Raw genomic sequence first — 144,179 nt, 5'->3', positions numbered from 1 at the left:
GATGATAATCACAGTTGTGCTCATGATACTTGTCATACAGATTACAAAATCCATAATACAGTAGAGGTTCATGATCTGCATTCTGTGTTGTTAGCTGACTGGGATCAATGTAGTCTAGCCTTTGAGTAAGGAAGGCTTCTGAATACGGCTTGGTGGTAAAAACTGAAATCTTGCCAGTATTTCCTGTGAAATGTTAAGTTTTCCATAACTCACTAGTGACATCTAGGAGTTCATTGTTGAAGTAGTCCTTCCAACATCCTGCAAGAGCATATGGGTCTTCATAGGATAGGTAGGAGTCTCCGTCATACCAAGGGCCATTGTGGGTGTACCCATTGATGAGTACAAGGTGATGAGCATGTTAGACAATCATCCAGTTGTTTCTGTCCCATTGTGGGAGAGTGCTCCAGCATCTGATGGAGACAAATGGACTTTGATCTTTGTAACAACCTATTGGATTATCTGAGGAAATTGGTTGATCTGATTATGGCTTGTTAACTTGATGAGTCTGATAAAGCCATATTCAAACATTTTTGAAAGCCAGCTTGGATCTCTGTCTTCATCATCTGCCCCATCTTCATAGTTGACTATTAGACCGGGAAAAGGATGTTTCTTTTCATAAACCCTGTGACTGCTTCCAAAGTACTCATCCCAGGTTGACTGAATGAAGGCGTAGTGAATGTCATCTAAGTCTTCACCATAAACTGGGAAAGAGAGGTTACCAATATTTTGAAATGCTTGAACCATTGGTCACATGATTCAGACATAACATTGCTTCCCAAGATACGAACTTGTATGTCGGTAGGCAAGTTGGCAACAACACTTCTTAGCTGGTTTTGAGTCTTAAGACTTAACCTAGCATAATCGGTGCCCATGATTGTCATTTTATCCATTGAATGGATATCCTCTTTGCCAAAGAGTTGACTAATGAGAGTTGCTTTTCCTGCCTCAAGCTCAACTAGGTGTAATTCCAGAGCTCTGAGGGTTCTTTGGAAAAGGTTATAGTTGTTTTTGGTATAGGCTTTCTGAAGGTTGTCAAGGATGAATTTAATGGAGGGTGGGAGATCTGTGTACACTCCATTATTAAATTGTAAAGCCTTGGATAAAACTTCATGTAAAGTAATAGCCATATAACCACTGGAAAATGTTATTGCTGTTGGATTCAAATTTTGAAAGGATGTTGCTTTTCTGGGTTCTTGACTAGAAGAAGCGCCTTCATGCATTTTCTGAGGAAATCCCTGTATAGGTGTTTTTCCTTTGTTTCTTCTTGAACTTGAAGAAGACATGTTTTGATTAAATATTTGCTTTTCTTCCTGCCATGAATTAACAGAATGGTTGTCTATAAAAACATTTTTGTTAAAATCATGAGATGTCATGGAGCAAATACTTTTATGCTGAATGTATGCAATGGGATTGGATGATAATTCATGAAACTGGCTGAGGTTCAAAGAATCATCAAATGAGGTAGAAGGTACAAATTGATCAAGGTTTTTTGCTTGATTTGGACCAAGTGAAAATGTTGGTGAAGATATTTTGGTATTGATGAGGTTAAGGGTCTTAGAGACAGAGAAACTTCTTGGAGACTGCTAATCTCTCTAGGTTCTGGGCTCCTAAGAAACTTAAACTTAACTGGTTGACCAAAAGGATGGGTAGTGATTCCTTCACTGTCCATGATGAAAGGGTATAACAAACACATGAAAGGTTTTCTTAAGATGACCCTATCTATCATATTTTTGACAAGAATAAATGTGGTTTTGAAACACGTATTGTCTTGGCAAACATGTGCTTTTGGGATTTTGAATTCAATCTATATTTTTCCTCCACTTGCGGAAGTCAACCTTTCTTTGGTTTTCCGGAAATATTTAGAGGGTATAATTCCTTCTTAGATGCAGTTGAGATCAACGCCTAAGTCTATTAAGGCTACTACCTTAAATTCAAAATCTTTGCTGATGACAATCCTGACTTTGGAATGTCATTTCTGGAAGTAAATCCTACTGATGGTCTGTAAGAACGTTTCATTGGATGGTTTCTGTGCTATATCAGTTATAGGGTTAACTGTTTCATCTACTTCATCATCTAAAGGGTTCTGAAATGAGGTTCCTTCCTCATTGCCTTGATGAGAAGTATCTTCTAACTGTTTGACTCTCTGGTCCATGAGGTTATGATCTACCCTAAGGATGGTTATGTATGTTGAGGTCTAAAAAAAGTCACCATGTTGCACCAAGGCCCAAAATGGCATAGAGAGTTGAACTCCATGAGAAAATAAAAGACTTGAGCCCGCAATAAAGAAAAAAAGAAGGTAGGCCCAACTCCATTAAAGGATTTAAGGAAGAACCCAGACCCGCGAATAAATAGGCCTTAGAATTCATGAAACAAAGGGAAGAAGAAAAAAAGCCCAGCCCGCCAAGGTCAGAAAATCACTAGGTAGTCTAGTGGTAAGAACTGGATTGGGATACCTAGGGATAGCCAGGGGCTCGGGATCCTTGGGACATGCAGTAAAACCAGGATATGAGATCAAGACAGCTTCAAAGGAGTGCCAAGAAACCCAAGGAACGAGAATAGATATGTCCCTATCAGCCACCCAATGATGCAGAAAAGAACTAGAAAGCTTGAAAAATAACAATTCATGAGCAAGGGGCTGGTACCTCTGGGAACCCAGAATGAAGAACCATGAAGGGAAGCAATTGGGAAGACTTTCAACTTGGCAGAAATGAATCAGCTCACTTGGGAAAAATGACAAGAGGAAAGGTAGCCAAAAGTTGAGTCCGAAAAGGGTAAGAGGCCTTGAAGGAAGAAGGGCCAAAGGTCAGCTTTTTAAGGACACCCCAGAATCAAAAGTCAGTAGAAGACTTTTAAGGAAGAAGCACCAAAAGGAGAAAATTATGAGAAATAAGGAAGGGTCCAGCCACCAAGGTTGCTGACACTACATTGGTTCTAGTACCCAGGAGGAGCAAATGGGAGGAATCAGTGGTACCTTGGAGCCCTAGGATGACACTATAAAATGGGGAAGCAGCCAACAGTGAAGGGGCATTCAGCAATAGTGAATTAGAGCAGAATCATTGAGAAAACTCTATGAGAATTAAAAGAAAGTAAGAAAAGAGAAGGAAATACCGCCCAGTATCCTCAAACAGCCATTAGAGAGCACACTTGGATTCAAAGGGATTCAAACTTTGCAAGTTATAGAGGCCTGAAGAGCCATCTAAGTCTATAATTTTTGAACTTATTTGGACCTTGTGATACGTCCTAGTGAGCATGTATTACACAATTGAGAAATTAATGAAATATTACACAGTATCTTAAGGACCCCTTAACTTTTACTTTGTGTCTTTCTCTATCGTATTGCTGCTTTATTGATTCTTATTGTTCAATGCATATATTTCTTGTTTGCTAGTATATATGTGTTGTAGGATTCCTGTTCTGTGCACCATCTGGTTCGTAATCAGCCCATTTAACTGTGATGAACCAAGCCCAATCCCTTAAAAACAACAACAACAAGGCCCGAGGTCGTCGTTCCTACTTGGGCCTGGGCGTCGTCCAAAAGGACCCTCACAATATATATATATATATTACTGTCTCCATACATCTTAAAAGATGTCAAACTCTTTCAAGAACATATTACAAAAACCCTTCTCATGAAAGATATACGAATATCAATACTAAGACCTTTCTTTTAAAAGGCACAAAGACTTCATATTAAAGTCATTCTCATTGAAGACATACATTTTCAATACTTAAAGCTATTCTTATGAAAGACACAAACTTATAAAATTAAAAATCTTTTTTATGGAAGGCAATATCACTCATACTTGACTGAAAACTAAAAGAGCATTATAGGGAAAAATCATTTAAGTGCATGATAAAGGGGATAAACTTGACCAACCTATGCACACGGCTAGACATATTCTCTCTCCCTCCAGTTACACCCATTTTTCCTTTTCAATCATGAAGTCACCATAAAAGGACTCATAATATCATACCGCACTATTGGACTCACTTCGTCATGCTGCTGAAATATTATAAGTCCACTGCTATTATACGGTTGGAACTACAAACTATGAAGATAAGTCATTATATTTTATCTCCAAAATTATACAATTGAGTATATTTTAATTCATTATCATTATACTGTTGCACTTATATTATTTTGCTGTTAGAATGTTATTAGCTCATTAATGCTATACGGCTAGAGCCACAAATCATATAAAGAACAAAGTGATGCTGTACAGCTAGAGTCAAAAACATACAAGGTAAGTCAAAATCTCTCTATCTTCAAGATTACATTATTAAGTACATGTTAATTCATTGTTATTGTACCGCTGGATGCAAGTTACTTTAATATTATCTCACTATTTAATAAACATGATCTCACTAATACTTCATTAATGAACATACATATTAATAAGTTGATCTACCACCATTGCACATATATTATTTGGACATGAACAACCACTAGACACATATCTTCTGGAAATGAACTATCATTGGACATATATTATTTGGACATGGACCATTGCTGGACATACCTTATTTTGTTGAACATGAACCATGAATCGCAGCTGGATATGGACTATTGGACTCATCCCATTATTAGATATATGACACTTAATTAACCACTTTCTAATATTGGACATCACTTAATAAACATAATAATAATGGTGTTCAACTAATCATTTAATCAATGTTATTCAATTAAATATACTATTTATTTATTTCAACCATTATTATGATTCTAAGACTTTGGGTTTTATCTATTTTGTAGGCTTAAAATGCACTAGAAGTCATTAGTCTATGTGGCCCAATGTCAAGTTCTGGATTGGACTTCCCAAAACAAATCCGGGTCTAGCAAAGTCACACCTCCAGTGGAAAACACGTGGCTACGCGCAAAAAACCTCCCTCGACACACTTCATGACAAAAGTATAGATGATGGGAAGGTTGTATTGCAAATCGTTAGGAATCGTACTTGACAATCAAGGCATACATGTTGACTCCCTAGTTATGTGGTGACTCTCACGTGTTAGGTGTCAAGGAGAGTACCTGACGACCCCTGGGTACGTGACAACTGTTAGGATGGATTGTATCATATGGTGTCAAGAAAGGGACCTAACAACCCCTTGTGTTAGGAGCTTTACTTGTTGTTGATGATGGCATGAGGAATGAGGGTGCTTGGGTAGCATTAGGCCAGTCATTTGGCTTCATGTTTTCTCAACACATTGATGGTTCCTTATGCCAAAGTAGTAATGCTCCTAAGGGCTCTTTAAGGGGGACATGCCCAGTCTCCTTACTCGAGTTGGATTGATGAGCAGTGTGAAGGAGGCAGCATGTGGAGGTACCTTGCTCCACATGATGCCCCAAGGCCATGGCAAAGTGGGGCCATGGTGGGTAGAGTTAGTCAGTTAGTCATTTTATTGACACTATCAATTGAGTTTTTGGTGATGGATGACTAGATCTTGTTGAACAACTAGATTTCGTAGAACAACTAACTTGAGTTAATTTCTTTTTAGTCTTGTAGAAATATTCCTTATCAAAGTTATTTGTTTAAAGGGTTACAATTGAGAGAAATAGTTTAAAAAAATTCTGTTTAATAACATGATGAGATTGAATGAAATATGGGTTACAAAATAAGTGACAAATAATGGTATTTTTTGATAACAAGTTTTAAAAAAATAATTCAATTGATCCAAGTTACAATTATAGGAAGGTTTTATTTTATTTTATTATTTTTTTCTTTTTTAAAGGAGAATATACCATGTCACTGAACTATATCCCTCTTGACATGTAGTAGTAGATGTATATAGTAATAATAACCATGTGTGTCAAACCTTTCTTTTTATTAATTAACCTTGTGCATGTCTACTTCTAGTTCTGGACAACTTCTATACTTGATTGATTTTAATTTTTGAAAGGTTCCTTTTATTGTGTCTTTGACAGCTACAAAACTACATTTCAGAAAAATTAAATGCACTGCAAGAAAAACCTTAATTTATTCAGCAACAATAGAAAAACAAAAATGTAAAACCTAATCAACAGAAAATTAACGTAACGAAATGATCAATTAATCTTCCAATAAAATATTGTTTGGAGTTTGAAACTTCAAATCTAAGCTGTTCTATTAAAAATGTTTTTAAGTTAATAATTTGAAGTTTGAACGGTATTTTCCGGCCGTGATAAGGTAAAAGCACAGCATTGACCTCCAATCTTGGAAAGTTGACAATTTAAAATTAATTTAATTATTTAAACAGTATTTTACAGCCAAACTTTTTTTCATTTTTCCGGCCTGGATATACTATTTACATTGAAGATGCCAAAAAACTGTTTAAAATTGAGCAGATTTTAGGCCGATGAAACGGTTTGATTTTGCAATTTTTGAGGAAAAACCTTCATTGTAGCTTGAGTCTGGAGGATATCACAATTCAAAAACCAAGACCTGTTTTTAATATCTTTTGCATGCTAGTCAAACCCCTAGTAGTTAAACAAATGTTTGAACCTGATGATGTTACACATAAAAGTGGTTCATTGAATGTATTTTTTATAATTAGTTTTTACAAGATTGAAGATTTAAATCTAAATATAGTTGTAATATCTCTTGTCCATCTCTTATTATTTTAGGAAGTAACTCTCAAATACAAATTATTTGCACAACTTTTTGTGTTTCATTTGATGTCTTATCAATCATAATTCGTAATTTAAAAATAATGCTTTAGTTATTTATAAAAAAGTAAAATAGATATAAAATAAGTTATAGAGAATTTGTATACCTAAATAACTCCCTTCCATGATCTTAAATCCTCGTTACTCTGAGATAGGCTAATTGTAGATCTCTTGTATATTATATGATAGTAAAAGATTTGTGTACTAGTTTCTCAAAAAAAAAAAAAAAAAAAAAAAAAATTGTGTACTAATCATGTGAGGTGACATCAACCCTAGAAAGTAAGCTACAATCAAGTTTTGCTTTACGTCCAAGCACATATGAGCCCATGTTGTCCACTTTCTTTTCTTGAATTGTTGACCAGATTAAAAAATAAAAGAGGACTAGGCTCAACGACATTAGATTAAAACTGAGTAATTAAGCAAGCAAGAACACGAAAGCCCATGCAGTAGAAAGCTTACAAATTGTCAAATTGATCAGCTAGCAACCTAGATTTTAGCAATGGTTTTTGCAAAATGTTTCCTTGCTCTAATAATTACATTAATATATTTTTTAATTAATTCTATACTGAAATAAATTAGCCAAACAATGTTCGGTATAATAAAAAATTATATGTAAATTATTGATAGAATAATTAAAAATAATACAATAGAAAGTAAAGATTAAAAAAAACTGCAAGGCAGTGAAAGTAAAGTAAATAATAAAATTATTTTAAATTTCTTGAACTTTTTTTGAGAAGAAATTTTCTTATAATTTTGGTCTTTTAAGTTTTAACGGAAATAGTTTGTTAAATTTATGGAAACTTTAATAATAAAATTCTACTTCAAACAAACTTTATAAATTATTTTATTTTATATACTGAATCAAAGTTATCATGTTGCCAAGAATATTTGGTAAAAGCTGGGCTAGCTTAACCATATACGCAACTTAGTTCATTACCTAATAGGCTCCCAAATAAAATTTAGGCCCGTATTGACTACTAAAATAAATTGACTATTAAAAAAACTCTCACTCTATTTAAAGCATAGAAGTTTTTTTTATTTATTTATAGGGTAAATTCTGTATTTAGTCCATATCATTTACATTATATTTCAATTTAGTTTTAGTATCTAACATTTTAATATTGTATCAATTTAGTTCTTGCCATTATCTCTTAGACGAAAATTGATGATATGGCAAATAGCTAAAATAAAAAATTAGTTTATTGTCATGTCAACGGAAACTAATTTTTTATAAAAAAAATTTAAATATATTATTTAATTAACATTTATATATAAGAAAAGACTTTGCTTAAAAATTTTGTCTTAAGCCCTAAAATTCATCGAGCTGACACAATGGTCAAGTAGAGAACTCAGTTGAGTTTTCAAAAGTTTGAGTGCCACATATAGTCTTTCTAATACAAGTTCCTCATCCCACTTTTCATGTGTTCCACTTTATACTCTTAAAAAGAAAAAAAAAGAAAAAAAAAAAAAAGAGTAATATGTCATGTGTTTGATTTTTGAATACAAATTTTTTGTTTCACTTTTTGTGTTTTATTTTATGCTCTACCAACCAAAACTTGCCATCTATTTGAATTTTGTTTTCCACTTTTTGGTTATTTATAAAGAAAAGTAAACAAAAAAAAAAAATACATACAAGTTGTGATTAGTGTTAGTGGAACACAAAAAATGGATAAACTTTGATTTGTTTTTTTTGTTTTTTCATTTTAAACTTTAATTATTTTATTAAAAAAAAAAAAAGAGAAATACATTGCAAGCTGTGATTGTCATATTTGTGAAGTATAAAGTGGAACTTCCATTTAATTTTTTTTTTTTTCAATAGATGGCAAGTAATAACTACTTAATTAGCGAAATATAAAATGGAATACAAAAATTAGGACAAGTAATTTACATTCACTATATAAATATTACTTTTTTTTTTTTTTTTTTTAATCCTAAAGAAGGAAAACTGTAATTTCATTAAGAAAGAATGGCGAAGTCGGCCTGGAGGATATCTTCCTCCCAATACATATAGATATTACCTACGTACGCACTAGTCAACTACTAATAGTACTACAAAACATGTGATACAGTATAACGCAATGACAAGAAAGTTCACCGTTACTTGAATTACAAGCGTTTCAACTGGCTCTTGTAATTTAAACTATTAACAATCTCTTATTAATTCTCTATTTCTCTTTCCCTCTATCTATCTCAACTCCGTGTGGTTACCAATGGGAAATGAGCAACATCTATTGCAAAGGATTTCCAAGGCCTTCTATTTCCAATTACAATCAAGTCATATCTTTCAATTTTTCTTCTTTGTTTTTGGTTTGACGTTTGGATTTGTAGCTTGTTTATACCTCAAAAGCTTCTTGGTTTCTTTACAAGCCCCAACATACACTACTCTTCCACCAATATCATCAACAGTATCACCACCACCACCACCACCACCACCATTAGAATTATTGCTATCTAGTTTTGTTGAATCAGCAAATGGGACATCCAACTATGCTAGAGTTTCACTGAAAAAGCAGGAGTTCCTTACTCATAATATGAGTGACCAAGAGTTGTTCCAGAACGCATCAATGGTTTCACAAACAGAACTGTCTGGCAGGCAGGTTCCAAAGGTGGCCTTCATGTTTATGACAAAAGGGCCTTTGCCTTTTTCTCTCTTGTGGGAGAAGTTTTTCAAAGGGCATGAAGGCTTTTACTCCATATATGTACATGCACATCCTTCTTTCAATGATTCAGAGCCTGAAGATTCTATCTTCTATGGGAGAAGAATCCCTAGCCAGGTAAGGTGTTTCTTCCATAAAATTGTCTATGACTCATTATTGTTTTTATGAATGTTGAATATAACTTCATGATTAATCAAGGAAAGGAAAGCATCCAACCAAAGAAAAAGCATGCTAATTAATTTGGTTTGATTAACAAAAACAATAAACACACAAACGCATAGTGCTACGTTTTCTTAGGAATGAGCCCGCAGAATGTTACGGGAGGGCATCTCAAAAAATGGATAAAATCCAAACAGGGTTTTCTTATTGTGAAAACAGCATTCAAAGTAAAATTTTACCCAATAATAATATTTTTCGGCTTGCATTGTTGTTCAACATCAATTTATATTTCTTTACAACATAAACATAATATTCAAATTCAAAAGAAACTCATCTACTACAAGTGATAAGATTCATTTGAAGACTAACCTAACAATTTATACTACCCCGAAGGTGGAGGGGGAGGTAGGGCTAGGGGGAGCAATTGTCCCCTTTGGAAAAAAAGGAAAAAAAAGAAATATATATATATATATATATATATATGTGTGTGTGTGTATATTTAAAAACATGTAACACATCTATTTAGATGATTTTTTATTTTTTATTTTTTTTGGTTGAGAATCATCTAGTTAGATGACTAATTCATCATTTTTGTTTCCAATAATTACTCTTATATTATACATAACTCATTAATTCAAAGTGTATTTAATGTACTTCATAAAAAATAGAAAAGAAAATTTTATACATTTTTAAGACACTATTTTTTTCCTCTAATAACTCTTATACCATAATAACACCTCCTAGAAATATATGAGTAAAATTAGTAAATATTTTTAATTAAACCCTTCTTTATTTTTTTTAATATTTTTAATTTTCAATTTAGAAAATTATAGATATGGATTATGGACATTTTTTTTTCCTTTTAAAAGAAATGATAAATGTAGATTTCATAGTTAGGACTCTCTTTTCTTTTTTTTTTTTTTTTTTTTTTTTTTGGAGAAAACGGTAAGAAATCATGGTTAGGACTTGGGAGTTAAAAAATCTTTAGTTTAAATTAATGTTGTATGTAATAAAATAGCATTTGTAAATCATGTTACAAACATTTTTTTTCAAGAAAAATGTTACAAACATATTTTTTGTGTCTATAAAAGTTATTTTTTGGATTTAATTATATATATATATATATATATATATTTAGCTTTCACCCATCCCACACCCTCCTTTCTAGAGATATTTCTAGCTCCGCCACTATTGTCTTGCCCTTATCTATTTACCCAACTCAAATCCATATAAAAAGAGAAGAACAATATTAAAGATACTTCTAGTTCCGCCACTAGCTATCCTGCTCTTATTTATTTACCCGACCAACTCGATCAAAAAAAAAAAAAAAAAACTCATCCTTAATTTACCCATGTCATCAAGGTAACTTTGGGAAGGGCTCTCTCTTTCCTTTTTTTTTTTTTTTTTTCTTTTTTGGTTTTTAATTTTTATATTATTATTATTTTTTTATTTTTTTAAAATATTCAAGTTTGTCTTTTTCTTGAGTAACTAACAGTCTAATACCATAAGCTCGCCTCTCTTCTAAAATGATAAACAACTAAAGAAACATTTTCCTTATGTGAAATCTAATAAATCCAAATCGTAGGAATTATAAGGGCCATTAAAGTGGAGAAAATCAAACATAGATAGCTTTAGGGTGACATTACTCAATGAACTACTGGAGTCTTGATTAGTTTGGTCCTTGATACGTACGTCTTGATGAATCTTCAACTTGATAATAAATTTGACTATCCAAAAGTTGATAATGACCAATTTGGCCACTGGGAGATCTTTAATCTTTTTGGTTGTGTGAGTCTACCTGTAATTAAGTTGATCAAGATGAGTGTTCAAAACAAAGCCCAGATCTATCCTTATAGTTGTTAATAAAGCTTAGATTTATCCAGTAAATATTCGATGTAGGACTTATCACACACCCATACAAAACATACTTAGATTATATCCAAATCAGATCTGGGGTGTCACTAGAGAAAACTTTAATTTAGAGACATCAATAATGGGGTGTAAACTCTAAAAAGAATGAGAGAGAGGAGGGACAATGATAAGAATACAATTAAAAAAAAAAAAAAAAAACCCGGAATGAACGAGGTGAGCCAAGACAAGATAGAGGCATTTTGTCATTAATATTTCTTGTTTGTACATGTACATTTGCAGAGCATATTTCATATTCGCATGGGCAGCAAGATATTGATTAGCAGTTCATTTAACCAAAAAACAAGAAAAAAAAAAAAGATTATTAGTTTCATAAACTAATATGCGTTCAACATTTCTTATTGTAGCCAGTCTATTGGGGTACATCCTCAATGATTGACGCTGAGAGACGCCTATTAGCAAATGCCCTACTTGACATCTCCAATCAAAGATTTGTTTTGCTCTCAGACTCATGCATTCCATTATTCAACTTCAAGATTGTTTATAACTACCTCATGGACTCAAATTTGAGCTTCCTAGGCTCCTTCGATGACCCAAGGAAGGCAGGTCGTGGTCGATATAGTCCCCAAATGTGGCCCTTAATAAACATCACAGATTGGAGAAAAGGGTCTCAATGGTTTGAAGTACACCGTCACCTTGCCATGCACATTGTGTCTGACACCAAATACTACCCTATTTTTCAAAAACATTGTCTCATGCCCTGTTACATGGATGAACATTATATTCCAACACTTGCGAACATGTTGTACTCAGAGTTCAACTCAAATCGAAGCATTACATGGGTTGATTGGTCCAGGGGTGGCCCTCATCCTGCAAAATTTGGATGGGGTGATATCACTGATGAGTTTCTAAATCAAATTCGATTTGGATCAACATGTCCTTATAATGAAAATACAACATCAATATGTTTCTTGTTCGCTAGAAAATTCTTACCTAGTACATTGGAGCCTTTGTTAAGGGTTGCTCCATTGTTGCTTGGTTTAGAGCCATAGAGTTTTTCAATCATTGTTAAAGCTTATATGATTAAATTTAAAGTAATGATAATCATATGATTCCATTTAAATTTCAATATGATTTATTTCCTTCTGTACATGGAGAGAAAATGTATGAGATTTTCTAGTAAGTAATTGTTTATACGCTTTAAAAATGTTTAAGAATATAAATCATATGAACCATCCCACTTTAAATGTGAAGCTGGAGAGGTATGTTTTACTATCCTAGTCATGGGTGCCCTACAAATCCAAATACAAACTAAAATGGGTTAGGCGCCCTTGGATCCATCTCTTACAGTGATGGTTGGTTCAGAATTAGGGGTGGCAAAATAAACTCAAACCTATTTACCCACCCAAACTCACCCAATTATTAATTGGGTTAAATGGGTATTAAGCCAATTAAACCCGTGGTGCCCAAACCCTAGAGTGATGTTTTCAGGGACAAAGGACTTGGGCACCCAATTTACTTGTTGGTGGGTTTCCTTGCACTCCTACGGATAGTTGCCTCAAACGCTGCCTTGACAGCCAAATCTCTTTTACTAATGTGATTCTAGGCCCAATTCTCAGCCACCCTTTGGTCTTTCTTCTTCCTCTCTTTCAACTTACCCTCACCTTCCTTTTGTCTCCCCTCCTTTTTTCCTCTCAGAACCACTTTACTATTCGTCCTCCCTCCCTTTTTATAGTCCCTCCTTAGTGGGGGTTCAAATAATTACTTTTTCATCATTTCTCACGTAATCCCACTTCTGCCTAGAATCCCAAGGAAAAATCATTCCTTCTAAAAATTCTCTTGAAACTTGTTTTAGATGCCAAATAGCGTTTCAGCAGCAAACTTCCCAAAGACACTGACAGTAATTGGGGATTAACCTGAATTTGACCGTCCCCTCATCAGCCTCCCCCTGGCTTGTTAGTCGGTATTGGGCCTAACCTGTCCTGGACATAATAGGACTCCCCCAAATGTTAATCTTTGAACCCTTGCACACTTGTCATTGGGCTAGGCCTCTCCCTACAGTATCGAACCAATTTCTATTTCCTGGGATAGCCTTCGTTACCTGGGCCAACCTTGGGCCTTGGTTGCATGGGTCATTCCCGGTTACCTAGACCCTAGCCCCTACAAAACCCAATTAACATTAATATTTATTGGGTTTTAACTAGATACCCAATTAAACCCAATTATGATCCACATATCATTTTTACAAATCACCCAACTCTAAAATACTCAAAACCACTAAAAATTACCAAAATACCCCCTGAACCTAAAAAATGATAGAAATACCCCCAAAACCTAAGAATGACCAAAATACCCATGAAACCTAAAGGAAAAAAAATGAAATACCCCCTAAACCTAAAAAAATGACCAAAATACCCCTAAACCTAAAAAATGACCAAAATAACCCCAAAACCTAAAAATTACCAAAATACCCCCTAAACCTAAAAAACGACCGAAATACCCTCAAAACCGAAAAATAACCCTGAAACCTAAAAAGTGACCAAAATACCCCTAAAACCTAAAAATTACCAAAATACCCCCTAAACCTAAAAAATAACCAAAATACCCCGCTAAACTTAAAAAATGACCAAAATACCCCCCTAAACCTAAAAAATGAACAAAATATCCCCAAAACTTAAAAAGTGACCGAAATATCCCCAAACCTAAAAAATGACTAAAAGACGTCCAAAACCTAGAAAATTACCAAAATAGTCCCAAAATCTAAAAATTAACGAAACACCCCTAAAACCTAAAAAATTAGTGACATTCCCTTGAAACCTACAAATGATTGAAAATACCCTTGAAACATCCATAATACTCCAAACCTCTATTTTGGTAATTTTAGAGGCATTGGGAGTATTTTGTTCATCTTATAGGATTAGTAGCATTTTGGTCATTTTAGATCTTTTGAGGGGTATTTTTGTCATTTTAGAGGTTTATATCTATTTTGGTCATTTTGGAGGTTTCAAGGTATTTTTGGTAATTTTATAGGTTTCCAATTATTTGTGGTCATTTTAGAGGTTTTGGGTATAATTGGGTCATTTTAATGGTTTGGGGGTATTTTCGTCATTTTATAGGTTTGAGGGTATTTTGGTAATTTTTGGAGTTTGGGGGGTATTTTGGTCATTTTTAGGTTTCAGGGGGTATTTTGGTCTTTTTTTAGGTTTAGGGGGGGTATATTGGTAATTTTTAGGTTTCAAGAGTATTTGGTTATTTTCTAGGTTTAGGGGGGTATTTTGGTCATTTTTAGGTTTAGGGGGTATTTTGGTCATTTTTTAGGTTTTGAGGATATTTTGGTCATTTTTTAGGTTTAGAGGTATTTTGATCATTTTTTAGGTTTATGGGGTATTTTGGTCAATTTTTAGGTTTCAGGGGGTGTTTTGGTCATTTTTTAGGTTTTGAGGGTGTGGGGTTTTAGTAATTTTTAGTTGTTTTTGATCATATTTGGTCTTTTTATAGGTTTGGGGGGGGGGGGGGTGTGGGGTTTTAGTAATTTTTATTGGTTTTTGATCATATTTGGTTTTTTTATAGGTTTAGGGGGCTATTTTGGTCATTTTAAAGGATTTTAAGAGTACTTTGGTCATTTTTAAGTTTAAGGAGCATTTTGGTAATTTTGATTATTGGGTAATTGGGTGGGTTGGAGTTTGCCCATAATAATTGGGTTAGGTTTGGTCTGGGTTGGAAGTAATTAGTTAAATGAGCAATAAATGGGTAAATGGATTTTATGTACCCAACCTAATTATGCCCACTCCAAACCCACCAATACCCCTATTCAAAATCCACTAGGCATATATGATATGAGCTTGGCTCTGGGCAATGGTTTAAGATGCAATCATCTCGATATTGATAGCTTTGGCTAAAGGAAAAACCAACCACAAACTCGATTCGGGCCTCAACTTGGTTAATGGGTCAAGAACCCCTAGGATTCGTCTTAGACTTATCCAAGAAGTTTCACCATACTTGTAAGTCACTAATCAATAGTTAATACTCTTAACCACTAATTAAGGTAAGCACTAATGATATTTGACATAAAGGTATGTCTAGCCTAGCCCAAAAGTAGGGATGCATGACTCACGAAGCATCTTGGCTATCATTCACTTCAGCCAACCTCATGATGTGGGGCTTGTCACTAGTCGACTTTTATCTCATGTGGGAGTAGCAACTCTCACTAGTCATTTTAATTAATAGGAGGCAGAGAAATGACAAACAAAAGCCATCATTCCTAGGGATGGCAACGGGTTGGGTTTGGGGCGGGTTTCTTTATGCCCGAACCCACCCCGCGGGCCTACCCCCGAAATCTAAACCTGCCCTGTTTAATAAACAGGGTTTTTTTTAACCCTCAAACTCGCCCCGCCTAGCCATGACAGATCTGAAAGTCAAAATAAACCTCCACAAACTTAGATCAGAAACCCAAAAAAAAAAAAAAAAAAAAAAAACCCAAGATCATGTTCATCAATCTAGATCAGAAACCCAAAAACAAAAAGACCAAGATCATGTTCATCAAGACCAGAGTAGCTACCAAAACCCCAATATCACTGTTCATTAATCAGATTCAAGATCGTTGCTCATCAATTGTACCGAAAACCCCAAGATCGCTACTCATCAATGAGTGATGTGGATTGTGAGAGATGGGAGAAAGAGATGAGAGAGTTATGGCCTTATGAGGTGGAGGAGGGTCCGACGAGGTGAGGGAGGAAGAGTGGCTTCTGCCAGTTGTGGCGAGGTGAAGGAGGCAGGGAGGAAGGATCAGCAAGGTGAAGAAGGGAGCGACGCCGGCAAGGGAGCAGCGGCCGAAAGGCAGGGCGCCTGCGAGACTTCGAGTGAGAGTAAGGGAGAGAAAGAAAGGGCGGCTGAAAGAGGGAAAGAAAGGGTGAGAGTGAATGTAAGGGATTTAGGGTTAGAATTTAGTAAAAGTTTTTATTTAATTAGGGTTTATATATATACACACACATATACAGGTCAAGTTCGGGCCAAGTATTACTAAAACCCGCACCCGACCAGAACCCCTTTTGGGTTTAATTTTTAAAATCCAAACTCAACCCTACTGTTTCACAGGTCGGGTTGGGTCGAGTCAGGTACCCACGGGTCAAGTTGTTTTTGCCATTCCTAATCATTCCTTTCACAGGGAATAACCCAAACACCATCTATAAATAGTAAATACCCCATCAATCCCACTAGGTGAGGGGTTGAACAATATTTACTCTCTTAACTACCACACATGCTTCACTGTTGTATCTTATTTTTCTCCACCACTTACTTAAGTATCAAAGAGTTTATGATTTTTAGCCAAAAAAAAGTTTATGATCAATCCTCAGTGCGACTCTACATTGAAGGCAGGGTAGTTACAGTACCATCCTAACCTAGAAAAAAAATTATATATATAATATTTTAAAATTTTTATGATTTGTCTACCCTTGAAATAAAATTGTAACCACCTTAAATTTTTTTTAGGCTCAAACTTTAGTCCCCTTAACAATATAATAAGCCCTTTCAAACAAAAAGAAAATGTCCAACAAAAAGAGTTCTATTCATTTGATTTTTTTGAGACAAATTTCTTAGCACTTAATAGTCAATTTCAAAATTATATTTTTTATATGCACAACAATGACTTATTTTTAGAGCTTAAATGAATTGGTAACCTTGCTGAAAAGTTAGTGAAGACATAGAAGCATGTCATATATTCATTAGTCTATTTGCTTTTAAAGTTAGTTTTGACCTTCTTGTCGCAGCTGTAATAACGAAAAGAAGTTGTTCAACAATGAAATATATAAAGAATAAAGTTGCAACTTGCAGCATTGATAATGAGACTATCATACAACAATTTTAAAATATGAAAACTCATAAAAAGAAATGGTAAAACTTTATAATATATATATATATATATTTTTTTTTTTTTTGTTAATAAATAAAGTTTTCTTTTTATTAGATTTTGTATAATTTAAAATTTTAATGACTACTCTGAAAAAAAATTCTTAAAGCTGCCACTATTAACCATCCAAAGTTATATGAGGATTAGGAAAGAGGATTCTGTTTTCTTGATTGAATTTCAATTTCCCTTGCTCCAAAATGCGATCCCCCTAAGCCCCGAATTGTGGTTTCTTCCATTATACCATGAATCACCGCCTACAATCGGCACCCTTTGTGGGAACCACGTAAGTTTAAGACTTGGGAAACATGAGTATAGACACTGGATTTACAAGGGTCACGCACTCTTAAGGACCGAACAGTCCCAAACTCCCAAGTGGACCGGTCCATTTAGTGGCACCTAAAATTATTAATAACTAAATAGAACACCATTTGTTACACACACCTAAGTGTAATAAGTTTTATCCAGCTAAATATCCATCCCAAAGGGTAGAAACCCAATTGCAAAATTTTATAGGGAACCTCTTTCATGGTTGACTTGGTTTCATGACTTTTAATAATAATCAATACTTACAATATTTCATTCGACACATTCCTTCTTTGTTTGTTTGTTTTTATTTCTATATATTATTATTATTATTTTAATAAACTCATATATACTTTCTTTGTTGCTTTATATGGCTGAATACTTGCAAATAAATTACCCTGCCTTGATTTATTGATTTGGATAGAGAAGAAGCAGATGAATGAGGAGCTTAGCAAGGAGAGTATATGAACATGCCCTGGCCTTTGCTTAACGTGAGATACAAGAAGCTAAGTCATGCGACGTCGTAGGAGACTGTGTGTGGAATTCTCCTGTTACCCTGCCTACAATTGATAATTATCCTTTATTTTATATATATATTTATCTTTAAGATCTTCAGGTTTATTTGGTCCGTTAGAACTGGGTTAGAATTTCCAAAAGGTTTGAGTGCAACCTAATTAAATTCCTTTTGAAACAAATTCCTCTTACTTAATTCATCCTGTAGATGTTACCTACCTACAAATGCAATATAGAACATGCAATATAGAATAAACTAATGATGATAACGAAAAAGTTTACCATTACTTGAGCTATAAGCGTTTAATTCGCTTTAGCAATTGAAGCTACTATAACAATCTCTTAATTAATTCTCACCCCCGACCCCTCTATCTATCTCCTCTGTGTCAGTGTGTGGTAACAATGGGAAATGAGCAACATCTATGGCAAAGGATTTCCAACGCCTTCTGTTTCCAAATACAATCAAGCCGTATCTTTCAAGTTTTCTTCTTTGTTATTGGTTTGACGTTTGGATTTTTAACTTGTCTATACCTAAAAAGCTTATTGCCTTTATTACAAGTCCCAACATATTCTACTATTTCACCAATATCATCAACAGTACTAGTACCGCCAGCACTACATACACCACCACCTCCACCACCACCAATAGAATCATTGCCATCAAGTTTAGTTGAATCAGCAAATGGGGCATCCAACTATACAAGTGTTTTGCTGAAAAAACAGGAGCTCCTTACTCATAATATGAGTGACCAAGAGTTGTTCCAGAAAGCATTAATGGTTCCACAAACAGAACTGCCTGGCCGGCAGGTTCCAAAGGTGGCTTTCATGTTCTTGACAAAAGGGCCCTTGCCATTGGCAACCTTGTGGGAAAAGTTTTTCAAAGGAAATGAAGGCTTTTACTCCATATATGTGCATGCAAATCCTTCTTTCAATGATTCAGAGCCTCAAGATTCTATCTTCTGTGGTAGAAGAATCCCTAGCCAGGTAATATGTTTCTTCAGTAAAAAAAATTGTCGCTGGGTGATTATTCTTTTTTATAATTGATGTTGAATAGAGCTTCGTCAACCAAGAAAATGAAAATCATTAAAAAAAAAACAAAAAAACAAATAATTCAAATTTTAATTTGATTGACAAAAACGATATACACACAATCATTGCCCTTACGTATTTCCAAGCATGACAATACGATGAGGTGGAGTACCTTCTAAGATTCAGAAATTTGGGATGAAATTTTCTTCTATTGAATTCTCCAATATTCTCTAATTTTAATTTAGATCTAAACATGTGGCATTCTAAAATCAAATAAATGTTACGGTTGTCTTAAATTTAGCTAAAAATAAGAGAAAATTAGAGGAATTTTTTTACTCTTGGGCTAAAACTATAAATAAAGAAGTTCCTCCATCACCACCATTAGAATCATCACCATCAAGTTTAGTTTGATCAGCAAATGTATTTAAGAGAATGATTCTTTTTTTTTTATATAAAATTTAATTTTTACACAAGTTGGGGGAGGATTTTTGAGCTCTATTTTTCCTTATTAAGGAGAATAGACAATATTATTGATAAATTCAAATTTTCTGTCACATCTTTTTATATTTCACTTTATATTCTACTAATTACAATATGTTATGCATTCTCAAAAAAATAAAAATTACAATATGTCATGTGTTCGACTTTTTCAATTTTAAATTTTGGTTATTTTATAAGTAACATAAAAAAAAATAAAAAAAACATGGCCGGCAATAAGAAAAGTCAAAATAATACATGGCAAGTTGTGATTTGTGGAGCATAAAATAAAAATAAAAAGAAGAAGAAGAAAGTGGAATAGATAAGTAATATATACATAAATATATACAATTTATATTCTACTAATTAATATATGTCATGCATTCTCAAAAAAAAAAAAAAAATTACAATATGTCATGTGTTTGACTTTTTCAATTTTAAATTTTGGTTATTTTATAAGTAACATTAAAAAAAAAAAAAAAAAAAAAAAAAAAAAAAAAAAAAAACACATGGCCTACAATAAGAAAAGTCAAAATAGTACATGGCAAGTTGTGATTTGTAGAATATAAAATAAAAATAAAAAGAAGAAGAAGAAAGTGGAATAGATAAGTAATATATATATATAAATATATACAATTGAATAAGTAATATTTTACTATGTAAATGAAAAATCTATAAGTATTGTATAAGAACTTAAATTGATCATTTATATATTAATATTTATAGTATACTTTTAGCCTTAATCACATGAATGAAATAATTATTTTTTTATTGAAACTTTACCCTCTTAAATCCATTTTTCATTCACAATCCTAACAAACATGTAGAATACATTAGGTTCCAAGTATATAATAGTTATTTTGACCCATAAATAACAAAGCAATACATCAACAAAAAAACCTATTTTAACAATTTATTTTTTCAATAAATCTCTCCAAAAAAATAATAAATTTTCTTTTCATGACTTTGCACTCTTTCATGTTCCAAAAATCAACAAAATAGTAGGGAAAAAAATATTTGACTACTAAAGAAAATTACATAAACTAAGCATATTGAAGTATTGAGCACATAGTCTGAAAATTGCATTGTTGGAACTTGGAATTAGGTTGATAAAACTTGAAATTCCTTAGACAACATTTTTGTTACTCATACCAAATAGTTATTTTGTTTCTGATTTGAAAATGAATTTTCTTTAGCCACATGCCATAAATATAACTATATTAGAACCACTAAATATTTGACATGTAATCTTTATAAAAACAATGGATTTGAGTGAGGCTTTTATCTATTTGTAATGTTATTATTTTTTATGAGTTACTGTGTTTTTTTTTTTTTTTTTTTTTTTTTTAAGTTCCCAAAAGATTAATTTAATTTTTTAGGGGGTAGTTATACTTTTTGGGAGATCAAAATCTTTAAAAATATCATTTTAATAAATAATACAAGTACCTTACTAGAATTTCTCAACAATTTTTTCCCCTGGTTTTTTTTGGGGAAGAGGGGGCGACTTAAATTTTTTTAATGCCCAAACTTTAAAAAATTAAAAATATACGTATGACCTAAAAACAGTTTCAAAATTTTGGGAGCCACTGACAGGGTAGGATTGTGGGTGCATTATGTCTCTCTCTAGAACCATCTAATTATAATGGAGGTGTCAACGTTGATAAGAGTATGAGAGATGAGAAAGAAGAGGAGGGGCGTAAGTGAAAGCGAGAGTCAGTATATATATAAAGAAATTAAAGATTTCCATCCCCCTACATATCCCTGCTTTCCATGAATATTTGCAAATTAAAAATATTTCATATTCACGTAAGCAATAATTAAGGTATTAAACTATAAATAATTAGTTTTTTTTTTTTTTTTATAAATTAAAATTATATGAGCATCATTAATTTGTTTTTGCAGCCAGTGTATTGGGGTACATCCTCAATGATTGATGCAGAGAGACGCCTATTAGCAAATGCCCTACTTGACATCTCCAATCAAAGATTTGTATTGCTCTCAGAATCTTGCATTCCATTATTCAACTTCAAGATCATTTATAACTACCTCATGGACTCGCATTTGAGCTTCCTAGGTTCCTTCGACGACCCAAGGAAGGCAGGTCGCGGTCGATATAGTCCCCAAATGTGGCCCATTATAAACATCAAAGATTGGAGAAAAGGGGCTCAATGGTTTGAAGTGCACCGTCACCTTGCCATGCACATTGTGTCTGACACCAAATACTACCCTATTTTTCAAAAACATTGTCTCATGCCCTGTTACATGGATGAACATTATATTCCAACACTTGTGAACTTGTTGTACTCAGAGTTAAACTCGAATCGAAGCATTACATGGGTTGATTGGTCGAGGGGTGGCCCTCATCCTGCAAAATTTGGATGGAGTGCTATCACTAATGAGTTTTTGAATCAAATTCGATGTGGATCAACATGTCCTTATAATGGAAATACTACAAAAATATGTTTCTTGTTTGCTAGGAAATTCTTACCTAGTGCATTGGAGCCTTTGTTAAGGGTTGCTCCATTGTTGCTTGGTTGAGAGCCATAGAGTTTTTCAAACATCGTTAATATTTATATGATTAAATAAAGTGATAGTAAATGATATAATTCCATTCAAATTTCAATCTTGGATACATATACACATGCATACATACACACACATATATATATATATGTCCTTCTATGCACGGAGAGAATAATTTATAAGCATTTTTTATAAGTAATTGTTTATATGCTTTAACAATGTTTATGATTAAATCATCCCATAAGAGAAAATCAGTACAAGAAGGCCTTCAGTTAGCATGGTGGTATCCAAAACATTCTTTTTGGAAACAAACTAGGTGAGAGCCTTCCTAACATAAGAGCAAAGTTTTTTCTTACCATTTTACATTAAGGTAATAATTAATATCAAAAGAATCAGCCTTATCGTTAAAAGGAAAACACATACTTTTATCTATGTTTATAATCATGTCAAAACTCAACTTTTGCACTCTCAAGAGTGGGGACGAAGCCAGGATTTCTATTGATGGGGCCGAAATATGAATTAAAATTTTTTTTTATGATGATCCAAATAAGCACCCATTGATCAACAAAATTTTAACAAATGAAAAAAAACACAAAATAACTATTTATTCATATATTGCAATGCAAATATCTATCAAAATTATGTTCAACATTCTAATTAATCTAGGAGATCATAGATGATTGATTCCTTTCTAAATGTCGTTGCAATTTCCGTTTCAATGTATAAAATCATAGAGTATGTTAAAAACTCATATTCAATTAATATACAAAATCAAAGTGTCCATTAAATATTATCTTCCATTTTGTTGTGAAACTTAGTTTTGAAAATACTCATTCCATATTTGTAATGGAAATTAGAAGATCAAGTGTAACAATGAAAAGTACAAATTTTTAAGCAAAACACTAAAATCGATGGCTCAGCCATCGAAGCTGCTAGTGTTGGAGATTAACCGAATTGCAAGGAATGTGGCTCTGGTGATCGACTTAGTTACCATGACCACCACCAAAGTGGTTTCTCTGAATCTCCAATGACCAGACCCTTAATACTGGTGACCAGAACGATGGCTTCACTTATTGGACCTCTAACACTGGTCGTCGAAATAATGGCTCCGCTCGATCACCAGACCTGGAACTGGTCATTGGAACAACGGGTCTAACTACTGCACCACCGACACCAGCCGTCAAAATGGCAGCTCCAGTGATTGGGCCACCGACACTGATCACTAGATTAGCAGCTCTAGCAACTAGACTACCGGCATTGGCTACCCAAACCACCGAATTGGTGACCTATCCACTAAATGGTGTGAGAGGAAGCCACTGTGTATTCTTGTAAAATGTTTTACCAAATTTTTAAAGGTAAAATATTTTACAACTTTTTATAAAAGAATTTATGGTCAACATAAAATATTTTAAATGTTTGACCACATTTTACATGTAAACAAACAACTAGAAATGGGAAAACATTTTTTGAAAAATATTTTACTTCAAAAAAAAAAAAAAACAGAACGTTATACTCTTTAGCTAGCAAAATTTCAAGATAATTAAAGATTAATAACTATGATATCTATCAAATGTTTAAATTTCAATATGGAGGAATGTCTACTGAATTTTGAGAGATTAAAAAAATAAACATTATTTATTGTCAAGATAGTAAGAAGAAGAATAATAGTAAGAAGCATGATAGAGGCAAAGATCAATGGAAGAAGGAAATCATCAAAGAAGACAAGCCTAAATGACAGTGTTGATTTATAATTGTTGTGTATTGTACAAAACGACATGTAGTTTTTCATTATTGTGTATATGTTAAGTATTAAGTGTGTGGATGGCACGTGTGAAGAGTTTGTTAGTCTTGTTAGGTTTTGGAGGGAAAATCCATTAGTTAGTTACTTCCCCTATTTTCCATTTCTGTTGTATATATATACATAGTTGTACCATCATTTCCAATTAATGCAATATACTTGTATCACAACCACTGATTGGAGGAGAGAATTACCCTACATGGGCATGATCAATGGAGAGAGCTCTTAGGATCAAGAATAAGTTCTGGTTGATTGATTGATATGTTTTTCTAACTTCAGCTATGGAGAAAGTTCCTTTCGTGGTTCAAAGTTGGGCATGATACAATGACATTGTGGTTTCTTGGATCATCAATTTCGTTTCCCCTAAAATTGCAACTAACATGGTGTATCATAAGACTACTTAGAAAGTTTGGAAGAAGCTTTAGAATATGTTTTCTTAGGGTAATGGACCTAGGGTTTATCAATTGTAAAAGGATCTAGCAAGTTTTTCTCAAGGTGAACTTTCTGTGAGTGATCACTTCACTGATCTCTCAATTTTATGGGATGAGATACAGAATATGAGCCACTTCCTATCTGTTCTTATGAGCAGTGTGTGTATCATGTGAATGAGAAGATCTCTAATCTTCATCACAAAGAAGCAATTATGCAACTTCTGATAGGTCTTAATGATTCTTTCTCTCACATTTGAGGTCAAATTCTGTTAATGGATCCTATTCTATCAGTTGAGAAGGTGTACTCTTTACTGATTCAAGATGAAAAGCAAAGATCAGTTGGATAAGGCAGCAACAATGGTCCTTTTGTGGAGTCCACAACTCTTGCAGCAAAGGTAATGAATTTTGAATCCAAGACCTTCAAGAGAGGTAAGGAAAGACCTACTTGCAGCCATTGTGGATTGCGTGGTCATACCATGGAGAAGTGTTACAAGCTCCATGGTTATCCTTCTAGATAGAAGACCAAGCCAAGGGCCAATCAAGTCTTATCACACAACAAGCTTTTCCTTTTACAATGGAGCAATGTCAGAATTTACTTGCTATGATTGGAGGGACTGATGCTTAGAATAACATTGTTGCTATGGCTAATAATGTTTCTTTCAATCAAGCTTCAAGTTCTCAGTCCACACCCCTAGCAGGTAATCTCAAGCATTCCATATTTTTTGCTAAACTTGTGAATAGAACTGCTTTGGGTAATGAAACTTGGGTCTTGGATACAGGAGCAAGTGATCATATAGTATGTTCTATTTCTCTTTTTCAGTCTTACACTACTGTTACTCATTGTGTTGTTTAATTGCCTAATGGTGAATTTGCACATGTCACTCACATTGGAATTGTTAAGCTTTCCAATTCTCTTATTCTTGAACATGTTCTTTGTGTTCCTTGTTTCTCATTCAATCTCTTGTCTGTCTGTCAACTCACTCAAAGATTGACTTTGTGTCTTGTGTTTTTGTCCCAATTTTGTTTCATTCAAGCCCTTTCTTGTTGGAGGATGATTGGAGTGGGTGAAGTCCAAAATGGTTTGTACTTGCTACAAAAATGCACTTCGAGGACTACACCTTCTCTATCAAATCATCCTTCCACCAACAAGTCCTTCAAATCAGCTTTTTCATCTTTTGTTTCAAATAAAGATATGTCCATCTTGTGGCATTTTAGATTAGGGCATCCTTCTTTGAGTAAAATGTCATTTTTACAGAATGTACTGCCTTCTTTCTCTGCAAAATGTATTGATGTCTGTACCATTTTCCCTTTGACTAAGCAAAAGAGATTTCCCTTTGACTAAGCAAAAGAGATTTCCTTTTCCTTCTCATAACAATTTGTGTAATACACCTATCTCTTTAATTCATGTGGATGTTTGGGGTCCATATTCTGTCTGCACTCATGATGGCTTTAAGTTTTTCCTTACTATTGTTAACGATGCCACCAAGTCGACTTGGGTGTACCTCATGAAAGCTAAATTAGATGTTAAACATCTTTTAATTTCATTTTATAACATGATTTCCACCCAATTTAACACTGGTATTAAGGCAATCAGATCAGACAATGCTCCTAAATTCTCCTTACTTGATTTCTATAGTGCTCATGGCATTGTACATCAAAAGAGTTGTGCTTATACACCACAGCAAAATTCTGTGGTTGAAACGAAGCATCGACATCTTTTGAATGTTGCTAGATCTTTCAAGTTACAGTCCAATCTCCCTTTAGCTTATTGGGGTGATTTCATCCTTATAGCCAACTATCTCATTAATAGATTTCCTGCACCCTTGTTAAACCACAAGTCTCCATTTAAACTTCTTTTCAATAAACAACCCTTTTTCAGTCATCTTAGGGTGTTTGGTTGTTTATGTTTTGTCTCTACTTCTTCTATTCATAGGTTAAAGTTTGATTCTAGAGCTCTTCCCTGTGTTTTCCTTGGCTATCCTTTCAATATGAAATGTTACAAAGTACTTAATCTTCACACTAGGAAAATTTTTGTCTCTAGAGATGTTGTTTTTCCTAAATCCATATTTCCCTTCTCTCCTTCTTACAAATCTTTGTTGTTTGAGTCACTTCTCTTGTCATTACCCTTATCTGGTTCCTGTAGCCTTGATTTTGATCCTTCATCTAGTTTTAGGTCTATTTCTGCAGGTGCACCTCTCAGTGACTCCCTTTCTTCCACATCTCATGTTAACAACCCTTCTACAGATTCCTCTACATCTCCATCTTCTATTTTAAGTGGTTCTTTACCAATTCCTTTTCCTTCTAATGATTTACCTGATTAGTCCACTTCACTTCCTGTTGTTCAACATGCTTCACTTCCTGTTGATCAACATGCTGAGTCTACTCCATCTGATTCTTCATCTATTCATATTGTTTAACTTGCATAATCTATCCCTCCTCCTTCTATACATCCTCTTAGAAAATTCATTAGGGTCAGTCATAAGCCTGCCTATCTAGATGCATACCAATGTCATCAGGTTTCTTCTTCCCTTGTGTCTTAGGTTCCTTCCAGCACTGTCTACCCTTTATCTTCATACTTGTCTTCTCATAGATTATCACCTAAACACTTGCATTTCTGTAATGTGATTTCCTCAATTGAGGAACCCCAGTTCTATAACCAAGCAGTTCAGGATCCTAAGTGGAGGGAAGCTATGGCTACTGAGATCTTTGCTCTTGAAGCTAATCATACTTGGATTCTCACTCCTCTACCAACTCATAAGAAGACCATTGGTTATAAATGGGTGTATAAGGTGAAATATAAGTTTGATGGAAGTGTAGAGAGGTATAAGGCCTAATTGGTAGCTAAAGGTTTCACACAAAAGGAAGGCCTTGATTACCTTGAGACATTTTCTCTTGTTGCTAAATTGGTTTCTGTCAAATGCCTTCTTGCAATAGCTGCTAAGCAAGACTGGTATTTATGCCAACTTGATGTCAACAATGCTTTCCTTCATGGCGATTTGAAGGAAGAGATATATATGGATCTACCACCAAGCTTCCACAACAAGGGGGGGCTTGTATGTAAGCTTGTTAAATCCTTATATGGTTTGAAACAAGCTTCCAGACAATGGTTTGCTAAGTTTTCCACTACTTTACTTCTGCTAGGATTTACACAATTCAGAGCTGACTATTCTTTGTTTACCAAGAAGACTTCTACTTCCTTCATTGCTCTTTTAGTGTATGTTGATGATATTTTAATTGCTAGTGACAATAAGCAGGCAGTGGATGAATTGAAGGTTTTGCTAGATCAATAATTCAAGTTGAAAGATTTGGGTGACCTGTTGTTTTTCTTGAGTCTTGAAATGGCAAGGACAGCAAGTGGCATCAACTTGTGTCAAAGGAAGTACACACTGGACCTATTGAGTGATGCTGGCATAATGGAGTGTAAACCAACAAAGATACCAATGGATCCAAATATCAAGCTTGGTAAATATGAAGGAAAATAACTGCAAGATCCTAGTTCCTATAGGAGGTTAATAGGAAGACTATTGTATCTAACTATAACCAGACCTGATATCACTTTTGTTATGAACAGATTGAGTCAATTCATGGCGCATCCTAGAGAACTACACTTAAATGCAGCCAATAAGGTTTTGCAGTACCTCAAGGCAACACCAGGTCAAGGGTTGTTCTTTTCAAGCAAGTCAGACTTGCATTTGAAGGCTTTTACAGATGAAGATTGGGCTTCTTGCCCTGACACTAGGAGGTCTGTGACTAGTTTTTGTGTTTTTCTTGGTGAATCTTTGATCTCATGGAAGTCCAAGAAGTAGCAGACAGTATCACGATCCTCAGCAGAATTAGAATGTAGAGCCATGGCAGTAGCAGTTTGTGAGGTTATTTGGCTTTTATATTTGCTTAGTGATATCTAGGTAAAGCACCCTCAAGCAGCTTTTCTGTTCTGTGATAGCCAAGCAGCACTTCACATAGTTGCAAACCCGGTTTTTCATGAAAGAACAAAGCACATTGAAATTGATTGTCACCTAGTGAGAGACAAAGTTTTGGAAGGTTCTATCAGAATGCTACGTGTTAAAACAAATTCACAAATTGCAGATTTGTTAACAAAGGCCTTGAATGCACAACAATTTTCTTTCCTTGTGCCCCAGTTGAATATGGTCAATATATATTCAACTTGAGGGAGGATTTCAAGATAGTAAGAAGAAGAATGATAATAAGAAGCATGACAGAGGCAAAGATCAAGGGAAGAAGGAAATCATCAAAGAAGACAAGCCTAAACGACAGTGTTGATTTATAATTGTTCTGTATTGTACAAAACGGCATGTAGTTTTTCATTACTATGTATATGTTAAGTATTAAGCGTGTGGATGGCACATGTGAAGAGTTTGTTAGGTGATGTTCGAATAACGTGTTGCGTTTGCTAGTTTACACATTTTGCATTTTCCTCTTTTTTTTTTTCTTTTTTTTTTGGGTTATCATGCATTTTAGGGAATGCGGTTACTGTTCATGCACTGTTTCATGAACAGTAGCCGCAAATGTTGACTTTTCCACGATGAACAGTGCATCCGTGCTCTGTTCACGAACCCACAAATTCCACTTTTCAGCAACTTCTTCATTAAAAATGGGTCACACGGAACTATTCACACATTTAAAAATTATTTTGCTACAGTGTTTTCAGTTTTCAGTTTTCAATTTCAGCAAAATAAGTTCTATTCAAACAGACCCTTAGTCTTGTTAGGTTCTGGAGGGAAAATCAGTTAGTTAGTTACTTCCCCTGTTTTACTTTTATGTTGTATATATATATATATACATAGTTGTACCATCGTTTCCAATTAATGCAATGTACAATTTTCATTCCAGAAACTTCTCTGTTTTTCCAATATTTATGATTGGGTTTAGCATTTTTTTTTTTTTTTTTTTTTTTTTTGTGTGGTGGTTTGTAGTTTGCTGGGAACAAACTTACACCCATTAATAGATGCAAGAAAGCTCTGTTACGTGTTTTAGAAATTCTCTAAGCCCATTTGCAAGATTGCAAAGTATCTGAGATAGATGAGAAAAATCCTTTCATTCATTATGTCAGTGAGATTCTCTTTGTAACTCAGTTTACGCATTGCACACCTCTCATGGTCATGGGCATTCAAACATTCCAAACATATTTACAAAACTATTCATGGAGCCCAAGGAAGGTTCCAAAATGTCTTTTTATGTCTTCCAAACAAATTTTCCTCAGGAAAAGGTACACGTGGACTAGATTCATATGTTTAGGGCTCACTTTTTTTTTTTTTTTTTTTTGAGGGGCTGTTTAGGACTCACCTATATAATAATTTTCAACATAATATGTATTTTAAGAGGCTCATAAATTCCAGACAAAAAAAAAATGTTCACAACGGTAAGTTAATGTTTTTTTTAAAGAAAATGATAAGTTAATGATTAAATGATTATAGTTGTATAGGATTTATGATTGTGAGATCCAGGAAACGGTTACCATTTTATGAACTAAATTGATAACATACACCCAATAAAATCTTAAACGCTATAATCGGTTAATATTATACGTAACAAAATTTTGTAAGTTGAAACTATGAACAGAATCTTAAATCCGTCCACAATCAAGCAGTTTCCACTTTCCACCCACTGGATTGTACAGCATAATTTTGAATAAGGCTAATAGCCCAACTAAAACATTGAGTTTTGTTCCCATAAAAATAAAAAAAAATAAAAAAATAAAAACTGAGTTTTGTAGTAAAAGAAAATCTTCTAAAGTAAGCTTTACACTACTCCTATTTTCATTGAAGTTTTTCTTTTTATTTTCTCCTATAATTAGATTTGCCTCCCCAACTGCCTTTTAATGGTAAACAAGGATTTTTAACTTAAGGGCCAAACGATGTATTCATATGTTTTTTTTTAAGCATTCTCTAATTGTACTTCATATATATGGTTGGGTTTAAGTTACACCTGGTATAACTCTAAATAATATTACACCACTCAATATTTTTTAATTCGATGTAAATTTTGACAAATTTACTGTTAGATTACATTATCTTTGTATATTCTCTATGCTTGCAAAATTTCAAGGCGTTGAAAGATTAATAGCCGTGTCATTAATCAATTGTTTAAATTTAAGTTTTTGTAATTTAAAATAATGCATAAAAAATGAGTTTATGTATCGAATGGTAAATAATATCCAATTGACATAAAAATTGGCATGAATATTAAGAATATATAAACACATGTAATTCAATTGTGAGATTTTCAAAATATGAATTCTATAACAAGTTATTGGGTGGTGTAATATTGCTTAGAGTTACACCAGGTGTAATTTGAACTCAACCTATATATATATATATATATATATATATATAATTATATATAAGAGAATTCCTCTCTTTCAATTAGACTTTTTTGTGGTTCAAAAATACTCTCATTAATGAAGGATAACTTTATTTAGAAATAGAGTTACAAATGTCAAATAACTAATTTTATTTTGAATTCAAAAAGAGAACTTCTAAAATTTAGGATTTTTTTTCCCTTTACGTTCAAAAAATGAATTATAGTTACTACTTATCTCTAAAGTTTATCCTTTTTATTTGTTTGAAAAATAAAAATATATATTTCTAAATTATAATAGATGCAAATTATTAACCTTTACCCAAAAAAATAGAAGAACCTCTAATCAGGGGCATAAGCACATGCTCATAGGCTAGTGTCTATATATATATATATATATAGAAATTTAATCTATTATTATATTTCTAAACTGAAATTAGTATTCAAAATTTGGCTAATTTTTTCTATCAAAAAAATTGTCTAATAATTTGTTATAAACACGTAAAAAAAATATTTAAAAAAAAAAAAAAAAAAAAAACCCCTTAGCATCTCCCATCAATTAAAGTTATGATCAACAACAATCTTTCATAGAATAAAATTCATGAATTACCATAAACACATGGAACTTCTACAATTTTTTTTTTTTTTCAAATCTTACCAAAAAAATAAAAAAAGTACCTTATCTCTTTGGCAACCCAAATTTCTATTAGAAACAAATCAATGTTGGTAGTTGGCATAAATTATTGAACACCTAAAATTTGAACCTAAAAGTAAAAATCAACTAGTAAAAAAAAATTTGATGATAATTGTAAGGACGCAATTTGAGTCTCTAGCTCTAAGGATCTATGAACTTAGGCCCAAAGAGCCTAATACAATGAATTTGTAAAGAGTGAATTGGAAAACTGGGTTTAATGAGTTAAACAACAAGTAAAGTGGATCCAAATGACAAGAAAATGTAGATAGATTGGTTTAATCTAAAGAAAAATGTCCTCGGTACAATCCAAGGAGATTAGTTCTTATATGTTGATTCTCAAGTTTGATTACAAGTTCAGTTCTTGATTGCTGTAGTGTTTTTCTCTCCATTTCTTGATCTTCCTCTCTCATTTCCTTCTTCTTATTTTATACTATCCTTCTGCCTTCATATCTGCCTTCCACGAGTAGATTAGAGTGTTGGTGTTGATCCTTATCACATCAACACCTTCCTGAAGTCTCTAAAGAGTAGCTATAAGGCTGAAAGTTACTGTTCAGATATCATTTTCTCATTAATGCGGCCAGAGAGTTAGTTGTAGAGCATTTAATGCGGTGGTAATAGCTTTCCCTTGAGATATTTCATTGCTTTCCTTTGTCCTGTTCCTTTTTAATACTTATCCTCATCCATGAAATGATCCAGAACGTTACTCTTGATGGCAAACCACACCCTCTGGCCTCGGCTTTGCTCAACCGAGGAGGGATTCCTTCTCAAACCAACCTTCTGGATGGCTTTAATCGGATTCCACTTCTTCACTTACTAACACAGATCCTTATGAAAGCGTTTACCCATCCTCAGATTGCCTAACGTCCTCGGATTGGGCCCCTGACCCAATATATACATAGATATGGGCTACTGGGCCTATCACCCTTACAATAGCCCATCGAGATTCTTTTTTCTGGCTCCTCGGGAAGAAAGGAGGATTTCGATGTAATTATAGTTCCTCTGCGCCCATTTTACATCACCTCTGATTGTACAAATGCCTTTTTAACTACCAAAGGTACGCTCCTGACGCTTCGGCATCCGAGACATATCTTCATTAAATTTTTGCGACTCCATGTTCCCCACGTTCTACATTGCGATGCGGATCCAACGACTGAGGATTTTGCTGGAAATCAGGTAGGAATTTTCCCACTTGTAGCACTCTCTTTGATATAAATACTACTCAAATCAATCATTCATCTCACTTTAACACTCATACACTGAACCTGCAAACTTACCCAAACTACTTATGCCCTCACAAATACCAAGAGCTAGTCCAAGGAGATCAGTTCCCTTCTTTACGTAAGTCTTTATAAATCTCTTCATTTACTTTTTCCATTTACTTTTCTTTTCTTTGTCTTTTCCTCCTCAACTCCTCTTATTTCTCTCAATCTTCTTAGTACCTCCAAATCTTTCTTAGGAATTGGTAGATTTGCCCATTTGGTAGACTCTGAGGAGGGTTTAGAGAGCTTCAAAGCTAGGTATAGGATCTCGTCAGGAGTCGCGATTAGATACTGTAAGGAAGGGCAATGGCATGAGGAGAGGCAAGAGGGAGAGGTGGTAATTCTAATGATTGCCTTTATAGAATGAGGGATAAGAATTCCTATGGACACAATCACTAAAGACTACCTTAGGGCCCATAGGTTAGCTCCCACCCAATGTGCCCCAAACATGCTTAGAATTTTAGGTAGTGTAGATGCCCTTAACAAGAGAATGGGCTTAAACCTCACTCACCATAACATCAATTGGATTTACAACCTTCATCACCTAACAGGGCAGGGGTATTACCTAAAATCTAGGTACTCCAAGGTCAGGCTCATCCAATACCTACCCGATTCCAACAAAGGCCTAAAAAAGGACTTCTTAATCGTATCAGGGGAGTGGCATGATGGCCTCCCCTGTTCGATGAGAGAGGGGATACCAGGTGGGGTTCTAGGTCTAGGTTTATAATTTCAAATTTACCCCCTTTTCTTTTTCTTTTGTTTGTGTTTGTACATGAAATTTCCTTTGATTTGCATTATTTTTTGCTAATGATGTTTTTTGTTTCTCTTAATGGTTTTGCAGATAAGAATGTTGTTATTCCCAACTTCAATCTCATGAACCAGCCGAGCTTGGACAAGATCTTGAAGGCCGAGGTGTTCGTCCATACAGAAGGCTAACTGAGGGCGACCCATCTAATCTTGAACTACATTTCCATCTCCAAAAGTTTCTAAGCCCCAAGATGCATAATCAAAGCAAAGGATCCTCGCCTGCACCGGATCAGTGTTGCTGCTCCAGGCTTCCTCACCACTGGTCCTATCCCAAAAGGTACGCTCACCACTAATCCCATACTAAAAATGCATATTAAAGGTAGCCCTGCCACCACAGTATACAACTGGAGAAGCCACTCCTTCTCATCCTGCCATCACAAAGGAAGAAGAAGAAGAAAAAGAAGAAGAAATAGTTGAAGTGTCTGACTCTGAGGACAAGTTTGAAGTCATGGATCAACCTTTGTCACTAGAAGCCTCAACTGGTGACCTCGGCCATCCTTTCTCAGCCTAATCCAGCCAATACCGAGGAGTTACTTCCATACCAGATGATATGGGAATCCAACGCAAGCTGAGGTCCACCCTGCAAGAACTACTGGAGTCCCAACTAGGGGGAAACGCGCCTGGGAAGGCAGCCCAGACTAGATTTCCCACCCAGCCCCTTCGACTTGAACTCGTCGACCTTAAAAGGAAAAGGGAGAAAAAGGCAAAGAGGTGATGGAAGAAGGAAAAACCCACCCCTCCTAAAAGGATAAAGCCTAAAAAGGGGCCAAACAAGCTAGGGTGGGGCAAAAGGGCGCTAACCAGAAGAGTGATTCTCAAGTTGCACCTCTGTCCTGAACCCTCACTCTAATGCTGGATGTGGCTCCTCTACCTGCCAATGCCTCTATCAAGGACTTCCGAGGAAGGAAGGCCTGCTATGTGGCTGATGCGGTGGAGCAAGCAATGCTACTCCCTAAAAACATGGCCGATTTAAGGTTCCTGAGGAGGCACGAGGTCTTCCTTAGTCTAAAAATGGACCTCACAATAGTAAGCCTTTCAATTCGCCCTCTTTTTCTTTCTTTTTTTAACAAGTTTTCTCCCATTTCTTCCTTTTACTATGTTTCTTTCCTCGGCAAGTCGTTCAAGCTGCGTTCCAGCCAGAAGAGATAATGAAAGCTCGAAATGTGTGAAAACACAAGAGCTTGTTTAGATCCCCTATTCAAATTATAGCTTGGTTGATTTTACACTAACTTAATACTAAGTGTGGAATAGTGTAAACACAAGCATACAAACACGAGAGCTACTCTAATCCATATTTAAAGCAACACAACAATAAAATGAAATGAACAAGAGTAGGGAAGAGAGATGCAAACACAGATAACACCGAGACATGTTATTGAAGAGGAAACCGAAGAACTCGACGAAAAACCTCTCAACTGCCCTCCAAGTGGTAATCGATCAACTAGACAATCAGTTGAGATACATGGGTTAGCAAGAGACCCTCCAAGCCTAATCTACCCATTGTACCTAAGCCCTCCAAACTCCTACTCCAACAAGGCTTCTCGGAACCGTGTCTTGTCTAGCTCTCCGGATCCCACAACAAGCTCCATGTTGCATCTGCCATCCTTGGCTTCTTCCAATGCTTTCCAGCAGTACCAAAAACTCACTGGACACTCTCAAAGGGTGTGGTCAACCTCTCAATGGTATAGAAATGAAGAGGTAGGAGATGAGGAAATCCCACAAACAAAGGTGTAGAGAATTGTTGGTATAACAATTTCTAACTCTCAAGTGTTTTAGCTAGGGTTTTCTCTCAGAAACTCTCCTTCACAATTGTGGGTAATATGGGTATATATGGTGAGGGTACAGAAAGTGTGTATCAGATAGTACAGACTAGCAGAACAGAATGTCTCGCGGGTGTCTCGCTGGAAGGCCTTACTCGCGAGATACTCGCGAAACACAGCTGTCTCCAACTGTACAGACTCTTCAAATTCCAGTCATGTGCAAGACACCTGCTTCACTTCGTGAGAAGCTTAGTCGTGAGATACCCAAGAAGTCTTCTGACTTCACTTGCTTAAGTCCTCACACACTCTCTCTCTCTCTCTCTAACACACAACCCTTTCAATCACATCCCACAATAAATACAGAGTACGCAAGATTGAATATAATTATAATCAAATTTGGCACGGAATAAAAGCCAACAAAATACAAATTTGTAAATCACAATTTTATAGATAACAAATTTTTGCCACTGCCAGATGAAGGAAGAAGAAAGGAGGCGCAATGCCGACATTGAGGCCTTCAATCTGGCCAAAAAAAGAATAAGTGAAATGAAGAATAAACTATCTGAGGTAGAGAGGGACACAAAGAGTGCAAAGGTCGCGCTGGACAGCGCTGAGAGGCAGGCTGAAGGTCAGCAGGTGCTTCTTCGTCAAGCCGAGGATCAGCTGGCCGCCTTTAAAGGACAGATCACCTCCTTAAAAAAGAAATTGGAGAAGGCCGAGAAAGCAAGAGACCAAGTCAAACAAGAAGGCTATGATGTGGGGGTAGCAGAGATCGAGGAGGCCCTCAGGGCTGAGGTCTCGGGAGTATGTAAAAACTACTACCTCCAAGTGTGAAATAAGGCCCTTAACTAGGCTGGGGTTGAGGCCTCCTCTACACTTAGGAGAGCATAGAGTGTATACTACCCTCTTGCTATCCGTGTACCAGGCTTAGCTAGTTCCAAGACTGACACCTTTTCTGAGGTGGTAAAACTTGGGAAGGGCAGCCCGGCCAAGGCCGCTCCTTCTTTTGGCAACTTGCCCGAGGAAACTCAACAGCAGGGGGTTGCTGAAAAAGAAGCTAATGCTAATAAGGGAGTGGCCCCTGATGCCACCAAGGCCCCTAGCTGTTCCTCAAGATCCTCCTAAAGAAAAAGAGGTGCCCTCTACAATGGAGATAGTTCTAGCAACTCTCCCATTACTTGCCCACGGTGATCTTAAAAGTAAAGACTCCTGATCTTCAGAGGCAGCACTCTCCCAAACTACCAAGGGTCCACCAAAAGAGAAAATTGTAATAAAGAAGAAGTAGTTTAGAGTAGTTTCTTTTTTCCTTTTTTATCTATTGTTTTCATTTTCAAAACTTGTAATCTAGTTTGACCTTTTGTAAGCAATTTGCCTTTTTCTAAGGCTCGGATCAATGATAATTTACAAGTTTTTCCTTCATATTTGTGATATTGATGTTGATTCTAACATAGTTTATGTTTTATGTAACACTTAACTAACATGGAAATGAGATAAAGCTCCATTTAGTTTTCTGCACAAGTGGTAGCATAGTTATCCCACCTTATATGATCAGTAGCAAGATAAGTTAAATCTGCTAAGTTCCCTGTCTTGGCAAAGTACAATTTTTACTTTAAAAACATACACATTGATATAGTATGCATATAGATTTAACTCTACTTAATCCTCCACTCATTAGTAAGTTTAAAGGACTAGAGGGGTAATTAATTCTCAAACAGATATAGGTATTCCTGTAAATGCTTTAAGTGATGTTCATGAGCTTTTTTTTAAAAAAACATGTTACCACAATGAAGACCTTTGCCATGTAGAGTGGCTGACCCCATTTGACATTCAAATATTTAGTAGGTAGTACTAACTTACCTCAGGCATGTGGTCCGAGGGGCCAAGTATGGCTAAGACTTTGTTTTAATACTTAGCAGAATGATAGGAAGTATTAATTTACCCAAAGCATGTGGTACGAGAAGCCAAGCATGACAAGGTTTTGTTTAGCACTTAGAAAGATGTCATTAAGTATTAATTTACCTAAAACATGTGGTCCGAGGATCCAAGTATGACTAAGGTTCTATTTAATACTTAGAAAGATGTCATTAAGTATTAATTTACCCAAAGCATGTGGTCCAAGGATCCAGGCATGACTAAGGTTATGTTTAATACTTAGAAAGATGCCATTAAATATTAATTTATCCAAAGCATGTAGTCTGAGGATTCAAGCATGACTAAGGTTCTGTTTAACACTTAGAAAGATGTTATTAAGTATTAATTTACCCAAAACATGTAGTCCGAGGATCCAGGCATGACTAAGTTTTTGTTTAACACTTAGAAAGATGTCTGAAAATATCAATTTACCCAAGGGATATGGTTCGAGGAGCCAGATATGACCAAGGTTCTGTTTGATATTCAAATAAATAATAGAAAGTACAACACATAACGTAATAAAAGAGAAGATGACAAGGAAAACTTTCATTAATAATAATACATTCTCAAGTTGTTTACATTCCTGAGGCGTGGTACAACATTTTCATCTAGATCTTCAAAATAATATGCACATATTCCAACCACCGAGGTGATGCGATATGGCCTTTCCCAGTTGGGCCCTAACTTTCCCCATGCTGAGTTCTTTGCAATACTTAAAACCTTTCTTAATACCAAGTCTCCAAGTGCCAGTGGCCTTAGCCTCACGTTGACATCATATTTTTACTTGAGCTTGTGTTGATAATAAGCCAATTGGACTATGGCAATTTCTCTTCATTCTTCAATTAAGTCTAAGCCCTTCCCTAACAGTCCATCATTGTTACTCGGAACTCGTTTTCAACGTTGGGAATCCAATCTCCAGAGGAATAATAGCCTCAGCATCATAAGTCATTGAAAATGGTGTTTCCCTTGTTGACCTATGAGGCGTGGTTTGATAGGTCCAAAGGACGTGTGACAACTCTTCCACCCATTTTCCTTTTGCATTGTCCAATCTCTTTTTGAGTCTATTTACTATGACCTTATTGACAGTCTCGCCCTGTCCATTCCCCTGTGGGTAAGCTAGGGTGGAATACCTATTCGTAATTCTCAGGTCACAACAATACCTCCTTAAGGTTTTGCTATCAAACTGAAGACCATTATCAGAGATGAAGGTGTGGGGGATCCCAAACCGAGTGACAATATTTTTCTAAACAAATCTCTTAGCGTCCACGTCCCTGATATTTGCCAATGGTTTAGCTTCAACCCACTTAGTGAAGTAATTTGTGTCGACCAGTAACCACCTCTTATTTCCTGCTACCTTAGGGAAAGGTCCAACAATATCTAAACCCTATTGAGCAAAGGGCCAAGGGCTGGATAGAGGATTAAGGACTCCTCCTAGTTAATGAATGTTTGGGGCAAATTTTTGGCACTGGTCACACTTCTTCACATATTCTTATACTTCCTTCTGCATGTTCGGCCACTAATATCCCTATGTAAGGGCTCTGTGAGACAAGGATCTGCCTCCTGTGTAACTTCCACAAATCCCTTCATGTTATTCCTCCAAAAGTAGCTCTGATGCCTTAGGGTGTATGCATAGCAAGTACGGCCTAGAAAAAAGCACTTATACAACTTTTGGTCCTCGGACAGCCAAAACCAAGGAGCCTTTCTTCACATCTTGTTAGCCTCTAACTTCTTTTCGGGTAAGATATCCTCCTTAAGGAACAATACTATGGAGTCCATCCAGTTAGGTCCCACCCTAATTTGATGGATATGGACCACCTCATTTTTTGTCTCAGTAGGCTTAAAAAGATTTTCAACAAGGACAACCTGAGGCAGGCTCTGTGCCGAAGAGGTTGCAAGCGTAGCCAGAAAATCAGTATGGGTGTTTTCACTTCTAGAAATGTGCTGTAAATTGAAAGACTCAAACCCTGACTATAAATGCCTAACCTGACTTAAGTATTCTTGCATTCTTACATCCCTGGCCTACAACTAGCCTTGAATCTGAGAATATTTCCACTGCTTTTCCACCTATTTTCTGAACCATAGTCATTCCTACCAACTGAGCTTCGTACTCAGTTTCATTGTTTGTGGCCAAGAAGCCCAATCTCAAGGATTTCTCAATTATGATCCTCTTTGGAGATATCAAAACTAGCCCTACTCCAGATCCTCTATGATTTGCTGCACCATCAACGTATACCCTCCAGGACAAAGGTTCTTATAAGGAGACTAACCCAACCGATTTTCCATCCATGTTCTGCTTCTCCATTCTCTCTTCTAATAGGGATTCAACAAATTCGGCCACCAAATCAGCAAGGACTTGACCCTTGACAGAGGTGCGAGGCATGTACTTGTTATCAAAAGCCCCTATGATCGTACCCCACTTGGCAATCCTCCCTGTATAATCAGCACTTTGGAGTAGAGATCTGGGCGGAAGTTGGGTTAGAATAACAATTGTGTGTGATTGGAAGTAGTGGGGGAGCTTATGCGTAGCATGCACCACTGCCAATATGACCTTTTCTAGTGGTAGGTAACAAACCTTGGCCTCATGTAGTGACTTGCTTACATAGTAAACTGGCATTTGCACACCATTATCAACCCGTACCAGTACCAAGCTCACTGCGTGGGAGGCCACTGCAATAAAAGCAAACAAAATCTCATTCACCTCAGGTCTAGACATAATGGGTGATCGAGAAAGGTATTCCTTCAACTGCTGGAAGGTCAGGACACACTCCTCTGTCCATTCGAATCCCTTTCACTTATTCAACAACTAAAAGAAAGGCCTACACCCATCTACTGACTAAGAGATAAATCAGTTTAAGGCAGCAGTCATTCCTGTTAACTTTTAGACCTCTTTGGGGTTTCTAGGTGGCTGTAAATTGTTAATTGCTTTAATTTGGTCAGGATTGACTTCAATTCCATGGTGAATAACCTTGTATCCCAAGAACTTCCCTAATCCCACACTAAAAGAGTATTTAGAAGCATTAAGTCGCAGCTTGTGTCTTCTCAAGATCTCAAAGATATTCCCGAGGTCGTTAATATGCTCGGATTCTAACTTACTCTTGACCACTATGTCGTCTATATAAATCTCAATATTTTTTCCTAGCTGTGGTTCAAACATTCTGATCATCATCCTCTGATAGGTAGCCCTCGCATTCTTTAAACCAAAAGGCATCACTTTGTAGTGGTAATTTCCAGTGGAGGTGACAAAAGCTGTCTTCTCTTGATCACTCAAAAACCAATAGTATTTGGTGGTACCTCTGGAAGGCATCCAAAAAGCTCATCCAAGGATGGCCTACAGTTGCGTCCACTAACTGATCAATCTGAGGCATAGGGATAGGGTCCTTTGGACAAGTCTTATTCAAGTCTGTGAAATCCACACATACTCGCCACTTTCCACTTTTCTTCTTTACCACCACTGTATTGGCCAACCATTCAGGGTAGAACACTTCCTTAATAGCCCTAGCCTGCTTAAACTTGTTCACCTCTTCCTTGACAGCAATAGAATGTTTTTTAGATGAGCACCGAAGTGGTTGCTTCTTAGGAAGGACAGTTGGTGATGAGCACCGAAGTGGTAGACGTTTAGATGATGGCAAATGAAGCTTGGATCCACCCCAAAAGCTTCATAAGCATTCCATGCAAACACATCAACGTTCTCTCTAAAAAACTTTATCAAATTTTCCTTCTCTTGAGGAGGTAATTGAGCTCCAACTTGAAATAACTTCTCTGGATCACCATTTATAACAATTTCTTCCAGCTTCTCACACTTTACCCCTTCCTACACCGCATCCATAGATAGGACAAAAATCCTTAATTGCTATGAGCCCCCCTCAATAGAGGCCAAGGACTCAGCTTCAGGCTAATGCATAATGGCAGCCACTAGGCACTGCCTAGCCATGGATTGACTCCCAACAAGCTCTTCAATCTGGTCCCTGGACAAATATTTCACCTTCAAGTGCAGAGTTAAAGAAACGGCCCTTAGGGCATGGAGCTAGGGCCTTGCCACAATGGCAGTGTAGGAGGAATAAGCATCCACCACAATGAAGTCTACCTCTACTACCTCCGAACATGCCTGCTTGGGCAATCTAATCTAACCCCTTGGGATAACAACCTTTCCATCAAAGCTTACCAAAGGTGAATCATAGGCAGTCAAATCCTCAGGTTTTAAGTTCAGCCCTCTATTCAAGTCAGGGTACATAATCTTTGCACCACTGCCCTAGTCTACCAACACCCTCTTCACATCATACTCTCCTATCCTGAGGGTGACAACTAAAGTATTATCATGTGGTTGTATGGTTCCAACCTTATCCCCATCCAAAAAACTCAATGCCTGTCGAATCTCCACTCTAACCCTTTTCGGCTCAGAATTAGAGTCATTGATAGGTAGCCGAGTTACAGACTTCACCCTAAAGGGATGAGAACCAGTTCTCCCAAGAGCTGCAAAGATAACATTAATTGTACCCAAAGAGGGCCTTGAAGAAGCGTTCCCCTAAGCCCTCCACCCTGCTTGGTCTTTGTGCCCGTTGGACCGATACAAAAACTATTTCAACATTTCATCTCTAATCAATTGCTCCAGGTGATTCCATAGAGTTCTATAGTCCTTGGTGGTGTGTCCTCGTTTCTGGTGGTATTGGCAATGAGGACTTTGGTTACGCCTCATGGGGTCTCCTCCCATCTTGTTTGGCCATTTGAAGTATGACTCATTCTTGATTTTCTCCAAGACTTGATGTACTGGCTCTCGGAACACCATGTTAACCACCTGAGGAGCCGTAGACCCAAATTGCCTAGCAAAATCCCTTCAGGGTCTGTTATTGTTATAGTGGTCCGACCTGAAATACCTCATCTCCTAACCTTACCTTTCCCCTTGCCATGTTGTTGGTTTTCCTCGACCCGCTTATACTTATCAATTTGATCCATGAGCTGACTTACACTGTTAGCAAGTTTCCTAGTCAAGGAATTCCTCAAACCATGCTTGGCAGGTAGGCCGACCTTGAAAGTCCTTATAGTCACGTCATCAAAGTCCCGATTGATCTCATTAAACATCTCTTAGTATCTGTCTGAGTACGTTTTCAGGGTCTCCCCTTCTCTCATAGACATAGACAATAAAGAATCTAAGGGCCCAGGAACCTCACTACATGTAATAAAGTAAGATCCAAACACCTGAGTGAGTTTTTTGAAGGAATCAATGGAACCTGCTCGTAGGCCATCAAACCACCTTATTGCCACAAGCCCCAAACTGGATGAGAATACTCTGTACATCAGAGCCTTGTTCTTGGAATGCACTGTCATCCTCTGGTTGAAGTGGCTCATATGCTCCACAAGGTCTGTTCAACTATTGTACATGGTGAACGTGGACTGAGTGAACTGCCAAGGGAATCTCCCTCTCTCAATTTTGTGCGTGAAAGGTGATTTGGAAATTTGGTTTAACGTTCTACTCCTCGCATCATTTCCCAAGCCTCTAGAAAATGAGCTCCTCCTTCTGTGCTCATGGTGATAGTCCTTATCATACGAGAAGGACTTACTAGAAGGTGTCCTTGACCTGGGTCTATAGCTACCATCCTCCTTATCATTAGAAGGGAAGTCAAAGTTAGAGGGAGTTCGCCTTTGCCATTCTTGGTGCAGCTTTCTGTTCAAATGATCAATATCCAATTGTAGGGCTTTGGTATCCTCTTCATGAGAAAGGTGGCTCCCATTTCGGGACTGGCTCCTGCTAGTATGGGTGGTATGCACACTAACCTCCTGATCCCTTCTTCGCTCAAGGTTGACAAAATGATCTTCACGTAGGGACCCCATAGATTGTGCCTGGTGTGGACCTGAACCTACCATGGTCGAATGTCAAACTCACTAAAATACAAGAATTTCCCACAGACGGCGCCAATTGTAAGGACGCAATTTGAGTCCCTGGCCCAAAGAATGTATGAACTTAGACCCAAAGAGCCCAATACAATGAATTTGTAGAGAGTGGGTTGGAAAACTAAGTTTTAATGAGTTAGACAACAAGTAAAATGGATTCAGATAACAAGAAAATGTAGATAGACTGGTTTGATCTAAAGAAAATTGTCCTTGGCACAGTCCGAGGAGATTAGTTCTTATATGTTGATTCTTAAGTTTGATTATAAGTTCAGTTCTTGATTGCTACAATGTTTTTCTCTTCATTTCTCAATATTCCTCTCTCATTGCCTTCTTCCTATTTTATACTATCCCTCTGCCTTCATATCTACCTTCCACGTGTAGATTAGAGTGTTGGTGCTAATCCCTGTCACATTAGCACCTTCCTGAAGTCTCTGGAGAGTAACTGTAAGGCTGAATGATACTGTTCATGTATCACTTCCTCATTAATGCAGCCAGAAAATTAGCTGCAGAGCATTTAATGCGGTTGTAGTAGCTTTCCCTTGAGATATTTCATGGCTTTCCTTTGTCCTGTTCCTTCCTGATACTTATCCTCATCCATGGAATGATCCAAAATGCTACTCTTGATGGCAAACCACACCCTCTGACCTCGGCTTTGCTTAGCTGAGGAGGGATTCCTCCTCGGACCACCCTTCTAGATGGCTTTAATCGGATTTAACTTCTTCACTTACTAACACGGTTCCTTATGAAAGTGTTTACTCGTCCTCAGATTGCCTAACATCCTTGGATTGGGCCCCTAACCCAATATATACATAGATATGGGCTCCTAGGCTTATCACCCCTAACTTGGAGAGAAAAAAAAAAAAAATTGGTGTTGAGAAAAATATTAATTTTGAGAGAGAGAGAGAGAGAGAGTTCCAAGAAAGAGAGGCCAAAAAAAAAAAAAATCACCAGTTCCAACAGTGCACAATGCACTTTCACAAATTGAACACATATTGATATGAAATACCAATTTTTTTTATTCTTAGGGATCTATTAGAGATCAATAAAAGTTTTTTTTTTTTTTTTTTTTTTTTGTTTAGGTTGAGCTTGAGTCCACTTGTAGGATTTCAAAGTCATTGAATAGTCATATTTTTTTTTTTATTTTTTTTTTATTTTTTATTTTTTTAAATCTATTGAACACTCATAGTTATTGTAGGATTTCACAGGTAAAAACATATATTCTATCGGACAAAATTTAGGTACAGTACCTTAGATACTGTTCCTTAGGTTCTCCTCTTAAAATTCAGTCATGTGGCTACTTAACTAAAAAATACACTTCCATCCCATGAGAAAAAATCCATATGGTAAAATTTTAAAAATGGAACTTAAAGAATAACACTTAAATACTTTACCTAAGTCTTGCTCTATTTTATCAATTGATTGGGCTATGTGAAAAAGTCATTGTTTTGTTTGGGTGGAGTCCACCTGTAGGATTTCAAAGTCATTGAACACTCATAGTTATTGTGGGATTTTAGAGATATAAAACATAAATTAATTGTATCGATGGATTTGGGGGGCTAATCACCATGCAGGGCCACCTAATTTTTATAGCAAGGGGTTTCAAAATTTTGGGTGCCTCCCCCTATTAACATTTCTCTTACAATATTTTGAAGCAATCTTTATATGTGTTGGGATTCACCTTTTATTGAAAGTTTATATTTATTGGTCTGGTTAATAGGTGTCCTTAGGATATCTATTAATGGACTATTTTAAGAAAGTTTTTATATTACTTTCATATGAAATATAAAAAACTATAAAAAAAAAAAAAATCAATTACTTTTTTTCTTTTTCCTTTAAAATTTTTTAAAAAATATTTCCTAAACCAATACCTACCCTTACAACATTAGTAACTTTTTTCATATTTACTTTACTTGGTAAAAGTTAATAAAATGGTATAAGTGCAGTTGTAAGAGAAAAAGTTATAAAAATAAATAAATAAATAAACATAAAAACTAAAAGAAGAGAAGGGGAAAATTTTTCAAAACCTATATACAAACGATGTCATTTTCTTCGATCTTTTCCCAAACCAAATGTAAAAGAGTCTCTCTCTTCACCAAAAAAAAAAAGGGTAAATTTCACTAACTACCCCTGAGGTTTGGGGAAATACCAAAGAGGTCCAGAAGTTTTCAAAACCAACCCTTTCAGTCCTTTATGTCCAAACGGACCTAATGTCGTTAACCTCTCCTCTCATCCCTTTCTCTATCTCTCTCTATTCTCTTTCTTGACTGATAAAAATAGAAACTTCCCTGTAATTTTCTCAGTAAACAAACAGGGAAAGAAAATGCTTGAATGAATCTAACAACCAAAACAAAAAACACACAACAAAAATCACAAATCCATCAAGAACTGTGACAAAAAAAAAAAAAAAAAAAAAAAAAAATCAGCCTCTCAACTCAAAATCCTAATCCCAAAACCAAACCCAATAAATCAAAACCTCTCTTTAACCAAAAACCCAAAACATCTTCTCAAATTCACAAACACTGCTCACTCCATCACCAAAACCCCTTTACCAATGGCTCTTAAGCTCAGTATCTTCATCAGCAAAGAGAAAATCTTTGCTCAAACCACAGCAAACCCACAAAACCTTTGCTCAAACCAAAGAAAACCCACCTTGCCGATCCAAACCAAGATATACAAACCTCCACAGCCGACCCACCACCGATCCAAACCAAAATCAAAAACCTCCACCGCCGACCCACAACCGATCCAAACCAAAATCCACACTTCAGTCGCCGACCCAAACTAAAATCACAAACCTCCAGCACTGACCCACAACCAATCCAAACCAAAACCCACACCTCTGCTACTAACCCACAAATAACCCAAACCAAAATCCACAAACAACCTCCATCACTGACCCACAAATAACCCAAACCAAAATCCAAAAACAACATTCACCGCTTCCACACCAAAGCCCACGAACCACTGCTAACCCACAGCACGACACCGCCGAAAGACCGCTAGAACCATTACCAATCCACACTGAAACTCACAAACATTGTTTACCCACAGCTCGATGTTGCCCAAAGACCCCGAGAACCAACACCGATCCACACCGAAACCCATGAGGGCTGCTGACCCACACCACAGCGTCGTCGCAAAGACCACGAGAGAGAAGAAAGGGACAAGAGAGTCAAAGAAAGGTATGAGAGTGGAAGAAGGTTAAGGCAGTTAGAAAGATTAAGAAGAAAGGTCTAAGAGTGGAAGAGGGATGAAGGATTCAAAGAGGGTGAGAAGAAAGAGGGATGAGAGAAGAAAGGTTTGAGTGAGTGTAAAAGTTAAATAACGGCGTTCGGTCCGTTTGGACTTAAAGGACTGAAAGGGTTAGTTTTGAAAACTTCTGGACCTCTTTGATATTTCCCCAAACCTCAGGGGTAGTTAGTAAAATTTACCCAACAAAAAAATACAACTCTTGTTTACTTTCTCCATAAAACTTTTTTACTTTATAAAATGTAACCCTATAATTTTTTCAAAAAATTACAGCTCTTGTTCACTTTCTCCGTAAAACTTTTTTAATTTATAAAATAGAACCCTACCATGTAAAAATAGAAACGTCCTAGCTAACAATACAAATTATTTGCTTGATTACAGTTCTCTAGGTTCTCTCTAATATATTCACATAAGTATGTATATATTGTTTTCATATATTTTTAAAAACTAAAAAGAGGTTTTTATGATGTTATAAATATTGGTGAAAATAATAGTTTACATCATGATTCATGATGGTAGTCCCACATGCCGACTTCTGGTGCAAGAGGAGAGGACTAGATACATGAATGATGAATCAGGTTACACTTTGCTTTGGAAGTTTTCCTTTACATTACAACACTGCATGTCCCTTCTACACCTTTTCTGTCTGGGAGCTGGGTCCCACTGAGTTTTTCCTTTTGTCTTTTACTGCCAATTTTGCATAGCGGTTATTATTCCACCACTTTTGCTGCCATTCTGAATAGTTGGCTCTTATCACTCACACGGTTATATTATTTTTTTATTTACCCATTAAACTCTATCACGTGATATTTGTCCTCCTCTCTCTTCCGTGGCTGCCATTGTGTACGGCTCTTTATCAGCTACTCGGGAGTTTTGACAGGTTGAATTCTCCCCATGTCGGCAAGGAAACAGGTCGGCTCACTTATCAGCAAAAGGGTAAGGTTTGTGTCCAATGAAAACTCAGGTTGAATTCTCCCTATGTCGGCAAGGAAATAGGACTCACTTATTAGCAAAAGGGTAAGGCTTGTGTCCAGTGAAAACTTTCACCGGACACTGTAAGATTTAGAAGAAGTTCCTTGTTTCATTGGACAAACTCTTCTACAAGATGTAAACTGTATTTCTCTGGTTCAATAAAAGTTTACAGTATTTTCCACCTAAAAAATAAAAGAAACTCTATCACGTGATATTTGTGACCAAAAAATAAAAGTTGTTCAATATGTTATGGTACTAGATTTTTTTTTGTAATTGGCAAGTTGTTCAATATGTTATGGTACTAGATTTTTTTTTGTAATTGGCATCTCCTCTTCCCAGTAAAAAAAATAGAACTTTTTCTTTCTTTTGAGAAACCCAGCGAAATATAGATTTTGTAAGGACTCGATTCGTGACGGACCGTAACAGTGTTGGGTTCGTACGTAAAAAGACCCAAACAATATCATTTGTAGAGCGTGGGTTTGAAAAGCTAGGCCTTGATCGCCAAACGGTGGATTTTACGTGATATCCATACATGGTTAAGTCGTTTTCGCCTTAGGAGTCTTTCTCCTGAAGGCGGGCTGGGAGGCTCTGGTTTTTGGCCATTTTTCTCAGTCCCTACCATGAATTACTTATTTTCCCTTTTATACTAGCCCGTGTTTTTTATCCTTCGTCCACGTGTAAGATCGACATTCCAAAACTGATACTTGTCCCATCAGCCCATACCCAGAGTGGTTGGGGGTGGTTGAAAAAACTGGAGTGTACGGCTCTGTTAGGTGCAGAATATTGAATGGCAGTAAGGGCAGCTTTCCCTAATCGTTACACTTTCCAGCATACCCTTTTCTATTGACACAGATATTTTAGATTTTTTTCCCAAGTTATTTCTATACCATTTTTGCCCTTTCTTCTTGTGAGATCTCGGACATGCTGAGGACTGAATCGTCCTCGGCTGTTTCCCAAGGTCATTTCGTACTTGTATTGCCGAGCTCAGGCCATCACCTTCCTCGGCTTGGGTCTTTGGACCCTAACGAGTAAATGGGCCTGGCCCACGAATCATTGGGCCCCACAATAACCCCTTAAAACCCTAATGTCCAACCTCTTGGTTGGAGAGGAGGATTTTGGTAATACCCAGCCCTTACCATAGCTTGTCTAACTCAGCCTTTTATTAATGTTGGCGTCTCCTCATATGCCCAGGAAACGTACCGGTCTACGAGACATTCCTCTGAATTCATTCACAACGCGTTCATGCCGTTTGGCTATCCAAAATGTGCCTTTAATAGTTTCCCTTTACGAGACCATTCGAATTTAATGGTTATTGATGGTGTGGGGAAGTGGAGCAAGCATATTCTCGTTTACAGATTTTCTTGGAGACCTGGACATATTAAATACCTTCCGTTTCGCCCCTCATATAAAAAGAAACAACAAGAGGTTATTTCTCCTATACATGAATCCTTTTAATCCCCTTGAAATCTGAAACCCTTAGATTCCTCCAGAGTCTACTTTTACCCGCTGGTTATACTTTGATTCGTAATTCATTCAAAATAGGCGCAAGTAATGAAGGAGCCATTCCCTTCTCAAAAATTTCATGTTCTTATAAAGCTAAAGATGGCTCGGTCGGGGCAGGGATGACAGAGGCTCAAGATACTTCTCACCCTCCTTTCAGCCAAAATCCGAAGCAGGGGCTCGTCACGTCAGGCCTTTGGCGCGACTGAGCTGGGATCACCCATTATCAGTACCAGCCGTTCTCTTACGAGCATAGCTAACATGGCACCAGCGCGTTAGGAGTCAGGACTGACGCAGGGGCAAAATATCCCTGCTTCCTCCTCTCTTCCTTCACTGGTGTCTCTCTTTTTCTTTCTTTCTTCTTCTTTCCACCGCCAGATCCATCCTGACGCTTTTCCTTCTTCCTCTTCTTCTCCTCCTTCTTTCCTTTCATCTCCTCCCTCTTCTTCTCCTCCTTCTTTCTCTTCATCTCCTCCATCTTCTTCTGAAGAAGGTCCTCCTCTCAATATGGGCGCTACTGGGGCAGAGTTTGGAAGGATTTCGGAGGCCAGTTTAAGAAGACATTTGACCGTTTATTTGTTATATTGTTGTTGTTTTCCTTTTACTATTTTTGTAATCCACTTTCTGTATAGGCTTGTTTAAGCCCTTCTTTGTACATTGTAATATCTCTTTATATTAATAAAAACTGTTATTGCTTTATTTCACACACTCTATCTCTTCATCTCTGAAATGGTTATGCCGTGAATAGACATACTATCTTGTGAATTCTTTTTATTTTTACACTTTGACCGATGTCTAAGACCGAAATCCCAGCTAATAAAAAGATCTTACTCTGTGTTTATAGACACTATCCGACATAATACTACTGAATCGAATTAGTGATACTTAGGGTTGAAACCCCTATTAAGAAGAAAAAGAAAGGAATATTATATGAACTTATTAAGGCGGCCTGGCACAATACCGCCGACCTTAGAGCATAATACTTAGGGCCGAAAACCCTTATCAAAGAAAAAGGCGCTATTACGAACTTACGAGTGCTGCTCGGCACAATAATACAGACTTGGACTAAGGACAATTAGGGTCAAAATTCTTGCTAAGGAAAAGATGTTATTACGACTTTAATAGAATTGTTTGGCACAACAATACCGACCTGCGAAAACGACACTTACCCCAAAATAGCCGAGACGACAACTGAATACCCGGCGCAGTGTAGGAAGTGATCATCCGAAGACATACAACCACAAAATGAACAGCCCCTCCAGGTTGCCAAGTAGTAGGGCGTTTCACCATCTTCTTAACAACTTTAACAGTTTTAACCTTTTATGGTATTTGAGCCGAGGATTTAGTAACTTAAAATTTTTGTTAAGTAACCGACCTTACAAAATTCAGTTTTTCTTCCAAAACTCAAGTTTTCTCATCCAAGTAGTTAGTTTCCCCATAGGTTTGAGTCCGAGGACCATACAATACCTTGGTTCTGTCTAAAACTCGATTTTGATATTGATAAGTAGTTGGTTTCTCCATAGGCTTGAGTCCGAGGACCATGCAATGCCTTGGTTCTGTCCAAAACTTGATTTTGATATTGATAAGTAGTTGGTTTCCCCATAGGCTTGAGTCCGAGAACCATACAATGCCTTAATTCTGTCCAAAACTCGATTTTGATATTGATAAGTAGTTGGTTTCCCCATAGGCTTGAGTCCGAGGACCATGCAATGCCTTGATTCTGTCCAAAACTTGATTTTGATATTGATAAGTAGTTGGTTTCCCATAGACTTGAGTCCGAGGACCATGCAATGCCTTGGTTCTGTCCAAAACTTGATTTTGATATTGATAAGTAGTTGGTTTCCCCATAGGCTTGAGTCCGAGGACCATGCAATGCCTTGGTTCAGTCCAAAACTTAATTTTGACATTGATAAGTAGTTGGTTTCTCCATAGGCTTGAGTCTAAGGACCATGCAATGCCTTGGTTCTGTCCAACACTTGATTTTGATATTAATAAGTAGTTGGTTTCCCCATAGGCTTGAGTCCGAGGACCATGCAATGCCTTGATTCTGTCCAACACTTGATTTTGATATTGATAAGTAGTTGGTTTCCCCATAGGCTTGAGTCCGAGGACCATGCAATTCCTTGGTTCTGTCCAAAACTTGATTTTGACATTGATAAGTAGTTGGTTTCCCATAGGCTTGAATCCGAGGACCATGCAATGCATTGGTTCTGTCTAACACTTGATTTTGATATTGATAAGTAGTTGGTTTCCCCATAGGCTTGAGTCTGAGGACCATGCAATGCCTTGGTTCTGTCCAAAACTCGATTTTCTCATCCAAGTAGTTGGTTTCCTCATAGTTTTGAGTCTGAGGACCATGCAATACCTTGGTTCTGTCCAAAACTCAGTTTTCTCATCCAAGTAGTTGGTTTCCCCATAGGTTTGAGTCCGAGGACCATGCAATGCCTTGGTTCTGTCCAACACTTGATTTTGATATTGATAAGTAGTTGGTTTCCCCATAGGCTTGAGTCCGAGGACCATGCAATGCCTTGGTTCTGTCCAAAACTCGATTTTCTCATCCAAGTAGTTGGTTTCCCCATAGGTTTGAGGCCGAGGACCATGCAATACCTTGGTTCTGTCAAAAACTCAGTTTTCTCATCCAAGTAGTTGGTTTCCCCATAGGTTTGAGTCTGAGGTCCATACAATATCTTGGTTCTGTCCAAAACTCAGTTTTCTCATCCAAGTAGTTGGTTTCCCCATAGGTTTGAGTCCGAGGACCATACAATACCTTGGTTTTGTCCAAAACTCAGTTTTCTCATCCAAGTAGTTGGTTTCCCCATAGGTTTGAGTCCGAGGACCATACAATATCTTGGTTCTGTCCAAAACTCAGTTTTTGACCCTAAGTGTCATTAGTTCCAGTCTGTATTATTGTGCCGAACAGTGCTCGTAAGTTCATAATAACGCTTTTTTCCTTGATAAGGGGTTTCAGCCCTAAGTATTATGCTCTAAGGTCGGCGGTATTGTGCCAGGCCGACTCAATAAGCTCATCATAATGTCCTTTCTTTTTCTTCCTAATAGGGGTTTCAGCCCTAAGTATTACTTGTTCGATTTAGTATTATTAAGTCGGATAGTTTCTATAAACACAGAGCAAGAACTTTTTATTAACTAGGATGTCGGTCCTAGACGTCGGTCAAAGTGTAAAAATAAAGAGAATTTACAAGATTGTATGTCTATTCACAGCGTAATCATTTCGAAAATAAAGAGATAGAACATGTGAAATAAAACAATAACAACTTTTATTAATATAAAGAGGTATTACAACGTACAAATAAGGGCTTAAACAAGTCTATACAGAAGTTGGATTACAAAAATAATAAAAGGAAAACAACAACAATATAACAAATAAACAGTCCGATGTCTTTTTAAACTCGTCTCCGAAAGTCTTTCCAAACTCTGCCCTAGTAGCGCCCATATTGAGAGGAGGACTTTCTTCAGAAGAAGATGAAGGAGATGAAGAGAAAGAAGGAGGAGAAGAAGAGGAAGAAGGAAAAGCGTCAGGATGGATCTGGCGGTGGAAAGAAGAAGAAAGAGAGGTAAAAGGAGGCATCAGTGAAGGAAGAGAGGAAGAAGTAGGGACACTCTGTCCCTACGTCAGTCCTGACTCCTAACACGCTGGTGTCATGTTAGTTATGCTCATAAGAGAGCGGCTGGTACTGATAATGGGTGACCCCAGCTCAGTCGCGCCAAAAGTTTGATGTGACGAGCCCCTACTTCGGATTTTGGCTGAAAGGAAGGTAAGAAGGATCTTGAGTCTCCACCATCCCTACCCTGACCGAGCCATTTTGAACTTCATAATAATGTGGTGTTTCTGGGAGAGGTATGGTTCCTTCATTACTTATTCCTATCTCAAACGTATCACAATTTAGGGTGTAACTAGCAAATAAAGTAAACTCTAAAGGAGGGTAAGGGTATCAGATTTCAGAAGGGTGGAAAGGGTCTCTATATAAGATAAATAGTTTCCTGCTTTTCTTTTTATATGAAGGGCGAAACGGAAGATATTTAATCTGTTCAGATTTCCAAGAAAATCTGTAAACGAGAATATACCCGTTCCACTTCCCCACATCGTCAAACAAACCGTCGAATTTAAATAGTCTCGTAAATGGAAGTCATTGAAGGCGCGTTTCGGATAATCAAACGGTGAGAATGCGTCATGAGTGAGTTCAGAGGAATGTCTCGTAGACCGGTACATTTCCTGGGCAGATGAAGAACCGCCAACATTAATGAAAGGCTAAATTAAATGAGCCGTAATAAAGACTTGGAGTTACCAAAACCCCCCTCTCCGACCAAGAGGTTAGATAGCAGGGTTTTGAGGGGTTATTGTGGGGCCCAATAATTTGTGGGCCAGGTCCATTTATTCGTGGGGGGTCCAAAGGCCCAAGCCGAGGAGAGTTACGGCCCAAACTCGATAATATAAGTACAAAATAGCCTTGGGATACAGCCGATGACGATTTAGTCCTCGGCATGTCCGAGGTCTCACAGGAAGGAGGGACAAAAACGACATAGAGACAGCTTGGGGAAAAAAAATCTAAAATATCTGTGTCAATAGAAAATGGTACGCTGGGAAGTATAACGACCAGGGAAAGCTGCCCTTACTGCCATTCAATACTCTGCACTTGACAGAGTCATACTCTCAGGCTTTGACAACCACCCCCAACCACTTTGGGTATGGGCTGATGGGACAAGTATCCGTCTTGGAATGTTGATCCTACACGTGGACGAAGGATAAAAAAACATAGGCTAGTATAAAAGGAAAAGAAAGCAATTAAAAGAAGAGGCTGGGGGAAAAATGGCGAAAAACCAGAACCTCCCAGCCCGCCTCCATGATAAAGAATCCTAGGGCGAAAACAACTTAACTATGTATGAACACCACGAAAAACCCACCGTCTGGTGATTAAGGCCTAACCTTTCAAACCCACGCTCTACAAATGATATTGTTTAGGCCTTTTTACGTGCGAACCCAACACTGTTACGGGTCGTTACGAATCGTGTCCTTACAAGTGGCATTAATATCTTTCATTTTATATTAAAGATGCTATACTATTTTTGATGAAATTTATATAAAATTAGACTTACACTTTTCGTAATTTTTTGAAAAATCTCACATTTTTACAAATTAGTATTATTAATAGTATATTATACTTAATTTTCTTTTACATGCCAATTAAAATTTTAAAACAGATTAGAACTCATGATTTTGTTAGAATAAAAGTTATAAAACAACCAAACATTAAATAAATTAGAAGAAAGAAAAAGATATTAATTTGGAATAGGCTTTAAGTGGTGAGGGTGTCACAAGCCTAGGTCCCCACCCAGTATCTATGTTGCCACCAGCAGTCCACAGCAGGAAAAAAAAAAAAAAAAACCACCATAAGCAAGCACTCCGATCATGTCGGTGAGCTAGGTCGGCAAAAGGGGTGGATCGGCGGCTTGAGAGACTGGAGTTGAGAGAAACACACCACGAGCAAGCACTCCTATCACGTTGGTGAGCTGGGTCGGCAGAAGGGGTGGATCGGCGGCAGACCGGAGTTGAGAGAGTGAGAGGTCGGAGTGAGAGACCGGAGTGAGAGAGAGAGTAATGTTCAGAGATGAGAGAGAGAGAAAGTGAATGAGAGAGAGAGAGAGAGAGAGAGAGAGAGAGAGAGTGAAAGAGAGGTATTATTTTAATCCATCGGTGATTAAAATAAAATTTTTTTTTTGCTCCTCATGAACAGTGCACATCTATTTTTAAATGTGCACTGTAGCAGTGGAGCTAAAATTTTTAGATTTAACTCCACTGCTGGAGTATCATTTTAGCAACATTGTAATTATATTATAGCAATATAGCAATATAGTTACACTGCTATAAATTTTATTTTTAGATGTGAGTTACACTGTTACAAAGAAGTTTTTTGTGTTTTGACACATCTAAAATAGTTATATAACTATTTAGTTCCACTGTTACAAGTGCTCCAAGACCTTTCTCTCTCCCACCCTCATATTAGTGTGATTAAGTGTGTCGGTGACATAAAATAAAGAATTTTCAATGAAAAGTATGGATTACTGTAACTTAAAAATGTATCTTGCTTTCGCATCAAAGAAGGAAAATGCATCTTGCTGAAGTCAAAGCAATATCAAAATATTTATTTTCTCACGTCATGTCATAAGAAATGACCCAAAAGATAAGCCATGTCCAATCGTGGGACCAAAGTATGATATATGTGCTATTTAAGGCAATTTGAGCTCAATGGTGCCCATTTACCAATAAAATCTATCTACAAAAAACCACCAATTGGATTGGACCCTCCGCAAATACAATTGTCCTGCACTGTTGTGACGTACATATCTCTCTCTCTCTGTTCCAAATCGCCGGCCACATTTCTGGTGACCCATCACCGGAACCAGACCAGAAAAATCATTGGACCATCCATCCACCACCAAGAATGGAAGAGCACCATGGAAGTAGTAGTGCATATCTGCAACTATTCATGGATGAGGCCACCTTGTACAACCGCATTGTGCTTGGGAGTCTCTTGCCAATGAAACTATGGGACCCACTACCTCACTTCATACAGTCGTGGGTTCGCAACTGCATTGGTGGTACTGTGATCTACTTCCTCTCTGCCTCCCTCTGGTGCTTCTACATTTATTATCTCAACCGCAATCTTTATTTTCCTACAGGTATGTATATATATTATATTGCTTTTTTAGTTGGGTTCAATTCACAATCACAGTAGTACTGTTGCTTTGTTTTTGGTGTTTTCAATATTTTCGCTGTTTGATTTGGACTTTGGACCTGTTGGCTTTGATATGAGAGGTGGGTTTTTCTTAATCTGTTTTTCATATTGTTGCTTAAAACATATAGTAATCTTGATGACTGTAATATAAGATTAAATTATGGATGCTATTTTTTTTATTTAAAACATTTTCGGAGTAAATTTCATATTAATAAGTTTTTGTTTTTTTCTTTGATATAAGTCTGTTGCTCAGTTTAATTATATTTGGGTTCTTCTTCTTTTTTTGGAAGTTAAATGAGGATTGGGAATTTTTTGTCTGTTTAGTCATTTGTTGTTGTTTTTTCTTTTTTTTTTTTTTTTTTATAATTCTGAACTTTATTTAACTTGGTTTTGCTCTGTTGATCTGTTCTCGGTGTTGAATTCGTGTTAACACTTTTTAATTATTTTTCTTTTATAAGTAATTCGTGAAGTTTTATCGATATATACGACTATATGAGAGTTACGTAGAGTTCATGATGATAACGATGACCACGAAGCAACGTAAAAATTAAAAAATTTCAACGTAAAGTTACAGTTTTTATTTTTTGGGTTTCTCAGTTGATGAATGTTATTATGGCCACTATTATTCCACCTTGTTTTAGTGCTTTATTTTCTTATGATATTTTACAAATACAATTATTCTCCGGTATGATATGTTGATTTGTGTGATTGTGATCCGTGAGTAGTAAACAGAAAATAATAGTTCCATTTAGGCAAAAAGTATCTATCACTAATAATTACACAAATTAGTAAATTATGAATTTAAATGTGTAATCGATTATGTCTTTAAAATTATTTTTTATGGATATTCTTTATTTGTATAGATGCATTTCTTCTAGCTGTCAGTTTTGGATGTGATGGTCTAAAGACTCTAAACTCTAAACTTTTCTGTTAATTGTTGTGAAAATTAAAGTAAACCGCCTTTAGGGCATCTAAGGTTAATTGTTGTGAAAAATAAAAGAAATAGTTTTTAGAGTATACGCATTTTTGTTTATTTTAGTATAAGAACATATTTTTGTCAAAAAAGTATAAGAACTTACTTTCTTATTTTACATTACAATTTTTTCAAAATACCACATCTCAAATTACCTATTCTAAAACCTATTTCAATAAAATATTTATTCTCCATTAATTTAACCACTTTTTAAAACTCTTACATCACTCACACACCAATCAAAAGAGTGAATTGAGAAATAAATAAAATGCTCATTTACACATGAACAATAGCTGTGTAAATTTACATGGATATTGTAAGTCCTCTAATTTTACACGACTTTACATATTTGATATAAGTGATTTTTAGAGTTAGATGTGCAAAATATAGACCGTAAACATTTGTCTAAAAGTTTAAATAGTCTATGTATGACTCCATTATTTATTTATATTACTATTTAAAAGGTTTCTCCTGTTTGGATTCCTCATTTTTTTAGTTCAAAAATGCCCCTACACTCCTATATTTAAGTAGAGATAAAACTAAAAGCAATCCGGTTAAAATCCAATTCTAACTCCTACTAAAACATTGCCTTAAAGATAGGATCACTCTTCTGTAAATTTTCAAATTACATTATCCACTTATAAATTAGATTCTCAAAATAAAAATTATATATATAAAATAAAAATACATAATTTGTTTTGGCTAAAAAAAAAGCCTCATTCGCACTCGTGAAGCGTAAATGATGAGGTTAGTTTCTTTTGTTTTTCTTTGTTATCAATAGCATCTTGTTTCTTTGTCCCTTAAACATTTGTCTAAAATTTTAAATGGTTGATAAAAAGATTCACCCATTTTTGTTTACATTTACTAATTTAAAAATATATATATATATATATATATATATCAAAAGTTGTGTACAGGAGCATTCACTGCCGCCTCAACACACTTTTAGACAAATTTAGTCCATGTGTTACCTTTAGCTAATTTAATATTCACAAACACATATCAATCTCTTTTTTTTTTTTTTTTTTTTTTGGTCAGCAAAAGAACTTTCATTCAACTTAAAAATTAATAAGTCTATTACATCATAGGCTAGCTTTGTCAGCCGCTAATATACTTTCCACCACAGACGGAGGATTCAAAAAGATTACAAAAGAGTTAACACTACTAGCACCAAACTTTGCCAACGCATCAGCACACTGGTTGGCCTCCCTATATATGTGGACTATCTGCTTGTTGGGTATTTCGCTCAGTAGGTTCCTGCAATCGGTTAGCAAAGGTTCCATTAACAAGTTAATAGTATTATTATTTATCAACAAAACAACACTCAAAGCATCCAACTCTATTATTAAATTACTAAGCCCCATATCCTTGGCTAATAGAAGACCATCTCTTAGAGCCCACAATTCTGCCATACAGCTGTTTGAGTCCCCCATAGGCCTTGCAAATCCTTTCAACCATTGCCCATTATGATCTCTAATGACTCCACCACCACCTGCCCTTCCAGTGCTCCCAATAGTAGACCCATCTGTGTTTAACTTTGCCCACCCCATTGGAGGCTTCTCCCAACCCACTTCAATTACAATTTTTGCTTTAGGTAACTTGGCATTCCTTCCCACAGAGAAAAATTCCGCACTATCATTAATGCTCTTTTTGTAGAATGTTTGCTCCAACCTGCCTTTCCTGAAGACAAAATTATTCCTATGCAGCCAAAGATTCCACACTCCTATGGGAAACAAAATTTTCCAAGGAATCCCCATCCACCTAGAAATAACATCTGATTTGCAATTTACTTCCAGCCAATCACCAATGGATAAGTTGAAAGTCTCCCTCAAGCAGGTCGGAGTATCAATCTCAATATTCTATTAGTATTTTATTTAAATATTTTTCTCTCTCAAACAATATCCAATTTTTTTCATCCATCTTTTCCAAAAATTTGAACTTTCTCTTTGAAAACACTACCACCACTACTAGACCACCACCACCACCAAAATCCCAAACTAGAAACTCAAAGAAAAAAACTCAAATCAAAGAAAATTCCCACGAGCAAACACTAAACACAAACCTAGTAAGAAAAACAATACAAACACAAACACAAAGCCACTCAAATTGCCTCATAGATCCAACACCCAGCCCCCAAATTGCACCCATCTCCATAGTCGCTCACCAACCAGAATGTTACCCATAAATCAAATTAGATTAGAACAATCCTTATGCAGTTGCCATCACTCGACCATAACTATCCCAGGGGAAGCAAGGTGGTTCGGTTGGTTTAATAACTCAATATGAAGAGTATCAAAGAGGGAGAGAGAAAAACAAAAATAAAATTGGTGAATTTGGTTTGGCGATCAATAGTGTCTCAACAATAGTATATATTTGTAACTTTTTAGGACAAAATTTTGATGCTGACTCTCTTCAACGAGCCAAGATGTCTTTATTCTTTAGTAGTAATACTACTAAAGAAATTCAAGATAAGATAGAACAAAGATTTGGGGCATAGGTCATTTGACAACACAAAAAAAAAAAAACCTTGGTTTTCCTTCTTTTGTGGGACAAAGCAAGCAAAATTCTTTCAATGACCTAAAAGAGAAGCTTACTAAGAAATTAGCGGGTTGGAAGGAAAGCTACTATCTAAAGTAGGAAAGGAAATTCTTATCAAGGTGGTGGCATATGCTATACCAACCTACACGATGAGCCATTTTAAAATACCTCATGCTTTCTGTGATGATTTAACAAGTATGATTCATAAAATTTTGGTGGGGATAAAAACAAGATGAGAAGAAAATGTCACGGACCAGTTGGGACTTGGGAGAAGCTGTGTGCCCCGAAGTCTAGTGGTGATATGGGCTTTAAGTTTCTTAAACCCTTTAATTTGACTCTCTAGCTATGCAAGGGTGGAGGCTTCAAACGGGTTAGAAATCCTTGGTATACCAAGTTTTTAAAGCCAAGTACTTCCTAGACTGTGAGTTTGTACAAGCCTTTATGGGAAATAATCCTTCATATTTATGGAGGAGTATTTTGTCTAGCTACTTAAAAAGTAGTACAGTGTGGATTGAGATGGCCAGTTGGTAATGGCAATAAGGTTTGAATATGGGGTGATAAATGGCCACCGACAACTTTAACTTACAAGTTTTCTCTCTGCCTTAAGTTATTCCTTCAAACTCACGGGTTTGCGAGCTCATCAATTTGGCTATAGGCAATTGGAGTTTAAAGCTAAACCAACATATTTTTGTCCATGGGATAGCCGATATTATTTAAGAGGATAAGCAAATCTAGCTACTTCCAATGGTTTATTCAATATTTGTAGTGCCTATGAGGTTGTTGTGGAGATTTTTAAAGCCAAGTACTTCACGGATTGTGAGTTTGTACAAGTCTCTATGGGAAATAATCATTTATATGTATGGAAGAGTATTATGTCTACTTAGAAAATAGTATAGTGTGAATTGAGATGGCAGGTTGGTAATGGGAATAAGGTCCGAATATGGGGTTATAAATGACTACCGGCACCTTTAACTTACAAAATTTTCTCTCTACCTCAAGTTATTCCTTTAAACTCTCATGTTTGCGAGTTCATCAACTTGGCTATAGGAAATTGGAGTTCAAAGCTAATCCAACATATTTTTGTCCATGGGAAAGCCGATATTATTTAGGGGATCCCCTTGAGTTCAAGACTTCTAGAGGATAAGCAAATCCAGTTCGAAACTTCCAATGGTTTATTTAATGTTCGTAGTGCCTACAAGGTTGCTATGGAGATGTTTAACCATGAGTTTGTGGGCTCTAGCTCGGATGTGGGGAATGTACAGAAAATGTTTTACATTTGCATGTTCCCCATAGGCATAAGATTCATCATTTTACATTGAAAGTCGTGATATCTTGCCAACTAACTCAAACCTGGTTCATATGCATATTGTCATGCTCCAAACCCGATATCTAGATTTGTGACCATGACCAGTATGCTAATATCAAGTTTAAACCTAATATTAACAAGAACCAACTTAACTTTTTCCAAAACTTTTACAAAAGCTTCTCTCTTTCTTTTCATTCTTGTTTCTTTACTTAAATGATATAACTTTTCACTTGATATTCAGAACATCTACATTGTACCTCAAAGGATAACACAATCTACTGATTATTCAAATTCTAAATTTCACATAATACATCTCTTAATACTTTAAGGTACACACTTTCATTATATCCTAAAATACACCATACTACAAATTTAAACATCAAATTGCTAATTTAGGATCTATACATATAAAACTAAAACCAACTTCTTCCAAACTCAACTAAAGCTCCCTCTACTCCAAAATAAAACCTGTTAACTGAAAGAGTGGAAGGGGTGAGCTACATAGCTCAGTAAAGGTAAGATATATGAGAATTCAATAAGGATGCATGTAAATCAAATCATTTCATTTTCTAAATGTTTGAATAGGAGAACAACTTTTCATGCATAGTATTTTATAAATCTAACCAAATTAAGTGTTTATTGAGATATGATAGAATATATTGAATTTTAAATAAAATGATGATGTAATAATCTTTTATTAGATGAGGTAAAATATAAATTTTACTCCTCATTCTTACCAAATTCGGACTCTATTTTAAAACCAGCCAATAGGGTTTGGTCATTTTCTTTTCTTTTTTTTATAGAAGAAAAATGAATAGGTGTAAATCGAGTCAACTTCTTCCACCTCAGCGAGACAGAATAATACTTTCAAGGCAGTTTGAGCTCAATGGTCCCCAACCCCACGTACAGCGCACTAAAAAAAAAAAAAAAAAAAAATTCAATGGTTATTGAATTGGATCATTCCCAAAGCCGCACTATTCATTTGTTGCCGCACGATTAATTTTCGGAATCTTCGACTCATATTCTCTGTTCCAACTCACACTTCCCACTTGACTCTCTCTGAGTTCCAAATCGTCGGCAACATTTCCGTCGGCCGATCACCGGAACCCGACCCGTGAAATCATTGGACCATCCATCCACCACCAAACATGGATGACCATGGTGATGCATATGTGCAACTATTCATGGATGAGACCACCTTTTACAACCGCGTTGTGCTTGGGAGTTTCTTGCCAATGAAATTGTGGGACCCACTACCCCACTTCATCCAGACATGGTTCCGCAACTACATTGGTGGAACTTTAGTCTACCTGCTCTCTGGCTTCCTCTGGTGTTTCTACATTTATTATCTCAAGCGCAATGTTTTTGTTCCTAAAGGTATATATGCGTTTTGGTTGTTTGGTTTAATTCACAATTATGTTGCTTTTTTGTTCTTGTGATTTTTAATGTTTTGGTTGTTTGGTTTGGAATAGTTAACTCTGATATGAGATGGTTTTTGCTTGGTTGTTAATTCTTAATCTGTTTTTGTAATGCTTAAACATATAGTAATCTAGATGACTGGAATATGAGATTATGGATGTAATTCTTTGATTTTGATTTCTGATTTCGTATAAATTTTTTTTTTTTTTAAATTTTTTTTGGGGGTAAATTTCATTACAATAGTTGATTTTTGAAGTTTTTGACTTTGATATCCGTTGGGTTTTGCTCAATCTAAATCTGGGTTCTATTTGAAAGTTAATTGAGGATTGGAAATTTTTTGTCTGCATGATGGTTTCTTCTGAGCTTAGGCACCTTATTATTTATTGATTTACATGCTTTATTTCAATTTGTTTTGCTCTGTTCTAGGCACTGTATTATTTATTTATTTACACCCTGCCTGCATAATTGTGTTTGGATTTTAAAGTTAATCGTTAAGTATCATCAATGACCAGTGTTTGTTTTAGTGTTTTATTTTCGGTTGTGTTGTCAGATGCATTTCTTTTTGGTTGTCAGTTTTGGATCTGAGATGGTCTAGACTTTTCAGTTAATTGTAGGGTAAAATAGAAGTCACTGCCTGTATGATTCCATTGTTTCTTCGTTTTTCTTTGGTGTCAATGGGGTCTTGTTTGGTTGTCAGTTCAATCTGTGTCTAAAATTTTTCTCTGTCCATGAGTGGATACGTGTCTATTCCATTTGCTGCCACCTTTTTCTGCACCAGTGCTTTCTTATCACATGATAAGGAACAAAATAATTTTTTTAATTGAACTCACTAATCCAGTAGCTATCGCCTGTTATGGTGTGTTGAGAAAAATGTGTGTAATGTTGTTTACATTTTAAACAACATTAACACATTTTCACATATATTTTCAGCCACATGGATATCAAAAACATCCAAACAACATTACTCAAACTCCTCTACCAAATGAGCCATCTTGAGTACCATTTTTTCTGCTTCTCTATGGGATCCGGATTAGAGAGTAATTAGACTGGAACATTTTCAATTTAAAATAAAAAGGGTTATTCTTGTGCTGTCAGATTTTCAGCTTTCTCATCAATAAAATTTTCTCTTCCACTAATGTTACTTCCTAAATTAAATGGCTTATGGATGAATAGAACAATTTTAAGCATAAAGCTTGATAAGTAGACCTCTGCTACTGCCCCTTGCCCTTAATAAGGCCTAAAAATGTTTGCATTAAGCTTTCATGTCATGGAAATATGTGGAAAATTTCTAATTGTCAAGAAGCTATATATTGAATACTTTCACATTCAATGCACAACTTTGAGGGCTTCTGTTAATGTAACGTGCTGAATATCTGTTATTACTTGTAACTGTTTTTATGCAATGTTATCTATCCTGGAATTAACAATTGATTAAATAGTCATAGATGTGTCATAATACTGTCTGAACTAATATTTTAAAGTTTGGAAGGAGCAAGAGGATTAAGGGAGGAAACTGACGGGAGAAGGGAGTAGATATCCTTCCCCTTTTTTGGTTGCAGAGTGGAATGGAGAGAAGATAAGTTATCATGTTCATTGACAATTATAGAGAGAGAAGTTTTAAGTCTCTTGGCAACACTATGATAAATTGTTAAGGTGTAAAGTACTGAAAATTCATTAAAGTAGGTATCCCTTACCTTCGAATTCTCCCAATTTGAGGACATTAGAAAAGTAAACTTTGAGGGGGTATGGTACCCCTCCCAACTCCCTTCAAATCCTCTCTGCCTCCTCCCCGCTATGTATATATACATACATACATATATATATATATATATATTTTTTTTTTAAAGAAAAAATCTGAAGAGGGAGAAGGTGAGTCACCCACCTCTTGCCCTCTCCTTCCCTTTTCTCCCCCTCTTTCCTAAGGCATTTCTACAAGGCATGCTTAAATATAGCTTGTAATGTGCATTTAACTTTGTCTTGTTTTGATTTTCGTTCCCTGTTGATTCCTTTGTGTTGCATAAGTTCAGGATAATAGTGTCTGAACTTAACTAACTCTAGATAGTTTATGAAACATTGAATTGATCTATTATATTTTTAACACCTAAGTAGTTGCTGTTTAATTCTTGAAAGTTCAGCTGATAATTGTTCTCCATTGTATGTTGATATTTTTATAAGAGAATCTCTTCCATCTGGGCCCATGTTAACATCTTTGTTGGATATGTTGAATACCCTTCCTGCAGATGCCATTCCATCTAATAAGGCCATGCTCTTGCAAATGTATGTCGCCATGAAAGCCATGCCATGGTACTGTGCTCTTCCAACTCTTTCTGAGTACATGGTTGAAAATGGCTGGACAAGATGCTTTTCAAGAATAAGTGATGTAGGTTGGCCTGCCTACTTTGTTTATTTAGCAATTTATCTTGTAATTGTGGAATTTGGAATTTATTGGATGCATAGGGAGCTGCACGACATAAAACCTCTGTATAAGTATCTTCATGCTACCCATCATATCTACAACAAACAGAATACTCTTTCTCCATTTGCTGGTAAGTTCTCAAATTTACTAAATTCAATCTCCATGGTTTTATCTCTAGTTGGCAGGTCTTGGATTTTGGATGCTTGTATGTGTAATCTTTGCCTTTTTAAGATTTACCTAAGCTGACATAGATGCTGCACGTTTATGTATAAGAAGTATCATGTCAGAAACATCTAATCCTGAAAATAATTTACATATCAGAACAGGGTGCAACTGGTACTGCTGAACTCTGAAAAGAATGTTAAGGGAGGTCCTAGGATATATATCCTTTCTTGCTTAAAATAATTTTGTAGTGGAATTATTTTCCAGGGTGAGAGCATTTAAAGTATTCACTTGGTGCATATAATTCTCTTTTGGGTGAAATGATGATTCACCCCCAAATACTAGCTATGGCAGCAGGAACTATGTTGAATATAACTCCGGCGTTTATGGAAAAAGTCATTCAACATACATGGATATGATCATATTACACACATATTGTCCTGCAAAAGAAAATTTAGGGAAAAAAAGATCTGGGGATTTGGAAATATGCCATTATAAGTTATGCCTATTCTCTAAATAAAATCATCATTGGATCTCATTTACTGAAAATACCACAATATTTTTCTCTCCCCCCTTATTTATTGCTTTCCACTTATTAAAAGGCACACCACACACCACCATTTTCAAGAACCAGCAAAACACAAACTCATCTACAGAAGAGCACCTTGCCATTGCACGGTACACTAGAAATTTGTTAGGTTGGCACTGTTTGCAATTCAAGGATTTTAGAGCAGTTTTCCTACCAAACTTAATTACCATATATCTATAAGAGTTTCTAAAGAGTTTTACTTTAGAAAGAATCCAAAGTTAACTTAAATTTTAATTTATTTTTAATGATTCCTCCAATATGTAATCATTAATCATGTAGGGAGAAAATGATCTTTCTTCTATTCAATCAACCATTCAACTCATCTTTTCTGTCCGTAAAAAAAAAAAAAAAAAAAAATTGCTCTAGCTAAGTTACTCACATTTTTTGCCTCACCTGTTTAAACTATGCGTGGATCATTTTATTCTGTGAAGATTGAAGAAAGATCAGGAATCATTAAACAATTTTTTTAAATTTAACTTAACTTTTTTTTGGATTCTTTCTAAAGTAAAACTCTTTAGAAACTCTAATAGATATATGGTAATTAAGTTTGGTAGGAAAACTGCTCTAAAATGCTTGATTTGCAAATAGTGCCAACCTAACAAATTTCTAGCGTACCGTGCAATTGTTTCTTTGCTGAAACTCCCACTTTGGCAATGGCAAGGTGCTCTTCTGTAGATGAGTTTGTGTTTTGTAGGTTCTTGAAAATGGTGGTGTGTGGTGTGCTTTTTATAAGCGGAAAGCAATAAATAAGGGGAGAGAGAAAAATATTGTGGCATTAATTAGATTATCAGATGGAAAGTAATAGCATTTAATAATATTTTTTTAACCATTAGATCTTTTAAAAATATACAGTATAAAAAATGTGTAACTTTATAAAAGTTACACCAGGTGTAACTTGAACCCATCTCACACACACACACATATATATATATATATATATATATGGCTGTCATGGTTGAATTGTGTTGCTTTGTTCTTAGTTTTCATTTGCAGGCGTAAGTATGCTACAACCTCATACCTGGCTCAATTGCTACATTTGATTAAAGAGTGAAAACTGAATCCTAGAAATTTTAATTGCTTGAACTGCCAGTTTTTCAGTTAGATGATCATGAGGAGGATATGTCCCATTTTCTTTACTGAAACGTTTCTTTCTACAAAGATATGATAATATGATTCATTAAAAGAACGTATTCTTGAAGCTGCATAATGCATATTTTTATTCTTTAGTTGTATAAAAGCTTATTGGATTTACTGGCTTTCATCTTGGTTCTCGTCTTTTTCTTTTTGGGGGGAGGGGATGGGAGGGGGGACCCAGATCAAATCTGTGACACAGAAGATAGGGGAGAAAGGGGGCGGGGGGAATTATGTGCCATCAAGCTAGAAGCCCATTGGCATTGGTTCTCATGTTCATTACATGACATTGATATTGTATTCTTTGGTTTATACTTGATGCAACAGTATGGTTTCCTCCTGGCCATGTTTCTCTTGGACTGACATCCATTATCATTTCTTCACTTTACTTTTGGAAAACTAAAGGGGGTGGGGTTGACCTAATTGTGGGCAAGTAGGAAAGGATTTCTAAAATTTTATAGGGTGTTATATGATTGCCTGCAGTCTCATTCAATTTTCCATGCGATCAAGTTTGGGTGGGGACCAAGTATATTATTTTACTGAAGGGAAGTGCTCCATTTGGTTTGACACTGAATTCTGAGTTGTAATGCTCCACTGAGGGAAGCTTAGAATTAGGCTGTGTCAGTTTGACTAATTCAAGTTGCTTCCTGTTTTGGCTCAAAGAAAATTTAGGACCACAACTTTTTCTGCCATGACTTTGCCAGCAATGGAGAAAAAGTGGTGGGTCAATGTAAAAGTGATAGGCATCCACTATAGTCTGCCACATCAGAGTTGTGGCAAAAGTTGTGGTCTTAGGAGAACTATCTGGCTCAGCTCAAGCTTGAGTTGAACTTGGGTAAGTAGAGTTGCACTCGGCTTTTCCATGGGCTCATCACGGTACTTTTCCATCTTTGATTAGTCATAGAAGAAAAAGATACTTTCAAGTTAAAACAGTTTTGGTAAACCTTAATTGAAACGTCAAATTAACGTTAAGGTGTATGTGTGCATTTGATAGCTGTTTATTTTTTATTTAAGAAGTGCACATTTGGTTATTGTTAGGACTTAGGAATTTTGGATTGTGAAGGATTTTGTGAAAGAAAGAGAAGCCATGTTGGTGAAGGTGGACATAGAAATCTGTAGGTGACCACATTTTTTTTTTTTTTTTTTTTTTTTTTTTTTTTTTTTTTTTTTTCTCTCTCACTTATCAGGCACAAAGTTTAGGTCACTTTAATATGCATTGGCCATTACTTATTCTTGGTTGGCTTCAATGGTTAATGATTTTTGTTTTCTATCAATTGGGCAGACCCCAGCCTATTTCAGTAATAAATCCCCAGAAAAAGAAAAGAAATAAAGAATCAGTGTCCTTGGTACTTTCTAAGAATCAAACTTTAAAATGAAGACAGTTCTCAATATGAGATGATTCTTCTAGGCCAAATGAAAATTTCTAGTCTTCATGGAGTTTGATTAAAGTGTAGGATTTCCTTATTTGCTTCCAAGGCCAATATAATAACAGGTAGTAGACGGCTATATAAACTGTTCTGCAAAGTGGATTAGGATTGATAGGTACATTACTAGTTGATTGAAAGATAGATAACATATTCTGGCTATGATGGGAGTTTATTTCTTTTGGGTTTTTGAAATTTGTAATATCTGATTGATCTTGTTGAAGAATAAAATTTTATCTAATTTTCTTTGGCTTCCCTTCTTGAAAAGTTATTTTCTTTCTACATCATTTGCATCATCTTACGTAAATGTGAATTATATCTTATTATTTGAGGGATTTAAAACAACAAGTATATGAAGCATGGCTCTATCTTTAATCTGACATTATTGTTTATTGGTTCACCTTTCTAAGCAATAAGCTCCCCAAAATTTTCTATGTTATGTATAACGTTCATATACTTGAAATATTCAGCCTTATTATTAGAAGGTTGCATTTGTAATGTCTTATTTAACTACATGAACTGATGACTATGACTTATCTGTTATGTCAGGTTTGGCCTTTCACCCACTTGACGGAATATTGCAGGCTGTACCACATGTCATAGCACTATTTCTTGTACCAACCCATTTTACATCACACATAGCATTGCTATTCCTCGAGGCTATATGGACAGCAAACATTCATGATTGCATACATGCCAAAGCATGGCCTGTCATGGGTGCTGGCTACCACACCATTCATCATACTACATACCGTCATAACTACGGCCATTATACTATATGGATGGATTGGATGTTTGGCACTCTTCGTGATCCGAAGGATGATGAATCCAAGGTCATGTGATGCTCTTGCCTTTGTTCCTGATTGGTCCTTCAGTTATTCAACTTCAAAATGTATTCGGATTGCTTTCTTGTATGCTGTCTTTGTATGTAAGTCATGGTGGTTACTAGTTTCTCTTATATCCCATGACTAGAGAATATTTGAGATATGTTTTTATCTCAGGTAGAACTAATTCTCACAAACCCACGTACTCTTAAAAAAATGGAGGTGTAGCAATGGATAAACTAGGTTTGCTCTTAAAATGTTATTTTCCCGTCTTCTTCTCCTTACATGTGCTTCATTAGGCCCCCAAATGCTCTAGAGATGCATGCATATCTAGAATGCCTGTAACTCTTGGAGGTCAGGTACCAGTTGTAAAGGTTCGATTGCCTTATATATCACAAAAAGGTTTTAGTTAAACGTCTAGAATCTAAACGACCATGTAGTGTCATCAGCTTTACAAAAATTCTTGCTGGCACTAGCTTTCCTTAGGGCTTGTAATCTGAAAATTTCTGGCATGTGCATCATGGAACGGGTGGAAGATTGATGTATATGCAATTGCTTTGTTCAAATAGACTTTCCTTGCATCCCTGACCTGAGCTGCGGTGGGTCTCTTTATTTTTGATGATCTGGAGAAAACTTTTATTGTAAACAAAAAACCCAACGGGTTACAAAGGAGTGCCACAGACAGTGGCTTGCTCCAAGAGAATTATATCAGAGAAACTAGAACTAGCTGAGCCCAAAACAAAACAACTAGCTAATCTATTGGACAAAGACCATAAAGCAAGGACGTGAGCAGCCATGTTAGCTTCTCTAGGAGTCTATTTAAACTCGTTTAATTTTTTTTTTTTTTTGGTTAAGAGGTTACTGCAATAATATTAACTAGCCATAAAAGGCGATGTTCTGCCTGAAAGCCTTAGACTATACAAACCATCAGCATCCGCATTTAAAATATTACATAAGCCATCATTGGGCGGTGCATTAAGTACAACAAAATTTCCAGAAAAAGAACAGCCTGCTCTAGCAAGGTTATCGGCGCATCTATTCGCCTCCCTAAACACATGGGTGACCTTGACATGCTGGAACTGCTCCAGGAGGTAGCTGCCGTCATTGAGCAGAACAGCACATGAATTATTAATAGCTTTCTTAGACAACACAAGATTTACAACAACTTGGGCATCTAATTCAACATGCAGATGGTTAATGCCAAGTTGGGCCGCAAGCATCAGCCCATCCCTCAAGTAGGGCCGGCTGAACCATATAAGCAATTGATGCAATCGCTTAAGGCCTCCAAATAAAAAAAGGCCCCCATTTAAAAGAAAAAATTATATATATAATATTTATCTATATATTTTAATTACCAAAAAAAAAATTAGGTACTTTTATTGGTCAATAAAATGCATTAAAAAAGTCATATTGTATCCTAAAATACAGAATACTACACAATGATAATGCACACAACTTGATAGGACAAGACTGCACAATGCACATAGTACTGTCTTGTCCACAAGCCCCAACACATCACAAAGCCTAAGTTAAGCTGGCCCTCACATGGCCCCATACTAATTAATAAGTTATCACATTTTTTTTCAATGCAAACTCTTAATTTATCAATTATTATAAATTACCACACCAATTAATAATTTGATGTATATTATATTAACTCATTTGTATTATATTGATACTAATTTATTGAACCATGTAATAAATTAATTTTTATTTGTACAAATTTAGACTTTAAATTTTTTTTTTATTTTATTAAATCCACTTACAATTTTCGCCTAAGGCCTCCTAAATTGTTGAGCCGGCCCTGCCCTCAAGGCCCAAAATTCGGCAGCCACACTTGTAGCCTGCCCAATATTCCTCATGTAACCCTTAACCCACTTCCCATCATGGTCACGGATGAGACTGCCCCCACTAGCACGTCCCGGATTTCCCTGTGACGCCCCTTCAGAATTCAACTTGAACCACCCTTGATCTGGTTTGTTCCAGCAGATTGGGTTGACAGTGCAGTGCCTAATTTTTTGCCTCTTGCTCACAATAGAAGAATTCACGTGCTAGCTGGATACACATCAAGTGTAGGTTGGGATTGACGGGCATTTTCAAAAACTACATTATTTCTATGCCTCCATAAGCACCAGATAGCAAACGGAAATTGAATATTTTTTGGCGCTAGAGGAAGGGGACTCGTTTAATTCTAATAGTCTGATAGATATGTCTCATGCCAGTTTTGATATATGATATATAATATGTCAATGTACTTGCTATGCAACGTAAGGATATTTTTGGAGTAGATGGAGGAGGATGGGAGAGTAAAGGGAATGGTGGTTATAATATATTAAAATATTGCACATTTTAGCCAGTTTTCATTCTCCTCTCTTCAATCTCCCTCCATCCAAACGAAGGTAAATTATGAGCTAGGTTATCTATACTGCTTAATTACTTCTCAATGCTTGGAGCAAAGCATAAATCAAACTACTTCGTAATGCATTTTCTTCTTCTTAAAACTTCTACTTATTAATGCATGTAAAACTAAAGTACAATTTTGGTGATGGCACGATGGCATTTGTTTTGTCTATAAGAAAGTTATGTGCAAATATCCATCACTTATAAATAGATTCATCACAGCACTATGGGCACTTGGTAAAAAAAATGAAAAGTAATCTTATCATTATATATATGTAAGCAAATTGTGGCAATGTGTGTGTCCTTTGTACTTTTCCAACATCCAATAAATATTACATATTTGAGTTTATGCTTGCCATAAGATTTGGCATCTTAATCCTAGTTAGATGATTGAGTTGAAACTCAACACTATAACAAGGAAATTATCTCGATTTGGAAGGAACAATCTCTCCTTCCTATGGTTAGTCTTTTCATTTAAGGACCTCACACAAGTAGAAATTTATCCGAGAAGGATTATGTGTCGTTAAATATTAATAATTTGTCACACTAGACCAAGGCACAATTCTTTTTCCAAGAGCCTTGTAATGACGGTCCAATTCTCCTAACAAGGGGAGCCGAGTTTGAAGTCTTCTACCCTGCTTATTGAAAGAACTAGGTTAAAAAAAAAAGGGGGTTTGTATGTTGACTTGGAACAAAACTTTCTTCGTAGAAAAAGGAAATATCAATTTCTTCTTATAACCCATCTATGAATAATAATATTTAATCAGTAATATTAGGTTGCTCCCTTCTACCCATTTCCCTCCCCCCCCCCCCCCCAAAAAAAAGTAGAGCCAAAAGAGGGAAAAATAAAAAAAACACTATTTTATCTAAATTATTCATTACCACTTGAACTTCCATCACTTATTTATTGCATTTTTTTTTTTTTTTTTGTGTACACCTATTTTATTAGTTTTTATTTAAATTGATATAGAGCAATTGTAACCAATTACTATGTCAATGATTACTAAATTTAATATTTAAATATTTTCCAAGCAATTTTAATTGAAGAATGAGAAGATTGGATTAGTCCAATTAAATAAATCTCTCTCTTTTTTAAGAGGAAATAAAAACCAATCCTTATCCACTTGTCATTGCTTTATTTAAAAAATCATGTGACATATAAATCCCTTAATAAGTTTATTTAAATAAAGAAACATAACCACCATCACTTTTAGGTGAGTTGGTACTCGGTCATGTAAGTGACCTATTGCTTGAGGGTTCAAGCCCCCACATTTACCTAGCAACAAAAAAAAAAAACATAGATGATGATTTAAACGGTCATTATATAAGTTGGAAAAAACTCTACTCAAGACCATTAAATGAGGATAATTTATTTCAATATACACACATGGTCATATAACTACTAATCAATTCAAAAATCACTGTGGGTTTCAATGATTATGGAGCCTTTTAGAAATTATTAATTTATAAGAAATAATTTATGTTTATAGGTTCGGATGGTCATGTGGTTGTCCTCCCCTAATATTGAGAATAATGACTTTTAATATTTTTATCTTCACCTCAAAAGAAGCAAAAAGAGGTCTTAGCTATTTTATTTTAGTTTTTTAACTTCTTTGTATACATACAATTTTTTAAAATACTGTTATTTTTATGTACAATTGTATATAAAAGAAATATAAAAGAAAAGAGACTTACTTATTAGAGATGAAAGAAAAAAATGCAAATCAGACTTCAAAAAAGAAAAAATCCAATAGCCTAACAAAATATCCATTCCTTCTACCGTGATATTCCATGGATATTTATGATAAGGAAGTGAAAAAGAAAAAAAGTGCCACCAAAATCAGACTTCTCAATTCTGCAAAAACTTTTACTCACTCTCACAGTCACTCACTCAGTCATGCCTACAATCCTCTTCCTCTCTTCCACTCCCCATTTCCCCTCCCAATATTCTCACCTCACCATCTCATCCTCCTTAAACCCAAAACCTCCCAAAACCCATAACCCCACTCACTCCTCCAAATCCAATACCCCAACCCCAACCCCAACCACCACAAACCCAGAATTCTCTGTTTCCTCAAACCCACTTTCACAATCCAATGCCACCGTTAAAGTTCCCACACCTCCATGGATGAAGGGTCCCCTTCTTCTTCAACCCCATGAAGTTCTCGACCTCTCCAAACTCCACACCAAGAAGAGCTCTAACAATGAAAGTGTGGAAAAGTCTGATAAGGCCCTGACTGAGAAAGTTGGTGTCAGAGGCAAGAGAGCGGTGGGAAAGATCGTAAGGCAAATTGAAAAGCTTCAAAAAAACGATCTTTCTGAAGAAACCCAAATGGGTTCTGGTGAGTTTGGGCTTGAAGTGTGTTTGGAAGGGCTTGGAGAAGATGTTAGTAGTGGTGAGAGAGTTATAGAGAAAATGCCATGGGAGAAGGATGTGGAAAAGTTAGTTTTTCGGAGGATGAAGAAGGAAAAGGTGGTAACTGCTGCGGAATTGAGGCTTGACAAGGCCTTGCTTGAGAGGTTGAGAGGTGAGGCCGCTAAGATGAGGAAATGGGTGAAGGTGAAGAAAGCTGGTGTCACTCAAGGTGTGGTTGATGAGGTTAGACTGCTTTGGAGGAGGAATGAGCTTGTTATGCTGAAATTCGATGTCCCTTTGTGCAGGAATATGGATAGAGCTCAAGAAATCGTCGAGGTTCGGTTCATGTTTTCGTTTTGTTTTGTTTTTTTTTTTTTTGGGGGAACGAAATTGTACTTGTTAATTCTTTGTTTTTTAGGGGACTTATTGAAACGGGTCATATAGTTGTTAGATAATTGAAGCAGGATATTTCTAATAGCATGAAGATTACTACTTATTTATGTAACAATAGAAGATAGCTGTTGTGATTTAGAATTGACTGCAATTCTTATAAGCTGGAATTCAACTACTAATTAGGGTCAGCTGGGGCCATTTTGCCAACTACCAAAAATTCTTTGGTTTTTGCAAATTATCCCCTGATTGTTCTTCAAAACAAACAAGTGCTTTGGTTTTAAAATTAATCTTTTTTCTACTACTTTGACTTGTCTTTTGTTTAAATATTACTTATGATCTGTAGATTGACCATATAATTGTGAAAGTTTCCATTTGACTGCTTTAAGATGTTTAATTTTCTGGTATTTTTTGTACCACTTATGATGCTTTCTTGATAGGTTGAAATTTCTAATTATTTGTCATGCTACTTCTCTTATTAAATTATTATTTTCTTCATTCTTGTATAATTTTTGTTTGTTTGTTTATTTTTTTTTTTTTGGGTGCTGAATACGTTTGTTTTCTTTTTATTATTCCGATAGTTGCCTTTGTAATTCATTTCTTAATATGCAGACCAAGACTGGAGGTTTGGTTGTTTGGAGTAAGAAAGATAATCTTGTTGTATATCGAGGATGCAATTATCAGTTAACTCCGAAGAAATTTCTAAACACTCGTGCATGGCTTGCTGGCAGTCGAGAAATGCCTCTCTACAAAATGGGTCAGCCACAGTTGGAAAGAAACTCTGATACTTTTCAAGTTAACTCCGATGAAAGTGCTGTAGTTGAAAAGATTTGCAGAAAGGACAGTAAGAGAGAGACTTTGCATAGTAGCATCTTTTTAAATGAAGATTTGAATTGCCAAGCAGTACGCGGATCACTTTATGAGAGGGAAATGGACAGGTTATTGGATGGCTTGGGACCTCGCTTCATTGACTGGTGGATGCGCAAACCTTTGCCAATAGATGCGGACTTACTTCCTGAAGTGGTTCCTGGATTTAGGCCACCATTTAGGCTTTGTCCACCGCATACTAGAGCAAAGTTGACAGATGAGGATTTGACATCCTTGAGGAAGCTTGCTCGCGCTTTACCTACTCATTTTGTCCTTGGTATGACCTTGTCTGTTGTCATATTTCAGTTTTTCCCCGAACATATAATTTTCAGGAAACATAGTAACAATATAATATCTACATATAAAAAAAGCTAGGACAAGAAGAGAAGCAAAATATACTTATCAATAAAGGAAGAGAAACTATACCCCTAGATGAAGTCCATGAAAGCATTGCATAAGGTTGGATATTTACGGACTATAAATAGACTTATTTGTGTATGACGGTCACTATTATTATTATTTCTTTTAAGATCAGATATAAATTTTTTGATACAACTGTACTTTTGTATCAATATTATGTAATTGTTTGTGATTCTCTCAATCTTTGTAATTATTTTATTTCATTGTGAGAAATGACTTTTTGGACACATCTAGAGACCACTAAATTTCCTTTGATATTTAAGATCTATCTTTTAGGGTGAAGGGGTACATTAAAGTTGACTGAGGTATAGTATACAGATTTTATTATTTTGGTTAGATGACCCTAAGAGGAAGTGGGTTAAAATGAGAAACCTTTGATTTTTAGAGTTTGAACTGAAATTAAACAAACCTATAGTGCTCCCACTCATTAAAGCTTCTTGTTTCAAGACAAAAATGTAAAAAATAAAAATTAAGAAGTAAAATGCTTCTTGTTTCCCCTCTTGAACACCTTCTCCTTGGGATTTCTGTTGGGAATTTTCCATAACTGCAATAGGTGGGTAATTTAGTATTGTTGCTTCTAAAGGAACAGAAAGAATATAGAATCCTTCATTCACATGAAGTGAAGTTTTTTTTTGCATATTAAGTCTACATGGTACTTGAGCTTAAAATTTAGCCTGTAATGGTTAAATTTATAATGATTGGCTCTCGAATTAATCACAACTTCACCACACAAAAAAAAAACCTCATAGGCTAAGTAGAATACCGGAAAATTCTCATGTAATGTTTTTTGAAATATGATTTTTGTGTGGAATGGGTTTAAAACCTTTTGATATGACCAGATTCTTGTCATGTGTTTGGTCATGTTAGATGTGTTCTGGATATTTCCAACGTAACAAAATGGTGGATTCCTATGTGGCATCTGCAACCTTTCAAGCATACTCAGAGTTCCTAATTTAGTATAATGCTGTGATGAATGAGTTAAGAATCTCATCTGTGCATTAGACAGGACATTATCTAAAGTACCTTGGGTTAAATTTTTGAGCAATAATGGCTAATTGTATCCTGTTCATTGTGTTCAATGTGTTCACCCTTAAACTGAGCACTAGTGAAGAGTCCAGACTCAGGGACAAGGAATATAGTCTCTCTACACATGATGGCCATATAAACGAATCACCTGAATTTATCCTTTCCTCTGAAAATATCTTGTAGGCTTTATTGATGTCATTCCAGAAGCATGCACTTGAATATCAATATGACACTTGTGTACCTGAGTATATGGATCTACAATTCTGTATCATAACAACTTTAATCTTTTGTAATTGTACCATAATAATATAAATTGCAGTAAGCATTATATAATGCATCCCCAGAAAAAGTAGTCTTCAAAAATAATAAAACATATATTAATATTTGAAAAAGTAGAGAATGATCATCATGGGTCTATTTTAGGCACAAAATTTCAACATCATAAAGAATACATTTCAATTTTGAATCTGTTTATCATGCTAGATATTCTTTGCTATGCTAGCTGGCGTGTGTCATCAAGACTTTAATTCCAGCTTTCCTCTGATTTTTGAAGGGAGAAATAGAAAACTTCAAGGCTTGGCTGTGGCTATCTTAAAACTTTGGGAAAAAAGTCTTATAGTGAAGATTGCTCTGAAGTGGGGAGTCCCAAATACAAACAATGAGGAAATGGCGTTTGAACTCAAGGCAAGTTTGATAGAGTATAGACTTTTGGGCTGTAGATATGTGAGGTCTATGACATGCCAGTATTTGTTTTGTTTCTTATATAAAAGTGTAAAGTCTACCTATATTGATCATTCACAAGCTTTGACCATCCATGTCATCTTAAAGTGACAGTAGGGGCAAATAAATGGCCCACCTTTTGAGGCAAGGTTGCCCACCCCTTGTTCTCCCTAATGGATATCAACCTGATCCAACTGCTATAGCTGCTGATCCATGTCACTTGTGCTTATATCACCGCATCATTGCCACAGTGGATGTGGTGGCTGCTAGAATAATTCTTCATTGATCTGAGCACAAGAACACCTGTATTGATGGCTGTTATACTTGGATTTAGAAGTTTGGTTTCTGGAAGGATCATGGGGATAGGCTGTGATGCTTCAAAGGTGAAGCCAAGCGTGCCTATGCACATACATGCATAACCTATGTTTGTGATGCTATCTATTCCTGCCTGTGCATTATCTTCATGGATATATATTTATTTGAACATTAATTATGATTGCAGATTCTTACAGGTGGGGTTCTTTTGTTGCGTAATAAGTTTCTGATAATACTTTATAGAGGAAAGGACTTCCTTCCTGGAAGAGTAGCAAATTTAGTATCGGAGAGAGAAACTAAGCTCAAAGGATTCCAACTTCATGAAGAAGGTGCACGTCTTAAAGCGATTGAAACTATTTGTTTAGATAATGGCCCAACAGAAAACACTAGCATGTCTGGAACTTTATCAGAATTCCAGGATATCCAAACAGAGTTCAGGGACCTGAAAAATGGAAATTCAGATGTTGAAATTAAATTTGAAGCTGAAAAACAAAGATTAGAGAGTGAGCTAAGAAAGCAAGAGCACAAGCTTTTTATTGTAAGGGTCAATTATGGACTTGGACTTCCCTTTAATCTTATTTCATTGCACTGTTTGTGAAATATCTGTTGTGGATTTGGCAGCTTAACATAAAGATTGATAAGTCAATGAAGGAGTTATCAAAGTTGAATGCTGCATGGGCACCAGCAGAGCAGGATGCAGACCAGGAAATGATGACAGAAGAAGAGAGACTGTGTTTCCAGAAGATAGGACTGAAGATGGATAGTTGTTTAGTTCTTGGTAATGAAAATCTTACTTGTCTAGTTGTGTAATAGCTCTATCCCGTATCCTTTATTTCTATAGAAGGTATTTAAGTTCTAAACTATTGATTGTTCCAATGTCAAAATTGGAAATGAATTTACTCTTAATGTATTTGGTGATAATAATTTCTGCAGAAATTTATTTTTGGCATGATTTAACCTAATAAGTAGTTGCCTAAAAAATGTGTTTCATGATTAAAGGGAGTTTAAGTTTTTGTTTTCATTTGTTTCTTGCCCAAGCATGCTGCATCCTAGTTGTTTCCTTTCAATTTGTATCCTCTGTTATGTTATTGATGTTCCTCTTTTTTATTCTTACATATCAATAAAAAAAAATGTATTCTCTGTTACGGAGTGATTAAATGGCAGACACATTATTTTCTACTATGTGATTGTATTTTGATGAGTAACCCTGTCAGCTCTTTTGGCATCTTGTTACTTTTATTTAATATTTTTGAGACACACACGCAAACAACTTTTAAGGGAGGATGGGACAAGTTATACTACACATAACACACTTTCTTGAACAATGTGGGATAATTACTCTTTGTTTTTAGAAACAAACACACACACACACACAAAGGAGAGGAAATGAGGTTCTAACACAAAGACACACCGCAAACTCTACTCAAAATCCATGGTAATTTTTATGAGAGGGGCCAAGTTATACTGCACACAACACACTTTCTTAAATAGTGTGGGATAATTACCCTTTTTTATTAAGTTATGTTTTAACATCTGAAATCAACATCCTGTGCTCGGTAATTATTTCTTAATGTAGTGATTAAATAGCAGTAATAAGTTATTTTCTACTTTATTTTATTTTTGATGAGTAACCTTGTCAGTTCTCGTATCTTGTTACGTATATATTAATTTACTCAATTTTTAAGATCTGAATTCAACATCCTGAGCTTAGTTATTGCTTCTGTTAATAGTGTACTCCTAAGCACATGGGCCTTTCTGCTCTTCTTCTTATTTTTGGTCAGTGGATCTTCCTCTTGTTTTGGGGCTATAATTTAGGGGCAGAAATGTCAACTCTCTCAGCGAATGCTATTCTAAATTGATCTGCATATTTTGATGGCATTACTTGAATATGTAGCTATTATGGAAATCAATCTGTAAATATGACTTAAAGCCTATTTGAGGAACTTCACAACATTAAATTTTGTCTTGCATATGCTCTACAGATTTGGCTGACTATTCTTAGTCAATCCCACTGACTTATTTACATAACCCAACTATAGCTGGGTGCTTGTGTGACTGTCTGGTTTTATCAAGAGTGTAGAGATGAAAAAGTCCTACTTACTGCCATAACTTTGCCTTGGACCAAATGGTTCTTAAAGGAAGTAATGAAGGGACATAAAAATTCTTTCTGGAAATGATTTCAGAAGCAGTAGTCTTAGCTGCTGCCTATTTTTTTAAAGTTATTTTTGCTGTTCACACATATTTTTGTTTTATGTTGGCTTCAGGTAGGCGTGGGGTCTTTGATGGTGTTATAGAAGGCCTGCATCAACACTGGAAATACAGAGAAGTAGTCAAGGTGATTACAATGCAGAGATTGTTTCATCAGGTCATTTACACTGCTAAACTGCTTGAAGCAGAAAGTGGTGGAATTCTTGTTTCGGTGGACAAGCGAAAAGAAGGTCATGCTATAATTATTTACCGTGGGAAAAACTACCGACGGCCTCTAAAACCAGAGCACAAGAATCTTCTGACTAAGAGAAAAGCATTACATAGATCCATTGAGATGCAGAGACTTGGAGTAAGTCAAGTTCTTATTTTGTTCCTACTTCATCATCTCCTGGTTCCGTAAGAATATATATTTCAATCCATGTATGTCATCATGTGGTTAGAGACTATGATTTGAAAATATTCCCCCCCTTTTTGTCTCAGTCGCTGAAGTATTTTGCTTATGAGAGACAGCGGGCAATCACAGATTTGAAACTCAAATTGGTAATCTTGAAACTTAAGCTTATACTTGCATCTTTCTAAAGTAGTTTATCATGAGCCTCGCAACATCCTAATTGAAGCAAGCTTTCAGCCTTTTCTTGTTGACCATTTTAAAACTGTATACCACATTATCTACTTACTCAAACCTGCTACATTTGTTTCTGTGACTATCTAATTGGTGAATACTGCAACTAGAATCTTGGTTTCATTTTTTAGCTAATGAGTTTGCAGGCAGAGCTGCAGGAAAGCAGGTTGGTCGATCAAGGAGAATGTTAAGTTTTACAAAACCTTAGGTAATGGATTTATCATGCCATGATTCCTCTTAAAACGTTCATCTTGTTTGGGAGATGAAGGATTTGGACGTGCCATTGGAGGGGAATTCCCCATCTGCTACTCACCAAATTACTTTGCAAGTAAGGCTTTAGGTGGAACTCAGATAGTTTCCTTATAGACATGTTATCCTGTTACTTGATATCCCTATGCCATGAAGTTGAGACATTTTAATTTTTATATTATGATTTATGAGTAAAATACTAAATTCAGTCATTTTAGATTTGCATCATTGTACAAGGAGCACTTTTTCCTTAGTTTAAGAACGATTTGGGTATCGTGGGCCTGAATTTGTGACAAGATTTCTCTGAAAATTGATGTGAAGGACTGTCAAGGTGTAAGCTAAATTCAGAAGGTGAGCCCCAAATAAATGTGTGCCTCAAGGGCATCAATTATAGGCAAGTTTCCCTCTGGTTAGGTGCTACATTAGCATCCAAACATATTGAGCCTCACCACTTGATTTGACTTAATGAGTCATTAAAACTGGAATATTGGAACTAAAAATTCATCTAGATTGGCTGTAGGATAGGCATTCTGAATGTGTCATATGAACGGTTTTTAGCTAATAATGTGTCATATGAACTCCTGCAACATAGATAGGTGTTTTCACCGTTGGTTATATCACTGTATGATGAATTAAGCCAGAGCATCTATAAGTGATCTTGCTTGAAATATTCTCTCAAATAGGACTGAATAGATAATTTTGGGAATTAGTATTGCATATTCATGTGGCTAGTGTAAAAATTAGTCATTCTTTTATGAATGGACCACTATAGATACTCATTGGGTTATCGACTACTAAAATACATGTGGTCGACCTTGACTAATTTGTTGATGATCCATAGCCGACCCCCAAAAATTTGGGACTAAGGCTTTGTTGTTGTTGTATCATATATTCTTGCTTTGAGACAGCTTATTTTAGTTGACCATCTCCAAGATCTTCTGTATCAAACAAAATTTGCGATTAAGTACATCCTACGTTAATTATCAAGATAGTTCCATGTCTACTCTTGAAAATACTTGAATAATCACATAAATGAATAACTTAGATTTTCTTGCATATGTATTATCCAATAGTTGGGTGTTAAATGACTGCATATTGTTTTAATTGCAAGAAAATGCTGAATGAGTGAGGATACAATTAGAAGATGTCAGCTGCATCAAGTAATCCTTCATTCCTTCTTCTAGGCTTGACCGTGTTTCTGCTACACTGCCTTTGGTGTTGCTCATCTTCTTGTTTATGAGCCACTTAAGTTGACAGTGGTTAGCCTTTTGAGACTTTAGGCCTATTAAGTTGATGATGTTTAGGCTTTTATAAATTTGCTATACTCACTATGTTGTTGAATTTGTTCTTGATTTTCTTGACATTTTTACAGTTAGCCTCTACTAGTAATTTTCCAAGGTAACAAAAATTAGTAACTGGATCTCTCCTTATACGTAGGAGAAAACTAAAACAGATGCAACAACGAAATTGACGACAGAAAAAAAAAAAAAAAAAAATTAGGAATCAACACCCAGGCTTGCTTGGAATCAGCAAAAAGCAAGAAAGCAAAATCAAGGAATCAATGCCAAGGGTTGTTTGGAATTGAATCATAGCCAAGCTAAAGCCCGATTTTGAATTTCAAAAATACCCTTGACTCTAGTAAATTAAACAAAATACTAATAACCTAATTGAATTATAACTAAAATACAATCCAATGGAGCAATAAAAAAAATATAATTGACTTATTCAATAAAATAAAAATAAAATTGTCTTCATGCTCCCTATATCACTCCTTTTCTTTTGTTTGTTTAAAGTTCATTTTATTTTTATTTTTATTGATCCCATGTGTGGGACTCCATTTAGTATAATATCCAGTAATCAATTTCTATTTGTACTTTTTCTGCGAGAGAATTCTTGGTACCATAATCCATGTGCCTTGTAGCCTGTGGGAAGCGCAAAGAAATATTTATTTTAATTTAGTTTTATTTAATTTTAGAGTTAATTTTATTTTATTTTAGGTGATAGTAGTTAATTAGGTTTATTACTTTATTTTTTATTTAATTTCTTAGAGTCAAGGGTACTTTTGTAATTTGATACTTAGGATTTCTCAAGTAAGTTAGAATTAGGGTTTAGTCTAGATCATCTATAAGCATAATGTTAACTCTTATAAGAATTGAAAGAATTTTGATGACGAATAAAATTTCTCTTTAAATTCATCTAATGGTCTGGTGCTAGCCAATTGTAGGTTCTTTTTTGTTTGGTGCTGACTCTAAGCAAGTCTAGGTGTTGACTCCTAGGTTATCTATCCTTTGTTTTCTTGTTGTTTAATTTTCATGTTGCATTTTTTTGGTTTTGTCCTGTGTCACTTTGTCATTGCATCTCTTTTATTATGAGCTATATTACTCTTTCTTGGTGCAATCATTAGTTGTTACTACACGTGACCAAAGCATGTTATATGTTTCTCTCACAAGACCGCAAATGATGCTAATTCTAACTTCTCTCCCTGTTCATTCATTTCTTGCCTTATACATTTCCAATGTAAAATTCACTTTTATCTGAAGATTGTTTGAGCTAATTTCATTGAACTGTAAACAACTAGAAAGCTACTCATGATCACATGGAATGATTAATTATGTCTGTAGTCTATCAAACTTGCCTTGAGTTCAGATGCCATTTTACTTTAATTTGGACTTTGACCTTTTCTTTTGAGTAAGTTGATACTTTGTCTTTTGAAATATTGGTTTTAGGTCTCTTTTCTGGAATGGTTAGATCCACAATATCAATCATCATGCCACTTCGGTAGCCGAGGGTTGTCAAAAACTTTAAACAATCTGGTAGGTACTTTTACATCCTTTGCAATTATGGTGTCCCTCAAAATAATAAATAAGAAGACCAGAGTCTACCTTTTGACCATTATTTAAGTGTTTAAGTTTATTTGTAACATTTCAATTTAATCAATATTTCCCTTTATATATATATATATATTAAGTGATCAATATTTCCCAATTTGCACAGCTACTCATTATACAAAAGTATAAAAATAGCCTGATTGAAAGGTTTGGGGTTGGTTGTTGTGAGCTTCAAAATATATGGCAAACTTCCTAGGCACCAGAAGCAATCATGGACTGTATATTGTTTTCCTCTTAAAAGAATGCACGTGTTGGAGTTTCTGGAAGTTTTCAGTAGTATTACTTTGTGCTACTTGAATTTTATTTGTCAAAAATGTGTCTTATGGTGCTCTGAGATCAGCATAGATATATTAAATATGCATTTAGAGGTGAGGTGCTGAGGTCTAGTTTAAAGCATGCTGCAGCATTTCATATTTTACATAAATTTACCATATGCTGAATTGTGGGACTGTTATGTTGGGATAGAAAGGCCAATGAGCTCTAGCTCAATTGCCATCTCCTATCCTTGTAAGTTTTAAGTGGAGGGTAAGGTCATGGGTTTAAGACTCATGAGGTACGTGCATAACTTACCAATAATAAATGAGTTATATTGGGGTATAGAGTTTAAAAGAAAAAGAAAAGGCTGTACCCAGTGCACAAAGCTCCTGCTTTTGCAGGGTTTGAGAGAGGTCATAGTAGGTAGCCTTGCCCCAATTTATTGGACAGGATGATTCTTGGAGCATTGACTCAAAAAGTTAAAAAAAGTGGAGCTACAGTTAATCATGTTGGTGGAAAGTGTAACATTTGGTTGTAGGTGTAAACCATGACATCCATAAGACTAGTCTCTGCTGGTGTGAAGGTGACTGTAAGAGAAACAAATGGGTGTACATCTGGCAATCAAATAAGTCATTCAATGTTCTCCATCCATCATGTCAATTCAAATTTTAATCTAAAATTACACTAAATGTAAAACTTCCTAACAGAATTTCAGTGTGATAGTAGAGTCTCAACACTGTTTTTGGAAGGATTTGGAGAGGATGTTGTGGAATGGCCTTATGGAATTCCCAAAGGGGAAGAAGGAAAAGGCTTTGGTGGAGCTTGGATAACTTGATGACTCCCTTCTAACATATCAACTACCTTATCCATGGAAGGCCGGTCAGCTGGATTAGATTGTATGCACCACAAACCCACTAGAATCATCTTTCTTGCAAGTTCTTCCACTGCTTTATTTTTTTGATAGGTAATCAGAGAACTATTATTAATGAGAAAAAATGAAAAGTACAAGTTGTTCATGATGATGAACAACAAGAAACAGATGAAACAAACAGCAAAACAAAAGATAGGGAAATCAGAAAGATAATCTAAGGGAAAACATAGACTCTAAAAGAGACAAAGAATCAATAAAGCCCCAACAACGAGACCACTCAAAAAGATTGTGTTGGCATAAAACCTTTAACTCATCCAACATCTGCTCCATGTTCTCAAAGGAGCGACGATTTCGTTCCAACCAAACAATTCACATTAAGCACCTTGGAATCAAATTCCAAATATTCGAGTTATGCTTCCCAAGCCACTGATGCCAGCAAGATAACAATCCTGCCACTGATCTTGGCATAACCCAATGAATACCAAAAGCCTGAAGCATGAAGGTCCATAAGAGCACGCTCAAGAGCAGTTTTAAATTCTCTTCTAATTCTAGATGATTGTAGATCCAATGTGGAAAATATATTTCACTGCTATGTTGGATTCCTGCATCAGTGTTCTTTCTTCCTGCAACCATTTCTAGAATCATCATCCCATAGCTATAAAAATCAGATTTTTGTGAGACTATTCCAAAGTTTCTTGAAAATACTTCTGGTGCAATGTAATCCAACTGTTCCTCTTGCACCAACTAGTGACATGGAGCTCTCTTTTCTGTTGCAAAATTTAGCCAGACCAAAATCTGAGATTTTTGGACAGAAATCTTGGTCCAAGAGGATATTTGGTGGTTTTATATCAAGATGAAGGATTTGTGTATTACAGCCCTTGTGCAAGTACTCCAGGCCATTTGCAATGTCAATTGCAATTTGGTAAATTATTTCCCATCCTAAGGGGGGAATTTTGTTTAATTTACTATAAGCATATATGTACTTTTCAAGAGATCCTTTGGACATGAACTCATAGATAAGAGCTCTTTTGGATCCCTCAAAACAGAAACCCAGAAGAGTGACAATGTTTACATGGGCAGTTCTACTGATGCTGACAACTTCATTAAGAAATTCTTCTCCATTACCTTTTGACTCACTCAACCTTTACTGCCACTATATGATTATCCGGTAGCTTTCCTTCGTATACATCACTGTACCCTCCTTGACCTAGTTTGTCTTTGAAGGAGTTGGTCATTTTCTTTATGTCTGAATAGCTATATCTTTTGGGAGCAAAGGATCCGCATTTCTTTAGAAAAGCCTCCACATATTCAGCACTCTTTGTTTTCTTCTTCCAGAAGACTACTAATTTATATGTCGCAGACTTCTGTCTAAGGCAACAAAGAATGACTCCTGTCACTATTATACTGCAGACTGCCGCCACTGATGCTGCATTGATTAAAGCAAGCAAACACAAGAGACATATATCCCTTCAAGTTAAAAAAATATATCTATTGTTCTTCAGTAGATTTTTATCTTTGATTTTTGTTAAATGAAAACGAAGGCAGGTGAATATCACTTTTATAAGTATAATGCCTATTAAAATCTTGTTCCTCAAATTGAATTTGGATCTTGCAACAGAAGCATGACACCAAACAGTGAGTGAGATTATTTAAGCAACCAATTGCCAATTGACTTTCACATTTGTGTTATAATTTATGAGGTTGTAGGTTCAATATGATAGAGGTTCTACAGTGATTATTCAGAAATTAGCTGTTGTCTCTCCTTATTGACTTGTACAGTCAAGGTTGTTATGATCTGCTATGAAAGGAAAGAATTCAGGGCTAATTTGTTTGATCCATTACAATATGATACTCTCTATTTTGTCTCTGGCTTCACTTTCTACATAAGCTCAATAATTTGGACTATGAACAGAAATTGCTCTATTTGATGCTTTCTACTGGACAAATTGAATGCGTGCTTAGTATGTAAGCATTCATTATAATTTATCCCAAAAAATTAGAAGGTAAGCACTCATTATAACATGTACTTTGACAGGAAAAAAGAAAAGAACAGAGTTCTATGTACCTTCTGGACATCTGAAAGTTTAAGGCTGATCAGGGCAAAAGCAGATGGGTCGGAAGTAACTGGTTATATCCACAATGCCCTCCAGAGCTGACACATTCTGAACACGCTGAATGATCAATAATCCACTGGACCTCAAAGCCTTAATTCAGAACTTCAGTAAGAGATGAAACATTATCTCTAATGGCTTATGCTGCTGTTTGAAGTACTGGGACAGTGATACTGAAATTGCATGTTCTATTGTTTTCAACATTTAGATTGGAGCCAATTGTATAAAAGCCAGTTTCAGTGGATGAATCATTATTATGAAAGCTGAACGCATTGGAGGCCAAGGCGGGAGTGACTGATGAACAACCATAGAACAAGGTTAAGGATTCCAAAGTGAGGAGCATAGCTGAAAAGGTTGCTGATGGTGGTGTCAACATATCTAGAAGTACAACTATTGTTGTATAAATCTAATCTAGCAAGCCTTAGAATCTATGAAGCACGGGTGCGTTTTCGGATTCGGGTGCGGGTGTTGGTGCGGGTTCGGGTTTCGGCAATTTTTGAAAAAGTTGGGTGTAGGTGTGGCGGGGTGCGGTGATTAAAAAATTATCAAAAATATTTTTATTTATATTTTTTATATATTTTTACTATTAAAATATTCTTAAAAACACATTACTATACCTTTATTCACAAAACAAAGAAAAAAGAAGGTAAGAAACACAAAACAAAAAAGAAAACACAAAAGCAACAAATATTCAGGATAAAATTAAGGACAGATTTAGGATGTTTGGGCCTCATTCAAAGTCGGTTTCGACTGTTTTGGCATGATTCAAGGCCTATTTCAGCAATTTCGGTCGCTGGCTGATACGACCCGATTCGGTAGATACGATTTGATTATGGCCGAATTTGCTTGGTTCAGCGCGAATCGATCTAAGTCGGCCACAAATCCATGAAAAAAAAAAAAAAAAACTGTGGCATCGACGCTTGGGCAGTCGTGTCAGATGTCGCACCCCGCGTTAGACTCCGATGCGGCACCCTCCTAGCTGTGTCCATGCTTCATAGCTTAGAATATGTTTTTCATGATTGATCAACAAAACCTAGAATCTTTCTAACATGATCTGTGGAACAGGGAATCCATCCTGACACACAAACTTGAATTCTGGAATGCCATAGTATGAGGGTAAGGGATCTCCCCAGAAAGGGTAGCTACTGTTGTGGAAGCCTCCACACTTGAATGGCTGACTACAAGCAGTGTAGTCCTTATCGACTGCAAATATAGATACCAGAAGAATGAAAAAGATGGTGAAGCTAAGATGAAGAAGCTAGTGAAGCATGGGGCTGAATTCATTGACTTCTAACATTGTAAGGAATAAGCAATAAAAGAGTGAATATAACATGGTCTACAACATCATCTTTGGTAGCGGGCTCTTTTGTGGAAGGTTGGTTGCTAGACTCTCTCTCTCTTTTTCATTGCCAAAAAGTTTGACCAATGAATTATTGTAGACCATGAAAGATATGTCAGCAAAAAATAACTTACCTACTAACAATTGAAAGATATGTGTTATGGGTAGTTGTTTTTGCACACGTCTTTCATTTATTGGATTTTGATACAAATGATCTGGTATCATTTGATACAAAATACTTTTTTATTGAGGTAATTTTCCAACTAGCAACCATTTGGGAGAGAATATCATTAGTTAGCATGCGTTTGGAACAATTCAGTAAAATAGCATCTTGAGCTTTTAGACTCGAGTTTATTGTAGCAACTCGAGCCTAAAAGACTTGATTTCAGTGGGTTGGCACAGCTGAGGTGGAGGTTGAAATCCACGTGGAACTTGAGATTTAGACACTCGAGTTCTGTTTTCTCTTCAATCCGTTTTTTCCTTCTCTGTTTTCTCCTTCGTCCACACCCTAATGATTTCTCTAACTCTTAAAACCCCAAACCCACTTCCGAAGACAACAAACCCAAAAAAAGAAAAAAAAAAAAAATCGAGCAACAATACCAAACAAGAACATCAAACCCAAGCGCAATTCAGTGTTGAGATCAACAAACCCACAAAAAACCCAAGCTGCTTTGGTGTCAAGATCAACAAACCCAAGCTTTGGGAGCTGTTGCTCTGGTGTCGAGATCGTGATTTTTGGGTTTGGGTTTTGCTTTGGTGCCAAGATATTATAAATCCGTGGGTTTAGGTTGTTGCTCCGGTGCTGAGATTTGATGAATCTGTGGGTGAGGTATAAGGAGAAAAGGAAGAACACAGAGAACGGATGAAGGGATGAAGAAAGAAAAATCGAGTGTCTAAAACTTGAGTTCTATGTTGTTCCATGTGGAAAATTGTCCACGTAAGTGTATGAAAAAATCCTGAACTTGAGATTAAAAGCTCGAGTTCTGCATTGATCTTGAGTTTTAAACACTCGAGATTCTAGTTTCCTAGATAGTTTTAAAACGTGACAATTAATGAAATTTTTTTATATTTAAGGTTAATTGGAAAGAAAATTCCTTTTTCATTTCTTAGAAACCTATTTACTAAAGACTGTATATAATCACAAAAAAATTCTATTAAGAATAATAACAAATGTTGTCATCTTCTAACAATAAAAAAACTAAGTTTTGATAAAATATTGTCATAATATTTAAATTTTCGCAATAAATGCTGACATATATTACAATTGAAACTTTTTATTAAATTAAATATCTACAACTATTTGCAATAAATATTTTGTTATTCATACTTTATTTTTTATCATTTTATTTTATGAGCCTAACTACGATACTTAGCTTACTTAATTTTTAATGAACACTTTTTCAAGAAATAAAACAAATAAAAAAAGAACAAAGTAACAAAAGACATATGTCATTGAGATTTCTATTAGATAAAATTATAAATCTAGATAATTTAAACCACTAATAAATTAGTGTTCTTTAGGTAACAAACAAAATACCATACATTATCATTTTTACTTTCTAACTATGACTGACACATAAAACTCAAACTACACGAAGAAAATTTTTGGGACATTAAAATTTAGTGAGGTATTTTAGATATTGCACAATGAGGTATTCTAGGAATTGTAAGATTTTGTTAGGGGTTTAACTAGGAGAGTAATATTAGGGACTATATATTTGTCTACAAAATATAAAATAGGAAATTATTCAACTTAAAAGATGTGGAATGAAACTACCCTAAATATAAAGGGGGAAAGTACTTTTTCTTACCTATCAAAAAAAAGAAAGTACTTTTTTCCATATTTCTTTTTTATTGGTAAAACTATGTGTTTTTTACTTTAAACAATTTGTTAAAAAAAAAAAAAAGTCTGCCTAGGAAAACTGTCTATAAAACTATGAATTTTGACTTAACAAATTGGCTAAAAAAAAAAGTTAGGAACATAATAAATGTCATGAAATTTTCTCAATACCTTTATTTTATCTATGGTGGGCTTTGGTATGATATTTTATAATTTTATTTTAGAGTAATGCTACATCCATAATATTTTCACAACAAATTCTAGGCGGTAAATTGGTATTGGTTTTTAATTAGCACAACCACTTTAAACTATGCATTAAAAGAAAACAACAAACAAAAACCCAATAGAAGAAAATTGTGCGTGAAACAATGAATTTTTGCTCACCAAATTTGCCTAAACCAAAAAAGAAGTCTAGGAACACAACAAAATGTCTCAGTATTTTCAGCCGTGGTAAGTTTCGGTCTAATCTATACTATTATCTAAGGGGTTTCTCCTGTTTGGACTAGATTTTTTTTTCTAGTCCCAAAATACCCCCAACACTCTTAAGTTTAAGTAGAGATAAAACTAAAGGATAGTCAAGTCAAAATACATGTATAACTCCCACTAAAAGCATGCCTGATAAAATCGTAGCATTCTCTAAGGAAAGTTTCTTAGAATCACCTTACCCACCTTTTCCATGTATCCTATCTTCACACAAACCACCCCAAAAAAGAAAACCTCCAAAAAGACTCTGCTCCACCCTCTCTCTCTCTCTGTAATGTTCGGGTAGATATTGAAGAATAGGAATTGCAAGGGAATATGGCAAGCAACTACCTGGCCAAAAAAAAAAAAAAATTACTATTATTTGTAGTTCGTTTCTGTTGAATTTTGTTTGTTACTATTGGGTTTCACACAGCTTTGTTAATAATGTATACATACCATTTGCACCATAGGAATTGTTCTTTCCCTGTAAATATACACCCACAATCATTTATATTTTCCATTTTTTTTTTTTTTGGGTGAAGCTAAAGTCTTATTACACCATCCCTTTCTCTCTAGAGACTAAACAAATTTTGTTTTATGAAATGATAGATCAAGTTGGTGTTTCTGTGGTCGAACATTGTCAAGTCATGGAGGCAATAGCAGAGCACACAGTAAGGACGCTGTTAAATAAATGTTATTAGCAACGCAATGTGTTATACCATGTTGTGTATGCTAGAGTGGATGTGGAAGAGGAAGTATAGAATAGGAATATCGAGAACATGAGGGTTACGTGGTTTAGCCTTGACGGTCTACATCCATGGAGGAATCCCTTAAGGGCTACATTTTTATTGTGTAGAGAGTGTAGTACAATAACCTGTGTTACAATGAACCCTAATATGAGTATATATAGGCGACTAAACCCTAGACTACTAGTACAAACAGGACTATGCTTGGGCCTATTACATTGGGCTAATATGTCTAATATATATATCTCTAACACCCTCCCTCAAACTCAAGGCGGAAGCTCGATGAAGGCTTGAGGTTGGATAAGCATGAGAAGATCACTTGAAGATGCCTTGAAGAATGCCTTTGAATAAATCACAATGAATAATATGCCAATTGACCAATTTCGGAACTTCAAATGAAGAAACAGAGGTCTAAATTGGAATCTACATGAAAAACTGAGCAAGATAGACCCTGTCGAAAATTTTGACTTTTGATCAAAGGTCAACGCAAAAAGTCAAAGTCAACGGATCCTGGTCAAGTCAATAGTCAGTGCTCACGGGTCAAATCTGGGTGGTCCGGGTCGGGTCGGTCGGGTCAATCGGTCAGCTAGGTGACGTGGTGCTAACGAGGCGACACTGCTGACGTGGCTAGATGACGTGGACTAGGGCGTGCGTGGCATGCTGACGTGGATCGGTGACGTCATTCGATGACGTTAGATGACATCAACAGCAGTTCTTTGGCACGTGAAAGGCGCGTGACGGTGTTACCGGCGCGTGGTGGCGAGACAGATACCTGGGCGGCGCGTGTGAGTTTGTATGATCACCAAATTCTCAAGCCAAGTAGATCGGGGGACGACAAGGCCGTCTTGGCGGCGCGTGTGGCTGAGATCCAACCTGGGAGTCAAGAACATTCGGTGGTGCATGTGAGAGTTCCAGGAGCCATTGTTCGCTCGTGGTGGTGTGTGCGGCTGCTGTTGGAGGTCGGGTGCCTGGGTTTCGTTCACGATATGCCGTGGAGCACTTCTGTCTTGTTGGTTTCATCAGGCGAAGGCTTGATGTGCACAGATCTAATAGGGAGAGGCACTGATTGCTTGGGCTTGAGGATCTGGACACAGTAGTGAGCCATGGCGGCTGCGAGATGCCGTGGAGTCTAGATCTAGCAGACAAGCATGTGTGACTTCTGATGGTGGTGTGCACGTGAGAATCTTCTTTGCTTGCTAGAGATGTTTGTTTGATGCCAATAATGAAATTTGGCTCTGATACCATGTTAAATAAATATTATTAGCAACGCAATGTGTTATATCATGTTGTGTATGTTAGAGTGGATGCAGAAGAGAAAGCATAGAATAAGAACATCGAGAACACGAGGGTTACATGGTTCAGCCTTGACGGCCTACATCTACGGAGGAATCCCTTAAGGGCTACATCTTTATTGCGTAGAGAGTGTAGTACAATAACCTATGTTACAATGAACCCTAACATGAGTATATATAGACGAGTAAACCCTAGACTACTAGTACAAGCAGGACTGGGTTTGCGCCTATTACATTGGGCTAATATGTCTAATATATATATCTCTAACAGACGCAAGAGAAATAAAATTCAGCATCTTCGTCCTATTACGCTTTTCCTTCGGCGGTTATAAGGTCATGTGTAGAATTTTCACCAATGTGATTGTATTTATATTCCTTACTTAGGTATATGTTTATATGTTTTTAATGTGTTTGTTTCTTTTCTTTTCAAATTTGGTCTTTGTACACCTTTCAAATTGGGTGGAAGAGTGTCATTCTTTTCTGCAATCAGTGGTTGATATGGATTATGTGTATTTTTTGTATTCTCAAAGAGCTTGAAGTTAATGTGTCAAGGCCTTCACTTGGGTATGATTTTGGTGGGCAGCAAGTGTTTGATGAAAGTTGTGAGTATCGGCACTTTGTAGCAAGTGGTTTGTAAAAGTTGCAACTGTGACTTAAGTATTGGTATAAAGGCTTATTTAAGGGCTTAAAAAAAAAGGACTTATTTAAGGTTCATGGTCTTCTTTATTGGTTCTTTGGGAGTCTCAGTCATTTTTTAACAATGTCTTGCAAGTTTTGTTCTTATACGTTGGTTTGTCTCTTCTTCCCTTAATATATTGCACTATGCTTGGGTGGAATTTTGTTTCATTCCTGATATCTTCGCCTCCATATGTGAATGATTTTTAGTTTTTATTTTTGGCTCAAATGGTTCTAATTTGTAGAAATTATTATATTTGGTGTGTAATTAACTTTTGGGATTTTATTGTCAAATTAGATGAATTTATGGTGATTACCTTAGTTGTTCATTTTGATTTTTGATGCTAGGATTCATGTGGGAGCTACAAAGAACTTGAAGTGTTTGAGGTCTCAAAGAGTATATATGTGATGCTAAAGGGAAAATAAGCCTCCTGTAGGTTTCAATGTCAAGATTACGGTTCCACGATCCAAATTACATATGAATCAACCAAATATGTGGTGAAAGGTTTTAATAGATCTTCAAATTCCACATTAACTTTTACTTACAATTGTAATTATGGTCTATTTTTGTGGTTTTGAATGAATTATTTTTGTGGTTTATACTATTGTATTTATCTTTTTTTAATTATCCTATTGTTTAGCAAACTTCATGTTACAGCAAGCGCACAAATATGGAATTGATACTTAAACCGGTGATAGGACAAAAATTTCTAGACTTAAGTAGTTGTATAAAATAATGCATATGAGTGAGGGAACCCTATTCCTATATTTTTCTTTGTTCGTGTTAACCTTTGGCGTTCTTAGACTTAGCAATAATGGACTTTAATTTGCTGCTGATACATACGATTTTTAAAAAGACTTTTATGTCGTTTTAATAGACTTTTTTTTATCATCATAATACACCTTTGGTATGTACTCATTTGGTTTGCAAAGTTGTAGTGGATTACATTTATCTTAATACACATTTCTATCTGAATGCTTTTATAAGAGTGTAGCAGGTGCTCCATTAGGTGGGTTAACTCACCCCACACATCAATGATTCTAAGGATTGGGTGGACATAATGCATCTAAGTTTATTGCGTACATGGGTGAGAGAAATAACACCAAATGAAAATAAAATCAAAATATGAAGGTTCAAAATAAAAATGTTCAAACTTAAATAGTAAAAATTAACTTGATATTTATCTTAATTCTCTTTTCTTCTTCTTTTCCCCTAAAGGCCACTACTTTTTATTCACCTAATTCGAGGTTGATGTATTTTCTAATTACAAAAAGGTGAGGTGTAGTATAAAAAATTAATTCATTTTTGACTTTATGAGTTCGTTATACATTGTACTTATGCTAATGGAGAACAGCATGAGATTCAAATGTGGTTCAAAAGAAGTCACCACAAAATTTCCCCAATGAGAAAAAATACAAAAAATACCACACACATTGTGTAGAAATATTAAGTTCGATTTCTGGTATACAGATTCTAAATCTAATTATTTTATTATTTCTAAAATTAAACAATCAACTATCAAATTAGTAGATACACAAAAAATGAACTAGCCTCTTAGCATGCGCTTGCTCAGAGGCTCTTTTATTTGTTTTTTTTGTAAATGTTAATAATTTGCTTTCAATATAATTTGGGATTACTAAATTTTCCAATAACAAAACATAATAATCTATAAGAAGATTATGGAAATAGATTAGCATGGAATTTAGGAATCTCTACAGTGAAAGAGTCAAAGGACTATCATCTTATATCATACTAATATTTTTCCTGTACACTACCGACATTAAAGAGTCCAAATCAAACACAAACAAATAATATCATAAATTTTTGAGTGGAAGTTAAATTTTTTATTGAATTGGATTTAAGATTGTTTACATCCGTGGCTAACACAACAACAAAATACCATGAACATTCATCACACCCCTACGTTTCTTTTTTGTAATTGGAAAAATGTAGTAATCTCAAATTATAATTGTTGAAATTATATGTTACACTCAAAATTAGCTACCAATCAATTTTAATCCAACCTAACAATTAAATAAATTTATATACAAATTAAATCAAACAAAAAACTATATGCACGATGAAAAATACACAAATGTATATATCCAAAACCAAGGTACTACACAAATGTATTCAAAAGCTACTAACCGTTTCGTATTCAAGGTGTTTTAAAAAATTTAATTATTTAATTATTTTAGTTATTTTTATGTATTTTTTTTACTAAGTGACTATCTTTTAAGATTATAAATAACTTCATACTAGCCTCTGATGTGGTACAACGCAAGCATAGCAACATTAATTGCTACACTTTAGTATTTAGATTTATATAGATATAGATATAGTCTGAGCAGCTGTTATTTACCAAAGTTGAATTAATTGAAATGCCAGAATTCGCAATGGAAAGATTTGATCTGAATCTGATATGGTGCAAATGTGCAATTCATTGTGCATGATGTTAGATATTAGCTCTCTTGGTGTAGAAACATTAAAAAAAATTTATTTTTTAAGCTAATATGTGCTTTGTGAAAACTCCTTTCTCAGTTTTTAATACGTGTTAGGTTGATGTTAGCTCTTGGTAGATTGCAGCTTAATGCTTGGGATTTGTAATATTGTTGTAATATGGTCTGTTGAATAAAAGTTGCTTCATTCCAAAAAAATTTCAAAAAATTACTATAGAAATAGCAATATTTTGTTTGGCCATACAACAAAATGCTACTACAAAGCTATTGCTTCCCAGACTTTTCAAATCTAAAACATTTTGCGTTGCAACATTTATAAGCCAATACTAATGTAATGATAAAAATCATAACTTAACAAAAACCCTTGTAGAAATGCCTACCAAGAAGAAAAAACTTTCAGGGCAAACTAAAAAAGAAAATCCACTATAAAAGGCTGTCGCAGTACATGCATGTTTATAGACTATTGTACTTGAGCTCCTTGCTCTCGCTAGTAACTGCATACTTCTACATTTTTCCTTCTATGTAATCCACTTCGCAAACGATCATCACTTGTAGATTAACCCACTAGGCACTCCAAAGATTCTTGTTAGTTTGCGCAACTAAGGACATCTATGTGTTTTCAGAGCAAATTCCTACACAGACATAGGTGGGTGATCAAGGTATTTTGGTTAAGGACATCTCAAGGATATTCAATGGAGAGGTTGGGAAGACAATCATATTTTCTCTTAATTGTTTGATAGCTGTTTTCCTATAGGAAAGTAGGGTTAAACTTTTATATGAGAAGGGATTATGGTTACGATGGCCACATAATCTGCCTGGAAAGTAAGTTTGTAACATTTTAAAAGCTTTCGCTCAAGCAAGTGTCGAGTAAAGGACTACAAAATTTTTTGTATAATTTTCAATTTTGTTTGAATGTGATTTGGTTTTCTATTAGGCAAGCTCTTCAATCTTTCACAGTGAACAACAGCCTCATTGTTAAACCCATTTTACACCCTTTATGAATACAAAGAAAATAACTGAACATTGCAAACTTTTTGTCATGAAATATGCCAATGTGGGGGACTTGGGCCAGATGATCGGTACCGGCCCACCAAGCTTAAGCCAAAACTAGCTCGAGGGATTGGAGCTGGCCCAAATCTTATGGGGATGGGCCCAGCCCAACAATAAGTGTATTAGGATCTAGAGAGCAATGTTTGGTGAACTTGTTAAGTGTTTGGTCACAAATCGTCCCACTACTAACCGTCAAGACAGTGCGAAATTAACAAGGAAGTAGAGAAGTTCAAATCGCCACCGAGTACTAGAAGTACTTTTGGGAAGTCTTTGCCGAGCACTATTTGGTGTCTGGAACAAGTTTCAAGAGAATCTTCAGAAGACGTGATGATTCCTTAGGATTTTGAGTGAAAGTGGGATTGCATGGAACTAGGCGAAACAGTAATAATTGGAACCCCACTAAGAAGAAGTTATATAAGTGGAGTGAGGGCAAATTAGTGGGGTTGGTGAAAGGCTTGCTAAAGCAACAAAAGAAGAAAAAAGCAAGAAAGAAGTAAGAAGAAAGGGGAAGAATAGTAACAAAGAGGGAGGATGAAAGAACTGAGGGAGACATACGAGAGATAGTAAGGGATTAAGTTTGAGAAGGAGAGGGTTTTTGGGCTAGAAATCACGAGGGTACTTGTAGTTGGGCTGTTTAGGCTCTGTTTGAGGCTAAATTTGTAGGACTGTGAGGAATCCCACCAACAAATAGATTTGGAGCCCAAATCCACTTCCATAATTATTTATGTTAGTAGGGTTGGGGCACCACAACCAAACTATAGATTTCCTAACAATCTCCACCTGTAGCAACTCTATGACAAAACGCCCTAATATTGAGTTGAGTATCTCTGCAAGTCTATGAAATCACAAACCAACCAAGACTTACACCTATTCTAAAGACATGATTCTGGGGCTAGAACAATTTACCTGTCTTTACTGAACATGAAAAAAAATATTAAATATGTTACAAACCCATGGATAGAACTCATCCTTGAAAACCGGCTTACAAGGGAAGGGTGCCAAAGAGCTTATAAACACATAGTTAATCTTATACTTAATCCATGTAGGACATTAGGATCATAACATACTACCACGCTTTGCAGCAGACGTTCACGACGGCTCACTCTAGCGACACTGGCTTGATGGTAGCCCTTTCTCTTTTTGGTGGCTCTATTTACCTATCAGTAATTTTAATCTAGCCTCTAGGTTGCCCCCTCCGAGATTTGACCGTAAAGTCGCAACTTATTTGATCTCATACTCAATGAGCCACGTTTAATTACTCGAATTGGTGGTTGGCTCTGATACCAAATGTTACAAATCCATGTATAGAACTCACCCTTGAAAATCGGCTTACAAGGGGAGGGTGCCCAAGAGCTTATAAATACATGGTTAAGCTTATACTTAATCCATATGGGACATTAGGATCATAACAAAATGCAATTGGTATAGATAGTAAAAGTAACAATATTGATCAAGCATATCATAAGAATATGAATATCATGAAAAGCATGGACAGCTTGACCATAAACCAAAATGGTGCACAAGCAAGAACCGTAGCATGTCATAGAGTAGGGAGTGCATCAAGAACAGTCAAGTTGATGACTATAATGGTCAATCATCAAGGATATGACACATTTGAACATGTGAAGCAAATTAGAACCACAGAACTAGTGAGTTCAACATGCTCAACACAAAGCAGTGATTACACTTCTCAACACAAGCTTTTTTGTTTTAACCAACTTATTACATACCATTGCAAAGAATGTCAATAAATCAAAGTTCAAACACATTTAATGTTTAGAGAAGTACATACGAAGTAGAAATATGAAACATTAATATATAGCAAAAAAAGTATCCCCTCCAAGCTCATAGTAGCAAAAGAAATTCCCCAAAATTGCTCTCCCACTATTAAGAGCACTTCCAAAAAAAAAAAAAAAATCCAAAAAATTATACCTTTTTTTTTTTTTTGGTCATGAAAGCCAAAAAGAGGACTCACAAATGACCATCTAGACATGGAAAATGGGCGGGTCAGGTTGGGTTCGAATTGGATCAATCGGTTGCGGGCAAACGGGTCATTTTAAGCGGGTTAAAAAGTGCGGCCATAGGGCCGTCAGTCCTATAGTCACAGGTTTTAGGCCATATCAGAAAGCGCGGCCTAAAAAAATGCGGCTATAGGCTATAGCCACGTTTTTTTGACATATAGCCGCGTTTTAAAAACGTGGCCATAGAACCTTTTTTTTGTAGTGAGGGGTTCGGGTCAATCGGGTTGTGGGTTGGGTCGGGTTGACCTATATTTTTTACCTGAATTTAAAAAAAATAAAAAATAAAGAAAACAACATGTATTTGTCATTTGGAAAGTCATGCAACAAATTATTTGATGTAAAATGCATGCATTACTTTGAATTCATCATTTATATCAAGAATGAACTCAATTAAACTTATTAATACTTATTCAATAATTTTAAAATTATACAAATCTCAACATTGCTAACTAAAACAAAATAACACAAAGATAAGTAAAACAAATACATAAGTTTTATTTCTACACAATATCAACATCCCAAAACATAAAAAAAAATTACAAATGACTTATTGGATAACTCATTTGACGAAGAATAAAAATATATAAGAAATTTACAATCTTGAAAATTAATATTATAATCTATTACTAATTGTGGTTGGCACTCTATTTTAATTTGAGAATATACATTAAAGTTTGATTGTTTACTTATTTATATATTTTCTCTTTTATGAATATCATATTATTGTTAAGTAACACACATTCTAGGAAATATCATAATTTATTTTGAAAAGCCATTTATTTTAGACATAAATTGTTAAAAAATAGGTCTAAGCATTCATTAATTTATGCTAATTTGATACCTTGGCTTCACTATTTTCACACTTATGAATGTTTCTCACACATGTTTACAATTTTAAATCTATATTTTTAACTCTATTGTAACCAGATTATTTAGGCATGTACTTTGCTATTTGATATCTAAAAATCTTTATACATTACAGAATGCTCAACCATTCATTTTTTAATTCATTTGTATGCAGTTATGTAAATGTCTCAATTGTTTCCTTAAAGTTCATAACAAATAATTCATTTTTTAATTCATTTGTATGCAGTTATGTAAATGTCTCAATTGTTTCCTTAAAGTTCATAACAAATAATTCATTTTTTAATTCATTTGTATGCAGTTATGTAAATGTCTCAATTGTTTCCTTAAAGTTCATAACAAATAATTAAACCAATATTGTCTTAATTTTATTATTTAAAAAAAAAAGTTTTAAAAAATGGTTTGGGTTGCGGGTCGGGTCGGTTTGACCCACAAAAACACAGGTTGGGTCACGGGTCAACCCATTTTTGCTTTGAGTCAAAAAATCGGGTTCGATTTAGGTATTTTTTGGGTTAGGTTGGTTCAAAAAATTCTGACCCATTTTGCCATGTCTATGACCACCATGTGGTCACTAAAGCTGATTAATATCTCATCCATAAATGCCATTTCCGCACAAATAATCTCTGAACTTTGTACGCATAAGCTCGTGATTTTGGAGGAGTTGTTGTAGGTAGGTCAAGGTTAGCAGCCATAGCAACATCTACCTGATCAATATCATGATTCCATTCGTCCTCAAAATGATCAGCAGCTTCAGGTGTGGGTTTGGGACGGTTCTCCAAGTGTGAGGTGCTCATATTTAGGGATCAAACACTGATGGCTATTTGTGACTTGCCACGACTTTCTCTATAAGATATTTGGACACGTTGATACCTGATGAGCTTGATGATGAGATACGGAAAAGGAAGGATAGCTTTAGAAGAGAGGTTCTCAACTGCGTCTTTGTTGATAGGACAAATGTGTAAAAAAAATGTCAGTAGGCAAAGAGTGATTCATTATTGCTTGATTGTTGAAAAAATGATCTATTGAGTAGATCACGAAAATAATCACCACCAAGATCTTCCATCAACTTCTCTCCTTTTGTCTCTTGAATCAAACCTTCTACCATCAATAACAAGACTAGATCTTTCTCATCAAATTCATTATCTTTTGGAAATAGTGAACAATAGGCAAAGCACCTCTTTAAATGAGAAGGGAGGTAGTTATAGCTCAATTTAAGAACAGAAAAAATACTGCTTTTTTCTTCAGGAATATCCAAGATCTTGCTATTTAACACATGTTCCCACTCATAGCGATTGTGTGTAGTGCGTAAAAGGCCGCCAAGTACTTTGGTGGCAAAGGTGACCCGTTGCACCTCTTCACAATTTTTTGATGAAATTCTTTAAGTTCTGGATACTTACTAAAATCTGTTGCATCTAATGCGTGGTGGGTAAATACACGTAAACAAGCATCACATGACAACTCTTCCAACTCGAACGGTGGAGTAGTACCTGATGGTGTCACAGAAATCATCCAACTCCATAACTCGTCCATATGTCTCGTCCAACGAAAGACAAGCTACGACAAATCAAATAGGCAAAGTGAATGTTCCAAGCGTTCTGGCTAACCTCTTCCGTCTATGGATGGACGATACCTCATGGGAATCTTACTCATCATCATTCAAGCAAGGGCAAGCCGTCCAAGATGGTCTCGTCCATCTTTTACTAAAGATGGAAGTTACCCCCAATTCTCCGGACTCCTCGACATTGGGAACGGTTACTAAACAGATAACCGTTCCACACATACTATATAAAGATTCTTCGATGAAGGGTAAGGGATTCAGACAATTTTATTTTAAGAAAATACTCCTTCCTTACAGAGAGTTCAAAAGTAACTAACTTTATCATCGGAGGACTTTTGGCCGGTCCCCACCGGTTCCCTCTAATTCCGTGTTCTTTGTATTATAGGATATAGCCCAAAGATCATCGTTCGAGTCTCGTCAACCTACTGATATCCAAGGAATTATCAGTTGGCGTCGTCTGTGGGAAGAGATTGTTTCACAGTTTACTTCTCCGTGACAAAGGGTTGATGGTTCAGACTAGATTGAGGGCTACTAGCCCAGGCCATTAGGGAAGCAGCAACCCACATCGCGATCGCCAGTCTGTACCGGTCATGTAGGCATCATCTGTCCAACATGCGCAATCTATGGCGGACGCTATGGCGAAGTTGACTCGCCAAAACTAAGAGTTAAGAATGGAGATTAATATGAGGAGGCAGACACATGAAGAACGTGAAGGAGGACAAGCACAGAGTCATGGCGGTAGAGATAATACTGAAATTGGAAGTCAGTTTAGAGGCACCACTTCACGAATGGTACCACACTTGAAGGAAGAAATGGACCAAATGAAGAGAGTTATGGAGGAAATGAAAGAGAATATGAGAAGGGCGAATCCGATAGAAGATTTGGTTCACAGAACTGATTCCCCCTTTACGGCTTCCATCAATGGTCACCCCCTACCATCAAAGTTCAAGTTGCCTTCTCTGGATTCATATGATGGAACACGTGACCTGTTTGATCACATAGCCACTTTTAAGACCACCATGCATCTTAAAGGGGTGCCTGACGAGATAATGTGTAGAGCCTTCCCTACCACCCTTAAGGGTCCGGCGCGAGTTTGGTTCAGCAAAATACCCCCAAATTCGGTGAGTTCTTTTGAAGAGTTGAGCAAGTTGTTTGTTAACAATTTCATTGGGGGACAAAGGCACAAGCGTTCCTCGTCCAGTCTGTTGACAATAGAGCAGGGGGAGAACGAGAGCCTTCGGTCATTCATCACCCGTTTCAACAGAAAAGCCCTGAGTGTGGATGAAGCAGATGATAAGCTCCTATTGGCGGCCTTCCATAATGGGGTGAATTCAGATTTGTTTATACATAAACTCTATGAAAAAGAGCCCCAGTTCATGGCCGAACTCGTCCATTCGGCTCAAAATTTTATGAATGCAGAAGACGCGATCATTGCTAAGAAGAGGAAGAGGTCTGAAAGAATGGACGCAAATCCCAGTCGCCATCACGAGCAAGGTACTCGTCCAAAGAAGGGACAGACGGAGGAAAGGAGAGACCGAGATAGTAAGAAGCCAGGCCCTTCAGTACGGAACTAGCAATATACCCCTTTAAACGCCCCACTTGAGCAAGTCCTTATGCAAATCAAGGATGATCCTTCCTTGAAATCGCCGGAGAAAATGAAAGGGGATCCCAATAAGCGTAATAGGAACAAGTATTGTTGCTTCCATAGGGATCATGGTCATGATACAGACGAGTGTTTCGATTTAAAGTAACAAATTGAAAATCTTATAAGGCAAGGGAAGTTGAGGAGTTTCCTTGGACGAGACCACAGGGACGAGAAACAGAAAGGGAAGATGGAAGAATCATCACGACCACCACCCGGAGAAATAAGAGTCATTATTGGGGGAAGTTCAACTGGCCAGTCGTCCAAGTCCAAGAAAGCATACTTGAAGGTAGTACAGAGCGTCCAACTTTCTGGACGATCACCGAGAGCAAGGTCCACGGACGAGCAGGCAATCACTTTTACGGACGAAGACGTTGACAGAATTCATCACCCCCATGATGATGCTCTCGTCATCTCCTTATTAATTGCAGACTACACAACTAGGAGAGTTCTTGTGGACAACGGAAGCTCAGCAGACATTTTATATTATCCAGCCTTTCAGCAGATGAGATTAGGAAGAGACCAGCTCCGTCCAGTGAACTCCACCCTAGTAGGCTTTGGTGGGATGAAGGTGCAACTAGTGGGTACTATTTCCTTATCCGTGGTAGTGGAGGCATACCCACGACAAATCACCAAGGATGTGAACTTCCTTGTGGTAGATTGTCCATCCTCCTACAACGCTATAATTGGAAGAACAACTTTGAATAGTTGGAAAGCTATTACCTCTACTTACCACTTATCAGTCAAGTTTCCAACAGAACACGGGGTGGGGTAGGGCAGGTACAAGGGGACTAACTGGCAGCAAGAGAATGTTACCTGGCCATGTTGGCCATGGATGAACAAGTTCAAGCCATGAACATTGAAGAAAAGAAGGTTGTAGCAGAGCCTACTGAAGCATTGGAAGACATTTCCTTGGATGAAGATAACCCTGAGAGGTGTACCAGGGTTGGAGCAGATTTAGAAGAGAAGATTAAAAAGGACCTCATCTAGTTTTTGAAGAAAAACATTGATGTGTTTGCGTGGAGTCACGAGGATATGCCGGGCATAGACCCTAGTGTCATTACCCATCGTTTGAATGTATGTCCTTCCTCCAAGCCTGTGCGGCAAAAGAAGAGGGTGTTCGCCCCTGAGAGAGATGGTGCAATCAAGGACGAGGTCCAAAAGCTGATGGTAGCGAAGTTCATTCGGGAAGTGTACTACCCAGATTGGTTGGCCAATGTAGTAATGGTCAAAAAGGCAAATGGCAAGTGGAGAATGTGCGTAGCTTTCACTGATCTGAACAAGGCTTGCCCCAAGGATAGTTATCCGCTGCCACGCATTGACCAGTTAGTAGACTCAACAGCAGGCCACAAATTGCTTAGGTTCATGGATGCCTTTTCGGGATACAATCAGATAAGGATGGACGAGACTGACCAAGAGAAGGCATCCTTTGTCACCAGTCAAGGCTTATTCTGCTATAAGGTAATGCCGTTTGGTTTAAAGAAAGCAGGGGCGACATATTAGAGGTTGGTCAACCATATGTTTCGTCCGCAGATTGGGCGGAATGTGGAAGTCTATGTAGATGACATGCTGGTGAAAAGTCAGGACGAGGGAAGGCATCTAAACGACCTGCAGGAGACATTTGACACACTGAGACAGTATCACATGAAGCTGAATCCTAGCAAATGTGCTTTTGGAGTATCGTCAGGGAAATTCCTTGGCTTTATGGTCTCCTACAAGGGAATTGAAGCAAATCCAGATAAAATTCAAGCAATATTGAACATAAAGACACCGCAAAAAACCAAGGAAATCCAATCCCTTACTAGACGAGTTGCTGCGCTTAACAGGTTTGTCTCTAAAACTACTGATAAATGTTTGCCATTTTTTAAGGTTCTCAAAAAAGCATTCGAATGGACTGACGAGTGTCAGAGAATTTTCGAAGATTTGAAGGCATACCTTACCATGGCACCATTGCTGAGTCCATCAGTGGAGGGAGAGGAATTATATTTATACCTAGCGGTAACCCCGCATGCCGTGAGCTCAACATTGATAAGAGAGGAAGATAAAGTGTAAAGACCTGTGTACTATATAAGCAAGGCATTGAAAGGAGCGGAAGGACGGTATCCACAAATGGAGAAATTAGCCTTCGTACTGATCACCGCTTCTAGGAAGTTGAGGCATTATTTTCAAGCACATGTCATTAATGTCATGACAGATCATCCGCTCAAGAAGGCAATGAATAGACTGGAAGCTGCAGGACGATTAATCCAGTGGGCTGTAGAACTCAGTGAGTTTGACATTAGGTATCAACCAAGGCATGCCATAAAAGTTCAAGCCCTAGCAGATTTCATTGGGGAGTTTACCCCAAGTCATAATGAGACAGAAGACAGTAAGAGATGGGTCGTCCACGTGGATGGTTCGTCTACACAGCATGCAGGAGGAATTGGTGTGGTCCTACAATCCCCAGAAGGAGATAAACTGAAACATAAAGTCCGTCTACAGTACCAAGCAACTAACAATGAAATCGAATATGAAGCCCTCCTCAAAGGGCTAGAATTGGCTAAGTCTGTGGAAGCCAAGTCCATATGTGTCCTGGGGGATTCTCAACTGATCATGGGGCAAGTAAATGGGATGACTGAAGCGAAGGAAGAACGAATGAAGAAATACCTTAGTAGGGTGATGCGCCTTAAGAAAAAATTTGAAAAAGCTGACTTCGTTCAAATCCCAAGGGAGGAGAACCTGGAAGCTGATACTATAGCAAAAGAAGTCTCATCAAATGAATCAATAGACAAGTCAGATAAAGTTCAATATATGCCAAGTATAGATGTCCCGGAAGTACAACAGGTGGATAACAGAGAAAATTGGATGACCCCCATTATATCATACTTGAAAGACGGACGGCTACCAGAAGAGAAGGACGAAGCTAGGAAGTTGAGGGTGAGATCAACTAGATACGTCCTTATGAATGAAGTGCTATACAAGAGTGGCTTCTCTTAACCTTACCTTAGATGCTTAGCTCCGGACGAAGCAAACTACGTACTAAGAGAAGTTCATGAAGGGGCATGTGGCAATCACTCAGGAGCCAGATCACTTGTCCACAAGGTCATCCGTGCAGGGTATTACTGGCCAAACATGCAAGCTGATGCTAAAGCATACGTTAAGGTCTGCGACCGGTGCCAGCGGTTTATTAACGTCCCCAGGCAACCATCGGAATACCTCACCCCAATGGTGGCACCGTGGCCCTTTGCACAATGGGGACTGGACATTTTGGGTCCCTTCCCTCTAGGCACAAGGCATATGGAGTTTTTAGTGGTGGGCATCGATTACTTCACCAAATGGGTGGAAGTTGAACCGTTGGCAAATATCACACAACAGAATGTGAAAAATTTCATGTGGAAGAATATTGTATGCAGATTTGGAGTGCCGATGGTATTGGTGTCTGACAACGGATGACAATTTGACAATGCACTCTTCAGGGACTTTTGCTTACACTTGGAATTCAGAACCATTATTCCCCGCCTGCACATCCCCAAGCCAACGGCCAAGCTGAAGTTGCAAACCGATCCTTGTTGAAAATCATCAAGACTCGGCTTGAGGGGGCAAAGGGAGTATGACCAGATGAATTACCAGGAGTTTTATGGGCGTATAGGACCACAGTGAGAACCCCTACAGGGGAGACTCCTTTCAAGCTAGCCTATGGAAGCGATGCAGTCATACTAGCAGAAGTACATATGGCTAATCACAGGGTGATGATGTATCAAGATAAGGATAATGAGGACCAACTCCGTCTGAACCTCGATCTAATAGACGAGGTAAGGGCAAACGCAGAACATAGGGCAGCGAAGTACAAGAACCTCATGGCTAGGCAGTATGATGCAATGGTGAAGCCTAGGCGTTTCAACATAGGAGATCTCGTCCTGAGAAATGTCTCTTTGTCAACCAAAAACCCAGCACATGGGAAGTTGGGCCCAAACTGGGAAGGACCCTATAGAGTTATCAACTGTAAAAGGCAAGGATTCTACTACCTGGAGGCCTTGGACGGGAGAAAGTTGGAACATCCTTGGAATGTGGAGCACCTGAGGAGGTACTATCAGTAAAAGTGAACCTATGGACGAGACTGGATCTTGTCTGTCTACTTACGTTCTACTTATGTTTGATGCTGTTTGTGTTTGATACTACTATGTTTGATGCTATTTGTGTTTGCAGTTTGAAACTATTACCTTATTACTTATTATGGTTGTGTCATGGTTATGGACGAAGTTATGAAGTATGTACTTATTAAATAAAAAGGCATCAGTGTGCATGTGCCTTATCTGTAAACAATATCTATGTTATATACAAAATGTTGTGTGAATTTTACATCTCTATGATATTTTCGTCCAAGCCAATTCTCAAGAGGATTGAAAGATCCAAGAAGAATAAAATCTCTGGATGCAGAGGTGTAACGTCTCAATTTTCTTGAATAAAGTAAGGAAAAGACCATAAATATACTCGTCTAAGTCATGGACAAAGAAAAGTCAACATTTTCGTCCAACTTAAGGGCGAGAATCAAAAGCCAACTGAAACAATCCAAACTCTGGACGAGGAAAAAAGTTGGGCAAAAAAAAAAAAAAAAAGGTAGGATGGTGTGTAAAATCAGCTTGTAAATCTTAAGACGAATCAAGTTGGATAAAAATACTACCTGCAAAGATGAGTTAGACTAACAATATGAAGAATATGTATTTTCGCCATGGACGAATTAAAGCTGGGGTTTGAATTAAAACAGCATAACAGCATTCGTCCATGCAAAGAAAATGAGACCACTCGTCCATGCAAAGAAAGTAAAACTTCATTCATTCAAAGGGTGGACGTCCTACATCCAAAAACCCTTAATTAGTTCAAAAAATTGAAATGGTTGTCTATAAGCCCCGTCCTAAAACCATGGATGAGGCTAGTGTATTCTTGTTACATAAAGAAGGTCCTAAAACAGAGGACCAAACAAAACCAAACAAAAAAGAAAACAAATAAAGACTGCTCTAAGTGTAAAGGTCTCGTCCTTAAGCTGGGGGAGCATTGACATTGGGCTCGTCCTGGGGTGGCTGAGTGCTGGCGTCGTCTTCCACATTGATGTCATCAGAGCCAGTCTGAAGAAGAGAGCTTGTGGCAGCAGCAAGGTTAAGTTTGATTGAGCTAAAGTCAACTTCAGGGAAGTTCTCAATAGCGTCCATTTTGAAATCCTCAAAACCAGCTGCATAATTGCGATCCAGAGTGTCCGTATACACTTTGGACGACTTGAATTTAGCCACAACGTCCTCTCTTGCCTTGGAGAGACGAGCATTCAGCTCGTCGTTCATATTTTGCAAATGATCAATGCGGGTGTCCTTCTCCAATGCATCAGTCCTTAGCTCCTTGATCAGTTTGTTATGCTCATTGACCTCCTCCTTAGCTTTTGCAGCAGCCCCAGCCCATTTTTTGCAGTCAGCATTCACCTGTTGAATCCTCGTCTCCAACAAGACTCTCGTCTTGTCCAGTTCTGTTGTTTGTCTGGAGGTTGCTATAAACTTGGACATGGCCTATGAATAGATAAAACAACATAGGATGGTTAAATGAAGAAAAGTTGCTAACTGAACAAGGACGAGAGATATTAACATACCTTAAAGAGGTCATGGACGCCAGAATGCTCAAACTCCTTCAAGCCCATGTTATAACACATGTTTATGTCCTCATCCAGGACAGCCAACTGAAAACGTTCCCAAGCCAGATCTTCATTTTCAATGATGTTCGTAGAAGGCTGGGACGAGCCAGGCGCAGTTGACCTGGACAAAGGAGTTCTGGGCAGAGGAGCCCTGGACCGAGTGGACTCAATCGGAGTGGACGAGTCCACATCAACTACTTGGATGGAAGGCTGAGACTGTGGAGGTTTGGACTTAACCACCTTGAACGAGCCCTGCTTCACTCTTTTGTCTCGACGACTGGGGAGCCTTTCCAAGTCAATGTTCTTTGGCAAGAACTTCCTTTTGTCCCCAGCCGTTGGACGTACCTGAACCTCAGGACGATCCTGGGTCTGAGCCTCAGGACGTTTCCCCTTACCTACAACTTCTTTCCCTTTGTTCTCTTTCATTGTTGACATTCCTAAAACAAGATAAACAGATCAGGAATGTATACATAAAAAAAAGGGGGCTTAGCTAAAAACTTACTTTTGTGCACAGTAACCTCGTGGGCAATAGCTTCGTCTGAAGGCTCAGGACCTAAACCCCACTTGGCTAGACGTCTAAGAGTGACAAGAGAACGAAAGCTCCTGTTTGTATGAAGACGAGCCCTGTGGGCGCGGTCATAGTGAAATTTGCTCAAAGACGGACGTTTGGTAGCTACAACACAATGAACAAACAAAGGTTAGAAATTGTAAATATACCAAATAGAAGAAAGAATAAAAATAAACAAGGGGAAGGGACGTACCTTCTGGATGAAGGTTCCCTAGGTCCCCAGTGTAAGGAGGAAAGGGATCCCTGCCAATGTCCACAGGGTTCCCTGCCCAGAAGCCTGAAACAAAGATGAATTCCGTCTTCCACTTCTGATCAGACGAAGCTAGGGACTTGATTAACCTACAATCATTCCCCCTAGTAGTGAACTGATAAAAACCCTCAGATTGACTTATTGTAGAAGGTTTATAACAATAAAGAAACTCGTCCACTGTAAGAGGACAGTCCCCACCAAAAACTTCCCTCCACAAAATTTGCATAGAGATAACTAATCTCCACGCATTAGGATTGAATTGACAGACACCTAAACCTAACTTGACTAATAACTCTCTAGCGAAGGCATTTAAAGGAAACCTAAGGCCACCTAGGAAGTAAGATTCATAGACGCCTATTCCAAAACGTAGGTCACAACACCACTCTCCAGGGACGGGTAGCCTAGGGTTAAACTCGTCCGGGATTTGATACCAAGATTTAAGACTATTTTACCTTTGTTCATCCGTCTTAGAATGGACGCCTACAACGCAACTAAAGAAGGTCTCTACCTCGTCCGTAGGATTGGACGGAGAGCCAGCTTGAGAGCTAGAAGCTCTCCTAAGTTGTTCTTGGACGACCTCAATAGGGAACCCAGGGGCCCCAGAAGAGTAATTCTCGTCCGTGCTTCCTCCACTATCATCACTAGCACTGCTAGAACTAGACCTATCACTACTGTCCTCATAATACTCGTCTATAGCCTTATTAAGGCTATTAGTGGACGAGGAAGCAACAGAAATTTTTGACAAGAAACTTAGAACCTAAAGACGGAGAGAAGAAGAATACCTGGCTCTAGACGGAAGAAGACTCTAGATGCAGAGGAACTCCTAGACGAGGCTCTAGACGATGGATGTCAAGGAAGAAAATCTTTGAAATGAGAAGGGTTAAGGGAGGCATTCCACTATTTATAGGATGCTGACCTGGGCATTTGAAACGACTCTACCAATACAAAAACGACACGTGGCATCTACCTCGGAAAACTAAATCGACGGGATCAGTCGCCAATAAAAAAATGACACGTGGTGCATTGATTTATTAACCAATTATATATATGTCCAAGGACGTGTCGACAATTCACCCAACTCATTGGACGACCCACATGGACGAGGGGGCAACTGATGGTGTCACAGAAATCATCCAACTCCATAACTCGTCCATATGTCTCGTCTAACGAAAGACAAGCTACGACAAATCAAATAGGCAAAATGAATGTTCCAAGCGTTCTGGCTAACCTCTTCCGTTTATGGACGGACGATACCTCATGGGAATCTTACTCATCATCATTCAAGCAAGGGCAAGCCGTCCAAGATGGTCTCGTCCATCTTTTACTAAAGATGGGCGAGTTCACCATGGAACGGCCTGTCCAACCTAGGTAACTTCCATAGCGGTTATGGAAGTTACCCCCAATTCTCCGGACTCCTCGACATTGGGAACGGTTACTAAACAGATAACCGTTCCACACAAACTATATAAAGATTCTTTGATGAAGGGTAAGGGATTCAGACAATTTTATTTTAAGAAAATACTCCTTCCTTACAGAGAGTTCAAAAGTAACTAAATTCATCATCAGAGGACTTTTGGCCGGTCCCCACCGGTCCCCTCTGATTCCGTGTTCTTTGTATTACAGGATATAGCCCAAAGATCATCGCTCGAGTCTCGTCAACCTACTGATATCCAAGGAATTATCAGTACCCATCATTGATGCAACACCAAAGTTCCGAGTCGTGACAACTATTTTACTTCCTAGAGCCCCAGATTCTAAAGGCTTGCATAAGTCAGTCCAGCAATCGTATTTTTCACATCAAACATCGTCCAAGATGAGCAAGAACTTCTTCCCAGATAATTCTTTTTGCAGTTTTTCTTGTAGTGAATTGAAAGTATTATTATCACCACAAGATTCGGAAGGGAAGGAGTATAGAATTTCTTTTGTCAACCTTAAAATGTCAAAATCTTCAGACATGCAAACCCATGCTTTCAAATCAAAATAACGGCTCATTGCATCGTCTTTGTAGACTAGGTGGGCAAGAGTCGTCTTCCCCAAACTAGAGCGAGTGCTTCATTTATTGAGAGACGAGTCCTATCTTCATATGATTGAGGTAATGGATCTTCTACTCTAACGATGCCTAGGAGTGTGGAGATGAGATCGAGGTTGGTCCCTAGATACCTGGGATGCACGGCCGCCGCACCCGCGTCAGACGTGCGAGCAACGCCGTTGCCTACGCATCAGGGCCGCATGCTTTTTTTTTTTTTCTTTTTTTTTTGTTTCCCAACTCGCGCTGACTTGGTCTGTATCGGGCGAAACCGTCGAAACACACCGCTACCAGCGCCGAACCGGCCGATTCAGGCCGAAATTAAAAAAAAAAAAAAGGTGCAAAACGCACCGTTTCAATCTCAGTTTTTCAATCTCAACTTACCGAAACGGCCGAAAAAAGGCCGAAATCGTTAGAGCATAATCACAGATGGCACCACCAAGCTCTGCTGATCTGCATCTTGGATTCTTTTTGGGCAAAAAATTAGAGCACCACCACAGTCACAGTGTGTTTCTTCTTCATCCCCTCTCTCTCTCTCTCTCTCTCTCTCACTCTCTCTAATCTGCTTTCCTTTTTATTTTTTCCTCTTTTCTTTACTTCGTTCAGTCCCCCAGTGGTTTATTTGTTTAAATAAGATTTTCTTTACAATCTGCTTTAAGTCCTACACGTGGTGGGTTGCACTTCAAGTTGTATTCTAAAGCAAAGATATACTCCCAACCTACACTTCAATATAGATTACAATTTGATACAAGTCCTACACGTGGAACCCTATGTGTGATTTTTCTTACTTTGTCATTAGTCATTAAATTAATTAATCTATTATATGATATGTAAATATAATAAACTATTATTAAAACTGATACGAATATACTTTGTCTATTTTATATATATATATATATATATATATATATATAAAGGAAAATTATTGATAATTTTATTTCTAATTCGATACTTGACAATTCCCTCTTAAAGAGTATAAATTTTACAATTTTGAATAAAATATTTAACTGTTTATATTATCGCTTGTTTTTGACATATTTATATTACAAGGCCATAGTAATGTATTTTTTAAGAATATTTTAATAGTAAAAATATATAGAAAATATAAATAAAAATATTTTTAATAATTTTTTAATTGCCGCATCCGCACCCTATTTTTTCAAAAATTGCTGAGTTTTGCACTCACACCTGAATCCTGAAACACACTCGTGCTTCTTAGCTAGATACACTCCTCTGACATATGATTTGAAACCCTCATTCTTGATTATCTGATGAGCATTGGTATAAACTATAGAATTCTCAAATGAGAATAATGGGGAGTGGTGCAAGGTTATTGATGAGAGATAACCACCTACAGGAATGAACATTTGATCCGTGCTAACCTGGGTTTAGCCTGGAAGGTGGCCATTGTGTTGGTTGAACGACTTTATTCATTAAAATGGTGTGGTATAGTTTGACATATCTATACTATTATTTAAGGGGCTTCCCGAGATCCTCATTTTTTTTTTTTTTTGGTTTAAAAATGCTCTTATACTTTTATGTTTAAGTAGAGATAAAACTAAAAGACAATCCAGTAAAAATACAACTCTAACTCCCACTAAAACATTGCCTAAAAAATAGGGCTATTCTCCTATTGATTTTCAAATTACTTTATCCACTTATAAATTAGATTCACAAAATAAAAATAATATATACTCGCCTCTGGCACGCGCGTGAGGCTCTTCTATTTTTTTTGGTAAAATTTAATAATTTGCATCTATTATAATTTAGGATTACTACATTTTCCAATTACAAAAAAACCTAGGGGTGTGATGAGTGTTATGCATTTATGGGTGAAATATTTTTTTCATCACACCCCTAGGTTTTTTTTGTGATTGAAAAATGCAGTAATCTCAAATTATAATAGATGCAAATTATTAACATTTACTAAAAAAATAAAAGAGTTCCTGAGCACACACATGAGCGCATGCTCAGAGGCTAGTTTAGGATTACTACATTTTAGAATCACATAAAAAACTTAGAGGTGTGATGAGTATTATGTGTTTGTAGATGAAATAATTTTTTTCATCACACCCGTTGATTTTTTTGTGATTGAAAAATGTTGTAATCCAAAATTATAATGGATGCTAATGATTTAACATTTACTCAAAAAAATAGAAGAGTCTCTGAGCAAGCATTGATTTCAATTTAAATCCTAGCATTTAAAAAAAAAAAAAAAAATTTACATCAAGCCAAATACATCAAACATCCACCGTACAACATATATACTTTAAATGGAACCTAAGTCCAAATAAGAAACATATAGAGCAAAGAAGCTTGTTTTGCCAATTCCCTCTGTTTTCCTATTTGTAGATAGGAAGGGACACAAAAATGCTTGATGGGTTATTCAATACTTAACTACTTATTCTTCCATATCTTTTCAAAATGCCTTAGCACCACCTTGTCTTGCCATCTTGGTCTTATATGTTCCAGAGTTGAATTGGCTATATCTTTGCAAGTATCATCAATATAATACAATTCCTTCTCATGTCTAAAAGCAGGACATAAAGAACCCTCAAAGATAACAGTATAGTAGCAGTCTTCCTTTGAATCCTGAAATATTGCAACCTCTACAATTCCAACATTGAAATGAAACACCAAAACATTTACCTGTCTTAGACTTAGAAGCTTTAATTAGGAACAAAGTATGCCAGAAAATAGTAAAAAAATGTATCCTTTCTCTTTACAAATGCACCTCATGGTTCTTTCTTCCTAATTCATATCCAAACTTACATCAAAATAACCTCTGCCTCCACACAATAAGTCAATAACATACCAATGGAGAGGTCACGCTTATGAATGGTTAATAAATTTTCCTAGTTTTTGATATTTGGTTGTGCCCGTGTTTAGTGGTAAATTGTTAAAATCTTTTACTTACAGAAAAAATAAGGAACTATTACCCAATTTTGAACAATACAACAGTGTTAATTCTGCAGCTATAATAAACCCATGGCCAAATAGCACAATATTAAACTCATCTTTGAATTAAGTAAGATCCACATTCTCTTTTGCTAATAATAATGTATAAGTTCAAACATTGAGTTTTAAGATGATCCATTCAAATTTGAAGGTGTAAATTCCATTTTAAAGAACAAACCACTCAAAAGATAAATATTCCAAAAAAAAAGAGGGGGGAGAAGTTTAAATTGATTTTTTTTTTTTGGTATAATCAATGATCTTATTTCTCTCCTGTTAATTTCTCAATTTAAATTTTTCTATCATAGAGAAATTGCAAGTTACAGTGAGATTATGAGAGTAAAGAAATCTATCACAATATAATGACAGAGAAAGTCCCAAACCCATAAATATTGATGATTAATGTTTCTAAGCTTTAAAGTGAAGTCTAATGGGAAACAATAAGATCAAAATTGGTTTAATCCTATATGTTAGGACATATGTGATTCACTTGTTAGGAACATATGTCACTATTTTATGTAATTGGCTAATCCTTTGACAAAACGCACTTTATTTGTATTTGGGTAGATCTAGGATGTGTTTAATACTTCAAGAAACTTTGTTTCAAGATTAAGTGTTGAAGCCATGCAAGTCTGTCCAAGATTCAAGCTGAAAAGTGCCTGTCATTAAACCTCAACAGCTAGCTCGATAGCTAGCCATCTATCGAGCTTAAAGAGCTGTTCAGCCCCGTGGCTCTACAACAGCTTGTTGTGATAATAGTGGAATTACGGGAGTGGTGACCTTCAAATCACTTGGTGGGGTTTTTGCTGTGTAGGTTTTCTCTCATTCGTAAACAAATCACCGTGTCAATTTATTTTCCATTGCATACTTAGTTTATTGGTGATTTGTTTGTGCTACCACGCGTTTGCATGTTAATTTGATTAATTAATAAACTTGGTTAATTAATCAATTAATCTATCACAATGGGTCAATTTGTTTTTGGCCTATCAAGTGGTATCAGAGCAGACACACTCTGATTAAGTTCTAATCTTTGTTGTGTTGATCTATTGACCCTTGTTTGTCATGGATAGAGGACAATCTTTAATCATACCTCCTTTATTTGATGGCACTAACTATGCATACTGAAAAGTACGCATGAGAGCTTTCTTGCAGTCTCTAGATGAGAAGGTGTGGCAAGCTGTTGAGATAGGCTGGACCAAGCCAAAGGAAGCGTCGACTGATTGGGATGAAGCCAAGATCAAGGCGGTAAACTTCAATAGCAGAGCATTGAATGCTTTGTTCAGTGCAGTCACTAATGAGGAGGAGGACAAGTCGTTCAATGAGTTCTATGCCAAGTTCAAGGATATAGTGAACTCAGCTTTCAATCTTGGGGAAACCATTCCTGAACCCAAGATTATGAGAAAGGTGCTCAGATCTCTACCTGAGAGATTCCATGCCAAGATTATGGCAATCGAGGAATCAAAGGACATTGACAAGTTTCCTTTGACAGAGCTGGTTGGTAATCTGCAAACTTACGAGCTAAGGTTAACAAGGATTGGTAAGTCGAGCAAGAGTAAGAGCATGGCCTTGAAGGCCAAGAGCAGTGACATGGATGAGTCTTCAGATAATGAAGATTCTAAGATGAAGTCCTACATCACCAGATAATTCAAGAAGTCATGAAGAATGCGAATGGGAAGGGTTTCAACAAGGACCGTAGGCAATCTAGTTCTTCTCAGTTCAAGAGTCAAGACAAAGGAAAGAAGGATACTAGGGATGGCGGTCAGTACACTGTTCTCGCATGACCTAAGTGCTTTGGGTGTCAAGATTTCAGTCACATGAAGCAGGAGTGTTCTACATATCGCAAGAGCATTGGGAAGAGCAAGGCACTTGCTGCTACTTTGAGTGACACCGAGCCTGAGGATGATTTCGACAATGAGGTTGATGGAATCCTAAATGCCTTCACTACTACTGTCAATCCTACTAAGGGGATTGTTGAAGACGTGGATGAAGAAGAGGAATTGGTGGAGTCCAAGTTTGAGAAGATGGATGATCAAAATGATATCCAAACAGCCTATGAGAAACTATACAAGCTTTCTGAGAAACATGAGAAACTTTATAGGTTTGCCACCAAAAAGCTCAGTGATGTGGATTTTGATCGTGAAGAGCTTTCCACAAAGTTTGATGAAGCTAATCAGACTATTGGAACATTGAGGTTTGAAAATAATTTCTTGGTTGAGAAGACCAAGAAGCTTGAAGCGGAGCTGTTTCAAGTCAGAGCTCAATTGGATAGGACTTCAAGTGCAAAGCTTGATGAGATGCTCAGTCTTCAAAAATCTGCTTCTGATCGAACAGGCTTAGGGTATGGTTTCTCTTCTTCTAATATTGCTTCTACTAGTGATCCTGTTTTTGTTCCTCCTAGTAATAATGTTGAAATTGAGAACAATGATGTTAAAACTGATTTAGCTAGTGAGAACATAGACAAAGGTAAATCTATCTTAGGAGCACCCCCTGAGCAAGATAAGAAGGATGTTAAAAACCCTAGGGCTAGGAAGGCTAACTCTCAAAAGCCTAAACAAAAGAAGTAGCATCTCTGTCATCATTGTGGAGTTGCCGGTCATACTCGACCAAATTGCTATAAGTGGTTAGCCACTCAACAGAGCAACGACATGATATCATCTGGAAACCAGAATCAGCTTCAATCCTCTCTTACGCCCCTTAGAGATCTTCTCAAAGCTCTCATGTTCCTTTCAAACTTGAACGATTTCAATTCTTCCCCCTCATCGCCGACTCAAGGGTTTAATCAAAGGAAAGGTTCTTCCAAGGTGTAGAAGAAAAAGGGCTCCAAATGATTCTATCACTTTTTTCTCTCTCTTGTGTTTTTGTTTTTGCATAACTTGTGTGTTTTGCTTTTATTTTGAGTCAGTCTAGTTTTTATGCTTTGTTTTGTTTGACATGTTTTTGTTTGTTTTTAGTTTTGTTTATTTTGTTTTTCATAAAAATAAAAAAAATAAAAAATTGAAAAATCAGATAATACAAAAACAGTGTGTGTTTTGTGTACATTGGTACTTGTGTACCTTGGATGGCCATTGAAACAAAGTTTAGAAAATTTTGTATCTCTTGTAACTTAGATGAGCATCTCTATGCACAACTAAGCAAGTGAGCTTTGTGGCTTATGTTTGTGATGAGTAAGGTTAAGTGATCTCTTGTACTTAACACTCGTATCACTCTTTTTGACGGGAAGGACTAGAAAATCCTAAGAGAAAGGCATAAATAAGCATCTCACCATTGTTGCTCCCCAATCATGAAATGACTTTGTATGCTTCGGCATAGCAAAAGTGCAATGTCAATGACATTTGTGTGCTTTTGCATAGTAAAATTGGAATGTCAAATGCTTAACATCATTGGGTATTTCATTTCACTTTCTTATTTGCTCATGCATGTTTTGCTTCAAAAAGAAAAATATGCAAAGAGAAATAAAAGAACAAAAAGATCAAAATGCTTTAAATATGATTATAAGCGTGTATTCTAGGAGATGTGGGAGTTATAGGATGTGCCTCGAAGGTGATAGTTCCCATCAAACAACTATGATTGTGTGTGAATTAAAGTGATTTTCTCATATCTCAAATCGTCATAACATGTATACATTTATGCAATCTTGCAATGTTTTTCACACACAACACGTAATATTCTTTGTTACTCTTGATACATGTGCAGGCACAATGTGATTTGGCCATCACAAGGTTTACATGTGTTAATGTATGCTCACTAAACTGTCTTAACTTGTTTTTGAAATATAAAATTGGTTAGACTTGTTTAGTGTGTGTGTGTGTGTGTTTTTGGGGATCTATGTGCCTAAAATTGTTGTTGAGAGATGATTTTGAGAACTTAAAATGCTGTTTGGATCCTTGGTTGATTTGCATGCTTAATTGCATTCATATTTGTGTTTTTCACTTCTTGAAAAACTGTTTTTTTAAGCAATCTCGACAGCTCCTCGACACCTGGCTATCTATCGAGCTTTTCATCTTCCTCTTATCACAATTTCGATAACTTCTCGACAGCTAGGTGGATCGATCGAGATTTCTTTTGGATCCTTGATAGCTTCTTGATAGCTAGTGGATCGATTGAGCTTCCTTTAGCCTTTTGTTGATTTATCCCTCAATAGATCCTTGACAATTGAATTTTTCGACGTTTTGTTTACTCGACACCTGGCTTGATAGATGTCTCGACACCTCTATTTGTCGAGATTTACTGAACCTCTATATATAGGTTCTGTGCGATCCGGTTTTCATTTGTCTCGATCTTTCTCTTGACAGTTTCATCTTTTCACCTCCCAAACCTCTCTCACTCACTCCAAACTTCTTCCTCAAGGTTTCTTCAAGCTTTTACAAGTTTTTCTTCACTTGGTAAGCTTCGAATCTCTCATGTACATGCATTTCATGTTTTGAAACCTAGGTTTTGGGGTTTTTGAAAAATTTTGGGGTTTTTCAAAATTGATGAGTTTCTGTTGAAATTTTGGGATGGGTTTTTGCTTAAATAAGTTTAAAATCACATACATTGCATCACATAAGTATTATAACAGTATCATCATGCATTTAGATGTGTGCAAATTGATTGTGTGCTGGTAGGATTGGATTGGACTAAGCCCATGATGCCTTTTATATTGCATGTCACATGTTCATGCATTTCCCATGCATACGTACTCTCTTTTCAATATATTTTGATATATTTGAACTGCTTGGGACTTTTCTGATTGTCTCTCTCTCTCTCTCTCTCTCTCTTTTCATTTACGTTAGTCGTGTCTATGGCACCTAAATGTAAGTCTACTCCGTCCCAGAGCCCTTTTCGTTCTGGGGCATCCACTTCCTCTGATCCTACTCCTTCACATATTCGGTTCCATGATGAGGATATCCATAAGGCCTTTTTGGAGAACTTTTCTTGACGAGGCATTCATTCTGAACATTGAGTCATTTTGGCGGACTTTGCCGACACTGACCTACTCGATGTCATTCATAGTCAGGGCTAGGAGTTACTGTGTGATGTCCTAATCACATGTCCATCTGTGTTGATCCAGGAGTTTTACTCCAACATGCATGGATTTGATTTTTCAGTACCTCTCTTTCATACTCGCGTTCGAGGTACGCGCATTGCTGTCACACCGCAACTTGTTGCAGATGTGCTCCGTGTCCCTAGGGTAGAGTTCCCTGACTACCTAGGTTGTGAGCGTTTGAGGACTGTGTCCAAAGATGAGCTAAAATCTACTTTTTGTAAGCGCCCTTCTGACTGGGGTGAGCATTAGTTCACTTACTACTCAAACTTTGCAAAAGGTCCTCGGTTTTTGAACATGGTTATGACATTCGTTCTTCACCCTCTTTCTCACTATAACTCTATCACAGAGCATCGTGCTTGATTTTTATTGTATCTTCTTGAGCATCTTACCATAGATTTCCCTTCTCACTTTATTTTGTCTATTCTAGATGTTTGTAAGGATTTGGCGCCCCATGATAAGCTCATATTTCCTTCGGCTATCACGAGGATCTTACGCCATTTTTCTGTTCCCTTTCCAGTGTTCGATCACTTTTCTTTCATGTGTGCCATAGACTACGCTATCGTTAAACGTAGCGAGGCACAGTTTAGGTCGAGGCAGTCTGGGTCTGCAGCTCCTCCCTCTCGTTCGGCTCCATCTCGATCTACTCCATCCACATCCGCTCCCTCCTCTTCTACGAGTGATGTGTCATTTGGAGACATCATGGCCAGCTTCAACGCATGGATGCTCGCCTTGATACACTCTTTACAGAGCTATAACAGGTGAACGTTCGTGTTGGTCGTATAGCACAACCGCAGGTGGTTATGGGTGGCTTTGCTCCTGAGGCTTCGATCACTTTTCTTTCATGTGTGCCATAGACTACGCTATCGTTAAACGTAGCGAGGCACAGTTTAGGTCGAGGCAGTCTGGGTCTGCAGCTCCTCCCTCCCGTTCGGTTCCATCTCGATCTACTCCATCCACATCCGCTCCCTCCTCTTCTACGAGTGATGTGTCATTTGGAGACATCATGGCCAGCTTCAACGCATGGATGCTCGCCTTGATACACTCTTTACAGAGCTATAACAGGTGAACGTTCGTGTTGGTCGTATAGCACAACCGCAGGTGGTTATGGGTGGCTTTGCTCCTGAGGCTTCACTCTTTACAGAGCTATAACAGGTGAACGTTCGTGTTGGTCGTATAGCACAACCGCAGGTGGTTATGGGTGGCTTTGCTCCTGAGGCTTCTTCTCCACCTCCTCCAGTGGCTTCTAATTTTGAGGATGAGGATGATGATGATGGTGATGATGATGATGCTTCTAATGATGATGATGATGGAGATGCTAACTCTACCGATGAGATGTCTACTTGACACTTTTACCCTTTGTCACTCGTGACAAAAAGGGGGAGTAGTTTTGGATATAAGAGTAGTCATTCTTAGGGGGAGAGTTAGTATAGGACATTTTTGTTAAGGGGAGTGTTGAAATTTGAGGGATGTAGTGAGGATTACATGTATCTTTTTCTTTTCTCTATTTTAGATACATTTATTCTTGTACATGAGTTTTGTGACCATTATTGACATACATTGTACTTATCTTTTTTATAAGTTGATGTATGTTTCTTTCACCTACCCTTACATGTGTTGTTTCTTTTCTTTCTTTATGCACATGCTTCTTATTACTTGTATACAATCTATTATTTCTGTTTCACACAAAGATGCCTTGATGAGTTTTGTTTAAAGTGTTTTAGAAATACAGGTTGTCAAAGTCTACTTGCCATAAACTCTCTTCTTGTAAATTTTTTCAAGAGTTTGTGTTAGAATAGATTTTATTGTATTCAACAAGTGAATATGAGTTGAGTGATTTATGACTTCTCTCATATGTTCATTTGTTTGTTGTGGTTTTGTCACGAATTGCCAAAGGGGGAGATTGTTAGGACATATGTGATTTACTTGTTAGGAACATATGTCACTATTTTATGTAATTGGCTAATCCTTTGACAAAACACACTTTACTTGTATTTGGGTAGATCTAGGATGTGTTTAATACTTCAAGAAGCTTTGTTTCAAGATCAAGTGTTGAAGCCATGTAAGTCTGTCCAAGATTCAAGCTGAAAAGTGCCTGTCATTAAAACTCGACAGCTAGCCATCTATTGAGCTTGAAGAGCTGTTTAGCCCCGTGGCTTGACAGCAGCTCGAGAGATAAGGTATCTATCGAGGTTTTTGAAAGACAAAATTTTAGTTCTATTTTGACTCTAATCCGTGATTATGTGTTTGAGCTTTCTTTTTTCACAACCCTAGACATATAAAAGGATTATTTTAAGGGTCTTCAAAGAGGAAACAAGTTGCATAAGTGTTGAGCAAAATTTGTTCAAGCAATTTGTGACCGGAGACACAGTTTTGCCCTAGGTTATCGTTCTTGTGAAGAAGTTGCTATGTTTGTGCACCGTAGGGTTTTATGACCAAGCATTTTCTTGATCTTCATCGTTGGATGAATTGAAGAAATTTGCAGCCAACAACCTTCTCTAGTTGGTGATTGAAGTTGCTACTGGGATCCGCGCAATTGGTTAGTCACGTACTGGGAGCCGTGCATCAAAAGGAGAAATTGTTATTATAGAACAAGTCCAATTGGGTATTTGGGTAAGGGTTCAACTGTAGGTTGGTATAAGGTACTGAGATTCCTTTACTTGTAACCGCTTGTTGTGATAATAGTGGAATTTCGAGAATGGTGACCTTAAAATCATCTGGTAGGGTTTTTGCCGTGTAGGTTTTCCTCATTCGTAAACAAATCACCGTGTCAATTTATTTTCTGTTGCATACTTAGTTTATTGGCGATTTGTTTGTGCCACCACGCGTTTGCATGTTAATTTGATTAATTAATAAAATTGGCTAATTAATCAATTAATCTATCACAAGGGGTCAATTCATTTTTGGCCTATCACTATAAAATGAAATAAAAAAGTCATATAATCATGTCACTTCAAACAACATACAATTGTGTAATTCAAATATCACAAACAGAGATAAAAGAAGGAAATATATTTATTAAGAATGCCTATTTTATGCTTGAAATTTATGAAGAAAAATTATTACTTTTTGATGGGAAGGATTCTTCTCTACTTTGAAGTGTGAAAGAAAGGTTTGCATGACCATGTCAGTGCTTCTTCTCTCTAACGTCATCGGCTACTAAGTCATTGATGGAGTAGATGAAGACGCCAAGGCTTAGTCTTCTAGTATGAAAATCCTGATAGGATCTGTTGATTCCTATTGAAAAAGCATGTGTTCTAAAGATTTTCAGTTAAAAATAGAGATAAAAATGAATAAACGTAAACAATGGGAGATGTTGATAAGAATTCACCATCAGCATCTACTTTGTGTTTTTAGAAACGGTTTGAGGGAGGAGAAGTTTGTGTTTTTATTTTATATAGCAAGGAGATGTGTTGGTGCTTGTTAGTTGTGTAAATTATTTGAACGTGAGTTTTTTTTTTTTTTTTTTTTTTAAAGAAAATTTGAATGTGAGTTAGTAAAAGGCGCGCATGAAGGAAAGACAGAAATACAGTTAAAGGTTATTAATTATATGGAGAACCACATCCTAGCCAAGGTGGTGGAGGAAGATGGTTTTGAATGGAATTTAACATGCTTCTATGGTTGGCCTGAAGCTAGCCAAAAACCAAAATCTTGGGCACTCTTGTCCCATCTCTCCTCTTTTTTCAATGGGCCGTGGTGTTGTATTGGTGACTTCAATGCGATTCTACACTCATCCAATAAATGAAGCAAGTTCCCACCTCCGTACAAACAGATAAATTCCGTATGGCACTGGACTCTTGCAGTTTAGTGGACATGGGATTTCTTGGTTACCCATTTACGTAGAACAATAAAAGGTTAGGGGAAGAAAATACCAGAGAGAGGTTAGATTGGGCTGTGGCTAACGTGAGATGGAGGGAGAATTTTTCAGCGAGTATGATAACTCATCTCTTTTCCCATGCTTTTGACCATCGTCCACTGGTATTGCAAGCCAAATCTGATTAAAGAACTCGAAACAGAGGTGCACGGGTTTTTAAGTTTGAAGAAGCTTAGTTATTGTGGGATGAATATAAGAAGATGGTTAGTGAAGCCTAGACTAAAGTGGGTAGTGCAAACTTGGGCCTTGAAAATACAAAAGAGAATATTGGCTGTTGTGGGGTAGAACTATTAGCGTGGGGTTCATCCAAGACCCATCCTGATGCTGAAGAAATAAAGAGAATTTAGAAAGAGGTTGAGGAGCTAAGCATTGGGGAACCAACTAAGGAGAACAAAGCAAAATTCTTGACAGCAAGTAAGAAACTTGATGATCTACTACTCAAACAAGAAATCTATTGGGCTCAAAGGTCTCAGATCCCTTGGTTGAAACATGGTGATAAAAACACCAAAGTTTTTCACTCCAAGGCCTCGCAACAATGACAGTGAAATTTTATTCAAGGGATTAGAGATCAACATAATAACTGGGTAGAAGAAATTAATGATATAGCTAGTGTGGCGACTAACTATTTTGAAAATATTTTTAGTTTAGGTATTTTTGAAAGGATGGATGAATGTCTTAGTGCAGTTCAACACAAGGTGACCACAGATATGCAGGAAATTTTGTCCAGTGATTATAGTGTAGAAGAAATCAAAGTAGCGTTGTTCCAAATGGGACCAACAAAGGTTCCTGAACCTGACGGTATGAATGCTCTTTTTTACCAAAAAAAATTGGCATATTGTAGGTGATGATGTGATTGCAACTGTATTGAATTTTTTGAATTCTGGTAGTATGGTGCCTGAAATTAATTATACTTATATTGTTCTTATCTTGAAAATTAAGTTGCCTGTGAGAATGTCAGACTACAAACCTATCAGTCTATGTAATGTCATTTACAAAATTATTTCAGAAGTCTTGGCTAATAGGTTAAAGTAGATTCTTTCTTAGTTGATATCTCCTACTCAAAGTGCTTTTGTTCTGGGCTGTCTTATTACTAATAATGTGCTTGTTGCATATGAGACCCTGCATGCCATGCACTATAGGAAAACTAGCAAAAAAGGATCCCTAGCATTGAAGTTGGACATTAGCAAGGCCTATGATCAAGTTGAGTCGGCTTTTCTAAAGGGTATCATGTATAAGTTGGGCTCTCCTGAAGTTTGGATTGATCGGGTGATGAGTTGTGTATCCACGCCCTCATTCTCAATTCGTATCAATGGTAAAGCATATGACAATATTATCCCATCTAAGGGGCTCTGCCAGGGAGACATTTTATCTCCTTACCTGTTTCTCTTATGTGCAGAGAGGTTTACATCTTTGCTAGCTACAACAAAAGATAAGGGGCAGCTTCATGGTGTTTTAGTCTATAGGAGAGCATCAAGTATATCCCACTTATTATTTGTTGATGATTCACTACTGTTTTGCCAGGCAAATCAAGATGAAGTGCAATGCATCATTGAAGTCTTACAATTATATGCAGTATCATCTAGGCAATGCATCAATTTTTAAAAGTCTCCCGTTTACTTCAGTAGCAACATAGAGGGAGGGCAAAGAGAAAGGATAAAAAATGATTTGGGTGTGAAGGAGGTGGAAAAGTTTGAATCCTACTTGGACTTACCCACATTGGTTGGCTAGTCAAAATATCAAACTTTCTCTTTTTTTAAAAGATATAGTTTGGTAAAAGATTCAGGGATGGAAGGGGAAATTACTGTTAAGAGTTGCAAAGGAGGTGTTGATTAAAGCTGTAGCTCAATCAATTCCCTACATGTACGATGGGGATGTTTTAGTTACCAATGAAGCTTTGCAATGAACTTAACACAATGTGTGCAAGGTTTTAGTGGGGTCAAATTAGGAATGAGAGGAAGATTCATTGGAAAAGCTGGAACGTGTTGTCTCAACCTAAGAAGGAAGGGGGGGGGGGGGGGGGGATGGTTTTTAGAGATTTAAGAAATTTCAACTTAGCAATGCTAGCTATGCAAGGTTGCAGATTTCTACAAGAACAAGGGTCGTTGCTGTATGGATGTTTCAAGGCAAGATACTTTCCTCAATGCAGTTTCTTGGAGGCTTTAGATGTCCTAAATAGCTCTTACGTTTGGAAGAGTTTAATGGCAGCTCAACCAGTTCTAAAGAAAGGGTGTTGTTGGAGGGTGGGGGACGACTCTTCTATTTGGGTCACTAAAGATAGGTGGATTCTGAATCACCCTTCAAACAAGGTGATCCATCCACCAATAGATGAGGAATGGGAGTGGCGAGTGTCTGAACTCATTGACTGGAGGGTTAATTTATGGGATCGTGAATTTATTGAGTCCAAATTCCATAGAGATGATGCCGAGGCAATTCTTCGCATCCCATTGAGTCGCAGGCCTGTATCAGATGTGATTTTCTGGCTCCATACCAAGAACAAGGAGTATTCAGTGAAGTCGGTGTACCACACTACTAGATTGATATCAAGGCAAGACAATGACATGGGTGAGAGTTTGAGGGCTGCGAATGGATGTCCAGTATGGGCAAAACTGTGGAAACTTCAAATCCCAAATAAGATAAAGGTTTTTGGGTGGAGAGCTTGCCAAGATGCCCTACCAACACGGATGAATCTGGTTTGCCGAAGAATTATTTAAGATGGCAGATGTGAATTTTGTAAACTGGCTCTTGAATCAGTGCTCCACGTGCTGTGGGAATGTGGGGTGGCACCGGATATATGGGCTGGATGTCCAGGTCGGTTGCAAAAGGGTGTGAGGGGCCAAGCATATTTTATGCAGCTGGTTGAAGAATTGTTAAACAGGTTGTCCAGTGAAGAGCAGGAACTATTCTGGGTTCGAAGTTGGATAATTTGGAATCAAAGGAATTCAACACTACATGGAGGAAAATTACAGGACCCAACTCGGCTGATTAAATAAGCAAAGGACTACCTGGATGAGTACAAGGAAACGCAGGTACAGTTGGCTATTCCAGTAACCATTGTGTCTGTGCAGGCGTGGAGACCACCCCCAGATTTGGCCTACAAACTAAACTTCGATGCAGCTGTGTTCGCCAACACAAATTCGTCAAGCTTGGTGCCATTATTCGAAATGATAAGGGAGATGTTATGGCCGCTTTCTCTGCTAGAGGACCTTTAGTGGCGAATAGTGAGGAGGCCAAAGTGCTAGTGTGTCATAAATCTCGAGTTTGCAATGGATGCTGGGTTCATGGAGCTGGTGATTGAGGGAGACAATGCTATTGTCATGAAGTCAATTTTATCTCCACGAGCTAACAGGTCTAGACTGGGACATATTTGTGAGGATGTTCGCTACTTAGTTGCAAGTCTTAGGGGCATGTCAGTAAGCTGCGTCAAACGTTGTGCTAATTTTGTTGCTCATTCCTTGGCTCGTTATACTAGTCAATTAGATGAGGATATTGTATGGTTGGAAGAATCACCACCACCAGCCCTTGAGGCATTGTATTTGGATTCTAATTCTCTGAAAGAATGATGCTTGCTTTGTTTTAAAAAAAAAATTGAAGTTTAAATATGGGTTGGAATGACTTAAATGCTTAGAAAATCATTGGAATTTGAGCCAAGATGGAATGAGAGGGTTAAAGTTTATCGATTTTATAATTGATATGAGATATTTCAGCCGTTTCAACTGAAATAGAACAGAATTAATAACATTGACGCTGACAAGTAGTCAGCTGCAATAAGGCCTCTTTAAAGAGATCTGTGGCCTTGGCAGTCCATTCTTACTTGTCCACGAATTTGGGTTTGTTAAGACTTGATATGTAGTCCGCCAAAAAAAAAAAAAAAAAGTGGTGTTTATTATACAGAAATTGTTTTATATGGTTTTACATGCATCCTAAGAAACAAATGAAATCATGACTTGCAAAAAAGTTTAACCAAAAAAGAAAAAAAAAGAAAAACTCATGAACAACATGATACAACAATACTAGAGTACAGGGGGTTTGGACCAACTGGGCCTCAACCTAATAACTCTACGTGCACCAAAAATGTAGAAAGTAAACCTTCATTGATGCAAGGACATTGCACCCAAGTCATTTCTAGCCTCATCATTGTTATCCATCTCATCTTCATATCACTATGAGAACCCATAATGAAACCATACAGAATAATAATCCTTTACCATTTCAGAATTAAAAATTTCTTTACAAATTCTTGAATATCGTTATGGAGTTTGCATTGAAACATAAACATTCCTCTATGGTTCCATCTGTAGGTCCTTTTGCCATGAAATTCTATTATTTGGTCCACGGTGGGACCTTAAAGTGAAAGCACAAAATTATAATTATTGGATCCATATTAAGAATTTAAGATAACAAAGTAAGACCAGCGAGAAACTGTACTCTCATCAGCTTTCATGGTCAGAAATGAAACATATCATGTATAATTGAAGACAAAAATAGAAGATTCAATATATGAAATGACTGATAAAAAATGTTTCTCTTTTTCCCACCCAAGACTGGATCCTAACCTTTTCTTTTGAATTAATTTTGGCTCATGAAGTTGTAGAAGACTCCATTGGTGACACTTTAGGTGAACACAAGAAAGGCTTTGGGGGTATTTGTAAGGAATGAAGAGTTCCTTCTAACATCTCTACCACCTTATTCATGGATGGTCGATCAGTTGGAATTGTCTGAATGCACCATAAACTCACTAGGATCATCTTACTTGATGTCTCTTTTTCCTCTGTGATGACCCCACAAGTTCTTCCATCCAAACCTAGTTCAAGATCCTTATAAATCCAATCTGGAAAATATTTTTCGCTGCTGTTAGACACTCCAGCATCAAAATTCTTTCTTCCTCCAACCATTTCTAGAACTAGCATTCCATAACTATAGACATCAGACTTGTGAGAGACTCCTCCAAAGTTCCGACTAAATACTTCTGGGGCAATGTACCCTGCTGTTCCTCTCATGCCAATCATTGATACAATGCTGTCTTTTCTTTGGCATAGTTTAGCAAGGCCAAAATCAGAGATTTTTGGGTTGAAATCTTCATCTAAAAGAATATTCTGAGGCTTTATGTCAAAATGCAAAATCCTTGTGCTACAACCTCGATGTAAATACTCTAGTCCACGAGCAATGTCAACTGCAATTTTGTACAATGTTTTCCATTCTAAGTGACAATTTGTTGCTGAAGATTCTCGATGATATATGAATTTATCTAGAGATCCATTGGGCATAAATTCATATATTAGAGCTCGCTTGTTCTTTTCATAACTGAAACCTAAAAGAGTGACTATATTAACATGAGAAGTCCTACAAATGCTAGCAACTTCATTAATAAAATCCTCTTCATTGCCTTTGGATTCACTTAGAACTTTTACTGCCACGAGCTTACCATCTGGCAGCTTTCCTTTGTATACACTGCTATATCCTCCTTGGCCTAGTTTGTTTATGAATGAGTTGGTCATCTTCTTGATCTCTGCATAACTATAGTGCTTGGGAGCAAGTGAACCATAATTCAATATAAATGACTTGACATTTTCATCGTTTTTCCTTGCTGTCCTCCTAAAGATCAATGCCTTATTCAATTGTTCTCTTCTAAGGCAGCATATTATGATACAGACTACTATAGTCCCAAGCATAGCAGCCGTAATGCCTGTTGTTAAAGAAAGGAAACTTTGTCATATGCAACCAATGATAACCCAGTTTTCATCTAACAAATTTTTAATGATTATACTACATACCTATGACAACTTCACGCTTCAGCTTGGAAAATGATCCTATAGTACAAACATAATATCAGTGTGAGTGCATAGGAAGTGATTGTTAATACGTAATACTATTAAGTGACAAAGAAGTAAACCACAAGATTTAACCCGGAAAACAAAGAGATATTGCAACTCAGACAGCTAGAGGATTAAGTCATATAGAAATAATGGAAGAGGACAAGTACGGACTGCCAACAATATTGGCAAGGTCGTTAGCCTTTTCCAAATACATTTTTTAATCTTTGAAGTCAAATAAATCTTGAACTAACTTGATTGTTCATCAACTTTGTCAATTTTATTTTGAATTGGTTTGAAAATATTAACAGACTAAAATTGTAGTTAGTATTTAATATTATTATTATTATATAGAAAAGGTTAGAAATAGCTTATAACACTCATAAACAGAGATAAACATGTTAATTATTTGAATTAAAAAAAGAAAAAATCCATTGCAATGTGTGTGGGATTATATACTTTATTTAAATGTATTGAAAAGTTTTATCACGAACATCCAAATAGATAGAGACCAAAATTGATAGACAGGGTTGATTAGGATTTTCAAATGGGAATAGGAGAAAATTTCGGACTCTAATGGACTAAATTGATAGACGATTGAGTTCTATCAAGAGCACCCAAATACACAAAACAAAATTCATAGACGGTTGATAATTGGTATTCGGTCAAGGAACAGTTGTATACGTTGAAAATTCAAAATCCTAGAATAGGTTAATCAGTTTTGTAATCCCAGATTAAGCCTAGCACAATTTGGCCCACAGTGCTACAGCATATAATTGCTGCTAGAGGACGTCAGTGTCTAAAGTGTAATCCTTAATAAATGTTATCCCACAACTTGACTTGGTTTTGATCCTATCTAAGTAGTTAGATCAAACATCCTAATTGTTAAATTACCGATTCTCCCAAAAACTTAAACTATTGAGATATGATAAATTTAATCATTTAATCACATACTTCTAACACTAACCATGGATGCTATATTTGCCGGAAAACAAGATCGGAGTTTTTCCTAAACTTTTGATCTTAATCCTCTAGTCTATGAAAACTATGTTAGTTGTAGTTAGGCTAGCTGCTGAGGAGCACTTATTTCCAGTAAAGCGCTCACGCTAAAGCAAAAAAATGAGAGGAGCAGAAGGCAGCTACCAATATAGATGCTAGTAACTGAGCATTTAAACGGCATAGAAAACTAGACAAGAAATGAAATAAGAACGAATGACAGCAAAAATTCATGCTTACTTGATGATGATACAGGTCCAGCACACCCGGATACAAAAGTCCCGTTTTGACAGTGGCAAGCAAATGCACTTGTGTTTGGGTCAGAACCACAAAGCCCTCCGGCCCCAAGGCATGTATCACACTGGGGATTACTTGCATTCCAAGTCAACATGAAGCCGCCATCAATAACTGCTTTTACTGCATCTTGAGTTGTAGCAATCACAGGTGTTGGTAGCAGAACTGGAACATTGACCCAGTAGTTGCATGCGCCGATTGAGTTACTAATTGAGGATAAATCCGGAGAGTAGATGTTCGGGGAACAGTAATTGAAAAAATTTGTATTGTTTATGGTGCAGTTAAACTGAAGAACGCTAGTACTGATCAGAGATGTAATAGGAACTAAAGGGACAGGGCATTGATAATAGAGTGTCAGGTTCGCATCTGAAGTATTATAGGAAAATAGGGTGAAATCTATGGTGGTATTAACAAGCACAGAAGGGCAAATCGTGTCCCAGTAATCCGGCCTAGCAACCCTGAGAGTCTGCAAAGTTTTATTGACCTCAAGGATGCTGTAATTGATGTTTGAGATATTGATTCGCGGGGCATCATTGCTGCAATCTAACTGAAAACTTGGGTGACCACAATATTCTGGCCGATTCAATCCCCAAAAAGGATAACTGAGGTCGGTCAAGCCGCTACAATTTAATGGTGCGCTGCAGTTGAGGTATTGCTCATCTTCTGCGCGCAAGGATGTTGGACAATGGATTAAGGTTATGGCTATTATCATCGAGGACAGAGTGATGGCTGGGAAGAGATGGGGATGCATCTTGAGAGAGAGAGAGAGAGAGAGAGAGAGAGAGAGAGAGGATTGAAGAGATATTGCGAGCAATTGGGTTGAAAAAAAAAGATGGTGGAAGTGTTATGTTTTTTATTTCTTGTCAAACATCATGGTAGAATTAGTGGCCATTGAAAAATGGGAGGGTAAAAAATTTCAAAGAGAAGCTTCTGTTTGGAACCTTACTACTATGGGTCAATTCAGTATTAGGTGACCTAGTCCAGTATATATGTTGATAGTGTTGGGAAAAATTCTATATTATTGTGAATAAATTTTAGCAAGCATAGCGGAAGCACAATCACACAAAAACACAAAAATTTACGTGGAAACCCTTTCTCTTTGATGGGAAAAACCACGGGACAAACTCCGAATAATCTTTTTTTCTTAGAGATACAACTTGAGAAAAAAAAAATCTCTTTTTCTTTTCACTCACTGTTCTCTTCCTCACTGTATATTTTCTCTTTCTCTATTTTTCTATTCTCTTTTGCTTGCTCTCACTCACGCAGCTCTTCAAGACTGCACTAGTCCTCACACTTTGGGACTTCACTTCTTTTCTTTCCTCTGCCCAAATGGCTGAATGGCCTCTACCTTTATTTCTACATCTTTTCCTTCTTTTCTCCCTTTCACACTCTTCACATCAAGTCACATTAAATGCCATCAACCAATTTCTTTTCTTCAGCTCTCCCATACCCGAATGACCATGCCTTTTACTTCTTTCTTTTCTTTCTTCCTTCCAACGTGTATGGCACAAGTTTAACATCACATAATCATTTATGTGGCTTGACTTTTGTACATCCCTTCATAAATGTTGTTGGACTTTTGTATATAATTGAGGAAAAGATGAACCTAACTCTTCTCTTTCGGACAAGCTTCTCCAGCGATCCCATTTCACTTTGCTGACTTCTCAGCATTTGTCCAACAAACTCATTTAATGAGCTAAGACAAAGTGTGGGCTGGAACATGGTGTAGCACACCCAACAGATAGATCTAAATATTTACAAGCGGTCCTTGCACGATATCTAGATTGCCTACCCAAGTCAGATCTCTCTCTCTCTCTCTCTCTCTCTCTCTCTCTCTCTATATATATATATATATATATATATATATATATTTTACGTCTAACAAATACATCCTCGTCATATTACACATACTATGATCAAAGTCAACAAGGTTAGACTCAAATGACTCGCGTTTCACATAGCTTTACCTTTCTCTCTCCCTCTGTAGGAGTTCTTTTCTCTTGGTTTTAGTACAAGTTCTCTCCCTCCGTCTATATGGGTTCCTTCTCTGAGTCTTTGTAGCCCACAAGGTCTGATTAAAACTCCTTAGCATCATGAATCTTGCAATCACTGGGGGCTTTCAGCATTTTCAACTTACAGATAAGGAAGATGAAGTCGCCGTTTCAACCTTGCGATCGAACCTGGGTTTCGGATCTATGGTTTGTCCGTTTCTCATCAAGGTAAGTCCGTTTTTCTGGAGGATAGGTTCAGATCTAAAACCTGTAGATAGGGGAATAAAGGTCCTCCAACTTATGTTCAGATCTTGTGTTCATATGAAATGGCTTCCCTTCTTTGGCTTTATCTGTGTTTTTGTGGGTCTTGGTGAGAAGCATCGTTTGGGGTTCCAAGGTAAGTCCAGCCGTCTTTGGCTTTTTGGGGATTGGATTAGAGAATATTGTGGTTGTGCGAGGGTTTTTGTGAAACATGGAGTTGCTAGCAGAAGTGGACCGGCGGAGGAAGGAAAGGTTGATGGTGCCGGTGTACGGAGTCTGGTGAGTCTAGCGAGTAGGGGTACGGAGCGAGCGAGGCACTCAGTTGCTTTGTCAAATTGCACATGCTCCAACAACATGAACCAGCGGCAAGGCAGCAGGTCAGGTGTGCTGTCTGGTCTGCCCCTTGAGCCTAGCGCCCTCTTCAGACATGCTCTCTCGTGTTTCCCAAGGGTCCTCCGTGCAGAAGTCAAAGCTTCGGTTTTGGGCTTACTTTTATTTCCCTCTGAGGCCTAAAAATCTCCCTGCAATTTTCCCATAAGTACTCCCTCTCCCTGTTATGAGCCCACCAATACTCCTTTAAAAAGGGTTGCTAGAGCCCAAGGAAAGAAGCCCCAAAATTGTAATATGCAAGCACAAGAATTTAGATGGGCTCTTGGGTTCATGGGGGAGGGGGTGCATAGTTTGTTTGTTTTCTCCCAGTTGTTTTGTTGGCTTTCACTGATGTATCTCTTTCATATGAATGAATAGTTCATGTTTTTTATCAAAAAAAAAAAAAAAAAAAAAGACTCGCGTTTCATGCTTATTACTTTTTAATCCTCCTAATAATGTGGTTTAATTCCAGAGGAAACATGAAATTGGTTGTATTGCTTGATAGGTCTAGGAGGCGAAAATGGCAAAGTAATATGAGGGATTTTGGAGTTTTCCATATGGAAAAATTGGAAGATATAGGGAACAATAAATAATTGAGGGATTTTGGAGTTTGCCATATGGAAAAACTAGAAGATATAGAGAACAATAAATAATATGAAGGGAAGAAGCATTCATATTAAATAATAATAATATGAAGGGCAGCCAAATCGGCCATTTACGAGGTGTTTTATGAGAAAACAGTGAACGATATCTAAACATGGTGTGCTACAACTCGCCAAGAAAAAAAGTTGCCAAAGCAACTTTCACATCATCAACCAAACATTTAGATGTACAAGAAAAATTCTTTTACATTCCTCTTAGAAACACTGCAAGTCAAAGAACTTACATATCCAGACGTGGTAAGATGTAAGTTCTTCTTTATATCCAAGTGGTCCACTCTTTCTGCAATACTTATCAATCATTTAACCATAATGCTTTTGAGAAGTTTGAAATTTATGAGCGTGTTAAAAATGAATGAACAAGGGATATGAGTTAGGGGTGTTCACCAAACCGCTCGGAAAAAAGCAGAACCACACCGCACCGCAAGTAATAGTGCATCACACTGCACCACACCGCATGGTGCAGTGCAGTTTGCGGTTTTATAATAAGAAAACCGCACAAACCGCACCGCACCGCACCTTCTCTATATATTAATATATTTAATTATTTTTAATATTAATAATGGTATTAGTTAGATGGAGTATGATTAATAGGGCCTCAGTATTTGCCGAAAGAAAAAAAAGTTTGAATAAATACGCAAGTGTTTTAAGAAAGCCGCAAAAAAAAGGAAAAGTAGAGGTTAAAAAACTAGCTCAATAGTTTAAAACTTGGACCAAAATAAAGGGAAAAATTAGTTTTGGGTTGGGTAGAAAAAGCCCAAAATTTGAAATATATATCAATTTCAAATCATTCAAATTGCATCTTATACACCGCACCATATATGTGACCGCAAAAATGAGGTGCGGTGCGGTTATGGTTTTGGCTAAACTTTAAACCACACTGCACCGCACCGTAAACACCCCTAGATGAGTGGCCTAAAAATTAATATTTTGAAATTAAAATTTCTATATTTTGTAATGCTTCTATTTAAATAAATAAAAACATATGTTTGTGCGTTCAAATGAAAAAAAACAACTTATGTTTATGTTTATGTTTATTTGTTGATTATCAAAAAAAAAAAAAGTACAAGGAACTCGAGCTTATCAAACTCGAGTTCCACACAAGGAACTTGAGCTTGGTAAGCTCGAGTACCATAGAAGAAAAAAAAAAAAGCATTACGCTTAAGTTTTGTATTTACAAAGAACTCGAGCTTGGTAAGCTCGAGTATTGTGTTGCATGGAACTCGAGTTTACCAAGCTTGAGTTCCATGTGGCATTTTTTCAATAAAAAAATCCATGTAAGCACAAATTTTTTTTATGAAACTTGAGTGTTTAAAACTCGATTTACACAGCAAACTCAAATTTCATGAACTCGAGTTTCAAAAAGTGGGATTTTGCTACTTATTTTGCAAACAGTGGTATGTTTCTAATAATTTCTACAATAAGTGGTAAATGGCCGATTTTGCCCAGCCAAAACACCGAAAAAAAAAAAAGGGAGAGAAAAAAAGTCAACGGAAAAAAAAATAAAAATACAAAAGATATAAGCAACAAGTAAGAATTAGGAGTATGTTTGAGATCTGCTTATTTTGCTGAAATTGAAAACGTTTTGCTGAAAATACTATAGATAAAAGTAAAAGTTGAAATAGTATAGTGGGACCCATGAATAGTACCAAAAAGTGCAGTGAGACTCATAAATAGTAACAAAAATAATTAAATAGTAAAATAAGTTGGCAAAATTAATTATGCCAAGACACTAGATCAATCTTTTTATAGGACAGGTATGAAAAGAATATGTTGGTCTCTACTTTTTAGGTGGGAATGGTTCTCTCACACCGTCCATTAATTATATGGCTCAATTGAATTTCGATATTCAAGCTAGCCTAACAACTGAAACCGGTTTCGTTTGACTTGCAATATTGTGCCATGTGTAGCCACACACTTGTTGATCCTTTTTAAGATCTACGTGCTCTTTCTTACACAAATTTATGGTCCGTTTGGATTTAGGGGGAGGGAGGGGGAGTAGAGTAGAGTAGAGTAGAGTAAGTTTAGTACAAAATTAGCTTATTTTTAGCCAACTCTACTCTACTCCCCTCCACTCCCCCTCCATCCAAACAGGCCATTAAGGAATCAAACCAAGAATAAAAGACCTATGGCATTTATTGGAAGCAACTTGGTGATTTTATAATCTGTATTCCATAATAGAAGAAGAATTGTGGTACTCCCTTGAGGAAGGTAAGACACCTAAAGTGGTAAAGCGACATAGTAAAAGTGTATCAATGTTGTAACGTAAATGTATTTTCATTTCTTGTGCTATATATGTATCAAAAAGAAACTTTAGTTTCGGGTACAATGTTTCATCATTTCACATATTAGTGGATTTTACTTCTTTATTTTATGTTAAGGTCTATCATTCACACGAGCGGGGGGCATTACCCCTAAAATATTGAATAATTTTGGATAAAAAAGAGACGACTCGCTAGAAAAACTAACACACCAAATAGGAGTAGACCCATGAACAAAGAGTATCAAACACCTAATTACTTACGAAAGAAAAATGAAAAAAAAGAAAAGAAGAAGAAGCAAACATATAACAATGAGAGACCCACTACAAGATACCAGAAAACCCTACACAACTTAAAAGAAAAGAATAGAAAAAGGGTTTGCACTTGCCTCTTAGTATTGATCCATCATTACTTCTTGAGAGTTATTTCTACCATATCCATATCCATAGCAATATTATATGAAATTATCTCTACTATATTGTTTATTTATTTATTTTTATTTTTGAATACACAAGGGAGAGGGAAAGAGGTTCTAACTTTTAACACAAAGGCATACCACAATTATACTAAAAAATAAATTTTAAAATCCCTACTATATTGTTATGTGCAGTTTATAAGAGAAATTGGACAACCGTTTATTACATTTTCATTAATAGATTTAAGTGATACTTAAATTACAGTGTGTCAGCGGCAGGATAGTCCACTTATTGACCAAAGCTTTTACTTTTGGTAATGAGTAGTTCTGGTGCCACAACTTGTGGCACAAATCGCCCATGTGGTGAGTTATGGTTAGTGGAGGGGTGTCCCCACATGGATCCACCATCACCCCTCCACCAACCATAATTCGCCACATGGGCAAGTTGTGTCACAAGTTGTGGTACCAGACTTATTCTTTGGTAATATATTGATCAAATTAGAACTAATGTTGTGGCTTCTAATAGGAACTTATAGTCTTGAGAGAGAGAGAGACAAATAGTTTTACTACCCCTTTCAACTTGAGAGGAGTTGCTCACTTGTTTGTATTTATTATATTTTGAAAAGGACATGTCATCTAACCTAAGTAGAAAGTATTAATTTAAAAAAAAAAAAAAAAAATTTAAAACCAACATAAGTAGAAGTGTTGTATATATTGGCAATAATGTAATTGTAGGGGCCGAAGAGAGGGCACCCTTAAAAAGACCGACCTGAGGAATAATCAGGCCCAACTGGTTATCAAAATAGGCCCAGCCCAGCTAAGACAACCTATGTACTCGACGGATCAGAAGAACTGAGGGTTACAACTCACCTGAGGAGGCTAAGCAATAGTTGCCCCTTGGAAAAGGCAAAAGGGGGCCACAAGAATTATAAGATTGGAAGCCGAAGAGGACCATGGTGACGTACAGACAAAAGAGGGAAGAAAACTTCCAGATAAAGCAACCATCACCTCTACATCAAGTGCTTTGCAACAACTCAACCTGTTGCATTAATGGCAAAATGACTCTTGAACATTACCCTCATAGCTTGTATCTTACTCTAACACCACCAACAAAACAGTGATGCAACAAGTATCCAAGAAAAGATTAACAGCCCTCCAAGTGAAAGGCTGAGATGTGAACCTAGATGGCTATAAAAGGAGGAAGAACCACCCCCCTCCCCAAAAAAAAAGGGTAGGGATCGGAAAAATTAGAGAAAAGAAATATTGTCTGTAGGTTGTAACGCATGTATGAAATCATTCCTCGGTCAGCCTGAGGAGACATAAATAAGAATCTTTATCATACCTAACAATTCTTTTCTCAGCAGAATAGAGGTGATTTGTTATTTCTTTGTATTTAATCTAGATTGCATAGTTTTGAAGCTCAAAGAGTTGGCCTGCATACTCATCTCCATAAATAAATTGCATTGGGCCCACGCACAGGTCATCAAGGTCTAGCCCATACAATAAAAATACATCTGGGTTATGATAAAAAAAAAAAAAAAAAAAAAGATAATATATTTTGGATTGATATGCAGATGGCAATATAAGCTTGTCCCGTAGCTACCTATCTTGATTAACCTTGAATGGATCGGGTTTTATTTGATCTGTAGAGCAAATCAGATGGGGAATGGGGTTTGGACCTTGACCCGTAGTGGGTTGGAGACAAGGACAAAGCCAAGATTTCAATTGTGGGGGAAGTTGGGTGAGTTGAAATATGAATTAAAAAAAAAAAATTAAAACTAATATCCATTTATTATTAACAAAACGTCAACAAATGAAACTACTTAAAACAACTTTTCTTAATATATTGCAATGAAATCATCCATTAAAAATAGAATTCAACGTTCGTTTGAGTTTTAGAAATCATATATGATCCCTTTCAAATCAAAGAGCCCTTTAAATCAAATTAAAGTTATGATTATGATCTCATTATATGTCCATTAGAATTCTAACAGGTTGACTTAGTATTATTGCCAAGTAAAAAGAAAACAAGACAAAAAAGGAAATCTATTTAGTAAGATTGACAATGCCATAGTGCTTAATGAACAAACACACAAATTACAAAATTGACCAAAAACAATAGTGGACCATTCAATGAAATAGATAAGACAAATAGATAAAAGGAACGAAAATTTTAAGCAATTAAGTTAAGAAAAATAATGATTCCAACTCACCCACCAACAACCTCAAATTATAAAATCAGAAGTTCTTGACATTTACTAATTGCATCTATCTGCATTAGACGTTCAACAATGTGTACTGTGCCGTGTGAATGTTGCGCCTTTAATTTTATTAACAAATTGCTAAGCATGCCACTAATTAATTAAGTCTAAGATAGCGTATTTGTTAATATTTTAATCCAAAAGACAAAACATAAGTTTTTTTTTTTGTTGATAAATTAAACATAAGTTTATTAACTATAAACTTTACTCAACCTATACCGAGCAACTTTAGGAATTTGTATTGTATAAATTTAAGGAGTTGTTGTTTGGACAAAATTTTTTTGTTGTTACTTGGGACTATTTTTTTTTTTTTTTTTTTTAATTTTTTTTCCTGAATAAGAGTTGCAAGTGGCTTGTTCGTTTGTTACACTATTCCAATATATATTTAAAGATAAAAAAAAAAAAAAAAAAAAAAAAAAACCCTCTAAATCCAGAGAATAACGCTATTTCAGTCAAGTCTATCACTTAACTTGAATCTGTCTCTAGACTCTACTGTAAGTAAAGCTATTGCATAAAGAGGTGTTGCAAACTATTAAGAGGTGTTAGTGTTAGAGCCCTGATTTTTATTTTTATTTTTTTGATAAATAAAGAAGTATTCTATTAAAAAATATCAGTACTAAAAAGTATTATGATATTTGTTCAATATATAGGCCTGCCAAAAAGTTACGATTCTGATTTTAGTGTTTAAATGCCCAGTTATTGCTCCCATTGAAGAATTTTCACTGTCATGTCATTTTTCCTCAATGTAAATGAAACCTATCGTTTTGAACAAGAAAAAATACAGCAGAAATGTCAAGCCATACAGTACTAGAACCGATAACATCATATTATGGTCCTTGGACTCATAATTTGAGCGGGTGATTTTGTGACTGATTTGCTTATCAAAAAAATAAACAAAAAAAGATTTGCTTACTGGTATTTGGTGGACTAGATGTAGAAAGATTTCAGTCATTGGCTTGTTACTAGTCTGGTAATGGTTTAGAAATGATATGATGGTGGTCTTGGTTGTGAAAATAATGTGTGAAGACTGAAGATACAACATTAATTAGAACCAATTTTTGCTGGCAAGGGAATTTGTACGTACCTTGAGGCTTTTGGGAGAAGCAAGTAGTTTGATTCGTATCGGCGTCACTACAAGACTTATCCTCTTTCCACTTTCACCTCAAATCCCTCTCTCAGTACCTCTTCCATTTTGGACACATTCCAAATATCTCCAATCATTGTAGGAACTGGAACGAAAACAGTTGGACCCTTACATATACCAGGACCATTAATTTCAGGTACACCAATTCCTAGACAACCAAACAATTCGGGCGTGGTTGAAGGAGGACAGCCATAGACGAGCGTAATATTTGCGTAGCCAGAACTGTAAACAAAAAAATTGGAATCAAGGGTGGTATTCACGGACTTTGGTGAACAAATTCCGCCCGAGTAGTAGTCCTCTCTGGCAATTTTGAGGCTTCTGGTGGTCATGTTAACACTAAAAACGCGGTATGTTACGTTCCTCATTTCAATCAAAGTGATGTTACGAGTACAATTGAGAAACAAATCTGGTTTGCCACAACCACGCACTCGGCCAGCTCCCCAGAACGGATAATCAACGTTAGCGATGTCCCCGCAGTGGTACTTATTGTTACAACTCGCATACAAATCATAGCATAAAAACACAGGAATTTGGACGAAAACCAAGATTGTGATGAAGAAAATAACAAGAGGGGGATACCGAAATAAAAACCCAGAATTCATTTTTGTTGGGGGAGAAGTGATGGATGAAATGAACTATTTGAGTTTGGTAGTTTGAGGGAAAATAAGGAAAACATAGAAGAGTCACATCACTTCTTGGGAAAATTTTTCTACGGAGCAGTTGAAGACGAAGACTTTGAACATTAAGAGTCACAATTGACTCGAAAGCTACAGTGTTGAAACTTGAAACATATTCTCCAGTATGTGGGACCTCTGGCTTCCGCGGGAAACGCTATATGTTGTGACAAAAGAGGAGCCCGGCTTTCACTACAAGCACAGACCAATTGCATTTTGATTTCATTGAAGATTCGAATAGAATCGGTTTATTCAATTCCAACAACTATTGGTCTATTATCCGTAGATTGATAAAATATCTTGGAAAATTGATTAATGGAAAAGAAAATGAACTTGGAAAAACAAAAATCAACTGGCTGTGTTTTTCTTAGCACTGGAGGTTATAAGTTGTGGCACATCATACTTCATACCTTAAATTGTGCCAGGTATAGATTTTTTTTTTTTTAATTATTATTTTATTTTATTTTATATATAACGTATAAATTCTACTCTAACTTAATCTAAGTGTATATTTATGTGAAGCTTTCTCTTAAAGACTTGAACTCCGGACTTAACCCCCCACACTCCACATATACACTTATTCTTGTGGAGTGACCACTACACTAAGGGTGCGTGGTTGTGCTAGGTATAGACATGATATTATTGATTTATGATCCTTTGCAAGTTTGTGTGATAAAAGTGACAATGTCATATTTAATAGAACTATACATGGCTCATTTTGGGTAGCTTTTAAGAAGAATTCAATAATCAAAAAATGACATTGGCAAGTCGAAAAATTTCTTATCCCTAAAACGAGTTCAAATCTTTTATTCCACTCTTCCTGTTCCACTACTCCACAAATAAAAACATGCCACATATCCATCTAATTTATTAAATACTAAATTTATACTTTCTATTATTTATTTATTTATTTTAGGAAATTGAAATAATAGAAGGCATGAATTTAGCATTTAATAAATTAGATAGACATGTGGCATGTATTTATTTGTGGAGTATATATTGGAACAGGAAGAGTGGGATAGAAGATTTGGACTCCCCTAAAACCCTATAGGTAAGAAAATTTATTAGATAGTATCTAAATATAGCCGACTAAAGTGATCCTACAAATTAATAAATACAAGGCACTTAATATGTATATGTACACACACACACACACACACACACACATGTATTACCCCCCCCAACGCAAGTAAGTAGTGTCCTAGTTTTTTTACTAGACTATTCCACTTCCTTGGTTAAGGAGATAACATTTAGGAGAGACTCTAATTAAGTGGTTAATATAATATATATATATATATATATATAGACACTATTTAACCCAAATTTTTATTTTATTTTATTTTATATTGTTTGATAAACTCAAATAAAAAAAAGGGTAGAGGCAAGGATATTTTTTAAAGACTTAAAATATGGTACAAAACTCAAAAGGATCTATTTAACCTAAAAGCTTAAACATATGAGTTTGGTCCCAACAATATATTATTAACCACTCACTTTTCTCATTATTATTTGTAGGTGCCTTTTGTACTTCTAGGCTAAGGCTCGTTCTGCTGTAGGTTAGAGAGTTGGGCCTGGCCCACTATTCTAGCCAGACCTTGCTAAAAGGCCAGTTTATGCACAAAACCAGCACTATAAAATAAAGACAAAAAATAATAACAAATATATATATATATATATTAATCTGTAAATGTCAGTAGACATTTATAAATTTAAAAGCGAATATCTTATAGTAGAAAGGTTAGTCAGAAAAACAATTAACATAATTAATGTAGCAAAATGTAGGATGTTGAGTTTTCCATAGGCAGTGAACTAAAGAGAGCCCAAAACCCAGTTTGAACAACCTTGCTATTGGGCTAAGCCATTAAAGTTGTGCATTTTGGGGAATGAGTCTGGATAGCTACTTTCTGTTCTGTTGAGGTTACAAAGAGTAGGTTTGCTGTAAGAGGGAGGGAAAAGATTGCCTATTGATGCATGCCTTTTCTATCGTGTTCACTCTTTTTTCCTTTTACTTCACTCTTTTTTTTTTCTCAGTTATTTCTCTTTCAGTTCTTTTTGTTTCTTGCCTTAATCGTTATCTTGCTTCCATTTATGGCTACTGTTCCTATTTATACTAGGTTAAGCCCATGGGATTTTTCTATTTTACCCTTATTACTCATAACCATTTTTGTCTACTGTGAACACCTCTTCAAGGCTGTCCACTAACCTACTTTTGGCCTCCATTACACCTGGGTATGCCCGATGGGTAAAGCTTTGGGTCTCGTTAGCCTTTCTCTCTCATTTCGACGGGTAAAGCTTTGGGTCTCTCTCTACCTATCTCTTTGTCATGTATCAAATGGTCCTAGCCATTTTCTACCTATTTTGGGCAAGGATGCTTTCTCAACAGAGCCCCTCCACCAAACCACACATTCTGTAAATCCTTGACTATGGGCCCACCTCCCTTGCATTGGTTGGATACAGGTTAGTGGTGCTTCGGCCATAATGTGATTGTCTTATTACTTTCTACTTTTGTTTTCTTTCTTTTCTACACCATTTCTACCGCTGATAATTGGCTTTGTCTCATTTTGCTCTTGAATCCTATTTGCCCATGCTCGTCTTTTATGGAGAATGGTATGGGCTTATTGGGCTTGCCCCACTTTTACCTCTTCTTGGGCTTGCTTGCTACTATTTTTTGCCAGACTAGCCTGTTGGGCCTTATTTCTTTTGGGCTTTTATAGCCCTTTGTTTCTGCCATTGCTTACAAATCTTTTCTTGCATTCTTCTTCTTCTTTTTTTGCTTGTTATTGGGCTTTTTTGCTGTTGAGCTCTTTTTATCAAAAATGGGTATCAACATTATTCAATGTGAGACTTTAATCACATGTGTATTCCCAATATTTTTCCTCTCACGTGTGAGTCATTGCCTTTTTGGGTTTCAAAACCTCTATGTGCGTTATGAACAAGTCCTACTAGCTCTCCCTTGTGTATGTGCTTTCTCCTTCACCAACATGTCATTCATGGGTCTCTCATATGCCGTCCATGGAATCACATGTCAATCCCATACGCTTATCCATAAGAACCTCTCACTTCCATATTCGCAAGAACCTTGGGCACTTTAATTTCTTTTTTTAATCTAATACCTTTGGCAATATTACTTTGTTGGGCCTTTTTCAAAGATCATTTTCAGTGCAAAAGGAACCTTGATACCACTTGTTTGGGGAGAGAACACATTAGAGTTACTCCAATTAAATAGTTAAAATAACACATTGAAACACCACTCAAATAAAAAACTTAAGCCCCAATGAGTTTGGGCTTAAGTATGTTATGTTAGCCACTCACTTGTATGGTGCATAAAACATGGGATATTGGGTTTATGACACGTTCTTCAAGTCAATTGAACTCAACATGGTTATTAGCCCAAACTAGAATCAATAAAGTTAGGGAATTGGGTTATTGGTCCCACCAATAGGATAACAATCAAATTGTAGGGTCAAATAAAAAATAAAATAAATATAAAAACAAGTTTGTGAAATCATAAAATAAATATGTAAATTAAAAAAATCAGCATGCCTAAATTACTTATTAAAATTAGGTGTAAAAAACTTGCCACCTAATGAAATTTAAAATCTATGTTTCACAATTACCAATACTAGAATACATTAAATAAAAGAATGCTATAAAATTGCAGCCAATTATTTGCTGAATAAAATCAGATTTATATGTCTTAAAATTGTAGGAACAAAACCATACCTCCAACTCCAAAATCATATTTTATACATATGGCATATCTCAGTAGCTACTCCATTCCTATGGATTACAATCTGTGCTAAAACATGAAACTCTATCTATGGGAGAAATAAGTTCAGCCCATACCAAATTTGGGACAAGAACCACCAGTCACAGGCCCATCCTGCAAATAGGAGGCCTGTGTAGTACACTAGTTAAGGCATGTGAGAATGCTGACATGGTTGGATCCAGACCCTACATGTGGAATGACTGTGAGCAAAGGAGAAGAAATGTTGGCTGAAGTAAAGGATCTTTGGTCCATGCTAATGGCGTGATCATCTTGGGGAAGAGTGAGATTGCACATGACATAGACACCCAGTACTTATAAAAGGGAGATAGTGACCCCCTATGGTCATAGGCTATGAAATCCCCCCTTTTTATTGGCTGTGCTTGTGCTAGATCACTGTTAAGGACATGTGCATCACCCTCAATGCCTCTGATGCCCCTTTCCTTGTCCAAGGATTGCTCCCCACATAGTGGCAGGGTCACCTTCCATGCAGCTACCCTGACTTTGGCGTGCTTATTCTCTTTCCTCCAGCCACTACATAGTATAGTAGCTATATTAGGATTCAAATAGAGGAATCATGGTTTGACACCTATCTTTTGTACCTGGCAACATTCCTCGGACTATAAGAGGAACATGTTGCTGGACCATTAGGGCAAAAGAACTAGAAGAGAATATTAGAGAAAAGAGTAGAAAATTTGTAAGGAAGTGAGGTAGAGAAAAGGCCTCTCTTTTAGGTAGAACACAATCATTGTACAAGAAAAACTTCCATCTTTCATATAATAGAGAGCTTGAAAGAATAAGGGGCATTCCCCCTTACTCCCCCGTGGTTTTTCATCTATTCTCAAGGGTTTTCCACGTACATTCTTTGTTTTCTTTATGTGCCTTACAATGCTTTCTTTATCTCTTGATTTTATAGTGTTAAATCTTTCATTTTTATTACTTTCGAGCTTTTTCATCTAAATGTACTATTAGATAGATTATCCACTTTTCATACAAGTTCATAAATCTAACTTGCACGTACATTTTTGGCGACTCCACTGGGGAGAATCTCAGGTTATTCTTCCTTTTAGTTGTATACC

At 36.5% G+C, this 144,179-nt stretch overlaps 6 protein-coding genes and 1 pseudogene across 10 annotated transcripts; 4 read left to right on the top strand and 3 right to left on the bottom strand.

Moving 5' to 3' along the window:
- Positions 1-5,263: 5,263 nt before the first annotated feature.
- On the top strand, positions 5,264-12,407 carry LOC115965982 (glycosyltransferase BC10-like). Its single transcript, XM_031085322.1, has 3 exons — positions 5,264-5,324; positions 8,975-9,420; positions 11,739-12,407. Exons 1-3 carry the CDS (start codon positions 5,264-5,266, stop codon positions 12,381-12,383), a joined length of 1,152 nt encoding a protein of 383 aa, XP_030941182.1. The 3' UTR covers positions 12,384-12,407.
- Positions 12,408-18,457: 6,050 nt separating this feature from the next.
- LOC115965975 (glycosyltransferase BC10-like) lies at positions 18,458-22,099 on the top strand. The gene is made up of 2 exons (XM_031085312.1): positions 18,458-19,039; positions 21,464-22,099. The coding sequence occupies exons 1-2, from the start codon at positions 18,458-18,460 to the stop codon at positions 22,097-22,099; spliced, it is 1,218 nt and encodes a 405-aa protein (XP_030941172.1).
- A 15,840-nt stretch (positions 22,100-37,939) lies between these two features.
- On the bottom strand, positions 37,940-39,775 carry LOC115965968. The gene is made up of 2 exons (XM_031085298.1): positions 39,330-39,775; positions 37,940-38,192 (listed from the first exon to the last, which is right to left on the bottom strand). Exons 1-2 carry the CDS (start codon positions 39,773-39,775, stop codon positions 37,940-37,942), a joined length of 699 nt encoding a protein of 232 aa, XP_030941158.1.
- A 15,260-nt stretch (positions 39,776-55,035) lies between these two features.
- Positions 55,036-68,271, top strand: LOC115975774 (delta(7)-sterol-C5(6)-desaturase-like). 2 transcript variants are annotated; one of them, XM_031096746.1, is made up of 3 exons: positions 55,036-55,365; positions 63,898-64,203; positions 67,929-68,271. In XM_031096746.1, exons 1-3 carry the CDS (start codon positions 55,128-55,130, stop codon positions 68,219-68,221), a joined length of 837 nt encoding a protein of 278 aa, XP_030952606.1. In that variant the 5' UTR covers positions 55,036-55,127; the 3' UTR covers positions 68,222-68,271. The 2 variants fall into 2 exon arrangements, with proteins under 2 accessions (XP_030952606.1, XP_030952607.1); XM_031096747.1 differs by lacking the exon at positions 55,036-55,365 and adding an exon at positions 61,170-61,615.
- A 4,175-nt stretch (positions 68,272-72,446) lies between these two features.
- Positions 72,447-87,419, top strand: LOC115975773 (chloroplastic group IIA intron splicing facilitator CRS1, chloroplastic-like). Of its 4 annotated transcripts, none has more exons than XM_031096744.1 (11): positions 72,447-73,295; positions 73,962-74,493; positions 76,216-76,346; positions 76,885-77,235; positions 77,319-77,475; positions 78,962-79,254; positions 79,386-79,445; positions 79,674-79,855; positions 82,503-82,589; positions 85,826-86,254; positions 86,967-87,419. In XM_031096744.1, exons 1-8 carry the CDS (start codon positions 72,501-72,503, stop codon positions 79,716-79,718), a joined length of 2,364 nt encoding a protein of 787 aa, XP_030952604.1. In that variant the 5' UTR covers positions 72,447-72,500; the 3' UTR covers positions 79,719-79,855; positions 82,503-82,589; positions 85,826-86,254; positions 86,967-87,419. The 4 variants fall into 4 exon arrangements, with proteins under 4 accessions (XP_030952604.1, XP_030952603.1, XP_030952605.1 ...); XM_031096743.1 differs by lacking the exon at positions 86,967-87,419 and having other exon boundaries at positions 85,826-86,011; positions 86,110-86,332; XM_031096745.1 differs by lacking the exon at positions 86,967-87,419 and adding an exon at positions 80,888-80,936 and having other exon boundaries at positions 85,826-86,332.
- LOC115965962 lies at positions 83,412-99,444 on the bottom strand (annotated as a pseudogene).
- A 27,063-nt stretch (positions 99,445-126,507) lies between these two features.
- Positions 126,508-130,072, bottom strand: LOC115975772 (LEAF RUST 10 DISEASE-RESISTANCE LOCUS RECEPTOR-LIKE PROTEIN KINASE-like 2.1). Its single transcript, XM_031096740.1, has 3 exons — positions 129,246-130,072; positions 127,971-128,006; positions 126,508-127,882 (listed from the first exon to the last, which is right to left on the bottom strand). Exons 1-3 carry the CDS (start codon positions 130,048-130,050, stop codon positions 126,777-126,779), a joined length of 1,947 nt encoding a protein of 648 aa, XP_030952600.1. The 5' UTR covers positions 130,051-130,072; the 3' UTR covers positions 126,508-126,776.
- Positions 130,073-144,179: the final 14,107 nt, after the last annotated feature.

The sequence above is a fragment of the Quercus lobata genome, chromosome 2 (genome assembly GCF_001633185.2).
Source record: "Quercus lobata isolate SW786 chromosome 2, ValleyOak3.0 Primary Assembly, whole genome shotgun sequence".
Lineage (NCBI taxonomy): Eukaryota > Viridiplantae > Streptophyta > Magnoliopsida > Fagales > Fagaceae > Quercus > Quercus lobata.
Note: the sequence above shows the minus strand (reverse complement) of the source record. Positions and strands in the feature narration are given on the sequence as shown.

Excerpts from the sequence above, each read along its gene's own strand:
- LOC115965982 (XM_031085322.1), top strand. The coding sequence starts at position 5,264 with ATGCCCAGTCTCCTTACTCGAGTTGGATTGATGAGCAGTGTGAAGGAG. Across the intron at positions 5,325-8,974 it reads GAAGGAGGCAGCATGTGGAG|CTTGTTTATACCTCAAAAGC; the intron begins GTACCTTGCTCC and ends TTGGATTTGTAG. Across the intron at positions 9,421-11,738 it reads GGAGAAGAATCCCTAGCCAG|CCAGTCTATTGGGGTACATC; the intron begins GTAAGGTGTTTC and ends TTCTTATTGTAG.
- LOC115965975 (XM_031085312.1), top strand. The coding sequence starts at position 18,458 with ATGGGAAATGAGCAACATCTATGGCAAAGGATTTCCAACGCCTTCTGT. Across the intron at positions 19,040-21,463 it reads GTAGAAGAATCCCTAGCCAG|CCAGTGTATTGGGGTACATC; the intron begins GTAATATGTTTC and ends TTGTTTTTGCAG.
- LOC115965968 (XM_031085298.1), bottom strand. The coding sequence starts at position 39,775 with ATGTCTAGACCTGAGGTGAATGAGATTTTGTTTGCTTTTATTGCAGTG. Across the intron at positions 38,193-39,329 it reads ATGGATGGAAAATCGGTTGG|GTATTCCACCCTAGCTTACC; the intron begins GTTAGTCTCCTT and ends AATTACGAATAG.
- LOC115975774 (XM_031096746.1), top strand. The coding sequence starts at position 55,128 with ATGGAAGAGCACCATGGAAGTAGTAGTGCATATCTGCAACTATTCATG. Across the intron at positions 55,366-63,897 it reads CAATCTTTATTTTCCTACAG|ATGCCATTCCATCTAATAAG; the intron begins GTATGTATATAT and ends CCCTTCCTGCAG. Across the intron at positions 64,204-67,928 it reads TACTCTTTCTCCATTTGCTG|GTTTGGCCTTTCACCCACTT; the intron begins GTAAGTTCTCAA and ends CTGTTATGTCAG.
- LOC115975773 (XM_031096744.1), top strand. The coding sequence starts at position 72,501 with ATGCCTACAATCCTCTTCCTCTCTTCCACTCCCCATTTCCCCTCCCAA. Across the intron at positions 74,494-76,215 it reads ACCTACTCATTTTGTCCTTG|GGAGAAATAGAAAACTTCAA; the intron begins GTATGACCTTGT and ends TGATTTTTGAAG. Across the intron at positions 76,347-76,884 it reads AAATGGCGTTTGAACTCAAG|ATTCTTACAGGTGGGGTTCT; the intron begins GCAAGTTTGATA and ends TTATGATTGCAG.
- LOC115975772 (XM_031096740.1), bottom strand. The coding sequence starts at position 130,050 with ATGCATCCCCATCTCTTCCCAGCCATCACTCTGTCCTCGATGATAATA. Across the intron at positions 128,007-129,245 it reads TGGACCTGTATCATCATCAA|GATCATTTTCCAAGCTGAAG; the intron begins GTAAGCATGAAT and ends TTTGTACTATAG. Across the intron at positions 127,883-127,970 it reads GAAGCGTGAAGTTGTCATAG|GCATTACGGCTGCTATGCTT; the intron begins GTATGTAGTATA and ends CTTTAACAACAG.